Raw genomic sequence first — 144,179 nt, 5'->3', positions numbered from 1 at the left:
ACCAGTGAATTGAGACCATGAGATCAGGAGTCCATGGGCCCTTTCTTCAATTGTAAGAAACTTAAGTAGAGCAAACTCGAGTACAGTACAGTACAGTAGAGCCATGCTGGAGAGGGGTGCAATCCCATCACCTGGTGATATTGGTAGGGGTGTGACTTAAGACACATTCACATTAGGGCTCCCGAGTGGCGCAGCGGTCTAAGGTACTGCATCTTAGTGTTCGAATCCAGGCTGTATCACAACCGTCTATGATTGGGAGTCCCATAGGGTAGTGCACAATTGTCCCAGCGTTGTCCGGGTTTGGCAGGTGTAGGCCGTCATTGTAAATAAGAATTTGTTCTTAAGGTTAAAAAAAATGTAATTTAATGTGTGTTTTGGTAGTGACAAAAGGTGGGACAGCATATTTTTTTAAAAGATGTTTAAAAATAAATACAACTACTAATTAGATCAGTAGACTGTATTTCAATGTAATAATAGAACAACAAGATGTTCTATTGAAATAATAGTGTAAAGAAATTGTTTTATTTTCAAACATGAAGTCAGGGTTTGGGACAGCCAACTCTCAATAGAAATAGGTGATGACTTTGTACTATATTAATGACTGACTTGGTTTGAATTAAGTATTTTCTATTTCTTTTTTTGGGGGGGGTTTCGGACAGCAATTTACACCACTTCTGTAGAATTCCTCATTTCCATGCAGTTTAAAACCATCCCAACGGCATGCTAACCAAATGAACTACTGCCTGTGCTAGGATTTTCTCAGCTCCTCTGGTTGGTTCAAACTGTCAGGTCTGGTCTGGTCTGGTCTGGTTGGGTTTGGCCTCCTGTGGTAGCCGTGATTCTGCCATTCCAGAAGGGTTACACATTGACGAACCCCACTCTGGTCTAGCATGGCTTCCTTCCTCTGAGGGGGACTGGCTGTGTGGCTTTCTTTCACAGTGAGAGGCTGTTGTGTTTGGTGTTAACAATGGTCCTGTTCCTTCTCTGTCCAGTTAAGGAGAGGCTGGTAGACATACTCAGCCACATGCCTCAGATGACCGAGTTGTGCGATAGAAATTGTTGCGAGTGTGATTCAGCAGTTCTAAACACACACGCGCACACACAAACACTAACCCAGTGTTCTTATTTACACATCTCTCTGGCATGCCGCTTTGATGGGACTATAGGAGTAAGTCCCAAGATGTTTTCCCAAGCAGCAGACTCAAGCTATAGACACCCAAAAGACTGCAAGTGCGCTAGTCCAACGTCACTTTGACCGTACCTGCATCGTTCACCAGCAGCCCCAAACATCTAAAGAACAAGCTACAGACCAGCCAAAACAAGCCAACCTGTGCTGAGCAGCAATGAATGAATGAATGAATCAACGGATGAATGAAGACATTTGTGCCTCTTGTTTATGCCCTTCAGAAACACACACGCTTTTGTGCCCTGTTTTCCATTGAGGCTTACTACCGTTTGGTTGGACAATAGCCCCTAGAGCAGCTGTGGCACACATTAACCCTGAAACTGCCACCACCTCCGGGGGCGTGAAACGCCTGACTCGACCAGCACAGTCATGTCAACTTTATGCTGTAACTAATGCAGCTTTTTAGTAGGTTAGGATCAAAGATCAGATTCAGTTCTATAAAGCCCACTACTATGCAGCTCAAAATAAATACAGTAGGCCAATTGCTTCAAATTGCCTTAGATCCATTTGATTTGAAGTAAAGATCTATTTCAAATGTGCCAATGGATGAAGTGACATTGAAAAGGATTGTGAAGTCAGGTGACAGGAAGGTTTACAAAGGGGTTTGAACATGATCTTGGTGTGTCACTACAGCACAAAGACAACAAACAAAGCACCAGTTCTAACACCAGAAAATAGATGAACGGCCACAGGTTTCCTCTGCCACCTTTGACACGGAGAGTAAGCATGCAAACACGCACGCACACACACACACACACACACCTGTCAGAGCACTCCCCGTCCTTCACCACAAGTGTGTGTCTGTGTAGCCCCCCCCTCATCCACTACTAAGATGTGGTTTCAGTGAGCCGGCAGATAGCAGACACAGGGCCGTGACTCACAGCTCACTGACACAAAGACCCAGGGGCTCTGTAAAGGGGCTCTATTGTGTAGCACTGTGTTCTGACGTGTTGGGAGGGTTGGCCAGCGGTCAGCCACCTGGCCCCTGCCCTGACTATAGGCAGGTAAGTACAGATAACTTGTCAGCCACAGAGCCACACCACTACTGCACCACCTTAAGTTACACTGAGTCTCTGGGACTGGACAACAACTTGTGTATGTGTGCGTGTATGCGTGTGTGTTTCAGAGGAAGTGTCAGTGTGGTTGTAATGGAGTCTGGTCATGTGAACTTTGTTTCTCTGGATGAATGTGAATAAGTGTGTACATGAATGTTGATAGTCACCAAAACTTCTAATGCCGGGCAGACACTACACGACTTTTAAAATCCTAACGTCGCTGAGCCTCTCACATTAAACGAACGTCTTTCCTGTCGTTTTTTGTCTTGCCAACGTAGTGGTGGGCACACTAAACGATGTGGCACAGACAGGGGGTCACACACTACAAGATTCTTCACTTGGTCATGAGGATTTTCGATACCACGCTGCCTCACAAAAACAAGGATGTGATTAGATAGCTAGAACGAGCTGTGGCTCAAAGCAGCATCATAAACGTTTTCAGTCAGATACTCACGTTTGCCATACAAAGGTGAAATACCTAGCCAATACATTTTGAATTGAATAACATTGTGTGTAAAGAACTCGTCAGAGCTGTAACGATTTGACACTTTGGCAAGTACAAATGCATACTAGTTGTAGACTCTCCTGTTCGAGAGTCAACACACATTCTGGGTCTTGCGATAAAACGTCATCTCACTGGCTTCTTCTCTGGCGAGCTCTCATTGGCTATTGCTGATCACCGTTCTCAAATCTTGTCGTTGCATAGCTCACACTACAAGAGCATTGCAGATTGTGCCGATAAAATCAAACATGTTTGAAAATATTGGGACGTCTGGACGGGATCGGTAGCCCTCAGATTGCATCTCTGACCCCTTGGAGATTTTGCCGCCGATCTCAAAAACTTGTTTGGGGCAGCTAAATCGGGGCAAAAATTGCAGAGTGTACACCCAGCTTAACAAGACAATAGTCCAACACTGATACAACTGAGTGGAAAGATACTCAGATCTTGGTTGGCGCTCTCTGAGACAGTCGTCGTTAATTTCAGCTGTGTTGGTCATCATAATTACCAACAGTAAAACTTAATTTCAGGGGAAATCTGTATACGCTATGCAAACCTTTCTACAACGTGTAATTTAGACAATCCTACGCGAGGCTGGATATAGAAAACTACAGAATGCCTCCTTTAGTTAGCCAATCCATTGGGTTACTTCTGAAAGATAAGACATGGTAAATCACACTGCTTAGACAAGCTACAAAACACTCTAGTGTTTTTATTATCCCAAGTACAGATAGCATTTTCTGGAGGTTTAGCTGCCAGTATGGTGATAGCCATAAAGAGTGCACACACAGGTCGTTCCCACGAAATGAGTGCCTTTTGCGTCCCTTTGATAAGTAGAAATTGTGCACCAAAGCTTGCTGTAATTGAAGTGCCCTTTAATATAGACCACATGGATAATTTAATAAAGTACCCCTTGCTCAGCATTTTGACATGTCCCTTGGTGCACCCTCTGTGACTTCTAGGATGATTTGAATCCACTTAATCCCAAAATGTCTCCAAGTTTCACCATCATTATAACACAACAGTTATTTTTGTTTTGCTTTGACAAAGTCCTTTCTGGAGATTAATATTGATTTCATGTGATTAGTGATTCTGTCCCTCATGTTCAGGTCAACCCTGTTACGTGAACTGAACTCTTGTTTTAATGTGGTGAAACTATTCCTTAAAAAAATTACATGTTCTAAAGAAATATTAGACATCTAACAGTCTAACCATAGTGTAAAAGCAGATAAGCTAGTTTTACTCCTTTTGGCCATGTTCTGGTGATTTGTGGTGGAAAAGTGAACGGGTCGAACATAACATTTCAACCCCGTTACCCGCAGACAGCCAGGCTAAAAATGTTTTAACAATTATTTATTTTTTGTGAAGCTTACTTTAAATTGCCACTCCCTGTTGCACAAACTTTTATTCCCCCTGTCATAAGGGGATTTATGGCTTTTTTAAGATGAAATCGTCAACCCTGTTAAAGTCAAACCTGTTACTTTATTTGGCACTTACTAGTATTACTACAGTATATATTTTTTTAACCTCTTGAGATGGGAAAACTTGTTTTTATGAATTTGAACATATGCTCTTCATGACAGATTGTTAAAATGAGGCGAAATCAAGTTACACTACTCACAAGTTACACTACACCCCCCCCACACACACACACACACACACACACACACACACACACACACACAAAAAGGACAAGTCTCAGAAATAGCGGCGAGGGGGTGAGTGAGTTTGGGACTACCCTGGCCTGGTTGCGTTTATCCAAACACAAATGTGTTAGACTTGGAATATAATGGTTTTTTGAATACATTGTTGCTGTTGATTTACTGTTAATCACAGCAATTTTCTAAGCTGCCCATAATTACTTAATGACAACAGCCATTACTGAATGCAATTTAATGGTGGATGACTCAAATGAGCTCTCATCAAAACTATTTACAGCTTCGCCTAGATTTCCCCAAGTCTCAGTCATCCATTCCAGGCCCATTAAAACTGGATTTAAATGGTATACTGACACATCATCCGTGGTTGACACTAGAAAACACACAATACAATCTTCCATGATTTAGGAGGACGTCACAAACACACACAAAAACTGCTCTGGATGCTGTGACGAGAGGGAAATCCCTCATAGTCTTCATCATCATCATCATCGTAGTTGCTGATGGGCTCAGGTATAGGACAAAGACGTAGATCCGTCTGTAGGATGTGGAATCTAAAGCCCCTGGGAGTGGAGACTGTTGTGTCCGAGATCCAGCTATTGGGGAACCACGCCTCAGCAAGTCACAGCGACTCTCTCCCTCCCCCTTCCTCCATCCCTGCCTCCCCTTCTCACGTGGCCTGGCACAGGGAGAGACAGAGAGCAGAGGGACAGACCCCCCACCCCACCCCAGGCCCCTGCTGTGAGAGCTGTGCCCACTGTGTGGGTGGAGGGGTAGAGAGTGTTGGTAAAGAGGAGACAGGCTGGAAATAAAGGCCTGTGTTGCTGGAGCAGATGGGCCAGAAGCAGGAGTGCTGAGTCATGTGTCTGAGCTGAGACTAAACACATACACACACTAGGAGAACTACAGCCATCACAGCCTCTCTGCCTAACCTTGAAATCAGATCTACCCTCTGGTTTTGAGATGCATTGACAACTCTATTGTTTTCAAGAGCAGTTACCCTCTCCCTCTAAGTAGCTTGGTGAATCATGAGTCCACTCCAAACGAAGGCAGAAGAGGTGTGTGTGTGTGTGTGTGTGTGTGCCGCGCGCATGGGTGGTGTGTGCGTTTCTCCAACAGCCAGTCGTGTCCATGTACACTACCGTTCAAAAGTTTGGGGTCACTTAGAAATGTCCTTGTTTTTTAAAGAAAAGCACCTTTTTTGTCCATTAAAATAACATAAAATTGATCAGAAATACAGTGTAGACACTGTTAATGTTATAAATGACTATTGTAGCTGGAAACTGCAGATTTTTTAATGGAATATCTACATATGCGTTCAGAGGCCCATTATCAGCAACCATCACTCCTGTGTTCCGATGGCACGTTGTGTTAGCTAATTCAAGTTTATCATTTTAAAAAGGCTAATTGATCATTAGAAAACCCTTTTGCAATTATGTTAGCACAGCTGAAAACTGTTGTCCTAATTAAAAAAGCAATTAAACTGGCCTTCTTTAGACTAGTTGAGTATCTGGAGCATCAGCATTTGTGGGTTCGATTACAGGCTCAAAATGGCCAGAAACAAAGAACTTTCTTCTGAAACTCGTCAGTCTATTCTTGTTCTGAGAAATGAAGGCTATTCCATTGTGAGAAATTGCCAAGAAACTGAAGATCTCGTACAACGCTGTGTACTACTCCCTTCACAGAACAGTGCAAACTGTCTCAAACCAGAATAGAAAGAGGAGTGGGAGGCCCCGGTGCACAACTGAGGAGAGGACAAGTACATTAGAGTGTCTAGTTTGAGAAACAGACGCCTCACAAGTCCTCAATTGGCAGCTTCATTAAATAGTACCCGCAAAACACCAGTTTCAACGTCAACAGTGAAGAGGCGACTCCGGGATGCTGGCCTTCTAGGCAGAGTTGCAAAGAAAAAGCCATATGTCAGACTGGCCAATAAAAAGAAAAGATTAAGATGGGCAAAAGAACACAGACATGGGACAGAGGAAGATTGGAAAAAAGTGTTATGGACAGACGAATCTACGTTTGAGGTGTTCGGATCACAAAGAAGAACATTCGTGAGATGCAGAAAAAAATGAAAAGATGCTGGAGGAGTGCTTGACGCCATCTGTCAAGCGTGGTGGAGGCAATGTGATGGTCTGGGGGTGCTTTGGTGGTGGTAAAGTGGGAGATTTGTACAGGGTAAAAGGGATCTTGAAGAAGGAAGGCCATCACTCCATTTTGCAACGCCATGCCATACCCTGTGGACGGCGCTTAATTGGAGCCAATTTCCTCCTAGATCAGGACAATGACCCAAAGCACAGCAACAAACTATGCAATAACTATTTAGAGAAGAAGCAGTCAGCTGGTATTCTGTCTTTAATGGAGTGACCAGCACAGTCACCGGATCTCAACCCTATTGAGCTGTTGTGGGAGCAGCTTGACAGTATGGTACGTAATAAGTGCCCATCAAGCCAATCCAATTTATGGGAGGTGCTTCAGGAAGCATGGGGTGAAATCTCTTCAGATTACCTCAACAAATTGACAACTAGAATGCCAAAAGGTCTGCAAGGCTGTAATTGCTGCAAATGGAGGATTCTTTGACGAAAGCAAAGTTTGAAGGACACAATTGTTATTTCAATTGAAAATCATTATTTATAACCTTGTCAACATCTTGACTATATTTCCAATTCATTTTGTGACTCATTTCATGTATGTTTTCATGAAAAACAAGGACATTTCTAAGCGACCCCAAACTTTTGAATGGTAGTGTATACTCAATCTCTCCAAGTCTCACTTTGACACAAACACAAAAGGAGACAAGTGCAGCAATTGCCAATGTCAGTGAACAGGAGTCTCCACTTCACTGTCTGAGTGAGTCAGTCAGGACATCAGCATTGACTCTACCTCCCTATGCTGGGTGCTGATGGTATTACATAATACCAGAATATATGGAATCAGCAGTGTTCAGGAGAATGCAACATTCTGTACAATTCAGACAGTGATGACTGAAGTCACTAAAAAAGACAACCTTCTAGAACACACACAGACACACTCACAAACATATATATCTCACTCCACTATGTCAGACAATGGAAGTGAAAGTCACATGACAATACTCATGTAGTGAAATAGTCACATGCTTGCTGACACCAGAGTAGTGAATGAATATGTCACATGACGACACTCAGTCACAGGACGCCTCATAAGCAGAGCCCTTTATGTCCACAGGAAGCTCTGGTTGATAACCTCTCAGTGACTTCCTATAGGAATGCTATAACTGAGTCCAATGGTCTTATGCTGCATTCACATGCTAGTCGGAACTAGGAAACTCAGAATTGTCCTACTTATAAACTCGTTGTAGAAACATGAGCTCTGAGTTTCCCACTTGAAAGTATCAGAATCAACCAATATGAAGCTTTACGCAAATAACTTACCTTAATTTTAGGCCTAAGTTTCCAATAGCATGTGAACGCAGCATTACCTCCTAAAGGAGAGAATGCCCAGCAAACTGGGAACCTTTCCAGGACATTAGCTAGGATTCCCATTAAATTCTACTTAGTGTTTAGAATGTTCTGCTAACATTCAATAAAATGTTGGACACATCTGTAACAACCACCACAGAACATTCCCCAAAAGTTTTCAGGGAATAAGACAATGTACCAGTAATGTTTTCCCAGCAAACCAAAATTGATTCTGTGAAAGTTCCTACAACATTCGATAGGTTGCAGCAAATGTTCTCATAACACAAAAACTGTCCAGTTGTGCTGATGATTTTACAATGTTCGTTTAAAACATTCGCCTGATGTACTTTAAAAAGTTCCCAGAATGTTTCATTAGGTTGTGGAAACAGTCTGGTGGAAACATTGTGGGGACATCACAAAATATATGTTTCCAAAACACAAAAATGGTTCAGTTATTCGGATGATTCTACAATGTTTCTTTTAAAGTGCAAAAAAACATTCACCTGATGTTGCAAAAACATTCCTAGAACACATTTAATCTGTTCTTTAAAAGGTTCCCAGAATGTTTCTTTAGGTTGTGTGAATTGTGTGGGGATAGGACAAGAGATAGGTTCCCAAAACACTAAAACTGTCCAGTTGTACTGACATTCAAATAGTCTTTATATCAGGATGCAAAAAAACATTGCTTTGATGTTGCAAGAATGTTGACATCACAGCCTTTCAGAGTTCTTTAAAGGTTCCCAGAACATTTTATTAGGTTGTGGGAACAGTGTGGATACATTACAAGAGATACAGTGCATTCGGAAAGTATTCAGATTCTAAAATGGATTAAATAGTTTTTCCCCCTCATCAATCTACACACAAAACCCCATAATGACAAAGCAAAAACAGGTTAAGAAATTTTTGCAAATTTAGAAAAAAAAATAAATACTACAACTGAAATATCACATTCACATAAGTATTCAGACCCTTTACTCAGTCATTTGTTGAAGCATCTTTGGGAGTGACTACAGCATCAAGTCTTCTTGAGTATGATGCTACAAGCTTGGCACACCTGTATTTGGGGAGTTTCTCCCATTCTTTTTTGGTACTCTTCCCCAGATCTGTGCCTCGACACAAATCCTGTCTCGGAGCTCTACAGACAATTCCTTCGACATCATGGCTTGATTTTTGCTCTGACATGCAATGTCAACTGTGGGACCTTATATAGACAGGTGTGTGCCTTTCCAAATCATGTCCAATCAATTTTATTTACCACAGGTGGACTCCAATCAACTTGTAGAAACATCTCAAGGCTGATCAATGTAAACAGGATGCACCTGAGCTCAATTTCAAGTCTCATAGCAAAGGGTCTGAATACTTAATTAAATAAGGTATTTGTTTTGTCATTATGGGTTGTCATTATTGTGTGTAGATCAATGAGGATTTTATTTATTTAATCCATTTTAGAATAAGGCTGTTACGTAACAAAAATGTGGAAATAGTCAAGGGGTCTGAATACTTTCCGAATGCACTATAGGTTCCCAAAACACCAAATATGCTCAGTTATGATGACATTATTAAAAATGTTGAAGTTGCACAGGACATTCCCTTAATGTTGAAAGAATATTCTTGTGATATTCATAAAGGTTGCACAGAACATTCCCACAATGTTGAAAGAATATTCTTGTGATATTCATAAAGGTTGCACAGAACAGAGAGCTTCCCTGGTGGTGCAGAGGATAAAAAAAAACCTGGCTTGGGAACCAAACATTGTTGATTGTCAACATTTGAAGTGTAACATTTTTTTAGTTGTATTTGTATGATTAAATGCTGTTCAAATGTCCTATGAATTAAAATGCCATGTGTCTCTATATCACCTTCAAATGTGAATGGCCATTAAACCTGGAGAGAAATATAATGGGGATGTATTCCAATCTGCTTTAAGGAGCTACACATTTATTTGCATGCTGAGAATGTTGTGGTAATATTAGGTAAAAATGAAATATAAAATTTTCTAAATGGTCTTGACATGTTTCTGAGGACATCCAAGACAAGATAAAATGTATATTATGTCAAACCTAAAATAAACATGCTATGAACATCATATAAACTGACTTATCTGTAAATTGTGGAACATTGTGCAACATTGTGGGAATGTTCTGTGGGAATATTCGTGCAACATCCCAGACAACTCCCATTAATGAATATAATATTCTTGGAACCTTTAAAGAAGTTAGACCAGGTGTTCTGACAACATTCTAACGTTATAGGAATGTCATCACAACTGAGCATAATTTTGTGTTTTGGGAACCTCTCTTGTTTCCACAACCTAATTAAATGTTTTGGGAAAGGCTGTTCTGTAAACATTCTAGCAACATCAAAGGAATGTTTTGTGCACCCTGATACAAACATTATCTGAATGTTAGCACAACTGGACCATTTTAGTGTTTTGGGAACCTCTCTCGTCATATACCCAATGTTCCCACAGCCTAATGAAACATTCTGGGCACCTTTAAAGAACAGACTAGATGTTATTCTGGGAACATCCGTGTGACATCAGGTGAACGTTTTTTTGCACCCTAAATAAATATTGTAGAATCATCTGCACAACTGGACAGTTTTTGTGTTTCAGAAACATATATTTTGTGATGTCCCCACAATATTCTCACCAGACTGTTCCCACACCCTAATGAAACATTCTGGGAACCTTTGAAGAACAGATGACATTTGTTTGAGGAACATTCTTGCAACATCAGGCAAATGTTTTATACAAACATTCTATAATTATCAGCAACGGGACAGTTTATGTGTTATAAGAACATTTGCATGACCTAACGAATGTTCTGGGAACTTTCACAGAACAAATTTTGGTTTGCTGGGTGAGCTTGTTTAACATCGCAGCCAACAGTGCAGGCGACTGTCGACTGAGTGATCTGCAATGTACCTTGCACCATAAATACCTACTCATTATTATTTGTAGATCAATCAGTCACAATTTACCCATGATACATTACAGTTTTGATCCTCTCGAACATGGCCAGTACAGCTACATACGTTGCATGCAGTGTCTGACTCACATTCACAGACAAATGTCGCCATCTACTGCTCACAGAAGGTAAAGGGCATGGGTTCACAGTGAACCCCCTCAACCCAAGCAGGAAAGCTGCATCAACCATTGTGAAGAAGAAGACAGTATCTAGAAAGAGGAAACAAGTCACGTTGACAATAAAGCGGTGAATTGGCGAAGCATAAACAGTGTGCGAGCCTTCCTGTTCTTTACAAGTATTCTTTATTAGCCCAGCACCTACATTTTTAAGGATGTGCGTATGACCACAAACTTTTCTATAAACAAGTCGCTGCAACCATCAAACATTGCAAAAATCATAACAAACATTCATATGGTTTCCTGTAGTAGTGAACATTTCCTGTAGAAGTGAACATGCGTCATAGACAACAGAGCCAATTTGTAAGTCGCTCTGGATAAGAGCGTCTGCTAAATGACGTAAATGTAATGTAATAGCTTAGATAAGGAGCAGTGTTCTAACCATACATCTATGGTTCTACCGAGGCCTCTGTGGGTAGGGAGCACAAGCTCACAATGACCCAATTCATCCCCTGCAATAGCCCCATAAATCCAGCTGTCTCAATCAGCTCCACATTCAAAAGCAGGACACTTGAACGGATTCCTCAAAAGGCACTGAAAATCTACTGATACATCAAAAAGGCCATAAGATGGCAACGTCCTCCTTTGAAACAGACAGGCGTCTTGGAAAGTAAGTCAGGTCACCCAACAAAAAATATAATATAAAAACTTCTCAAATTACATTTGAGTGGGCTCTCCATAACACAGAATGGAGGACACCGTTTCCAGATCAGCTCCACTGGGCAATGCAATGGGACTGTGACTGCGCTGCTCCCAAATGACAGATGGGTGGCTAAGTGTTAATAATGCTCTCAGAGCAAGCTGTAAAGACTACCAGATGTTTGGAAGCCCAGATCTTGAGCCAGCCAGCCCCCATTTTTCCGCTCCGCACTGCTGCTCAAAACAAGGAGAGGAGGGAGAGAAGAGGGTGGAATGAGAGAGAAAAAAAAGAGAGAGAAAAGAGAGAGGGAGAGCAGAGGTAGAAAGAGAAAGAAAAGGGAGGGAGGGAGGGAGAGAGGGACAGAGAAAGAAAAAAAGAGAGCGATAAGAAAAAGAGAAGTGAGAGGTTGGCTATCCTTGCATGCACTCAGTCAGCGGGGTCATTGAGTGCGCTCATTATTTTTTTTGCCTGCCTGTCAAAACACTACTGCTACCCGCCTTTCCACCACAGTGTGTGCCTATTCACTGAGGGAAACTTAACAACACAGTGTTCTACACACACACACACGCATACACCTCACACACAAATGCATGCAGTGACGCATGCCAGCACGCATGCACACAAAAACACACCCTACCCTCTGAGACACAGGGAATCTCCTTGAACTTTTAGCGATGTTCCAACTTCCTATTACAGCCGCTCCTCTCTTAGCAGCAACTCACAAAACATCAATACCGAGTTTTAGACAGACATACGCAGGGGGACTGACTAAGTAACATCACACAGACAGGATACTTCAACCTGAGAATTAACAAGGATTTGGATGGTATATGAAAGTGATTATAGGCTAGCTGCAATCTGAGCATCAGCAGGCATTTCTTTGCTATGAAATTGTCATAAGGCTCTCTCTTTTTGAATATGAACATGCATTTGCATGGTATATAACAGTGTTCTGAGGCTATCTCTGACCATTGTGGAAATGTGTAGTTGCATGGAAAATGAGAGTTCTTACCAGGTACAGGAGGAAGGTGTGCATGCCAGTCCCCAGTTACCCAAGCCTACCCAGTAGGAACACCACAGGAACCTCTTCGACATGTGCTGCACACAGGGGACAGACACACAGAGAGAGACAGTGTCAGCTTCACTGCAGACAGAGAGACAGTCAGCCATGGGAGACTCAGGCAGAGTGAGAGAAAAACGAAGTAGGAGAGACAGTAGGAGGTTGTGCGTGTGCACCCTACTCTGTTCTAGAGACAGGAGGGAGGGCCAAGAGAGTGAGAGAAGGTAAACGAGGCAGAAAGTGAAAGTGCGCCACGGAAAGAGAGGGGGAGCAGTGGGGAGAGGGTGAGAGAGAGAGAGTGAGAGAGTGAGGGAGGGAGAGGGGCAGAGAGGGTGAGAGATGGCAAATGAGAGAGTGAGGGAGGGAGAGAGTGGCAGGGATGAGAGAGCGCAAGTGAGAGAGTGAGGGAGGGAGAGGGGCAGAGAGGGTGAAAGAGGGCAAGTGAGAGAGAGAGGCGAAGCAGAGAGTGGCAGGGGTGAGAGAGGGCAAGTGATAGAGAAAGAGGCAGAAAGAACAAAAGTGAGAAAATATAAGTTCGTGCCTGTTGAGAGTTTTAGAGGACAGGCCCATAGGGTAGCAGTGTTCAGATTCAGAACAACACAGACAAAGAAGTGCAGAATAATTGTTCTTCTACAAGGAAGTCAGCTCTTCCCCCGCCCATCTCTCCCTCCATTGATAGTACAGTAGATAGACCAAACACCTCAAGCATGGGCAGACAGGTTGTTTTCAGGAAGAGCCAGTGATGTTGTAGATTACGGGAACACTGTGGAGTTTTTTTGGCACCGAACTCATTTCCCAGAAAACGCAAGTGAACACAGGAAGAAAATAACATGATAAGCCCCAGCAGCGTCTCTCATGGCCTATTAAAAAGCCTGGGTGGGAAGTGCCAGCCATGTCCAATTGTTTTCAGGGTTACCAAGAATGAATGACGTAACACATTAGGACTAGAGTTTAGGAGTTTAACATGGACAATAATATATTTGGTGCTGCAGCTTTAAAGCTATTCTGTCTGGAGACACTTTTACTGTGGTATATTAGCTGTTCATTTGGTAAGATGTGTGTGTGTGTGTGTAATCAGTACTTTAGCTGTTCATGTGGTACAGCTAATGTACTGATGAAATAGGGCAGGTGGTAAATAGGGCAGGTGGTAAATAGGGCAGGTGGTAAATAGGGCAGGTGGTAAATAGGGCAGGTGAAGGTAAGTGTGTAGTACGTTTAAAACTTTTTTTCAGCTTTTCAGGTCTCGGGAGACAACAGCTTTATAAAGGCTTAGGAATGTTAATTAGCAACCCCTGATGCACACACACACTGTACCAAATGAACACCTAATGTATTACAGACGTGACACACACACACTTCATCTTCTGATGTTTTCCTTCAACAGAGAGAGCGATGGAGAAGAGGGTGACCAGCACCAGCAGAGACAAGAAAGAATGTATTTGACGCCATAACCTGAGGAAAGAAGAGAGGAGGGAGGGAAGAGGGAAAGAAGAGGAGGAGGGAAAAGAGGACGAGGGGAAGGAGGTAAAGAAGAAGATAAGGGGGAGGGAGAAGAGGATGAGAAAACGGGCAGATCAGATGGTGGCTGGCCTTGAGCTGGCACGCTGGCTGATCCTATCCCAGTGTGTTTAAGTAGGCGTCTGAGGCTGAGGGGTGTTGGAGGATTTAAGGCCCTAATCCCTGACAACCATATTAAAGGCTTTATAGACTCCCTTCCCCTTCTCCCCTTCTCTCCTCTTGACCCACACTCATTAGGCTCAGAGTGTCACAGGATATTAACACTGGCTGGCACACACTCTGCGTCACAAATGGCACCCTATTCGGTGCACTACTTTTGACCAGGGCCGATAGGGTTGCATTGTCATTATATTATTTGTCTGTTCAGGAATTAACTGAAATGCAGTTCATGATTTAAATGTTTGTTCAATAAAATGTGAGATTAATAAGTGAATAAAGCTAACCCTTACCTTCATATTCCCCAATTTTTTTTTTTTTTTAACCCCAATTTCATACTATCCAATTGGCAGTTACAGTCTTGTCCCATCACTGCAACTCCAGTACGGACTAGGGAGAGGCGAAGGTCGAGAGATATGTGTCCTCAAAAACACGACCCCGCCAAGCCGCACTGCTTCTTGACACACTGCTCGCTTAACCCGGAAGGCAGCCGCACCAATGTGTCAGAGGAAACACTGCACAACTGGCGACCATGTCAGCGTGCAACCCTCTCCTAACCCGGATGACGCTGGGTCAATTGTGCGCCGCCTCATGGGTCCACTGCGCCACTCGGGAGGCCCTCATATCCACCTTCTTGCTCAACTCTAACCGTAAGCCTAACCCTAGATCCATGTCCACATGTTGGCTCAACCCTTACCTTAGCCTCAACTCTAATCCGAAACCTAACCCGTAACCTAGATTCATGTCCACATGCTGGCTCAATCCTAACCCTTAACTTCAAGTGTTATTGTCACATGCACCAGTACAGTGAAATGCCTTTCTTGCTTGCTCTTTCCAAACAATGCAGTAATCATTATCAGTAGTACTATAAAAATACAAAAATTCAAGTACAACAACAAAAAACACGAGAAATAGAAATAAAAGAACACGGGAATGTAAGTAAATTATTTACAAGGTCAGTTCCAGGATCAGTGCACTTATTTTTCTTAATACTGCATTGTTGGTTAAGGGCTAGTAAGTAAGCATTTCAGTGTAAGGTCTACACCTGTTCTACTTGGCGCATTTGTGACAAATAAAATGTTATTTGATTTTATTTGAAATATGTATAGGGATAAGGTGAATGTATGATAAACAGAGTAACAGCAGCGTACATGATGATTGTATGCGAGTGTGTGCATGTGTGTAGAGTCAGTATGGATGTGTGTGTGTGTATGTAGAATTTTAATAGAGTGAGTATGAGTGTGCATAGAGACAGTCAAAAATAACAATAGAATGGTCAATGCGGATAGTAGCCATTTTGTTATCTATTTAGCAATCTGATGGCTTGTGGATAGAAGCTGTTCAGGCGCCTGTTGGTGTCAGACTTGATGTTCCGGTACTGCTTGCCTTGCAGAAGCAAAGAGAACAGTCTATGGATTGGGTGGCTGGAGTCTTTTGGGGCTTCCTTTTACACAGCCTGGTATAGAGGTCCTGGATGGCAAGGAGCTCGGCCCCCAGTGATGACTGGGCCGTACTCACCACCCTCTGTAGCGCCTTGCGGTAGGGTACCTTGCCGTTGCCGTACCAAGCGGTGATGCAGCTAGTCAAGATGCTCTCAGTGGTGCAGCTGTAGAACTTTGGAGAATCTGAGGGCCCATGCCAAATCTTTTCAGCCTCCTGCGAACGAAGAGGCGCTGTCATGCCTATTCACAACTGTGTGGGTGTGTGTGGACCATGTTAATTCCTTTGTGATGTGGATACCAAGGAAGTTGAAGCTCTAGACCTGCTCCGCTACAGCCCCATTGATGTGGATGAGGGTGGGCTTGCTCCTCCATTTCCTGTAGTCCACGATCAGCTCCTTTGTCTTGTTGAAGATGAGGGAGAGGTTGCTGTCCTGGCACTACACTGCCAGGTCTCTGACCTCCTCCCTATAGGCTGCCTCATCGTCGTCGATGATCAGTCCTAACACTGTTGTGTTGTCAGCAAACTTGATGAGGGTGTTGGAGTCATGCGTGGCCACACAGTCGTGGGTAAACACGGAGTACAGGAGGGAACTAAGCACACACCCCTGAGAGGCCCGGGTGTTGATGGTCAGTGTGGCGGATGTGCTGTTGCCTACCCTCACCGCCTCATCCCAGGATCCTGAGCTTGGTGAGGAGCTAGGAGGGGACTATGGTGTTGAATGCTTAGCTGTAGTCAATGAACAGCATTCTTACATAGGTATTCCTTTTGTCCAGGTGTGGAGTGCAATAGAGAATGCGTCATCTGTGGATCTGTTGGAGCAGTATGCAAATTGGAGGGGGTCCAGGGTGTCTGGAATGATGGTGTTGATGTGCGCCATGACCAGCCTTTCAAAGCATTTCATGGCTATAGATGTTAGTGCTACGGGGAGGTAGTCATTTAGGCAGGTTACCTTGGCATTCTTGGGCACGGGGACTATGGTGGTCTACTTGAAATAAGTTGGTATCAAAGACCAGGTAAGGGATAGGTTGAAAATGTCAGTGAAGACACTTGCCAGCTGGTTAGCACACGCGTCCTGGTATGCTGTCTGGCCACGTGGCCTTGCAAAAGTTAACCTGTTTAAAGGACTTACATTGGCTACGCAAAGCAAGATCACACAGTAGTCCAGAACAGCTGGTTCTCTCATGCATGGTTCAGTTTGCTTGTCTCGAAGTGAGCATAGTAGGCATTTAGCTTGCCTGGTAGGCTTGCATCGCTCGGCGGCTCGCAGCTGGGTTTCCCTTTGTAATCCGTGATAGTTTGCAAGCCGTGCCACATCTGGCGCAGTAGGATTCAATCTTAGTTCTGATTCGATCTTGTTGTTTTGATGGCTCGTTGGAGGTCGTAGCAGCTACTCTTCCTGGGATCCAAACACACCAAAGCACCCACATTACATATAAAACAAAAGATAAAGCATTGAACTATGTTAGTACTGAATGGGCAAAAGAATATCCACAACACAAAATGTTCAATACCACCATACATCACAATGTGTGTATGCATGTGTCTGTACCATTGTGTGTGTCTCTTCACAGTCCCCATTGTTCCATAAGGTGTATTTTTACCTGCTTTTTAAATCTAATTCTACTGCTTGCATCAGTTACCTGATGTGGAATAGAGTTCCATGTAGTCATGGCTCTATGTAGTACTGTGCGCCTCCTATAGTCTGTTCTGGACTTGGGGACTGTGAAGAGACCTCTGGTGGCATGTCTAGTGGGGTATGTATGCATGTGTGTCCGAGCTATGTGCTAGTATTTTAAAAACAGACATCTCAGTACATTCAGCTTGTCAACACCTCTTAAAAAACAAGTAAGGATGAAGTCAATCTCTCATCCACTTTGAGCGATTGACATGTGTGTCATTAATGTTAGCTCTCCTTGTACTTTTAAGGGATAGCCGTGCTGCCCTGTTCTGAGCCAACTGCAATTTTCCCAAGTCCCTCTTTGTGGCACCTGACCACATGACTGAACAGTAGTCTAGGTGCGACAAAACCATGGCCTGTAGGACCTGCCTTGTTGATAGTGTCGTTAAGGCAGAGCAGTGCTTTATAATCGACAGCCTTCTCCCCATCTTAGCTACTGTTGTATCAATATGTTTTGACCATGACAGTTCGCAATCAGGGTTACTCCAAGCAGTTTAGTCACCTCAACTTGCTCAATTTCCACATTATTCATTAAGAGAGGGTTTAGTGAATGATTTGTTCCAAGTACAACGCTTTTAGTTTTGGGAATATTTAGGACTAACTTATTCCTTGTACCCATTCCAAAACTAACTGCAGCTCTTTGTTAAGTGTTGCAGTCATTTCAGTGGCTGTAGTAGCTGATGTGTAGTGTTGAGTCATCCGCATACATAACTACACTGGCTTTACTCAAAGTCAGTGGCATGTCATTAGCAAAGATTGAAAAAAAGCAATTCCCTGGGGAATTCCTGACTCTACCTGGATTATGTTGGAGAGGCTTCCATTAAAGAACACCCTCTGTGTTCTGTTAGACAAGTAACTCTTTATCCACATTATAGCAGGGGGTGTAAAGCCATAACACATACATTTCTCCAGCAGCAGACTATGATCAATAATGTCAAAAGCGGCACTGAAGTCTAACAAGACAGCCCCCACAATCATTTTATCATCAATTTTCTCTTAGCCAATCATCAATCATTTGTGTAAGTGATGTTTTTGTTGAGTGCCCTTCCCTATATGCGTGCTGAAAGTCAGTTGCCAATTTGTTTACTGTAAAACAACATTGTACCTGGTCAAACAATTTTTCCAGAAATTTACTAAGGGTTGGTAACAGGCTGATTGATCGGCTATTTGAACCAGTAAAAGGGGGCTTAAATATTCTTGGGTAGTGGAATGACTTTAGCTTCCCTCCAGGCCCGAGGGCACACACTTTCTAGTAGTCTTAAATTAAAGATGTGGCAAATAGAAGTGGCAATATTGTCTGCTATTATTATCCTCAGTAAATTTTCCATCCAGATTGTCAGACCCTGGTGGCATGACATTGTTCATATACAAAAATAATTATTTCACCACTTCCACACCGACTTTACATAATTCAAAAGTACAATTCTTGTCTTTCATAATTTGGTCCGATATACTTGGAAGTGTAGTATGAGCGTTTGTTGCTGGCATGTCATGCCTAAGTTAGCTAATCTTGCCAATGAAAAAGTAATTAAAGTAGTTGGTAATATCAGTGGGTTTTGTGATGAATGAGCCATCTGATTCAATGAATGATGGCGTGCAGAACGTCCAGAGCTGCCGACTTGTTAAAGTAGAAATGTTCATCCAAATCGAGGTTAGCGATCGCTGTTCTGATGTACAGAAGCTGTTTTCGGTCATATGAAATGATGGAGACATTATGTATAAAAAAGTTCAGATCAGCCTAAAAAAATATATATACAAAATAGCCCGTAAGACGGCTACTATCCACTGCATCACTCACTCACTCACTCACTCACTCACCCACCCACTCACCCACCCACGTGATCCACTTGCTGTAAAAACAACTTGTGCTATCCTGAACTGAGCAGCCACTTACTCTGGCAGCACAATACTCGCCTTGTGCATCACATGAGGTTCACCACATCCTCTTGTCATTAAGTAAATAAACATGTTGCCCTCAGACTCAAGAGACTCAAGGTGTGCACAATGATCTCCTTTAATAAGGCCCTTACGTCAATAGAGTATTAGGTGACTAAAAACAGGGAAATCAACATAGGGATCATGCCTGGGGGAAAGTTACTCATATCAGAAACCGGTTCCATATCATCAATAACATTGAACCTGCAGTAATACAGAGTTTGTGGGAGCATTATTCAGCTGAACTCTATATTAACTCATAATATAATTCTGATACACTTTTTAAACTGGGCTGGGTAAGAAACAAATATACTATTTTGGCAAGGCATCTAATTGGCGTCTTTCATAGCTACATCAATGAAGGTTGACTACTCCCTGCTTACGAAGTTGTTTTAATAAATGATCCTGTCTTGTACTGTCTGACTGTACAGCCAGGCAGACAGGATTAAGTACTGGGGAACGAGCCAGGAGGGGAGCAGGGAGAGTCAAGGTCTGTCTGTCTGCATGTCCTTTCTCCTCGTCTCCCTCAAGACATTTTGAAGGAGAAGGTCCGAAGGGAGGGACCTTGAATCTTCTCCCCAAATGCAGTTAGACAAGGAGGCAAGGACAGAGTATGCGAGGAATAGAGGAAAGACAAATTGAGAAAGAGCTTCTATCCTGTAGTGTAGATAGACTCGGACCCTGCTGCCTCCACATCTTTCTGTGGCTGAGCTGCCATATCATGACCTCACCCTCCTCAGCAGTAGGGAGTATGTGTGTGGGCTCAGACCTTCGTCTTCCTACAAACACCAGACTAGCTAGACTGTTTACTTGCTCAGTCTGACATGCAATAGATCACAGTGTTGGGGGGGATTCATGAACTTAACATCCGTTTCTACACACACTATAATATTTTCTATTTCAACACAATCAATACTTTGTATTTCCCATTTTGTAACACTTATTCAATACTTTGTATTCAAAACTTTAGAACCAACACTTACTTTGTAACACTGATTCTAAAACTTTATATTCAACAATATCAAAACTGAGAAGACCACACAAACTAGTCCTAAATGATGGCAAGGACTGAGAACGCACGGCTCTCGACCTTCACCTCTCCTGAGTCCGTACGGGAGTTGCAGCGATGGGACAAGACTGTAACTACCAATTGGATACCACGAAATTGGGGAGAAAAGTGGTCAAATAAATAAAATAAATAACAGGTGAGGGTCTGAGTGAGTGTCTCACGTCCAGTCCTACAGGGTGATGAGCAGCTCAAGCAGGAAGTAGTGTAGCGTGACGAGCGGTTTCTTCCATAACACTAGAGACGCGCTTCTCACGGTCCCTCTACTTCCTCTCCCTCAGCGACAAGGAGTCTTTATCAACACATACCCACACAGTGAGGTTTGCCTTAACCACCTCTAAAGACATGTCAGTCAGTGTGAACTGCTAGGTTGTAGCTTAAATAAACTCAAGTGATACTGTCAAAGTGCAGTGTGCAGGTTATTTTCTTCAGCCAGTGTGAACAAAAATACTTAGGCCTACACTGTATGCTACGTCAACAATAACAATCATTCACTTTATGGTCATGGTCATATGGTGGTTCATTCAGCGGTCCCTACCTGCAGACTGCCCGTTGTGCTGTTCCTTGGCTGCTAGGCGCAGCTGAGGGAGCTCGCAGTGAGCCCCATTCTCTGCCATCTCATTGAGTAGTGGGAGGACTGGGGGGTGGGACCTAGAGAGAGGAACAACAATAATCAAATAGTGGGTAGACTGGGGTTAGAGCAGACCTAGGGGCCTCTGTCTGTCCAGACTCTGTGGTGTTGGTAGGCTAAGTCACGAGCAGAGGGCTGCAGGATATGGGACCGACTGTGTTGTGTGCAGGTCTAGATGTGACTGAGTGGTGATCAGAGTGCAGAAGGTGATAGTATCATTAGGTCACACAGCGCTTTATCGGGTTACCACTAATCTGCAGGACACAGCACAGGCTCCGTGAAAGCTCTGATCTCCTGGTCAGTGAGTGTATCTGTGTTTTGTTTTTTAAGGTCATAGATTAGATGTCCGAAATGAACACAAACAGGCAGCCTCTGAAGAACAGAGTAGAACAGCGCAGATGCAAGGTAACCTTTATAGTATCTAGACAACAGGATCATATGTCAGCGATAAGGACCAATGGTGATAAGAGATTCTATCCACCACATGTTTTTCTGAAGAATACACTAACAAGCCAACATTTCTGACCATGCTTCCCTTCTCAGGTACTTCAGTGAAAGGATCCATCCTTCTGCATCTAGACACATCTGTTCTGCTACACAGTCTTTCTATGGGATGTTACAGACCAGAACCCGACAGGAGGTGGTAAGAGTGAGACATAGCAGGGACACTTAAACCCAGTGTCCTGTCCACCCCCATTTTTCTGAGGATATGCGTTTGTGTGTGTGTGAGAGAGACAGAGAGCTCAGAGCTGAGAGTACTGGCACGCAGACTGCTCAGCTCACAATCTGGTGAAAGTGTCAGTGTCACACAGCCTCTTAATCACTCTATTTAGTGCCCTCGGCTCCAATGCAGGAGGGCCCCTGGATCCAGTTTCCACATTGACTGGGCTGACAGACAGCAGACAATGTACATCATTGACTTTACATGGGCCCCATGACGGCTCTTTAGATTCTAGATAGGAATTCTGAGGCCAGAGTAGGGTCATGTTTTTTTCCTTTGTGAAAATACTAGCTGGCTGCCTTTGGAACAAATGTGATGGACAATGAAAACGTAATGCTGACTGGTATAGGGCGGCCTATAGGTATGTAACAGTTCATCCCTAATTACAAATAAAATTCATTAAACCTGGTAAGTGAATGAGCGGGATATTTAAAAACCAACACTACAGAGAATGTACGATGTTTTACTGGTTCTTTCTAAGACAAATACAGGGTTGGAAGAGATGCCTGCAGACAGTATTTATAGTAGGCTGATAATACAGCAGCATTAAAACGTGTCAGTGTTGAGTTTAAAGGCTACATGTAGGAGCATAAACAACAACAATGCAGAGTGAGGTCACTGAGGCTATTTACGTGAGAGTTGGTGCAGCACAACAGACTGATTTGTACCCTCAAAGTTAACCCAGACATTTAAAGTTTAGGGGGAGTAAAGGTATTGGATGCCAGATATCAAGTTCAACTAACTGTCTCTAATCATACCTTGACTGTTTTTGCATGAGAGAAGTAGCTTTGGCTGAAACCAAAAACCTTTGGATTGACAAGTCTGTTGACAGTCATCCAAAAAGGAGAGCAATATGCGTCATGAGTCATGTCCAGCTGCGTTGCAGAGAGCTATTCAAGCACCTTGCTTTATGTCTTGTCTACTCTCGTGCGTCAATGGGACTGTTGTTTGGCTGTGTTGACGCAACTTGATGCAAAAATGTTGACAAATTCCCAGCATCACAAATGACTGCGCTTCATCATTCGAGGACGATCATTGATTTACTCATGTCGTTTTCACAAATCAGCCATTTCAAAATACTGCTGAAAAAAACAAAACAGCGCGTGTTCTAAATCCATCAGTGAGCACAACATGTGCAAGAACCGGACTCGATTGCGCAAGTACTTCCTTCAAAACAACAGGCTGTGTGCATGAGGCCCCGTGCGCCGTTAAGGTTTTATACTGGTTGTACTGGTATGCACAGCCGTGTTCTAGAATATTGAACCGTTGGATTTCATACTTTTCAGTGCAGCTCAAGACATTTCTCCAACTGTCATAGTCCGGCGTCCCTTTATGATATAATTTACATTGCTCTGAGACCACCATCCACAGGGGATGGACAGCCCGAATACTCAACTCCACACAATTCCCATGCAACGCGTCTTCAATTCATTTGTATGTGTTGACAGTTGGAAGAATTGCTTGAGCTGCGCTGAGAATTGGAAAAGTATGAAATCCAATATTCTAGAATACTGCTGTGTGTACACCTACACGTTTTTGGACTATGATAAATCATTTAGGCTTTATTACGCTTCGAACGCAAAACTATGGTTTAAATCGAGTAACAACATAGGTCTAAATAACCGCGTCAAATTAAATGTGAAATGTTTTTGGCTGGCAGTTCTAGCAACACTCCCTCTCCATGCAGTATGCTACGCACTGGTTTCAAGTGTCAACATTACCAAAAAGCTATATGATGGCAGGCAAGAGTAAATGTGAGCGGATGTTTCATAATTAGCCTAGTAACTACCCCATGAGATCAAGACTAATTAAAGCTCTAAAAATAAAGTAATCATAACTTTACTGGAAAAGGCATCTAACGAATCTATGTGGATTGAGCAAAGAAAATGAATGGCAGCCTTACCCAGACCAAACTGAGAAGACACCCAGGGTGAGGAGATTTTCAGGTCATGTCTTGGAGAAGACATGGCCTAAATTACCACTGAAAAGTCATACTGATAAGGGGGTCATAACACCAGTCTCAACGTCAATAGTGAAGAGGTGAATCAGGGATAATGGCCTTCTAGGCAGAGTTCCCCTGTCCAGTGTCTGTGGACACTGGACAGGGGAACACAATCTTTTGAAATGTGGCTTTTTCTTTGCAATTCTGCCTAGAAGGCCAGCATCCCGGAGTCGCCTCTTCACTGTTGACTTTGAGACTGGTGTTTTGCGGGTACTATTTAATGAAGCTGCCAGTTGAGGACTTGCGAGGCGTCTGTCTAGTTTGAGAAACACTCTAATGTACTTGTCCTCTTGCTCAGTGGCCTCCCACTCTTTCTATTCTGGTTAGAACCAGTTTACGCTGTTCTGTGAAGGGAGTAGTACACAACGTTGTATGAGATCGTCAGTTCCTTGGCAATTTCTCGCATGGAATAGCCTTCATTCCTCAGAACAATAATAGACTGACGAGATTCAGAAGAAAGTTCTTTGTTTCTTGCCATTTTGAGCCTGTAATCGAACCCACAAATGCTGATGCTCCAGATACTCAACTAGTCTAAAGAAGGCCAGTTTTATTGCTTCTTTAATCAGGACAACAGTTTTTAGCTGTGCTAACATAATTGCAAAAGGGTTTTCTAATGATCAATTAGCCTTTGAAATGATAAACTTGGATTAGTTAACACAACGTGCCATTGGAACACAGGAGTGATGGTTGATGATAATGTTGATATTCCATTTTTTAAAAATCTGCCGTTTCCAGCTACAATAGTCATTTACAACATTAATAATGTCTACACTGTATTTCTAATCAATTTGATGTTATTTTAAATGGACAAAAGTGTGTTTCTTTCAAAAACAAGGGCATTTCTAAGTGAACCCAAACTTTTGAACAGTAGTGTACATTTGTGACACATATTGCATTATAATGAAATACTTATGCATGGCATGCTATTGTAATAGGCCTACATCCATTATCTCAAGCCAAGAAAGATAAAACAAATAATAATGCATGGCATGTTGTTTGAATAAACCTTGATAGAGAGCCAATGTAACAAGAATATGTCCTTCTTGCACTCAAGCTATAACCTAACATTCTGTCAGGAGTTGGTCCCCTTCTAAAATAGCAGATTTATAGTCTTCCTCCAGTGATTTTGGAACTTTTCCTGTTGAAAAGCTACATCCCAAATAGGGTTCTAGGGGGTAACTAGCCCCCCCCCTAATAACAATGTCTAATTGCTGTCACAAAAAAGCAACGTTTGGGGGGGAAAAAAATGGTAGGTGGATGAAGGTCATGCTTTGGCAAATACAATATAAAGGTAAATAAATGGCTACAGTTGACACTTTTAGTTATTTCATTAAATATTGTTTTTAAAGTGCCAGTTACCCTGCTAGAAGATTATGGCATAGAGTTTCATAGGGTTTCACACAAATGTGTTAAAATCCATTTAATCAGTTTTATTTCAATTCTTTAATAAGTAATACTTAAAAGCTAAGTCTAATTGTCTTATTTGAATTATTAAAATAAAATATGGAAGGGGTGGGGAAATGGTGTTGTACATGTCACCATTAATATCCTCACTATGAGGAGATTTGATGTAAAGTCCCTCTTTTTAACTCACCTGCACATTAATTTTCTTGGTTCTTTCATTGTTGTTCCTTTACCATACAATCCATTATGTACAATGGCACTAAATATTATTTGAATAATGCAAGATTTTAAATCACAGCAGTCTTTAAAACCCTGATCCGTACACATTTGCGCAACCGCAGCATTCAAACGAGGCTGCAATGAAAACTAATGGGACTGTAGCGACTGCGTTCCTTTTCAAGCATTGATTGACATGGTAATAGACAATAGTATTGGTGAAATGTTTTTGTTTTTTTAAACTGACCCCTCTGACGCTGTATGTTAAATTGTGAAGTGTAACGACGTAACTCATTCTGTGCCGTACAGCCTCTTCTAATGGTGATTGTAAAGTGAATTACTTGTGAGTTCAGCAATAGTTAATTCAATCAATTGTTAATTTTGTGTAATCACTGCGAGCCATCATGACTCAAAAACCATGACAGCTACAGTTTAATTATGAATATGAATTTAGCGCTGCCCTAAAAACCCTATTCAAATTCAACAACTTCAAATAGGTATGCAATGAGACAAACTCAGAAAAAAAGAAAATGTCCTCTCACTGTCAACTGCATTTATTTTCAGCAAACTTAACATAAATATTTGTATGAACATAACAAGATTCAACAACTGAGACATACACTGAACAAGTTCCACAGACATGTAACTAACAGAAATCAAAAGTAACAGTCAGTATCTGGTGTGTCCACCAGCTGCATTAAGTACTGCAGTGCATCTCCTCCTCATGGACTGCACCAGATTTGCCAGTTCTTGCTGTGAGATGTTACCCCACTCTTCCACCAAGGCACCTGCAAGTTCCCGGACATTTCTGGGGGGAAGGACCCTAGCCCTCACCCTCCGATCCAACAGGTCCCAGACGTGCTCAATGGGATTGAGATCTGGGCTCTTCGCTGGCCATGGCAGAACACTGACATTCCTGTCTTGCAGGAAATCATGCACTGAACAAGCAGTATGGCTGGTGGCATTGTCATGCTGGAGGGTCATGTCAGGATGAGCCTGCAGGAAGGGTACCACATGAGGGAGGAGGATGTCTTCCATGTAACGCACAGCATTGAGATTTCCTGCAATGACAACAAGCTCAGTCCGATGATGCTGTGACACACCGCCCCAGACCATGATGGACCCTTCACATCGATCCCGCTCCAGAGTACAGGCCTCGGCGTAACGCTCATTCCTTCGACGATAAACGCAAATCCAACCATCACCCCTGGTGAGACAAAACCGCGACTCATCAGTGAAGAGCACTTTTTGCCAGTCCTATCTGGTCCAGCGACGGTGGGTTTGTGCCCATAGGCAACGTTGTTGCCAGTGTTGTCTGGTGAGGACCTGCCTTACAACAGGCCTACAAGCCCCCAGTCCAGCCTCTCTCAGCCTATTGCGGACAGTCTGAGCACTGATGGAGGGATTGTGCGTTCCTGGTGTAACTCGGACAGTTGTTGTTGCCATCCTGTACCTGTCCCGCAGGTGTGATGTTCGGATGTACCGATCCTGTGCAGGTGTTGTTACACGTGGTCTGCCACTGCGAGGATGATCAGCTGTCCGTCCTGTCTCCCAGTAGCGCTGTCTTAGGCGTCTCACAGTAAGGACATTGCAATTTATTGCCTTGGCCACATTTGCAGTCCTCATGCCTCCTTGCAGCATGCCTAAGGCACATTCACGCAGATGAGCAGGGACCATGGCATCTTTCTTTTGGTGTTTTTCCAGAGTCAGTAGAAAGGCCTCTTTAGTGTCCTAAGTTTTTGTAACTGTGACCTTAATTACCTATGGTCTGTAAGCTGTTAGTGTTTTAACGACCGTTCCACAGGTGCATATTCATTAATTGTTTATGGTTCATTGAACAAGCATGGGAAACAGTGTTTAAACCCTTTACAATTAAGATCTGTGAAGTTATTTGTATTTGACAAATTATCTTTGAAAGACAGGGTCCTGAAAAAGTGACGTTTCTTTTTTTGCTGAGTTTATAAAAACTCTTTATAGTGTTTTATTTACATTTTAGGTGATAAGTTGGACACATCGGGTCAAAAAAGACATATCCCTTTCACTACCACGCAAAAGACCCAGCAGAGCTCCATTGCCTTCTTCAATCATGCAGAGAAGGGCACCTTGAATGTCTCGTCATTGATTTTGCTGGAAAATTGTGCTTTAGTGGTATTCATATTACAGTTGACCTGGAAGTATTATGTTTTTGGGGCGCTAAAATAAGGTCAAATGTACAGAACAGCGTGATGTACAAAAGTGCATCAGCTATTGTGATATATTCCAATGAAGTTAGATCTACAACTTTTTCCAAATGTTAAAAAAGAATTGTTTTGTTGTAATATCTCCAAAAGTTGTGATGACACAGAGGACATTTTTCGTTGAGCAAGAGCAGTGGCAGCCAGGGAAAGTTTTGGGGAAATATTTTAGTGACATCTTGTGGTCTTATTGTGAATTACAAGGTGGGGGGGGGGGGGCAGTTAACCCAGGGGGGTAGTTACCCCCTAGTACCCTACAAATACAGTAAAGTAAACACACTAAAGCAGTGGGTCCCAACCTTTTTCGGTTACTGTACCACCAACAATTTTGCTCTGCCTGGTGTACCCCTGAAGTACCCCCTCATGTGCATTTTACCAGTAGGCCTATGGTCTTATGAGTCTTCTCAAGTATCCCCATGTGTATAGGCCAAGTACACGCAACAGTTCTAGTGTAACAGTGTTGCCCCAACTTGGGCTTGAATCAAGGACCCTTTGAACACATCGTCAACTGCCTCCCACAAAGCATCGTTACCTGTCGCTCCACAATAGCTGCAGCCCGTGCAGAGCAAGGGAAACAACTACTTCAAGGTCTCAGAGCGAGTGACGTCACTGATTGAAACGCTACTAGCGTGCACCGCTAACTAGCTAGCCATTTCACACCGGTTACACTCACCCCCCTTTGACCTTCTCCTTTGCAGCAACCCCAGCAGCTAGGCAGAGCCCAACTAAGTGATCCGGGTCACGGCACCAATGTAACAGTTTTGCTTCCGTCCCTGTACTCGCGCCAACCTGGGCTTGAACCAGGGACCATCTGAACACAAAGCATTGTTACCAATTGAAACTCAATTAGTTAGCCATTTCACACCTGTTACACTAGTACCCCTGGTTGGGAACCACTGCACTAAAGGGTAAAAAATGTTTTGAACAAAATATAGTGTTTTTTAGACAACTACAAACTTCAAGGAGTAGGGCATTCAAGGAGTTGATCTGATGTTGTGTTGTTATCGAGGAACAAAAGAGCAACAAAGAATACACTTTGGTTGGGTTTATGAATGTCTTGTGTAACATTTGAATATGAATAGCACTTTCATTAGTTTGTTACTGTAGGCAATATTCTGCGCATGCTCACATGTGGAGTGCAAAGGAACAGCAATTATTTGTGGGAAAAGTGATATTTTAAGAGTTATTTGGCAAAGGTAAGGGTTTTGGAAATTTCAGAATCTGCTATTTCTGATACTATATAGAAATCAGAATACTAAATACTAACAACATGTGTGTTAAATAAACATACTTAGTATAAGTTGAGGACAGAGGTGGGAATGACTAAACAGTTCAGCGATATTTCAGTTTATTATTCATATCCAGTCAAAATGACTGCCTACTCACTTTATAGAACAGAATAGAACGGTTAATTTGTGTTTTTCAAAACCATAAAACCCATATGACCTGATTTAACTCACAAGACAATAGTTTAATTGACACTAACCTGGTTTCATTCATACACCATGGCATCAATTATCTAGATCCTACCACTGTTATAAAAGCATGTTCACCCGTAAGCCTGCCAACAGGTTTTTTCCAAGACACTAGAACATTTGCATTCATCAAGGACTCCCTATTTTATTCACTTACTTGATTTTAGAGTAGCTCAAAATATGTTAAGGTAGCTATATCAATGTCAACCTTGTTTTATCCTGAGTAAAACCTGGCACTGGCACGCGTCAGTAACCTGATGATAGACTGGCATTTTACAAAGACATGCTGATGATGGAGGATAGCCTAATGTCAAATGGGGACAGACTGTATTTGTCCTAATGTTATTCTCCTAACTATTATTATGAACACACCACGACAATGAGCAGACATGAACGGTACAAATAGTCCCCCTACCCTCTCCATTCACTCTCGAGCTGTCAAACCCCGCAGCACAGGAAACAGACGTGTGTTTTATTCCATGGACCGTGTACCAAAGATGGGAGATAAACGAAGATAGTTCACTGAGGCCGTTTACCATTGAAAAAAATATTAGTTCCGATCTACTTAACTGTGTATGTCTCCAATAGATACCAATGCAATAGCAGCTGTGTATGGTCTAGTTAATTCACTGACTTTCATTAACCAGAAAAAAAACAGTGGGGCGTGTCCATAGAGAATGATAGAGGTCTCTTGTGGCCAAAAGGCTATTTAAGCATGGGCAGCGCCATTAAGGACTTCCACCATTTTAATGTAGTCAACTGGGTGGGACTTCCAACTTCATTGGCTGATTCCTCATGATGACACTGTTGGAGACATGTCCAAACAGATCATCAGGAGGGATCAGCCAATTGTTAAGAAGAAAATTGACTACTTCAAAATTGAGATTACCTCAAAGGCGCTTGTGGCGTCACAGACGCTATAAAGGCACAGATATAAAGATGAGTCCTATATCTATCTCTATTGGTGTCTCGCTTCCTCTTCAGTCTTCCGCTGAAGTGCAGACCTCGAGCCAATAGGAATGGTGTATAGTTGTACCACAAAACATCTTATCATTTGGATGGGCTTTGATCTAAGCCCCATCCATTAACTGATAGGCAATGAGTATATCCAGGTACTTCAAAGTCAGGTAAAACTGAGCGGCACCTGCTCAGGGTGTGTTCGAGAGCAACGAATCAGTGCAATCGTTTTCTTAACATTTGCAGTCTTGAGAGAACATTTAGCAATTTTATAACAAATTTCATGCAATTCTAATAATGGGGTGAAGAGCAATCTTTGCCGTTTTAAAGCTAAGCAAATTCTACAGATTTTGCCATGTAAATATGATATCTGGGCACGTGCCTTGAGTGCCCAGTCGTTATTTGGCCATGATTATTACATCTTTTTTTTTACTCTGACGTGTGATCCACCATTAAAAAGATTGACCGAGATAATCTTTGATTGAAATACATGGGATAGTAATACTTTGAAATTGAACCATGTTATTTTTAAATACTCCAATTATCTTGATTATTAATAGAACATAAAACCTAAAAAGCTGCATAAACTCAGAGATAGACCCAATTTATGTGCATCTCCCAGTTGATGCCTACTCTTCATACCGGGAGCCTGAAACGTTCCCAGTGTATTTTACTATGATGTCATCAGAAGTGGACGGTAGATGAAGACGAATGTAAGCGTGTTGATCTCTCCCGGAGCAGGTAAAAACTTGATGAAGGATACGAATTATGCCTCCCTTGAGGTGATATTGCGAAGTTGACTCAGGCTAGATAACGCGTTAACTACATGCTTGTTCAATGGTAGAAAAGATGCTTTGAAAGTAGCCTACTCTCAGTTCTGAATATTTTGTTCAAACAGTTAAGTTACCATAAATAAACATGCATGTGCCCAGCCCTTGTATGTTCAACAATCCTATAAGATCAACTGATGACTGGTCAATGTTTGTCTGCAGTGGAAACACATTTAGGGTAAAGTTAGATAGCTAGGTGATTTTAGTTCCAAACTAGTTAGCCAACTATGCGGGCCCTATAAATTCTGAGATGCGAACGGAATCGATACAATTAAACAACAAACGTATTAAATTTAGGAAATCAACTATGTATTAAATGAATTAGCACACGTTTATCAAAAGACAAACATAATGCATCAGTGATTCTTAGTTAATGCAACTTTCTGAAGAGACAACGTGTGTGTGCGGCTACCACTTACCCAGCTACCACTTACGTGTAGCCGTTAGCGATGATGCTAATGAAAAATCTTCTGGTAGATTCAATGTTAACTACAAAGTAGCCTATGCATACCTGCCAGAATGATATCATGATTATTTACATAGATCCAAAAACATAACTGAACATCCTCTTGCTAGGTGCCCACTGGAATGATAGGGTACTATAACCCAAAAATCGAAATTTCTCAATTTCCCCAGACCTCAAAAGTGGTCTCCTGATGTGGTATAAGCATTATTGTTGTTGACCTCGAACATCCAATAAAGTTGTTATTCGTATTAAATTAGAAGTGTGATTTTCGATAGCAAAGACCTGAAATAAAACTGGGGAAAATGGACACCTGGAAAACGGAATTTAGGGAAAAACGGAATCAGGCAAAAAATAAAACTGATTTTATAGGGCCCTAATAGACTATGTAGCTAAGAGATGTAGCCTCCAATAAATTCACAGGTTGCATTTAATAATTTCACAGCCTTAAATTAACTTTCAGGTTTGACAAGTCTCAAGATGGATTCCCTATACGGCCAGGTAGCCATTGGAATATTGGGAGGAGTGGGCTGTGGACTTTGCCTTGGCTGGCACTTCCGGGCTCGGTTCAGCAACTCTTCCAAAGACAGCAGGGCGGCGATGGGGAATGGCAGCAGGGGTGAAACGGCCACCAGCGTCATGGGAGAAGGAGGAGAGTTCAAAATGATCCTGGTGGTCCGATCCGACTTGAAGATGGGCAAGGGGAAAGTGGCCGCCCAGTGCTCACACGCCGCTGTGTCGGCCTATAAGCAGGTCCAGCGCAGGAACCCTGAGCTTCTGAAGCAATGGGAGTACTGTGGCCAACCCAAGGTTGTGGTTAAAGCTCCAGATGAGGACAGTCTGATAGAACTGCTAACCCATGCCAAAGAGGTAGGGCTGCCTGTCAGTCTGATCCAAGATGCAGGGAGGACCCAGATAGCGCCAGGATCCCGTACTGTGCTGGGAGTAGGCCCTGGAGCAGCTGATCTTGTGGACAAAGTCACTGGACACTTGAAGCTCTATTAGACACGAAATAGGACTTGAAATGAGTTGTCTGTATTAGTTGTATTTGAAGTAGGATAATCATGGTCCACTTTAAAATGTATTTTTTTAATGGAGAAATTGTCATTTGGGAACTGTACATTCATTTTCATTAAAAGGTCCAAACATCATGTCTTCTTGTCCTCACATTTGCAGTAAGGGGTTGATTCAGACTAAGGAAATGTACGCCTTTCTTAAACACTTCTAAGTATTTGGTATTCAGGCTTACCTTATTCAGTCGTGTAATGTGCTCTGCAGGTGTTGCTGGCTACCTTGCGCACTCTGAATACATTTCATTCAACTGCTGAAAACCCTCCCACTTGGTGGCCAAGAGATTTTCTTGTGGGGTTATCAGTACATTTATCTTATCTATCGAGAGAACGGGTTCAGAACATTATGGATCAATGAAAGGAAGCCATCTAAATATATGCATATTTGTCTCGGTCTCAGCACCAATTGGTAGATTTAAGGTTAGGAAATAATTTATTAATCATAAACTGGTTTGGAGAGCCTTTACGCACAAAATATTGATGAATCAAAAATAGTGCTTTGATTCATCCCGAAAGTTGCCATATTCAGTTCTTCAACCCATAGTAATGTTGGAAGATTAGTGTACAATAGTAGGTTGTACCCTCATCTATTGCCTACACTAGCCCTTGGGTTCAAACTGTTACGGCTTGGTCTGCGCTCCACAGTGATTTATTTAGCCTACGTCTTTAAAATATATAGTACCAGTCAGAAGTTTGGACACGCCTACTCACTCAAGGGTTTTTCTTTATTTTCACTTTTTTCTACATTGTAGAATAATAGTGAAGACATCAAACTATGAAATAACACATATGGAATCAGGCAGTAACCAAAAAAGTGTTAAATCAAAATATGTTTTCCTGGATCATTGTCCTGTTGAAAAACAAATGATAGTCCCACTAAGCACAACCATATGGGATGGCGTATCGCCTCCAGAATGCTGTGGTAGCCATTTAACTTTTTTTTTTTAAATTGAACCTTTAACTAGGCAAGTCAGTTAAGAACAAATTCTTATTTACAATGACGGCCTACCAAAACGCCTCCTTAGGGGACGGGGGCTGGGATTAAAAATAAACAAATTATAAAATGTAGGACAAAACACATCACGACAAGAGAGACCTAACACGGAACCCAAACCGGCTGCGCACGTGCACCATCGTGCATACATTTATTTTGTCCCCCTACACCAAACGTGATCACGACACGCAGGTTAAAATATCAAAACAAACTCTGAACCAATGACATTAATTTGGGGACAAGTCGAAAAGCATTAAACATTTATGGCAATTTAGCTAGTTAGCTTGCACTTGCTAGCTAATTTGTCCTATTTAGCTAGCTTGCTGTTGCTAGCTAATTTGTCCTGGGATATAAACATTAGGTTGTTATTTTACCTGAAATGCACATGGTCTTCTACTCTGACAATTAATCCACACATAAAATGGCCAACCGAATCGTTTCTAGTCATCTCTCCTCCTTCCAGGCTTGTTCATCTTTGAACTTATATGGTGATTGGCATCTAAACTTTCATAGTATTACCACGACAACCGGCAACACAGTTCGTCTTTCAATCACCCACGTGGGTATAACCAATGAGATGGCACGTGGGTACCTGCTTCTATAAACCAATGAGGAGATGGGAGAGGCAGGACTTGCAGCGCGATCTGCGTCAGAAATAGAAAGAACTTCTAGTTTAGCCCTTGGCAACGCGCGCAAGCAGTGTGGGTGCAATAATTGAATAACAGATTTCTAAATTTATTTTGCAACGCTCGCACACAATGCGAGCGGTGTAGTCAGGGTATTAGACAACAACATAGCAAGACAGCAATACATGACAACACAGCATGGTAGAAACATAGCAACTTGGCAGTAGCACAAAACATGGTACAAACATTATTGGGCACAGACAACAGCACAAAGGGCAAGAAGGTAGACAATAGTACATCACACAAAGCAGCCACAACTGTCAGTAAGTGTGTCCATGATTTAGTCTTTGAATGAAGAGATTGAAATAAAACTGTCCAGTTTGAGTGTTTGTTTCAGCTCATTCCAGTTGCTAGCTGCAGCAAACTGAAAAGAGGAGCGACCCAGGGATGTGTGAGCTTTGGGGACCTTTAACAGAATGTGACTGGCAGAACGGGTGTTGTATGTGGAGGATGAGGGCTGCAGTAGGTATCTCAGATAGGGGAGAGTGAAGCCTACGAGGGTTTTATAAATAAGCATCAACCAGTGGGTCTTATGACGGGTATACAGAGATGACCACTTTACAGAGGAGTATAGAGTGCAGTGATGTGTCCTATAAGGAGCATTGGTGGCAAATCTGATGGCCGAATGGTAAAGAACTTCTAGCCACTCGAGAGCACCCTTACCTGCCGACCTATAAATTACGTTTCCGTAGTCTAGCATGGTCATCTGAATCAGGGTTAGTTTGGCAGCTGGGGTGAAAGAGGAGCGATTATGATAGAGGAAACCAAGTCTAGATTTAACTTTAGCCTGCAGCTTTGGTATGTTCTGAGAGAAGGACAGTGTACTGTCTAGCCATACTCCCAAGTACTTGTATGAGGTGACTACCTCAAGCTCTAAACCCTCAGAGGTAGTAATCACACCTACAGAGAGAGGGGCATTCTTCTTACCAAACCACATGAGCTTTGTTTTGGAGGTGTTCAGAACAAGGTTAAGGGTAGAGAAAGCTTGTTGGACACTAAGAAAGCATTGTTGTAGAGCGTTTTAACACAAACTCCGGGGAGGGGCCAGCTGAGTATAAGACTGTATCATCTGCATATAAATGGATGAGAGCGCTTCCTACTGCCTGAGCTATGTTGATATAAATTGTGAAGAGCGTGGGGCCTAGGATCGGGCCTTGGGGTTCTCCCTTGGTGACAGGCAGTGGCTGAGACAGAAGATTTTATACACTGCACTCTTTGAGAGAGGTAGTTAGCAAACCAAGCCAAAGACCCCTAAGAGACACCAATACTCCTTTACCTGGCCCACAAAAATGGAATGGTCTACCGTATCAAAAGCTTTGGCCAAGTCAATAAAAATAGCAGAACAACATTGCTTAGAATCAAGGGCAATGGTGACATCATTGAAGACCTTTAAGGTTGCAGTGACACATCCATAACCTGAGCGGAAACCAGATTGCATACCTGAGAGAATACTATAGACATCAAGAAAGCCAGTCAGTTGATTATTGACAATTTTTTTTCAACACTTTTGATAAACAGGGCAAAATAGAAATAGGCCTATAACAGTTAGGATCAGCTAGATCTCCCCATTTTAAATAAAGGATGAACCGTGGCTGCCTTCCAAGCAATGAAACCTCTTTAACCTGTCTCTCCCCAGAAAGGAGAGACAGGTTAAAAAGGTTGATGATAGGGGCAGCAACCTTAAAGAAGAAAGGGTCTAAACCATCTGACCCAGATGTTTTTTTGGGGGTCATATTTAGGGAGCTATAGATATTTAGCACCTCGGACTCAGTGACTGCCTGCAGGGAGAAACTTTGTAGCGGGGCAGGGGGAAAAGAGGGAGAAGTATTGGGGATAGTCGCATTAGAAGGGGTGGGAGATGAGAAAATGTTGGACGTGCAAGGAGGCATGGCTCAGTCAAATAGGAATCCTGACCTTAATGAAGTGGTGATTAAAAAGCTCAGCCATGTGCTTCTTGTCAGTGACAACCACATCATCAACATTAGGGGACATGGGCAGCTGTGAGGAGGGTTTATTCTCCAGGTCTTTAACCGTGTTCCATAACTTCTTGGGGTTAGACCCAGAGAGAGAGAGAACTGCTCCTTAAAGTAACTAACTTTGGCCTTCCGGATAGCCTGAGTGCACTTATTTCTCATTTGCCTGAACGAGAGCCAGGCAGCGTGTCGAGCCTTTCTCCCAATGCAATTCTTGAGGTGGAGTAACTCTGCAAGATCACGGTCGAACCAGGGGCTGAACCTGTTTTAATTATCATTTTCTTTGTAGGGGCGTTTGTTAACAATACCATTGAAAATATCAAAAAAGGTCCAAGTGTCTTCGACAGAGGGGATCAAGCTGACTATTCATGAACTGGTCTCTGTAAAATGGTATAAAGGCTTGCTCATTCAAGTTTTTTTAGCAAGCGTCTATGACAAATCAGGACAGGTCGTTTCACTCAGCAGCTATTATGAACACAGGCTGTAAAACAGTGATCACTAAGGTCATTACAGAAAACACCAGACTGATACGTATCAGAATTATTTGTGAGTATAACATCGAGGAGAGTAGCCTTTTCTGGGTGTTTGGAGTCATACCTTGTGGGATTGGTAAATTACCTGAGAACAATTTAGGGAGTCCCATTACTTTAGGACTTAGGTGGTTTAAGCATGTCCCAGTTTAGGTCACCTAGCAGGACAAATTCAGACATAGCATAAGGGGCCAGGAGAGAGCTTAGGGCAGGTAGGGTACAGGCCGGTGCTGATGGAGGACAATAGCACCCAGCAACAGTCAACAAAGAGCTATTTGAAAGTCTAATGCTTAAAACCAGCAAATCAAATTGTTTGGGGACAGACTTGGTGGAGACAACCGAGCACGGAAGGTGACCCTTGGTGAAGATTGCTACTCCCCCACCTTTGGAAGATCTGTCTTGCTGAAAAAGGTTATAACCAGAAAGGTTAACATCAGTTTTTTTAACCACGACTCAGTAATGACCAACACATCTGGATTGGAGCTGTGAACCCACACTTTCAATTGATCCATTTTAGGTAATAAGCTTCTAGTGTTAACGTGCAGAAAACCCAGGCTTTTACAAGAGCAGAAATCAGTGAAGCCGATATCAGCACAAGTCAGATATGGGGCTAGCAACAGTAGATGGGCCAGGGTGTACATGCACATTTCCAGATATCATCAACAGTAATACAATCAAGGCATGGCATAGGACAGGGAGAGCTCTGCAGTGCTGATTTATGACATCTGAATGTTCATCAGATGGCAATCAGATGTCACTGGGCAGCTTCGAGCTGTGCTTCCCTTTGTAGTCTAACAGTTTGCAAGCCCTGCCACATCCGACGAGCATCGGAGCCAGTGTTGTACGATTCGATCTTAGTCCTGTATTGATGCTTTGTCTGTTTGATGGTTCGTCGGAGGGCATAGAGAGATTTCTTATCAGCTTCCGGGTTACATGAAAGCGGCAGCTCTACCCTTTACCTCAGTGCGGATGTTGCCTGTAATCCATGGCTTCTGGTTGGGGTATGTACGTACAGTCATTGTGGGTACGACGTTATCGATGCACTTACTGATGAAGCCAATGACTGATGTGGTGTACTCCTCAATGCCATCGGAAGAGTCCTGGAACATATTCCAGTCTGTACTAGCAAAACAGTCTTGTAGCTTAGCATCTGCTTCATTTGCCCACTTTTTTTATTGACTTAGTCACTGATGCTTCCTGCTTTTGTTTTTTTCTTGTACGCAGGAATCAGGAGGATAGAATTATGGTCAGATATGCCAAATGGAGGGCGAATGAGAGCTTTGTACGTGTCTCTGTGTGTGGAGTAAAGGTGGTCTAGAGTTTTATTTATACCACCCCTACCTTGTTACAAAATTGGCACAAACATATTAAGAAGGAAAGGAATTACAAATTCACTTTTAAAAAGGTACACCTGTTAATTGAAATGCATTCCAGGTGACTACCTCATGAAGCTGGTTGAGAGAATGCCAAGAGTGTGCAAAGCTGTCAAAGGAAATGTTTATTTAACTAGGCAAGTCAGTTAAGAACAAATTCTTATTTACAATGACTGCCTACCCCAGCCAAACCCTAACCCGGATGACGCTGGGTCAATTGTGCGCCGCCCCATGGGACTCCCAATCACTACTGGTTGTGATCCAGCCTGGAATCGAACGTGGGTCTGTAGTGATGCCTCTAGCACTGAGATGCAGTTCCTTAGACCGCTGCACCACTTGGGAGCAGTCAGCAAAAGGGTGGCTACTTTGAAGAATCTCAAACACTTTTTTGCTTACATAATTTCATAGTTTTGATGTCTTTTCAAGAAGCTGATTAAACAGCATTATCATTACACAGGTGCACCTGGTGCTGGGGACAATAAGGCCACTCTAAAATGTGCAGTTTTGTCACAAAACACAGATGCGGGAGCGTGCAATTGGTATGCTGACTGCAGGAATGTCCACCAGAGCTGTTGCCAGATAACTTAATATTAATTTTTCTACCATAAACTGCCTCCAATGTCATTTTAGAGAATTTGGCAGTATGTCCAACCGGCCTCACAACCACGTGTAACCACACCAGTACAGGACCTCCACATGCGGCTTCGTCACCTGCGGGATCGTCTGAGACCAGCCACATGGACAGCTGATGAAACTGGGTTTCATCAATTTCTGCACAAACTATCAGAAAACTTCTAAGGGAATCTCATCTACGTCTGCAGTTTGGGGTCGTAACCAACTTCAGTGGGCAATTTCTCACGTTTACTGGCACACTGGAGAAGTGTGCTCTAAAGATTAATCCGGGTTCAAATGTAACGGGCAGATGGCAGACAGTGTGTATCGCATCGTGTGGGCAAGCAGTTTGCTGATGTTAACGTTGTGAACCGAGTGCCCCATGGTGGGGTTATGGTATGGGCAGGCATAAGCTACGGACAATGAACACAATTACATTTTATCTATGGCAATTTGAATGCAGAGATTGTGGCCCATTGCCGCACCATTCATCCGCCACCATCACCTCATGTTTCAGCATAATGCACGGCCCCATGTCTCAAGGATCTGTACACAATCCCTGGAAGCAGAAAATGTCCCAGTTCTTTCATGGCATGCATACTCACCAGATGTCACCCATTGGGATGCTCTGAATCGACACTTTCGACAGCATGTTCCAGTTCCCGCCATCATCCAGCAATTTTACACAGCCATTGAAGAGTGGGACAACATTCCACAGGCCATAATCAACTCTATCTGCTGGTGGTGGTCACACCAGCTACTGACTGGCTTTCTGATCCACGTCCCTACCTTTTATTTTTGAAAGGTATCGGTAACCAACAGATACCACCAATACATACCTGTATTCCCAGTCATGTGAAATCTGTAGATTAGGGCCTAATGACTTTATTTCAATTGACTGATTTCCTTATGAACTGTCAGTAAAATATTTGAAATTGTTGCATGTTGAGTTTTTTTTATTCGGTATAGTTTGTCATATTTACAATTCCATTTTCCAAACGGATTACTCATTTACTTTCATCTCTTATCAAGTTGTAAATTATAGTGCATTGACAATGGTGTTATTTCTATCTGGGGTAAAAAATAAATAAAAAAAGCTTTTTCCTCTCGGAACCGACAGGGTCGCTAGACCTTATTCATGTTTCCTCGTGCATTATTAGGAGAATTAAGTCAAGGTCAGAATATGGCGTGTCTAGAGACACACTGCCGCCACATTTTTATTTATTTAAGCTCCACCCCAAACGAAGTTCAAGGTCAGGATACACGTAGAGATGTTCCATTTATGCCGCTTAACTTGGGTCGGAAATGAGCCCCACAGCGGTGTCATAAAACCTAGCGGTCGAATAGGGAAATGGTTCCAATTGTTTTTCCCATAGGGGATTTTAGAAACACTTCAAATAAGGGCTGTGTTTTGGGTAGGTTTACCATGACATTTTTATAAGTCACCTTGTCCAAGAGATTTACATTGTTATCAATATATTTGACTCCATTTATTGATTTGAAAACACTAATTAGCATCAGTGGACATACAAATCTCTGCAAGCTGCTGCACATCTCTAGCTGACAGGTAGTCAATTTAAAACTTGCACAAGACCGAAGATGGATAATTCTGAACTAAGACATTGATTCATTACTACATTATAGTTAATACCAAGATTCTTACCTTTGCCTCGATTCGGCAGTCGGGGGGTAAATACAGGTGAATATTGATAAGTGAAAATCTCTAGGACAAGGTAACTTATCAAAAGGTCACACCAGGGTAAGCCTACACGAAACTGTGTTTCTAAAATCCCCTATGGAAAAAACGAATGGTGGAAAAACAAATTGGAACCATTTCCCTGTTTGACCTCTAGGTTTTATGGGTTATGACTCATACTGCGGTACTCTTAACCCCTAATAGAATAGGTTACTTTTGAACATCATACAGATTCAAGACTGGCATTCTAGCAGTAACTGATACACCGACCCAATAGGCATACAGTTCACTTTGGCTGTGCTTAAACTACCCCAAACACATTTGAGCACTGGCTTGTACATATGGAGTGATATGGATTTTCCCTACCGGATGCCTTGATGAGAAGGTTCATAAGATGTAAGAGACCATCACAAATGTCGACCGCGCACAGCGGATGGCCGTATATATTCTAAATCTTCAGTCGCCACCAATCATTGACACCCAGCACGTGATCTACTGCGAACGGTCGATGTGTGTTAGTCTGACAAAACAAAGTTAAGGGAACGAGACTTGACCCAACTTTTCTTGACAAACAAGAAGCCTTTATTTTATGTGGAAAAGAAAATCGCCATTTCATTCATCATAATCCAGATTCTGCACAATCTATTTAAGTGCACGCTTAAATCTAAAGTCATTTGTTTTTAGAGAGTATAGGGCAGATTAATGTCTTTGTATACACGCAAGCCTTCGATAAAAATACCAAATTACCACAGTCCTGTGATTAATTAGATCAGAGGGCAAACTGAAAGCCTGTGTCCCAAATGGCACCCTATTCCCTACATAGTGCAAAACCCCTATGGGCCCTGGTCAAAAGTAGTTCACTATATAGGGAATAGGGTGCCATTTTGGACACAACCAAAGAAAGAAAAAGAACCTGGCAGGACAGAGGCTATTATGTTTTATATTCTCTCTTCTGTACACTCCAGAACAATGACCTGGAGCAGGGTGCAAGGTGTGGTTAGTTAGTAAAACACATAGGTCTAACTGAACTGAAGAACAGGGCTTCTTTAATTCTAGCAATCAATCCCTCCTAAATGGAATGGTCCCACACAAGAGCACTCTTTACAGCACGAGGAAAGGAAAGGTTTGTTATACGCAGCAGAGTCCATCTCTACACTGCACGGTCTGACTGGAGAACGTGCATATGCTTGGGATGAGAAGGATAAAACTCACTTTTGGAAATCATGTCTGTATGCATTTTAAAATCAAATTCTTTCTCTCTAGAGCTACACAACCCCTTCAACCCTGTGTAGGTCATTACTGGTATTGTACGTAGTGTTTCTAGTTGGTTTGTGGTTCATGGAAGCGGCAGTCGTGTTCAAATATAGAAGAACATTGTAACTTTCGTTTCTGAATATACAATAATTAAATGCATTTTACAGACTGACAGAACAAGCTGCTCACACATCTAAATGAGTTTCTTCTCACTACAGAGTGCAAATCAGATGCGTCACAACAGACCTTTATTAAGGACTCGCTCTTCCCACAAGCCCCCTCATTGTACATTAAAAAAAAATGGACGAATTACATTAGTAAATATAATGGAATGTGGGAAAAAAATCCTTGTCATCCAATCCTTTTCTTTTCTTTGACAATGGAAATGAAATTGAGTCCTTCATGACAAAAAGGAAAACGATAATTAAAACAGTAATAACTGCTTGTTGGAATCCCCTGTATGTTGTGAGTAGATGGTAATGGCTGGTGAAGGACTGAGCTGAGTGGGGGGGGGAAGAGAGATGGAGGGATGGGCTCCAGGCTTGCTCCGGACGAGAAGGGCCTTCACATGCTGTAGCCGAAGCCTGGCTGTGCCTGAGGGGCCTGGGGATAGCCCGCAGGGGCCTGGTAACCATAGCCATAGGCCTGCTGGGGGGGTACGGGCACACTGGGGCCAGCAGTCAGCATCAGCTGGGGTGTGCCTGGAGGAGAGAGTTACACATGTATTAGATTAGAATCTATTCAGATTTGATATGTTTACTCATTCACAAAATTGTTTTAGCATGGCGTACAAGACACAGCGCAACTGTCAACATTCCAGAGTGCCAAGGAAGGAGTGGGGGCAATCCTCCTTTCATATTTTTTCAGTTTTTTTATAGAACAGAGAGACTGGAGAGATTGAGTCTAAGGGCAGTGGGCCAGATTCAAACCAATGTTGACTCTGGCATATGTCAAAGTCAGACGTACTAACCACTGGACCACAAGGACGCTTAAAATGTGTTGTTCACTTGACTATAGCCTTTCTGCTGCAGAGGGACAAGGAAGTGAGTTTTGATCAGTTATGGACAGAAAAAAAGTGCTGAAAACATGTTGGCTCAGCATTTTAAATGATCAGGGCCTATTAGGAGGAAAAATACCAGCGTTTTGACACAGGAACTGATACGAATCTCAAAATTGTGATTCAGAGACAGCCCTATACACATGCATGTCACCAATAAACACCCCCCAAAAAATGTACTTGACATTTTATACATTTCTCTTTACTTTTTGTCTTTGAGTCAAAACTTTACTACTTGCCGTACAAAAGACTGGGTAATGAGTCATCTCTCTGGACTATTTGTCAGTGTGAACAGCTGTACATGGTCGCCGCTTAAGTGTGTTGATCAGTTAATGTTACTTTAAAATACGACTGTACAGATTGACTCTTTCTGGTTATAGACCGCACTTACACGGCCCCATAGAGATGTATAGAGGACACACTTGCCACTACACAGAAAAGCCCTCTATGGGGCGTTGCTATCACAGAACCGATCAATGGTGCACCCTCTACACATTTCTATGGACGGCTGCTGCCATGACATTTCTCCAAACACCCTTCTCCACTCACTTTGAGAACTAAATGAGGAAACAAGTTGAATCATGGAAACACACCCGGTAGAGAGAAGATTCTGAAAAGGTTACGTGTTACTTTACTCCATTACCCATGAAAGTGATTGATTATGTAACATAATCACCTGACTTAGAATTCCTTTCAATCAAATGCCGACCACATTATCGACCAAGCGAATTCTCTTCGATTATAGTCACAGCCATGTATATCCCCCCCAAGCAGATACCTCGACGGCCCTGAAAGAACTTTTATTGTAGCTGGGGATTTTAACAAAGCTAATCTGAGAACAAGGCTTACTAAATTCTATCAGCATATCGAATGCGCGACACGGGCTGGTCGCATTCTGGACCATTGCTACTCTAACTTCCACGATGCATACAAAGCCCTCCCCCGCCCTCCCTTAGGCAAATCTGACCGTTGCTCCCCGCATATAGACAGATACTAAAACAGGAAACAACCGTGCTCAGGTCTAGCCAATGCTGGTCTGATCAATCGGATTCCACGCTTCAAGATTGCTTCAATCACGTGGACTGGGATATGTTCCGGGTAGCCTCAGACAATAACATTGATGTATACGCTGACTCTGTGAGCGAGTTTATTAGCAAGTGCATCGGTGGTGTTGTATCCACTGTGACTATTAAAACCTTCCCTTACCAGAAACCGTAGATTGATGGCAGCATTCGCGCAAAACTGAAAGTACGACCACCGCTTTTAATCATGGTAAGGCGACCGGAAATATGACCGAATACAAACAGTGTAGCTACTCCCTCCAAGGCAATCAAACGAGACAAAGTAGAGTCGCAATTCAACGGCTCAAATACGAGACGCGTGTCGCAGGGTCTACAGCAAATCACGGATTACAAAAAGAAACCATACCCGTCGCGGACATCGACGTCTTGCTCACAGACAAATTAAACAACTTCTTTGCTCGCTTTGAGGACAATACAGTGCCACTGACACAGCCCGCTACCAAAGTCTGGACTCTCCTTCACCGTGGCCAACGTGAGAAAATAATTTAAACATGTTAACCCTCGCAGCAAGGTGGCCGGCCCAGGCGGCATCCCTAGCCTCATGTGCAGACCAGCTTTAAATAACGCCACTTTAATAATGTCTACATATCCCACATTACTCATCTCATATGTATATACTGCATCTTGCCTATGCCGCACGGCCATCGCTCATCCATATTTATATGTACATATTCTTATTCATCCCTTTACATTTGTGTGTATAAGGTAGTCGTTGTGAATTTGTTAGATATTACTGCACTGTCGGAACTAGAAGCACAAGCATTTCGCTACACTTGCATTATCTGCTAACCATGTGTATGTGACCAATAAAATTTGAGTTGATACTTTTGTTAACACGGTACACCCAACACTGGTAGTGAATGATGCGTGAGGTACTTACCATAGACGATGGGTTGTGTCTCTGTCGCCTGCTCCTCCTCTTTCCGTAGGGACTCTGAGGTCTCCAGCTTGTCCACCTGGAATAGAGGTCAGAAAGAACACAATGAAACACAGCTACAAGCAGGCAGGCTTTAGGAGACTAGATGTGCTGGAAAAGTCTTCATTCATTGACTCTTCTTTCATTTAGTTAACTTAATGTTAAGTGATTGTTGGACAGGACTGTTCCCGGTGTGTAAAGTGTGTACATTTTAGGAGATTTTCATTTAACACATACAAGCCTGCTGTGAGCTGCCTCTTCATCACACATTTAAAACTAGTGAAGAAAAATTTGCATTAAGATATGCGTGACTAGAAAAAGACTCAATTGACTTTGGTCCCTCCATTCAGCCACCAATTTGTACTTGGAAGTTTTCAGGTATAGATAAACATTGCTATGGATATCAAGTATGAAGAATCAGGCCTACAAAAGCTATTCTGAAGTAGGAATGCCAACTTCCCGATGGTATTTTCACAGATTTATTTAGGAACCATTCAACCTTCCTCATAAATCGAACATACTTAGTTCATAGCTTGTCAATATCAGCCCACTAACTCCAATCCTGGGAGTGACGTTTTAAGCATAGCAGTAAAAATAGCAGCTTTCCAAACGTTGTTAGGAAGAAAACTTAATTGTATTTGAAAGTTGCGGTCAGAGGCAAGATGCATTTTGTGCAAGTTAATACATCCCCTTTTTCTTCTTTTGTTCACTATGTTTAGCTGTGCTTCTGTGTTTAAAGTGGGTTTAATTCCCTCCATACTTCTTGTTAGGAACATTAGTAAATCTCTTCCCACAAAATCCCAACAAGCCAAGGCTTCATTGAAAGGAGAAGAGCAACATGCTACAGTTGGTTAGAAGTGTGCATGAAAGAGGCATAAGTACTATAGAGCAGAGGGAGTGAAAGCTTGGGATGATTTGTAGTCCAGCCACTCAAGGACTCCTATTCCCATCAACCAACAGCAAGGCACAGCCAACAGCAATGTCTCCTAGCTAGTCAATGGCATGGCCTCTTATCACATGCATATTTTAAAACCAGAGAACATTTCCAAAAGGTAGGTACCATTACCCGTTTCTCACACAAACAAACATTGCCTTCAGAAGGTATTCACACCCCTTGACTTTTTCCACATTGTGCCACTGATCTACACACAATACAAATAAAATCAATAAGCATACAACCCCTTTGTTATTGCAAGTCTAAATACATTCAGTAGTAAAAATGTGCATAACAAGCAAGTCACAAGTTATATGGATTCACAATAGTGGATAAGATTTATTTAAAAAAAATGTATGATTAGTTGCCCACCCACCCACACACACGTATCTGTTAAGGTCCCTCAGTCGAGTAGTGAATTTCAACCACAAAGACTAGGGAAGTTTTCCAATGCCTCGCGAAGAAGGGCACCTATTGGTAGATGGGTCAAAATAAAGCAGACATTGTACATCCCTTTGAGCATGGTGAAGTTATTAATTATACTTTGGATGGTATATCAATACACCCGGTCACGACAAACACACAGGCGTCCTTCCTAACTCAGTTGCTGGAGAGGTAGGAAACCACTCAGGGATTTCACCATGAGGACAATGGTGAATTTGAAACAGTTACAGTTTAATGGCTGTAATAGGAGAAAACAGGATGGATCAACTACAGTTACTCCACACTACTAACCTAAATGATGGAGTGAAAAGGAATACAAATATTCCAAAACATGCATCCTGTATGCAATAAGGCACTAAAATAATACTGCTAAGAAATTTACTTTGTCCTGAATACAAAGCATTATGTTTGGGGCAAATCCAACACGTCACGGAGTCCCCACTCTTCATATTTTAAAGCATGGAGGTGGCTGCATCATGTTATGTGTATGCTAGTCATCGGCAAGGACTAGGGAGTTCTTTAGGATAAAGCACAGGCAAAATTCTAGAGGAAAAGCTGGTTCAGTCTACTTTCCAACAGACAATGGGAGATGAAGTCACCTTTCAAAGGATAATAACCTAAAACATAAGACCAAATATACACTGGAGTTGCTTACCAAGATGACATTGAATGTTCCCGAGTGGCTTAGTTACAGTTTTGACATGAAAGCGGCCGTATGACAATGATCAACCAGAGCTTGAAGAATAATGTGGAAATATTGTACAATCCAGGTGTGCAAAGCTCTTAGATTTACCGAAGAAGACTCAGATGTAATTTTTGCCAAAGGTGATTCTAAACTAATCTAAATTAGTTTTATTTTTTATTCATCTTTAAAAATAAATTGTGTAGATCGTTAAGACTTAAATCCATTTTAATCCCAATTTGTAACAAATGTGGAAAAGGTCAAGGGGTGTGAATACTTTCTGAAGAAACTAAACATACAGTACATATTCTCCTAGATACAGTGTAAAAGTCTGAAGGAATGCACTTTCCAGTTACTGCCTGCGAAAAATGTACTTAGGCAGATTTTTTTTGCTCAGCTTCTAATACTGCAGCGCAAGGGGTACTTCACTGTCAATACTTCAGTATAAACATGACAAAGTTTTAATTGTAACTGGTTCGAGCCCTGAATGCTGGTTGACTGAAAGCCGTGGTATCAGACCATAAACCATGGGTATGACAAAGAAGTACTATTTACTGCTTTAATTACATTGGTAACCAGTTTATAATCGCAATAAGGCACCGAGGGTTTGTGTTATAAGACCAATATACCACAGCTAAGGGCTGTATCCAGGCAGTCCGCGATGCGTCGTGCATTAGAGCCCTTAGCCGTGGTATATTGGTCATATACCTCAGGGCTTATTACGTAAATACACTGCTCCAAAAAAATAAAGGGAACACTTAAACAACACATCCTAGATCTGAATGAATGAAATAATCTTATTAAATACTTTTTTCTTTACATAGTTGAATGTGCTGACAACAAAATCACACAAAAATAAATCAATGGAAATCCAATTTATCAACCCATGGAGGTCTGGATTTGGAGTCACACTCAAAATTAAAGTGGAAAACCACACTACAGGCTGATCCAACTTTGATGTAATGTCCTTAAAACAAGTCAAAATGAGGCTCAGTAGTGTGTGTGGCCTCCACGTGCCTGTATGACCTCCCTACAACGCCTGGGCATGCTCCTGATGAGGTGGCGGATGGTCTCCTGAGGGATCTCCTCCCAGACCTGGACTAAAGCATCCGCCAACTCCTGGACAGTCTGTGGTGCAACGTGGCGTTGGTGGATGGAGCGAGACATTATGTCCCAGATGTGCTCAATTGGATTCAGGTCTGGGGAACGGGCAGGCCAGTCCATAGCATCAATGCCTTCCTCTTGCAGGAACTGCTGACATACTCCAGCCACATAAGGTCTAGCATTGTCTTGCATTGTCTTGCATTAGGAGGAACCCAGGGCCAACCGCACCAGCATATGGTCTCACAAGGGGTCTGAGGATCTCATCTCGGTACCTAATGGCAGTCATGCTACCTCTGGCGAGCACATGGAGGGCTGTGCGGCCCCCCAAAGAAATGCCACCCCACACCATGACTGACCCACCGCCAAACCGGTAATGCTGGAGAATGTTGCAGGCAGCAGAACGTTATACACGGCGTATCCAGACTCTGTCACGTCTGTCACATGTGCTCAGTGTGAACCTGCTTTCATCTGTGAAGAGCACAGGGCGCCAGTGGCGAATTTGCCAATCTTGGTGTTCTCTGGCAAATGCCAAACGTCCTGCACGGTGTTGGGCTGTAAAGCACAACCCCCACCTGTGGACGTCGGGCCCTCATACCACCCTCATGGAGTCTGTTTCTGACCGTTCGAGCACACACATGCACATTTGTGGCCTGCTGGAGGTCATTTTGCAGGGCTCTGGCAGTGCTTCTCCTGCTCCTCCTTGCACAAAGGCGGAGGTAGTAGTCCTGCTGCTGGGTTGTTGCCCTCCTACGGCCTCCTCCACGTCTCCTGATGTACTGGCCTGTCTCCTGGTAGCGCCTCCATGCTCTGGACACTACGCTGACAGACACAGCAAACCTTCTTGCCACAGCTCCCATTGATGTGCCATCCTGGATGAGCTGCACTACCTGTGCCACTTGTGTGGGTTGTAGACTCCGTCTCATGCTACCACTAGAGTGAAAGCACCGCCAGCATTCAAAAGTGACCAAAACATCAGCCAGGAAGCATAGGAACTGAGAAGTGGTCTGTGGTCACCACCTGCAGAACCACTCCTTTATTGGGGGTGTCTTGCTAATTGCCTATAATTTCCACCTGTTGTCTATTCCATTTGCACAACAGCATGTGAAATTTAATGTCAATCAGTGTTGCTTCCTAAGTGGACAGTTTGATTTCAAAGAAGTGTGATTGACTTGGAGTTACATTGTGTTGTTTAAGTGTTCCCTTTATTTTTTTGAGCAGTATATATAAATGTCATCACTACAAAATGTGTAATTTCTAAAACATTTAGAAAAAACTGCATTCTCTTCATAAACAATAATTAATTTATTGTCTCAGATTTAGTACTATGGTTAAATGCAGTCTACAACTGGTTTGTAGTCCTTTTTGAAAGGAGGTCTTAACTATGTGCCGGCAGTATGAGGAGACTCAAGACGGAGTTCATTAAAAGGCGTTCCAACTTATTCTACCAAATTAACTTTCCTCTCAGACACTCTTGGGGCATCAAGGGTGCTTTAGTGGGTTGAAAGGTCAGGACTGGAAACCAGAGTTACCGCAGTTACCGCAGCTGCAGAGGATAAGTTCATTAGAGTTACCAGCCTCAAATTGCAGACCAAATAAATGCTTCAGAGTTCAAGTAACAGAAATCCACATCATCTGTTCAGAGGAGACTGCGTCAATCAGACCTTCATGGTCAAAGTGCTGCAAAGAAAACACTACTAAAGGACACCAATAAGAAGAAGAGACTTGCTTGGGCCAAGAAACACGAGCAATGGATATTAGACCGGTGGAAATCTGTCCTTTGGTCTGATGTGTCCAAATTTGAGATTTTTGGTTCCAACCGCTGTGTCTTTGTGAGATGCAGAGTACGTGAACGGATGATCTCCGCATGTGTGGTTCCCACCGTGGAGCATGAAGGAGGTGCTGGTGACACTGCCAGTGATTTATTTAGAATTCAAGGCAAACTTAACCAGCATTCCGCAGCGATACGCCATTCCATCTGGTTTGCGCTTAGTGGGACTATCATTTGTTTTTCAACAGGACAATGACCCAACACACCTCCAGGCTGTGTAAGGGCTATTTGACCAAGGAGGGGAGTGATGGAGTGCTGCATCAGATGACCTGGCCTCCACAATCACCCGGCCTCAACCCAATTGAGATGGTTTGGGATGAGTTGGACCGCAGAGTGAAGGAAAAGCAGCCAACAAGTGCTAAGCATGTGGGAACTCCTTCAAGACTGTTGGAAAAGCATTCCAGGTGAAGCTGGTTGAGAGAATGCAAAGCCGTCATCAAGGCAAAGGGTGGCTACTTTGAAGAAAATCAAATATTTTGATTTAACACTGTTTTGGTTACTACATAATTCCATGTGTTATTTCATAGTTTTGAGGTCAATGTAGAAAATAGTAAAAATAAAGAATAAACATTGAATGAGTAGGTATGTCCAAACTTTTGACTGGTACTATAGATAGAGCGATAAATATGGCTGTGGTTGAGGTGTGCAGACAGACATGCTCAAGTCACAGCAGTCCCACATGCAGCATCCAATGACGAGCTCCACTTACTTGGCACTTAATATCAATGACAAGGTAACAAACAATTGGACTCGAGAGAGGAACTAAAGATCGTTTCAAAGCAGAGGGGACACCACCTTGAAACAATGCATCAACAAGACACTTGTACTGTACTAAAATTACATTTTAATTTCAGATGATGCAGTTTAATTTGTCAGAGCATAAAAAAAAAAAATCAATTACTGTCTGATATGGAAAGGGTTAACAAAAAAGCTGTAAAATGGTTAACAAAAGAGGGGAAATTCAAACTAATGGCGTGAGTATAAGGCATCGGAGCCGAGGTTTGTTTAGCTTTATCAAACTCAGACAAACAGAAGAGACAAGGCACTAAAAATAAAAAGAGAAGTTGATCGAAAAACGAAATAAATAACTCTTCCTATTGAGTCTACTGGCATGCCACACATAATATAATTATATTCTAAATAGAATATTCTACTGATTTCAGTAATTATATTTCTATTACGACATACATGCTGCGAAGTCTAGACTGCTGGACTGACTTCTAAAGGAATCATTGAAGAATCTCTGGTAGAAACTGAACTTGCCATAAAAAAATAAGGTATTGTGCTGCTAACTAGCTACGTGGCTTTTCAAACATGGCAAACTGCTCAAAGCAGTTGACTGTAACAGAAGATCAATGCACAGTGTGTTTGGATGGCTTTGGGTAAAAGTGGACAATGGAATTTAGGATCAGCTTATTTTCACTCAATCCTAACCTTAAAGGGGCAATCAGCAGTTGCTGCATCCTTTTTGGACTTAAAAATTAACAATGTGTACCAATTGATTTGTGAAGAATATAACTTAAATGCTTCATGAGCTTAGTTCAACTGTCATACCCCATCAGAACACAATATCAGTTTGTTTTACTCCAATGTTTGTAAAAGTAAATGTAAACATATAACCTCAAAACATGGTTAAAACTATGATTTTGTTGTCAGTCCTTGCATCCATAGCTCTGTCTATGAATTTTAGAGTGGTTACATTTCTCCAGACCCATCCCTCAGCTTTTAGCAAAACAGGGGCGGGGACTTCATTTGTTGTTGTTTCAACTGCTGATTGCCGCTTTAACCTTTTGGGGTAAGACATTCCTAACTGACCCTAGATCAATGACCAGGGGAAAGTTCACCCAACTACCTCTGAAAGCGGACCTGGGTCGTGTTCATTAGCCACCAAATGGAATAAAACTGACATTTTCCGTTGCGTGCCTTAATGAACACAACCCTTGGACCCATAGAATAAAACCACCATGCCTGATTTGGCTTAGCCCACTCAACACTCCACCTAGCCAAGTCCAAACAGCCACCCACCTTGGAGAGGTACTCTCTCATGACCTGGATGAAGTAGGGCATGGAGAAGTCCATGATGTTGTGCTTCCAGGCGGTCTCCAGCACCACGTCTGGCCTCAGCAGGTCGTAGCAGGTGAAAAGGCAGGCGGCAAAGCACTCCTTCTTGTCCTCTGTCAGGAACCAGCCCAGCAGCTCCTCAGCCAGCTCTGTGTCCTTGGACTCTGACGCGTACTGCATGGCATCCTGGAGGGAAATGGGAACTATGAGGAGGTGGTTCAAGATCAGGAGAGGTGAGTTGATACATGAGAGGGGAAGGTAGATACCAAGACAAAGTGGCAGGTGTGGCGCAATCTAGTAATGCCTAGAAAGTATAGGACTTATTCCACCTAGGCATAACTTTAATAACCCATTGGGAATTTCTGATTTGCAACAAAGTACACCAACAATCATCTTAACCACTAACCTTACCAGAAAAAAATTCACATTATCCACCTCTCTCCTAACAAATTACATTAAATGACAATGGCACTTTCCCCAGTGAATGGCAGTCTAAGGAGAAACAAGCCTTGTAAGCAGGGAATGAATGATTACCTTGTAGAGTCTGTCCTTCTTGCAGAGCTCCACACTCTGTTTCCAGCGGTTGTTACCCTTGAAGAGGTACGCAGCGATTCTCCTGAACTCCATCAGCTCATGTTTCTCCAGGCGCTGGGCCAGTGAGATGTTGTCGAAGTTGTCATAGGCATCTATAGACGTCCTCAGAGCCTGAGACCACGGAGGGAAGAAAGGATGAGGAAGGAGTAACTTTGTTGTTCAGTGAGGCAAAAAACAAACACTGGTTTCAAGTAAACAAGGTAATAGAAATTGTTATACTGTATATAGAGCCAGTTCCCAAGACCCAGATTAAAGGGATACTTATTTTGGCAATAATAAGTATCCTTTTATCTACTTCCCCAGAGTCAGATCAACTCATGGATACCATTTGTATGTGCCTGCATCCATTATGAAGGAAGTTAAGAGGTAGTTTCACGAGCTAATAATAACTAGAATTAACGCAATGACTGGAAGTCTATGGCATCTACTAGCATGCTAGCAGTTATCCTAGACTTAAAGTCATTGTGCTAACACTACGTAGCAACTTCCTTCAACCTGCACGCAGAGAAAAGGGTGTCCACGAGTTAATCTGACTGGGAAAGTAGAAAAGGATTTTGTCAATGAGGCCCTAAGTATCCCTTTAAGCCTAGTCCTGCATAAAAAAAAAGTATTCAATGGAAAATGTGTCTGTCTTCCTTGTTTGACAATGTAACAACCAACAAAAAACATTGACCACAAACCTGATAGTCCTCCTCTGTGATGAAAAGGTTGCTAAGTGCTTCATTGACAGACTTGTTGTTGTGGTTCTGTACTGAGCGCAGGTAGGGCTTGACCAGGGGCAGCTGTTTCACCTGGACCACACACACACACCGTTGATTACTAGAACTGCATTCACTTTAAGCAGAGTGCACTACTATACATACTCATTCACAGTCTTAGAGTAACTACTATAAAAGGTATCAATGCTTCAGTTTCCTGTGTTGGCAGATAGGGGGGACAGAGAGCTTGTCTCACCTTGCTGAAGAAGTTGACAGCACGGGAGTGGTCCAGTCTGGGCGACAGCACTATGAGCAGGTCATTCAGTAACAACGGCTTGAACTCCAAATAGAACTGAGTTGCTTTGTAATACAGCTCCACGTTGGCCACCTACACAGTCACAGGAAAGAGAGTAAAGGAGAGATTGTCATGTATGAAAGTATTGTGAAGAGAAGCTTATATGCATGAATATGTACAATTTTGACATTTTACTTTTTAAATTGTTTCATCTATTGTTGATGTGCTTTGTTTTATAATTGTACGTGTATTGAGAGGTTTCAATGTACTTTAAAAAGAAACACTGAACAATATCACATTAAGTCAAGCTTTGTCATAGTTCCTACACAGCAATGACTGGTACCTTGGTGATGATGTCTTTGAACTGGCCCTCCTTCCAGGCGTCTGTGGGGTGGTTCATCATGGTGATGATGGCGTTATCAAACTCCTCGTACTTATCGTACAGGAACACCAGCTCCGCCCACAGGTGGGCCTGCTCCGCCGCCCGCAGAACCTTTGGAATGTTGACTCTGGACCAGAAGAGCTCCAGGTGCTCCCTCATCTTCTGGGGTTTGAACTTGGAGTAGAGGATGGCCAGCTCAGTGAACATGCCCATGTGCGCCCGCTCCAGCCCCAGGGCTGCCTCCAACATGGTGATCAGCTCCTCAAAGTAAGCACGGTCCTGAACATGGGGGGGGGGGTTTAAAGGTGGTTATGAGTTTGTAGAGGTAAAGCATTAAGAGGTTCTAAAGCACCAAATGTGATTGGAGAGAGAGTGTGTGGAGAGAGGTGGACGAAATTTGGATTTCTCAAGTTGACTACACTGAACACACAAATTTAATACAAACAACCCTTGACAGGGCCTAGCAGCAAAGAGGATAAGGTGCATCAAGACCGAGTGGGTCGTGTGTGTGTGTGTGTGTGTGTGTATCAGTCTTACCTGGTAGTAGTTGATGAGTTCCTCCAGTTCGTCAGCATGCACCACGATGTGGAGGCCACACATCTGGGCCAGCCGGAACTCCTTCCCATCCACGCAAGCGAAGCACACCTCCTTCCAGGTCCTAGTGCTGTTGGCCTTGCGCGCCCCGTCTACCGCCGCCTGGTACTCCCCGAGGTGCACCAGGGTAGACGCCAGGCGACCGAAGTTGGACACGTTGTTGTACAGTAACTTGGCCGCATCGTACATTTTCTCGTCGTAACAGCGGTCGCCGACCTTAGAGGAGAATCGTATGAATGTCAATCAACATCTTACATAAGGAGTTGTTCAGGAAAACCAATGATTTCCTGGTGAACTAGGAGTGAAAAATCACATCACCGTTTATATTTCCCATTGACTTTGAATACAACAACCTGTACTGTTTAATGTATCAGTCTGGTCTACAGTAACAGTACCTGTTGTATGCAATTTGGTCTACAGTACCCATTGGATGCAACCGGGTATTAAAAACCTGGATAGCTGACGCCAGGTCTTTGCCAATAAGAGTTTTTGAAGCCACCAGGCCACCATAATCCTACTCCTCCTTTCAGGGCTTTGATTAATGGAAGCTATTCAGGGAAAAAATGATAGCCCCACATTAAAATAGCCAACAATGTCACAATGTGCGGCATATGGATGCAGCCAGCACCAATTCAAGGCATGTTGGAAAACATTTGGTATGTAAGCACCAAAATGAACTGTTTCTATCTGAGACCGACGTCTCCTGACAGCTTGTGGTACTGTGTAACCAAATGTCTGTGTATTGTCTGCATGTACAACTGAACTGCTGTTCTTATGGATTTTCTAATAGTCCTTTCAACTGATGAACAAATACTGTGCATTGACAATGAATCTAGTTAAAGCTAGCAGCCAGCCTAGTACCTACATGACAATGTGTACAAAAAAAGGCCACCGGTGAACCCAGTGTTTTTTATAGTGCGAGTGAATCTGGTCTTAGGCTTTTGTACTAAGAGTCATTTAGTGATCTTGACTCTATTGCAATGTCTATGTATTGGCTTCATGGAGGAGTAACTTTCTACCAGATTGAGCTTAAATTGGTCAGCAATATTGAGAACATTTATGGGATAATGGATTAACTTCTCCAGCTTTACATTATACAATCGACATTGTGTTGCTTTGTAGTGTAGAGAGTTGAGCTACATGTTTACATTTCAACAGCTACAGGTTTTGGTCAATTTTTTTGTTTGTTCATTATACACTAATACGTACTTTTTTTAAACACCACATAGTATTGTATGAAATGAACAGAAGCCAATCATTTCTCAAAAATTGAAAATTAAAAACATGGGAGTATTTTATAGTTCTTATGTCACAATGCCCACTAAAACAAATTACCTTTCTTTTTGTCCTTGAAACATTATTGAAATACTGTAAAGTGGGAGTGTCAATGAACAGCGCCCCCTATCAGTCACCTAGTGAATACATACTCAGTGGCCAGTTAATTAGGTACAGTACATGTTGTATTGATTTGTCTACAGTACCTGTTGGATGTGGGCATTGTTAGGTCCGTTGATGAACTCTTCCAGCTCAGCCAGGCGGTTGGTCTTGGCCAGGGCGAAGATAAGCTCTGTCTCCACATAGGACTCACGGGCCTTCTTACGAGCCATCTGAAGAAACTTCACTAGGTCCTCCCAGTTACCTAACACACACACACACCAGAACAAACATTAGTCAGCTAAGAGAGGCTGGGAGTTTACAGTACCTTGGATCCTGAGGTCAGTCAGTGAGCCAATGATGATTACAGAAAGTCACCAAAAACAGCTGGGTATTCTGCAGACTATTCACTGACTTTAGTTGATTTTACCCATTTAATTGCCCATTATCCCACCACCTATCCCAGCTATAGTCTGCCCCACCATCCTTACCACTCTGGTCGGCAGCCTGTACCACCTCCATGTAGGCAGAGGGGTCGTCAGCCTTGATGTAGGAGTCAATGGCCTCCTTGACCAGGCCCTTCTGCAGCTGAGCCTTGGCCAGCTGGCTCCACACGGCCGGCTCGTTGCAACGCTCGGCAAACTCATAAGCCCGGTCCAGGTTCCCAATGTGCTCAATCAGAACCTGGGGAGGAGAGACAACAGGGGAGTCAACATCACAGGAAGTCAGACGGTGAGTGTCAATCATGTTGACTAGCTTCCTCTTCTCAACACCTTTCCTTTATTAGATTTGTTTTTTACCACCTTTTTATTTTTTGTTGTATTTTTTTGTTGGTGGGGGGGGGGGGTTTAAAGGTACATTATCTACTTATATTTTTAAGTTTAGAAAACATGTACCCGTAGGCTGCCACTCAAAACAAGAAAAAAACTGAAATACATAGAGTTTAAGTAATAATAAATTCAGTATAAACAGGAAAAACCTGTCTGATATCCCCTCCCCCATCTTTCACCTGTCCAATATTTTCAGATCAGTGATACTGAACGTAAGGAGAGGGGGAACGGAAGCTCAAGCGACACAAGACTACTGACATTGAGACAGCCATAAGAGAGATAGAAAAGGGTGATATGACAACTCCATGGAGTTAGGGTTCATCGCTCACCTGCACAGCGGATGTGTTGACGTCAAACTTCTTGAAGATGGCAAATGCCTCCTCGAAGAGCTCGTTGCTGATGGCGATGTTGGCGATGTCTGGGGCGTCATAATTATCCAGGCGGTTGATGTACTCCATCACACGGGTACGGTCCGCCTTTATGGCCGTCAGGATCAGCAGGTTCTGCAGGTTTCTGGATCAACACACACACTATCCTCAGCATTGACACACAAACACACCATATAATCATGCACCATCCCGGAATTCACCGTAGTGAGGTTCAGCAATTGTATGTGTAAAGTAGTAAAGTTTACTTTACATGTACAGTAAAGTGTGTTGCGATTTTAAATGTACTTTAAATAAAGTTTGATTTGATTGATTTGGAAAACTATGACAAAGATGGAGAGAAGACCGAGAGAGAAGACACACAATGGACAGCCCAGCCTACAGTGAGCACAGGTATCAGAGCACTAAGAGCTCTGTTACCTGTGTTCACTGAAGACGGAGTTATCCAGTACGATCTTCTCCAACAGCTCAATGAGTTCGTTGGGCAAGTCTGCAGTCATGAAGGCCTTGACTGTGACTGACACCTCCTCTGGGTCCTGGGTCTCAGACAGGGCGGTCTGCACCACCTGACAGTGAGGGAAAAAGAGATTCAGACAGGGTCATAAGGAGATGCATGAACCTCAAACTCCTTTATTGTTTACAGTAGGGTTCGGCCCAATTCCACTCTCAATTGAGTCAATTGAAGAAGTGAAGAGAAATTCAATGAATTAACTGAAAAATCCTCGTAGAAAACATAGGTCAATTTACAATTGATCAGGAAATCAACCCCAACCCTGGTTCAGAGCTGGCACAGGGGTAACAGAAAGATGGGGGTCCTACCTGGTCGATGAGTGGTCTTCTGAAGGGGCACAGGGGTAACAGAAAGATGGGGGTCCTACCTGGTCGATGAGTGGTCTTCTGAAGGGGTTGGTCTCCAGCAGCACGCTGGCCCACAGGTCCGGGTCCCTGCGACGTACCAGGTAGCGAGACAGACTCTTGAACAGGGAGTTCTCGTTGCACACCTGAGAGGAAACAGAGAGTACACAGTTACTCCACCAGGCTCTCACCTCACATTCTGAAATAACCTAATATGTAGGCTATTCCAAGTATTGCTTTTTCATGTTCAATGATTTTAACCGACTTTCTTTGTTTACTTTCTTTGGTTTCAGATCAGTGATACTGAACGTAAGGAGTTGTAAGCAAAGAAAGTAGTAAGCAAAGACAGTTGGTTAAAATCATGCATAACAAGGTAGATAATTTATCACGCAATGCCTTTCTGTAAAAAATTTAATTCTATATGAAACTTCTCCTAAATGAAAGAGGAGAGGAAGAACAGGCTACTGACATTGATGAGTTCCTGGTCACACTGTCCTCTCTCGTAGGCCACGCAGGCCAGGTGGGGGTCCCTCTTCTCACAGTACTTGCCCACCACGCGGCTGTCGTAGTAGGGGTTCTCACGCAGGAAGCGCTCAGGGTTGTTGTTACTGTCGATGTAGATCTTGGCCAGGGCATTGTGGGTAGCAGGCTCCTCACAGCCCTCGTGGATACGGGCCTCCAGCCAGGGCAGGAGAAGCTTCAGCCTGAGGAAAAGGAGGGGAGAGAGAAAGAGGGAGAGTGAGCCTGCTGACTACTACTGATAACACAGCTAGTATAGTAAAGACTAAGTTATAAAGACACTGTTGTTCTGATGGTGTTTGAAGAGGTTGGGAGCTTGGGGCTGACTTACCAGCTACTATCAACTACATTTCACCCCTCTAACTACGAGTTCTTTTTTGCCATCTAATGAGAAGGGGTTGTTGTACCTGTTCCTCTTCTCCACCTCGGCCACCAGCTCGTCAGTGGAGAACTGTCCTCTGACCACCAGGATCAGACTCTTAATGACGTCCTCAGAACAGTCCACGTCCAGAAGCCCTCCAATCACCACCGGCAGACGGCTGGGGTTCACCTAACACACATACATGTCAATATCCCGCACACACATTCCTGGACACTGCATTTTGAGTGTGGGGGTGTTTTTCGAGTGCGCTAATAAATCTAGTTTCTGAAGTTAGAAACTGAGAATATCAAGTTTGAAAGTTGGTACATTTTGGAAATGTAGACAAGTCTTGTCTCGTAGATGCTTGCTAGTGTGTTTGACTTACTTTCTGCACGTAGATCTCAATGTATTTCTGCAGGTTGTTGCGGTACAGGTAGAGGACCAGGTCGTGGACAAAGTCGAAGCGGTCACACACGATGATGAGCGGGAGCTGGTCGGTCAGCTTGGCCTCCTGTCCAATCACAGAGCAGGGGGAGGGGTCAAGGTTAGTTTGACATCTCTATGGGATTGTACACCTGATCACAGCCAAACCTGACACGCTTTAACCACTGAGAATTCACAGGCTATATGTGATCGTAAGGGCTAGTATTGAAGCTTTGAATGTTTTTTATTTTTAGTTCCTGTATGTATAGACGTTTATGAAAGTAGCAAGTGGTTCAATGTTAAAATCCAAGCTATAAGTTTGACTAATCTTGTTGGGGGTCATACAATCACTAATGTACTAATGATAAAATACAGAATCACTTAAAATGAAATTGGGAAGTTATTTCCAGTTAAAACGATCCTGCTCGAGTGATTTGAAAATTAGACATCAAGAACTCCAACGACAAACGGGAGGCATCACACTTGAGGTTAGAAGACGGTTAAGTACTGCAAACATTTTGGTTACTACGACTGAGTGGACAGAAGAAAAGAAAAAGAAAACCCTATTGTAAGGCTCAATCACACGTACACAGACCTAGGTCTCCATCTGCTGGTACTACTGAGGTACTGCCACACTCCCAATATTCCACTCCAGAACAAACAACTGTTTCAGAAAACGTACAATAAGCATAAAAAGATGCATTTATATAAGGAATTGGCAACTCGTTCTCATTCTAAGAAAAATAGCCTAAGCATCTTCTTATCCAGGTAGGCCACTTGATTTCAACATCTAAACTAAGTGAACAAGCTTTGTTGTTCAAACAGTTGGAGAAGGACAGGAGGGTGTATTCATAACCGTTCAACTGTTCTTTCTAACTTGTTAGCAAGCAAATAACTAAGTTAGCTACACTTTAAATATAAAGATAAGCTAGCTACTTAAAAAAAGATATATTTCATCAACAGACTTGAAAGGCATATTATTGCAATAAATCAGGTTAAAATATTTTATTAAAATAATTGTATTATTATTAGTGGGTCTTATGGTTGTGGAAGGCTTATATTTAGCCTAGGTATAATTTAGCATGCAGTGTATTGACCTTCAAATTGTGCAACAAAGCTTCTTTAGAGAATTTACATTTAAAAAAATCCAGATAAATGACATGGCCAAAAGTTTGTGGGCACCCCTTCAAATTAGTGGATTTGGCTACTTCAACCACACCCGCTGCTGACAAATGTATATATTGAGCACACAGCCATTTCCATAGACATTATCAGTAGAATGGGCCTTACTGAAGAGCTCAGTGTCTTTCAACGTGGCACCTTCATAGGATGGCATTTTTCCAACAAGTCATTTAGTCAAATTTCTGCCCTGCTAGAGCTGCCCCGGTCAACTGTAAGTGCTGCTATTGTGCAGTGGAAACATGTAGGAGCAACAACGGCTCTGCCGCGAAGTGGTAGGCCACACAAGCTCACAGAACGGGACCTCTGAAGCGCGTAAAAATAGTCTGTCCTCGGTTGCGACACTCACTCCCGACCTCCAAACTGCCTCTGGAAGCAACGTCAGCACAAGAACTGTTCGCCGAGAGCTTCATTAAATGGGTTTCCATGGCCAAGCAACTGTACACAAGCCTAAGATCACCATGCACAATGGCAAGCATCGGCTGGAGTGGTGTAAAGCGTTCTCTGGAGTGATGAATCACGCTTCACCATCTGGCAATCCGACAGATTCATCTGGGTTTGGTGGATGCCAGGAGAAAGCTACCTGCCCGCATGCAGCGCCAACTGTAAAGTTTGGTAGAGGAGGAACAATTCTTTTTCATGGTTAGGGCTAGGCCCCTTAGTTCCAGTGAAGGGAAATCTTAACTCATACAATGACATTCTAGACAATCAATTCTGTGCTTCCAACTTTGTAGCAACAGTTTGGGGAAGGCCCTTTCCTGTTTCAGCATGACAATGCCCCCATGCACAAAGCGAGGTCCATACAGTAATGGTTTGTTGAGATCATGTGGAAGAACAAATGGTCTGCAGAGCCCTGACCTCAACCCCATCGAACATCTTTGGGATGAATAGGAATGCCAACTGTGAGCCAGGACTAATCGCCCAACATCAGTGCCCGACCTTACTAATGCTCTTAGTAAGGTGGCTGAATGGAAGCAAGTCCCCGCAGCAATGTTATAACATCTAGTGGAAAGCCTTCCCAGAAGAGTGGAGGCTGTTATAGCAGCAAAGGGGGGACCAACTCCATATTAATGCCCATGATTTGGAATGAGCTGTTCAACGAGCAGCTGTCCACGTACTTTTGGCCATGTAGTGTATATATCGTGAATCTCCCACATACATACATACATATAAAATATTTGAAAAAAAGAGATTTGATTTTTAGGCCATATTGCCCAGACCTAGTACAGCAGCTGGTTGTCATACTCGTAATACATATCCCAGGTTTAATCCTGTATCTCTAGAAGTCAGGTGTGGGGTGAAAAGAAAAGAGTAAGGGAGTCCTTCCTGTACCTGGTACATATCCTCGCATTCCATAGACAGAGAAAAACACACGAGATAATAACCTGCATCACTTCTTACTAATGAATGAAAAATGAATGCGTTTCACGAATGCTTGTGTTAGCAGGCCGATATACATATTAATAGAAGTTTTGTCAATTTCATTTCAATATAATTTCTAAATTTAAAACCAAGTCATTGAATTTCAGCGACAGAATGGTCCGGATGGCTAGGGGATCAACCGACTGAACACACGAGAACAGACGAGAGAGAATGAAAGAATAGAATAAAGTTAAACTAAAGAAAGACAGAAAGGAGAGAAAAGCAAAAACGAAAAGGGAGAGTACAATACATCTTCAGTCAGTTACATTTCACCTCCCTCTAGATACCCCCCCCCCCAGACTCCATATTCTACCTTGAGGAAGTTCTTGACTCGTTCTGGGTCGTAGCAGTTGCTCTCTCTGCAGATCCTCTCCACCTCCTTGATCTGTCCCGTCTTGCAGGCAGCCTGGATGTACTTGAAGTGGACCTCTGCATCCTGGCTGAAGTTAACAATGGAACCCAGGAAGTAGAACAGACCTGGGACACCATGGAGACAATGTCAGTCAGGAGGAAATACAGTACACCAGAGACCATGTCAGTCATGTCAGGACATCTTTTAATGTCACATGCATTTCTCAAAAACAACAATGCAATAATCAATAACAATGTAATACTAGAAAAAAACCATGAGAAATATGAAGAACACAATAAGCGTGTTCAATAGTACACATTTGCTGGGAAAATAGAACAGCGATTACGAGAGGGCTGCTTCTGCCCCCCAAGAGACCGGAGCAGACAGCTACTGTCACCATATCATCGCCCCTTGATTGATTAAATGTCAGGCTATAATAACAAAACAGTCAGAATTAGCTGATAAAGATTTTTTTTTAAAGGGACTCTCTTCCCTTTGTGATTTTGACAAATGGCATTGTCCCTAACACTTTCCACCATGTTTGTTTTGGACAATTGAAAACAGTGGCTCTCGTGCTCACTTAGTTTATTAAGCTTTAGCTCCATTATGATTGGCCACCTCGTTTCTAGTCTACCCTGTGCCTAAGAAGGTCCAGCCCAGTCCCAGTGTCCACCCCATTCTATTGAGTCAATCCTGCTGCCTCTGGCCAACTTGGGCATATAGCTGGAAGAGTGATCCAACAGGGTTCTAGACTATCTTTTTCCACCGCTGTCACCAGTTCCAGTTGATGGCACCAGCACGATTTGGTCGCACCAATGTTTGATCTGACCTGTGTCTCATAATGTGCCTGTATTCTATACAGTACCAGGCTAATAATGACTAGCTACCTTTTAAATTAGCATTCCCTTGCAGGGCTTGACATTCAGGTACATTTGCCATTCTACAGTTGATGGGGCCCTTTAAAATCAGTTTTATCTTTCGGTAAATTACATTTTCCCGGGTTAGTTTTTCCCTGTTTCCGAGTTCAGGTTTTCACTCAAAATCACACTTTATAGAAACAAATTTATTGACCTTCTATGTCCACATCAAGAGACCAACTCTGAGGTCTGGGAATAATAATTATAATAAAAATGTGGAGGGTGTAGTTCCCCTTTAATTCAACTGCACACCTAGCAAGAGACTTATTTGGCTGTGTTTTTGTACTGTCAAATGTACAGTGTAGGCTACACGTGATGGCAGAGTATGCAAAACAAAATGCCGAGCGATTGTTACAAATCATGGTCACAGTCTCGAACCCTGTCCAAGAAAGGGAAGTGTAAAATAGTGTGCGTGGCTGTATGCCTCACCCTCGAAGCTCTTGAAGGACTCGAAGAGCTCGGTTAGGGAGTTGGTGGAGAGCTGCTCGTGGTACTTGGAGGCCACCTGGACACAGATCTGCAGGTTCTGACGGATGTTGGCAGACAACATGGCCCTCAGGCACTCTAGAGAGTCTTCCACTGAGAGGGAGCCAAAGAAATTCACCAGCCACTAAGGGGAGGGAGAGAGGGAAGAGATACAGAGGAGATGGAAAGGGGGGGGAGAGAGAGCATGAGAGGAGAGTAGGGTCAAGAGTTAGATAGTGTCATGAGGAAATTCATGACAGTCACATTCATCTAGCTGTGTTAGTTGAAACTAATGTGACATGGTTATTTTTTTTACACTAGCTGACACATGAGGGGGGACTGGCCTGAGTACTGCTGTCATACCTCTGGGTTGAGCAAGTGTGTGTGCACCACGGCCCGCTTGATGTCGTACAGGTCGGTGTAGTGCTCCAGAGCCCTCTGCAGCAGGCCAGCCTTCTCACACAGCTGGGCTATGTGGGCACGGTCGTAGTTGGTGAACATCTGGTTGCCTAGGATGGCATCAGCAACCTACAGAGAAGGATATGCATGGAAGTTGAAGTGTGAATGTCAATTATAGTCTCGTTTGCTTTGAGGGCAACCGGATATTTGACTATCATATCCTCATCTAAATGTAAGGGGGGGTGGGGTGTGTACCTGTGGGGCGTGCATGAGGTTCATCTCTAGTAGGCGTGTCTGCAGCGGCCCCTCAGATGGCCTGTTGTTCTTCAGGGCGTCCAATAGGAATGAGGTACACTGCTGGATCAGGTTATACTCCATGAACACATCCACGATCTAAACAGACATGGGACACGAGAGTAACAACATAACTGTCAACACAAGACACAGAAATACACTACTTACAAGTATTTGAAACTTGATTTAGCTTTGAGATTGCACTTTTGGGAGTATTTAATTGGTTCCATTGTACCAGTCAAACTAAATCAAGTGCATCCTAATTTTGACCAATGTATTTGACCCAGATCTGATCAGCGCATTAATAGTTCAGAGTAGACAGTCCTGCCAAGCCCAGACAGGAGGAATATAATAATGGAGAGTGAATGACGTGGATGAAAGAGATGGCATGCTCTAGTCTAGGGTCTGTTCCCCTCTCCCAAATCATTTCTCGAGCTCTCCCTCTATCCTAACTAGACCGGGAGCGTGCGTGTGCCATCGCGCGCATTTTGATTTTGTCCACCCACACCAGACGAACAGGTTGAAATACCAAAACGAACTCTGAACCAACTATATTAATTTGGGGACAGGTCGAAAAGCATTAAACATTTATGGCAATTTAGCTAGCCAACTTGCTGTTGCTAGCTAATTTGTCCTGGAATATAAACATTGAGTTGTTATTTTACCTGAAATGCACAAGGTCCTCTTCTCCGACAATTAATATACAGAAAAGGGTAAACCGAGTTCGTTTCTAGTAATCTCCTCCTTCAGGCTTCTTCTTCGGACTTAATATGGTGGCTGGCAACCAACTTTAAGGTGCATTACCACTACCAATTGGACTGGAGTGTGGACCTCAGTTAATATTTCAATTACCCACGTGGGTAAATGCTCCTAAAAACCAATGAGACGGGAAAGGCGGGACTTGCAGCGCGTCAAGCGACACAAATGGAACCAAGTTCTATTTTAGCGCCTGGCTACACAGACACTCGTTGACGCGCACAAGCAGTGTAGATGCAAAACAAATATACACAATCATTGTAACGCGAGCGGTGTGATCAGCATGTTAGCCTTCCCTCATCTCTCCCTTCCATCTTCCTCCCTCTCATCTTCCCCCTATATCTCATCCCTCTCATCCTACCTCTCCCCACCACCAACCTGTGTGATGTCAGCCAGAGGCTCTTCGTCCTGGACCAGCATCTGTGAGAACTGCAGGCCCTGTTCTGGACTGATCCTCATCACGTTCCTCAGCAGGAAGATCCAGTCTGGAGTGTAGCCCACCTACCGACACAGAAAGATCAAGACAACAGTTACATTCACCAATGCACCATCCTACTCTACGTACATATTTAAAGTATGTATTTATTTTTAAACCCTCTTTCATTGTCACATGGCGTACCTTTCATTCATACATCAAGTATCTAGCTAATGAAAGCTAAAGCCCTCCTTCCAACCCCCATTTGGCCCCAATGAAGCCGACCCCATTCTAAAGCCCCTCTCGGGATGCTAATATACAGCTCATCCACCTCCTCAACTGTGTCATAAGGAAACCAAACCAAGGAAAGGAAACAAGAACATCAACAGAGCTCCATCTCAGTGTGAAAACGTACCTTCTTGGCGTACAGGACTATCTTGGGGAACTGTCCGGTCTCAGCGAAGCACTGGATGACCTTGTTGGGTACGTTGGCCCTCAGGTAGACGGAGAGAGCCAAGGTGGGGTCCACTGACTTCACCAGGTCCCCCAACTCTTCAGAACATTCCAGCTGAGAAGAAATAAACTATTAGTTCACCACAAGTACCCTACAAGTCAGACAACATACTTTATCATGTTTGGAATATAATGTTTTGTAATATAAATGTTTAAATTGTGCGTGATTTTTAACACATTAAACATTCACAATTAGTGTGAAGCAGAAAACTATGGGGGGGGACATTGAGACCGACTAAGGAGCCACCCATATTCCCCAGCGCTCTCTGAAGGAGGGGGGGAGGGGGGAAACTCTTCAAATGCTCAGCATAACAAACAGATTGCCTCACGTCAAAGAAAGGCCAAACATCCCAGATGACTGTGGAGATATGAACATGGACACACAGTTCAGGAAAGACCTCTTCCTATGGGAAGTCAGATAACCATCTCTCCCCCCTTTCTCAGACACAGACACACCTTGTCCTCTTTGAGCCACTTCTCCAGCAGCTGCTTGCGTCCCTGCTGTAGGACAGGCCTGCACAGCTCCAGAGACTCAAACTTGTTGAGCTGGCCCTGGTCCAGCAGGATGCCAAAGTACTGCAGCAGGGGAGAGGTCTGGCCCGGCTGGGCTGGCACACTCTGGAACTTACGGATGGTGTCTGGAGTACGCAGGATACCCTGGAGGGGATGAGCAAAGAGGAGACGGAACAACAAGACATGGGTGGAGGGGGTCTGCTGCAGTTTATATACACACAGAGCGATACTGCTGATGCATGGCTGTGAGAGGGTTTTGCTAGCAACATATTGTACATAGCAACACACATGCTGGAGACAAACTATTCATTGTTTGCATTTGCATATCCAAAGTCACTCGTGATCAAGTGAACTTCTAATCACTTTGATAGTGTATTGATGTAACATGATATGGACATCAGTAAGTTTACTTCCATTAAATCACAGTGATTTGATCAGACATCCCCTGTAGTGAGACCCTGTACTGTTTCTATACAAGTTACCTTTGGTGCGTTGGCAGCCACCTTGGCAGCCTCAGAGTAGTTTCCCCCAGCAAACAGGTTGTTGAACTTGCGTGCGAACAGCTCCTCGGCCCCAGCTAGGTTGTTACGGACAGCCATGCGCAGGGCCAGGTCTGGGTTCTGGAGCACATTGGTGATGTAGGGGATGATGTTCTCCTCCTCCACACACACCGACAGGACCTGGAGAGAGGACATGGGTGAGAGACGAGTTTCAACATAAACATAGTACCAATAGTTGGGTCTTGGCCCCACTGGGTCGTCGTTTAAGACTGGGTTCGATGACAAGAAACGATAACTTTGTTGAATTGGCCATGTCCCAAGAAAACCCAAAAGGCTTCTTTTTACTTTGCTGGGGGGGGTCACGGGGCCCCAAAAAAAAAACAGTGCTTTAACCCTTCCCACTAGTAGGATTGTTTGCTGTTTTCTTCTGTCTTTTTCTTGTGTCCTCTATAGTTCATTCTCTTGGTTGTTGGTGTATGGGGAGGGGGCTAAATTGAAATATGGAAAGCATACACATAATGGTAGCAATTAATAAATGGGAACAGTTTTGAGATTATGGGAAAATTATAAAGGGAGGACAAAAGTTCAGAAAAGACTGAATCCAAACATTACACTTGATTTTGTGCATTTTACATGTATTGTACTTGCACGCATTTTTTGATAACGAAACCTGAAAATACTCTGGATACATTCAGTAACATAATATTCTAGGAAAATGTGGGGTAAGTGCAACATTAGACAAACAAATAAGGGTTTGAGTGAGGACTAACTGGTGTCTCCAAGTGGCCACACACCTCTGCAAAGTGTGCACAGTTCCTAAGTAATGACAGTTCCTAAGTAATGACAGTTCCTAAGTAATGACAGTTCCTAAGTAATGACAGTTCCTAAGTAATAACAGTTCCTAAGTAATGACAGTTCCTAAGTAATGACAGTTCCTAAGTAATGACAGTTCCTAAGTAATGACAGTTCCTAAGTAATAACAGTTCCTAAGTAATTACAGTTCCTAAGTAATTACAGTTCCTAAGTAATTACAGTTCCTAAGTAATTACAGTTCCTAAGTAATTACAGTTCCTAAGTAATGACAGTTCCTAAGTAATGACAGTTCCTAAGTAATGACAGTTCCTAAGTAATGACAGTTCCTAAGTAATGACAGTTCCTAAGTAATAACAGTTCCTAAGTAATGACAGTTCCTAAGTAATGACAGTTCCTAAGTAATAACAGTTCCTAAGTAATGACAGTTCCTAAGTAATGACAGTTCCTAAGTAATGACAGTTCCTAAGTAATAACAGTTCCTAAGTAATAACAGTTCCTAAGTAATAACAGTTCCTAAGTAATAACAGTTCCTAAGTAATAACAGTTCCTAAGTAATAACAGTTCCTAAGTAATGACAGTTCCTAAGTAATGACAGTTCCTAAGTAATAACAGTTCCTAAGTAATAACAGTTCCTAAGTAATAACAGTTCCTAAGTAATTACAGTTCCTAAGTAATAACAGTTCCTAAGTAATTACAGTTCCTAAGTAATTACAGTTCCTAAGTAATGACAGTTCCTAAGTAATAACAGTTCCTAAGTAATAACAGTTCCTAAGTAATAACAGTTCCTAAGTAATTACAGTTCCTAAGTAATAACAGTTCCTAAGTAATTACAGTTCCTAAGTAATGACAGTTCCTAAGTAATGACAGTTCCTAAGTAATAACAGTTCCTAAGTAATAACAGTTCCTAAGTAATTACAGTTCCTAAGTAATAACAGTTCCTAAGTAATAAGGTGTTTTTCTGAGCTCTCCTAGCTGTGACATTGAGGAAGAGCACGCACACCTGTAGTTGTTTGGAACACAGCCCTGCATGCCCTCTTTACACAATTACTGTTGTTGTTGTTGTTGTTGTTACGCAATCCAACGGTCCATTATAAATCGTAATCTGGATCAGCTGGGCATCATATGAAAGCTTGTTCTAGTACCACCATGACTAGCTAAATTATAAAATACAATCTTACAGTGTTAGGATTTCACAAGCCAGATCGTCATTTCGAAGCGTATAAAATAGTCATTAATGCAAATTTTCTTCACAATACAACAAACATAGCCTCATTCTGTTCAGGACAATCCAGGGTATAACTACAAGTCATCTTGTAACTAAGTCAAGCACTGATCATAAACGTTGACACTGTATATGACATGAGTTTTATGATATGGAAATGTGAAGTGCACATTTGGACTGTTGGGTGTTTGGCTTGCTTGTATGAGATCAAAGTGGTATTTATTATAATCCTCAATGTATCATCTTTCAAAATACATAGTCCTCTTAACTTACAGCATTTCCCTCACTAAGACAACAAAAAAATGTTGAGCGAGGGGCTCAAGTTCAGAACGGCTCTCAGTCAAAACCCATACAGAGCTGTGAAGCGGAGACCCTGAGCTCTGACATCAGGTATAGTGTGTTACTGTACAGCCCTTGTGTTACAATTTAGGCACGTATCAGTGCCCAAATCAGCCATTTTCAACCTGCATACCGGTATGCGTGTAAGGGGCTACATGTACATGGAGCTACATGTACATAGGGCTGACAGAAAATGATATTTCAGTTTAAACTAAATCAATAACAAAACATTGCTCTACTGATCCTTTCCTCTTCATCTCAATAGTGTTTATTGACCTACTTGTTGACAGGGGGGTGTATCTACTATCCAGCTACAACGGCGTCTGTTCTTGTACATGGTTCCCATTGAAGGACATGTAGAGACGCCAGCATATGCTCCAGGTCAGGTTCCTAACAGACAGGACGGTAGATGGTAGACCAGAGCCAGAGATCTGTGACAGTGTGTAAGTCAATCCCATCCACAGCGTCACAGGTAAACAAAGGACACAGCCATGTGTTGAAAGGATGAAGAGGTGTTCGCTTTCTGCTGGAGAGACGGCACTAGCTAAACATTCGTTTGTTCGCTCTTTGTACTTTTCCTCCACCAACCCAGTTAAGCACCAGCTAGCCACATTATTTACTTTTGTTTCGTTTTTTTTGGTTTTTTACTCTGGAGGACTAGCAATCAAATCAGGTGGGAGAGGAAAGTCAGCGAGGTCAAACGGGGAAAGTGGGGTAAATGCATTAGGGTCAATGAGGGCCTATGTTTAATTATCAGTGGTGTAAAGTACTCAAGTAAAAATACTTTATTGTATTACTTAAGTAGTTTTTGGGGGCATCTGGATTTGACAACTTTTACTTCCCTACATCCCTAAATAAAATAATGTCCTTTACACTCCATCCATTTTCGCTGACAGCCAAAAGTACTCGTTACATTTTGAATGCTTAGCAGGACAGGAAAATGGTCCAATTCACACACTTATCAAGAAAACTTCCCTGGTCATCTCTACTGCCTCTGATCTGGAGGATTCACGAAACACAAATGCTTCTTTGTAAATAATGTCTGACTGTGCACCTGGCTATCATTTTTATTTTGCTCAATATGGAATTTGATACTTAAGTTTATTTTAGCAATTACATGTACTTTTGATACTTAACTATATTTAAAACCAAATACTTTTAGAATTTTACTGGATGACTTTCACTTTGAGTCATTTTCTATTAAGGCATCTTTACTTTTACCCAAGTATGATAATTGGGTACTTTTTCCACCACTGTTGATTATCTCTATATACACTCAGCTGGTAATAGGCTACATTTGGTTATTATGGAATATATTTTTAAAAAGCTGTGTAATATAATTTAGCAAAGTAAGAATCTATTCAAAATTCCCTCTACTACCACATATCAATAACAAAATCCATGTGTGTATAGTGCGTATGTTATCGTGTGTTTGTATGTATGTGTATGTTTGTGTTGCTTCACAGTCCCTGCTGTTCCATAAGGTGCATTTGTATCTTTTTTTTTTTTAAATGAAAATGTTACTGCTGGCATGAGTTACTTGATGTGGAATAGAGTTCCATTTAGTCAAGGCTCTATGTAGTACTGTGCGCCTCCCATAGTCTGTTCTGGATTGGGAGACTGAAGAGACCTCAAGTGGCATGTCTTGTGGGATATGAATGGGTGTCCGAGCTGTGTGCCAGTAGTTCAAACAGACAGCTCAGTACATTCAGCTTGACAACACTCCTTACAAAAACAAGTAGTGATGAAGTCAATCTCTCCTCCACTTCCAGGAGAGATTGACATGCATATTATACATGTTAGCCCTTAGAAAAATGCAATTTTCCTATGTCCCCCTTTGTGGCACCTGACCACATGACTGAACAGTAGTCCAGGTGTGACAAAATTAGGGCCTGTAGGACCTGCCTTGCTGATAAAGTGCTGTTCTGCATTATCAGCATTATTATAGACAAACTCCTCCCCATCCTAGCTACTGTTGTATCAATCCGTTTTGACCATGACAGTTTATAATCCAGAGTTAATCCAAGCAGTTTAGTCTCCTCTATTTGCTCAATTACAATATTTAGTTAAGGTTTAGTGAATGATTTGTCCCAAATACAATGTTTTTAGTTTGAAATATTTAGGACTAACTTATTCCTTGCCACCCATTCTGAAACTATCTGCAGCTCTTCAAGTGTTGCTGTAGTAGCTGACATGTATAGTGTTGAGTTATCCGCATACATAGACACACTGGCCTTACTCAAAGCCAGTGGTATGTCATTAGTAAAGAATGAAAAAAAGGTGCTTAGACAGCTGCCTTGGGGAATTCCTGTTTCTACCTGGATTATGTTGGAGAGGCTTCCATTAAAAAACACCCTCTGTTCTGTTGGACAGGTAACACTTTATCCACAATATAGCAGGGGGTTTAAAGTCATAACGCATACGTTTTTCCAGCAACAGAATGCTTGATAATGTCAAAAGCCGCACTGAAGTCTAAGACAGCCCCCACAATATTTTTATAATCAATTTCTCTCAGCCAATCATCAGTCATTTGTGTAAGTGCTGTGCTTGTTGAATGTCCTTCCCTATATGCGTACTGAAAGTATGTTGTCAATTTGTTTACTGTAAAATAGCACTATCTGGTCAAACAATTTTCCCAGAAGTTTACTAAGGGTTGGTAACAGGCTGATTGGTCAGCTATTTGAACCAGTAAAGGGGGCTTAAATATTCTTGGGTAGTGGAAAGACTTTAGCTTCCCTCCAGGCCTGAGGCACACACTTTCTATTAGGCTTAAATTGAAGATATGTAAAATAGGAGTGGCAATATCGTTCGCTATCATCCTCAGTAATTTTCCATCCAAGTGTCAGACCCTGGAGGCTTGTCATTGTTGATAAACAATTTTTTCACCTCTTCCACGCTTACTTTACTGAATTCAAAATTACATAATTTGCTCAGATATACTTGGATGTGTAGTGTCAGCTTTTGTTGCTGGAATGCCATGCCTAAGTATGCTAATCTTGTCAATGAAATGGCCTCTGCTCCATCTGTAGTGGCCTATACTCTCACCAACAGGCAGCAGATTCAGGGCCTGTCAAAAGCCATCAGCCAGTTAGTGCACTCTCAACCATGAATGACTGACACTGCATAGAGTGCACCATAGACTCAGCTAGCTAAACCACTTACTGTATTACACATGCAAATTCAACCACACACGCTTTTACTTCTAGGAGCTTTGAGATGGCGTGATGAAAACAGAATTGAAATGCACCGAGGGCAACAAGGCGTATTAGGCTAAACTAACTGTTCTGGGAGCAGAGCCAGGCCGTGGGTTGGGGCTGGTACATGGTAATGATGGTAAATGCATAATTAGTGTGACAGTAACATGTGTCTCTGGTGGTAGGTTCTGTGGGGGACTGGAGAGAGGGGCCCAACGATAACAAGCGCAGCAGGTCACTGCCCACAGCTGTTAACAGGCATGACTGCACCTCATTCTCCCCTTCACTCAGAGAGGGGGGGGTCAGAAAGACCATTCCCCTAATAATATCATTGGGCTAATAAAGGCAGGTGGGATGGAGGGAAAGAAAAGAGTAAAATTAGAGCTTCTGTGTGGAGATGTGCCCTCTCTCCACGTCTGTGTCTGTCGAATGGCGGGAACCCGGTTATAGAAATTTATCGCCCCAATTCACTCACCTTTCCCAGGATAAATAACTGAGAAACCAGTAAATTATAATATATTATTCATGAAATGGAACTTTAAATGATAGTCGATGTCTAAATCAGGCTTCTCTACGGCTTCTGCATAATTAATCATCAACGCTCTGGGTGGGGACAGACAGCCCATCTCACTATGGAGCGCATTTCAATGCATGTAGACCTATCAACTCATAATGGTAACTTTATTTTCATGTGACAGGTAGGCATGCATTTGCTGCAGCATAGTCTATGCTACAGTAATAAAGACCAAATGCACCTCTAATTCACTACTCTTTTTCTCGCCATCAACTCAATTCAAATTGCATCTAAAATAGATCATCCTGAGATAGATAGAATATCCTAGCCTATCCATTTCAGGTAATAAATTCAATGCAGTATTAGCTAATTAATAATAGGTTATGAATAATTAGCTTCTAACTTACAGCCTTGTCACTTGTGCAATACGTACGAATGGCACGCACCTGTGCTCCGCTGGCCTCTCTCCTTAAAAAAAAAAAACGCCCCGTAGCTCTTCAAGTCCCATGTAGGAAAAGCTAGACTAGAAAAGCTTGCTAGATAGTGTAAGAAATGCTAAAAAAACAAATAAACTATTCGAATAATAATTGCTGAATGTTAAATACAGCAGCCAATAGAACTCACGGATAGTTTGAAAGAGCGACCGCCCGACGGTGGTAGGCTATAGCAGTTATTTATTCAGACCCATAACCATTCAATCTTCATGAAGAGAAGTGAAGGCCTTCTGTATCTAATTATTGTCCTATATTATTCAACCATGTCATTAGAACGATGAAGATATGGACAATGAAACTTAATTAATTTAACTGTTGAAAGCGAGGAAGGAATGAAGCTACAATAGAAAGCGAAGGAAGGCTATAACATTAGGGGAAATAGTATGAAAGATATGTCGTCAGCCAACCAATTGTACAATTAGGCCCCATTATATTTTGAAATTAAAATCTAATTCACTAGCCTAGTGCTTTGCACTAGAATCGCATGTTCTCTCTCTGCTTTATCATGGCGCCGGAGGAAATGGCAGCAGTTTTACAGGCGCCCAACCAATTGTGCTATTATGTGTTTTTTTCACGTTGTGTAACTTATTTTGTACATAATGTTTCTGCCACCGTATCTTACAGCAAAAAAGAGCTTCTGGATATCAGGACAGCGATCACTCACCTCGGATTAGACAAAGATTTTTTCTTCAACAAGCAAGACGCACAGGACATTCTCCAAACACCCGACCGGGCCGACATCCCCGTTATTTGCAAGAGGAAGCGACGCAGGTACAGAGGACAAAGAGACGGATGCCTGGTCAGGACCCGGAAAAGGCGAGTGGGAAAGCTGCCGTTACCGTCAATACTACTCCCCAACGTGCAATCACTGGACAATAAACTAGACGAGGTACAATCACGAATTTATTACCAACGGGACATCAAAAACTGTAATTTGCTATGTTTCACGGAATCGTGGCTGAAAGACGACATGGATATTCAGCTAGCGGGTTATACACTGCATCGGCAAGATGGAACAGCGCACTGCGGTAAGACGAGGGGGTGCGGTCTGTGCATATTTGTAAACAACAGCAGGTGCACGAAATCTAAGGAAGTCTCTAGATTTTGCTTGCCTGAAGTAGAGTATATTGTGATAAATTGCAGGCCACACTACTTGCCTAGAGAGTTCTCAGCTATACTTTTCTTGGCTGTTTATTTACCACCACAAACAGATGCTAGCACTAAGACCGCACTCAGTCAGCTGTACAAGGAAATAAGCGAACAGGAAACCACTCACCCAGAGGCGGCGCTCCTAGTGGCCGGAGACGTTAATGCAGGGAAACTTAAATCAGTTCTACCAAATTTCCATCAACATGTTAAATGTGCAACCAGAGGGAAAAAAAATTCTAGATCACCTGTACTCCACACACAGAGATGCGTACAAAGCTCTCCCTCGCCCTCCATTTGGTAAATCCAACCACAACTCTATCCTCCGGATTCCTGCTTACAAGCAAAAATTAAAGCAGGAAGCACCAGTGACTCGGTCTAAAAAAAAGGTGGTCAGATGAAGTAGATCCTAAACTACAGGACTGTTTTGCTAGCACAAACTGGAATATGTTCTGGGATACTTCCGATGGCATTGAAGAGTACACTACATCAGTCACTGGCTTTATCAATAAGTGCATCGAGGAACTCGTCCCCACAGTGACTGTACGTACATACCCCAACCAAAAGCCATGGATTACAGGCAACATTCGCACTGAGCAGAAGGGTAGAGCTGCCGCTTTTAAGGTACGGAACTCTAACCCGGAAGCTTACAAGAAATCCTGCTATGCCCTGCGACGAACCATCAAACAGGCAAAGCGTCAATACAAGGCTAAGATTGAATCATACTACACCGGCTCCGACGCTCGTCTTCCGTGGCAGGGCTTGCAAACTATTACAAACTACAAAGGGAAGCACAGCCGCGAGCTGCCCAGTGACACGAGCCTACCAGATGAGCTAAATCACTTCTATGCTCGCTTCGAGGCAAGCAACACTGAGGCATGCATGAGAGCATCAGCTGTTCCGGACGACTGTGATCACGCTCTCCGTAGCCAACGTGAGTAAGACCTTTAAACAGGTCAACATACACAAGGCTGCAGGGCCAGACAGATTACCAGGACGTGTGCTCCAGGCATGTGCTGACAAACTGGCAGGTGTCTTCACTGACATTTTCAACATGTCCCTGATTGAGTCTGTAATACCAACATGTTTCAAGCAGACCACCATAGTCCCTGTGCCCAAGAACAAAGGCAACCTGCCTAAATGACTACAGACCCGTAGCACTCACATCCGTAGCCATGAAGTGCTTTGAAAGGTTGGTAATGGCTCACAACACCATTATCCCAGAAACCCTCGACCCACTCCAATTTGCATACGGCCAAAACAGATCCACAGATGATGCCATCTCTATTGCACTCCACACTGCCCTTTCCCACCTGGACAAAAGGAACACTTATGTGAGAATGCTATTCATTGACTACAGCTCAGCATTCAACACCATAGTACCCTCAAAGCTCATCACTAAGCTAAGGATCCTGGGACTAAACACCTCCCTCTGCAACTGGATCCTGGACTTCCTGACGGGCTGCCCCCAGGTGGTGAGGGTAGTAGGTAGCAACACATCTGCCACACTGATCCTCAACACTAGAGCTCCCCAGGGGTGCGTGCTCAGGCCCCTCATGTACTCCCTGTTCACCCACGACTGCATGGCCAGGAACGACTCCAACACCATCATTAAGTTTGCAGACGACACAACAGTGGTAGGCCTGACCATCGCCAATGACGAGACAGTCTATAGGGAGGAGGTCAGAGACCTGGCCAGGTGGTGCCAGAAAAACAACCTATCCCTCAACGTAACCAAGATTAAGGAGATGATTGTAGACTACAGGAAAAGGAGGACCGAGCACGCCCCCATTCTCATCGACGGGGCTGTAGTGGAGCAGGTTGAGCGCTCCAAGTTCCTTGGTGTCCACATCAACAAACTAACATGGTCCAAACACACCAAGACAGTCGTGAAGAGGGCCCTCAGGAAACTAAAAAGATTTGGCATGGGTCCTGAGATCCTCAAAAAGTTCTACAGCTGCAACATCGAGAGCATGCTGACTGGTTGCATCACTGCCTGGTACGGCAATTGCTTGGCCTCTGACCGCAAGGCACTACAGAGGGTAGTGCGTACGGCCCAGTACATCACTGGGGCTAAGCTGCCTGCCATCTAGGACCTCTACACCAGGCGGTGTCAGAAGGCCCTAAAAAATTTCAAAGACCCCAGCCATAGACTGTGCTCTATACTACTGCATGGCAAGCGGTACCAGAGTGCCAAGTCTAGGACAAAAAGGCTTCAACAGTTTTTACCCCCAAGCCATAACTCCCCTGAACAGGTAATCAAATGACTACCCCGGACTATTTGCATTGTGTGCCCCCCCCCCCAACCCCTCTTCTTACACTGCTGCTACTCTCGGTTTATCATATATGCATAGTCACTAACTATACATTCATGTGCATACTACCTCAATTGGGCAGACCAACCAGTGCTCCCGCACATTGGCTAACCGGGCTATCTGCTTTGTCCCACCCACCAACCCCTCTTTTACGCTACCGCTACTCTGTTCATCATATATGCATAGTCACTTTAACCATATCTACAAGTACATACTACCTCAAATCAGCCTGACTAACCGGTGTCTGTATGTAGCCTCGCTACTTTTATAGCCTCACTACTGTATATAGCCCGTCTTTTTACTGTTGTTTTATTTCATTTTTACATTATTTTTTTTTTTTTACATTTTAGTCATTTAGCAGACGCTCTTATCCAGAGCGACTTACAAATTGGTGCATTCACCTATAATATCCAGTGGAACAACCACTTTACAATAGTGCATCTAAATCTTACCTACCTATTGTTCACCTAATACCTTTTTTGCACTATTGGTTAGAGCCTGTGAGTAAGCATTTCACTGTATTTGGCGCACGTGACAAATAAACTTTGATTTGATGTGCGTAATTCCAATCAATATAACACAGTATAATACAATAACACAGTTCACACTCAAAAAGGAGTAGCCTACTGGAACTGGTTTCATGTATTTACCCAAGAGAGCATATAGCTAGCTACATCCATGGGCTTTTGTGTTTTTCTGTCATGAGTAATGTACAGTAGCCTACATCATATTTATTGGATAACCACACAATGCTTTGGGCTTTTTTGGGCTTGGGCTCATTAAATGTATTTCATGTCTGGCTCAGGCTTGAATTTAGGATCAAAGCTCTAATCAAATCCAAACAAAGGCCTATTTATATGCCAGATATATGCTTTTGAACAACACTTCCGGTGTTGACGGGAAATACCAGGTTACCCGGAAAAGTGATTTATTCTCGGGATGGAACATTTGTAAAATACCGGGAAAATATTAAACCCTAGTGTGTGTGTGTGTGTGTGTATGTATGTATGTATAGACGTCAGTAGTAGCTAGAGGCAGAGATGAGCGGAGTCAAGCCTTAGTGGCTACAGAGAGCAGTGACATCATCAACCGTAAACATCTGGTTCAGACCGTTAAAGTCACCACATCTCCCTCTTTCTTTCCCCCTTCTTTTTTTCCTCTCTCCACCTCTTTTCTCCCCCTAATTACTGCAGGGTAGCTCTGTGCTGCAGCTCTTTTTGCAGGGATTCCTCCATCTCAAGGCCAGTCAGTGCCTGTGTAACTGTGTTCCTGGTTGCAGACGCAGCAACTTGGACCCTGGCTCTTCCCCCTGACACACACACACAGGGGGAAGAGGAGAGGCGAGCCCAACCCCACAGCTCTCTGTGTGGGACTCAGTGATGGAGAAGACAACCACTGTAGGGCCTGCTTAGCCAGCAGGCATCCCTACTACCAAGGCATTATATTTTTAAGTTATTTAGTTTAATTATAACTAATGAGCAATCAAACCACACATGACGACAGTGCCCTCGCACTCCAGCAAGCTAAGCTCCATCTTCAGCAGCCAAAGGGAAGCAAATTAATACACCCATCAAACATTCCACTGACAGGAGGTGAGGATTAGGCCTAAATATTTCCACTGCCATTCATTTACCTTAGCCCTAGTCAAGTAGAGGCTGTCCCCCAGCCAACCAGACAGTGGCCTATTATACATCCTGCAGCGTTAACGGGGGCGGGCGGGGCATACATCCTGCAGCGTTAGCGGGGGCGGGCGGGGCATACATCCTGCAGCGTTAGCGGGGGCGGGCATACATCCTGCAGAGTTAGCGGGGGCGGGCGGGGCATACATCCTGCAGAGTTAGCGGGGCGGGCGGGGCATACATCCTGCAGAGTTAGCGGGGCGGGCGGGGCATACATCCTGCAGAGTTAGCGGGGGCGGGCGGGGCATACATCCTGCAGAGTTAGCGGGGGCGGGCGGGGCATACATCTACATTCTAAAAAATATCTAATTTTTTTGAAGTGGTGTCGATTTAAATGCATATAGGGGAAAAACTGCACTGTTTCGAAGCCCCAGCCTCACAGTGTCTCTATGCCATTATCATACAAACCACAGCCAGTGTCTCTGCTCACTGCTCTATAGAAGCCCCAGCCAGTGTATCTCTGTGTGCTCTAAGCTCCAGCAATGCAGGTCTGACAGTGTGCGTCTCAGATCAGTTTCCCCTCCTCCACTCAATAATGCATGTGGCCTGGCTGGAACATTATTCATCAGTTAGATGGATGCTGTTATCCTGCTGTAATGCCTTCACAGTGTGTGTGTGTGTGTGTGTGTGTGTGTGTGTGTGTGTGTGTGTGTTGGAGGCGGGGTGGATCTCTCTGGATCACCTGTGAAACTCTACACCTTTGATTATTTATAACGAACGGACACCTCCTCGCTTAGATGGAGTACTCTGACAACAGCGACGACAGGCCATTCGCTTAACTCCAGTTCTTGTTATCATCTATCCACCTCCCTGTGCTGCTTACCATTGAAAACATGGTTAGATATGAAAGAGAGTGGGATTATTAATGATTGTCTTATTGGGTCTTAGATGTGGTGGTGGGGGGTATTATATAGGGTAATGCTGTATGTATTCTAGACCCAGCCTTCTCCTCCTCTGGTGTCCCGAGAGAGGCTGTATAATGTACGGAATGCAGAGCAGTATTGAACCAGCGGTGGTATAGTAATGAGGAGGAACATGAGGCTGGTTTACAGTGGAGCACATCAAGTTACAACGCTAGGATTACAACTAGATTCATCTAGCTGAATGGATTATAATGTAGTGTGCACTACAAATTGTTACATACAAAAGAGGGGGTGTAAAATAGTCAACACATTTGTGGTGATGCGAGTTCTCCTTACACTGGAAAATGCTGCGAGTGTCAGAATAAAAAAAAATATAAAAAAAAGCCATATCTGTTATTTCTGTCTTTCCAAGAATGTGGTGATAGAAGATGGTAAAGAGGAGGGTGGGAGAGGTAGCGAGGTGGTATCTGTACCTGTCCTTTCCGGTTGACCCCGATGATCCCAGCGGTGGCTTCGTGTGGGGCCGTGACAAAGATCGTCTCCCCGCTGATCCTGTTCATGTAGATGCAGGTGCCAGTCTCCAGGTCGTACAGGTGGATGTAACCATATTTGGTGATGAGGAACACCACGTCCTGCTTGGAGCTTATCTGAGAGGAAAAAGTCAGATCTTTTTTTATTATAGAGAATCAAAATGTGTAAAGTGTAACATATGTAAAAGCAGAGTATTCTCTAAAGTTGTACAAAAAAATCCCTTCAAGGGCAGTACAGGTGTCTTTCGTTCATTAATTTATTACATTTAATTAATTAATTAATGAATATGAAAGTATTAGAGCTCTACTCTACCTGTGCTAATACATCCCTGTGCTAATCTTTAGCCCCTCCCCTACTACAGTGCCTTCAGAAAGTATTCACACCCTTCGACTTTTCCTACTTTGTTGTGTTAAAGCCTGAATTTATAAAACTGATTAAATTCAGGTTTATTTGTCACTGGCCTAAACACAATACCCAATAATGTGGAATTATGTTTTGACATTTTTACAAATGAATTAACAATGAACAGCTGAAATGTCTTGTATTCAACATCCTTGTTATAGCAAGTCTAAATAAGTTCAGGAGTAAAAATGTGCTTAACAAGTCACATAAGTTGCATTGGCTCTGTATGCAATAATAGTGTCGAACATGATTTTTGCATGACTACCTCATCTCTGTTCCCGACACATACAGATACTTGTAAGGTCACGCAGTTGAGCAGTAAATTTCAAACACAGATCCAACCACAAAGACCAGAAAGGTTTTCCAATGCCTCGCAAAGGGTACATTTAAAAAAAAATATATATATATATCCCTTTAAGCATGGTTTAGTTGTTCATCACACTTTGGATGGTCTATCAATATACCCAGTCACTACAAAGTTACAGGCGTCCTTCCTAACTCAGTTGCCAGAGAGGAAGGAAACCCCTCAGAGATATCACCATGAGACCAAAGATGACTTTCAAACAGAGTTTAATGGCTGTGATGAGAAAACTGAGGCTGGATTAACAACATTGTACTTATGCCACAATACTAACATAATTGACAGAGTGGGGGGGAAAGGAAGCCTGTACAGAATAAAAATATTCCAAAACAGGCATTCTGTTTGCAACAAGGCACTAAAGTAATCCAGCTAAAAATGTGGCAAAGCAATAAACTTTTTGTCCTGAATACAAAGTGTTATGTTTGGGGCAAATCCAATACAACAGAGTACCACTCTCCATATTTTCAAGTATAGTGGTGACTGCATCATATTACGGGTATGCTTGTATTCGTTATGGACTGGTGAGTTTCACGATAAAAAATGGAATGGAGCTAGGCACAGGCAAAATCCTAGAGGGAAACCTGGTTCAGACTGTTTTCCAACAGACACTGGGAGATGAATTCACCTTTCAGTAGGATAATAACCTAAAACGCATGCCATATTTTGCTTACCAAGAAGACAGTGAATGTTCCTGAGTGGCCGAGTGACGGTTTTGGCTTAAATTTGCTTGAAAATCTATGGCAAGTTCTGAAATTGGTTCTCTAGCAATGATCAACAAACAATGACAGAGCTTGAAGAATTTTGAAAATAATAAATTGTTAAATAATGTACAATCTAAGTGTGGAAAGCTCTTTGAGACTTACCCATTAAGACTCACAGCTGTAATCCCTGCCAAAAGTGATTCTAACATGTATTGAATACTTAAGCAAATTCCATTTCTGTATTGCAATAAATTAACTAAAAACATTTATTTCACTTTGTCATTATGGAGTATTGTGTGTAGATGGGTGAGAAACAAATAAAAGCAATACATTTTGAATTCAGGCTGTAACAACAAACTGTGGACTAAGTCCAGGGGTGTGAATACTTTCTCTGAAGGCACGGTATGTGCTGTGCTACAATGTCAGGGTGTCCTTGATCGACAGCGCCTATCAGTGTTAAGTACAGTCCACAGCTACCTACTAGGCTTTCCTTGGCTAACACTAATACCCTTCTCACATTACTTTGCCGACACGAACCATACTACTATTCTTTTCACATTAGCCTTTCCAGCATGCAATTATGATGGATCCATAACCACGCCAGTGCAGTACAGCTTGTCTTAGAGTGATAACATTTACATTTAAGGGGGGGGGGGGGGTTAGAAGGATTACTTTATCCTATCCTAGGTATTCCTTAAAGAGGTGGGGTTTCAGGTGCTATTATCTACCTGCATGGCCACAGGGAAGTCATTCTGAGCCTCTGGAGGGAAGAACACATCCACTGCTTTCTTTGGAAAAGGCTGGTTCCCTGTGGGTGGGGTGCCCACCTCAATGATGTGCAACTACAATAGAGAGGAACCATTAGAGAACAATGTAATTTACAGTCATCTACAATGACGTGCTTAGCCAGCGGGCAAAACTGGCTGCAATGACATGAATTCAACCTGTTAGTTGTAATCTGGTTATAATTATGTCATTTCAACCAGCTTTGCCAGCTGAGTATTGTCAAAAGAAAATGAAAAACATCTCCACCAACCAACCCCAACATCGCCCCCTAACCTCAGTGCCCAGGTCCTTTGGCCTACCTTTCCTCCGGCCTGTCCTCTCACAGCAAAGCAGAACAGTGTGGACTCCTCTGTGTTGCCCTCCATTTTGAACTGGGCAAAGCCGGCGGCGTGGCCCTCAATGGGCTGTGACACCTTCCTGTCCACAGAGTACAACTGCATGGCGCCCACCACACGGTTTTGCTGCAACAGAAAACACGTGCTCTTTATGTTCATTACAGGGTAATGGCATTCTCTGCTACAGCGATAAGCTGAGTTTGATAGTGCATAGCTAGGTATGTGTGTGTGTGTGTGACTAGATATATTCACTGTCATTGAGTTAATGTGTGTTTGTGTGCGTGTCTAAGACAGTGACCTGTGCGGAGATGCCGATGAGCAGCAGCCACTTCTGCTTGGCGTCAGTGCGGTAGTTGATGATTTGACAGCCCGCCAGGCTGGAGTGCCGGTCAAAGACTTTGATTGGCTGGGAGTCCCCCTCCATGCTCCAATGGTAGACGGCATTGTCGGTCACAAGTGCCACTGTGTTGAGGGAGATCCACTTCCAGAAGGTGACGTCGTCCGTCATGGTGTGGGCCTTCATCTTGCTCTTCATCTCAATGTTAAAGATCTGAAGGGTTTTGGCGGCTGAGAGGGGCAGAGGAAGCAGAGAGAGGCATCGCATGGGAGAACACCACATTATGGCTACTCTGAGAGTCAGCATACACACACACACACACACAGGTCAGAGTGCCACAAACACACACGTCGGACTGAGGGAAAGGTAAAATAAACACCAAATTCCACTTGAGTAATGAGAGTCAAGCTCGAAATGATGGTAGTTATGGCCCAAAGAGAGCATCAGGCAAGAAGGACATAGCAGTCAGAGATTAAGCAAAGAAATGAAAAACAGACCACTAAAATGTTACTTATCAGCATCCAGGTCAATAATAAGATAAAACAGGAGGAGGACTAATAATACTTAGACAGTATTAGAGGGAAAGGAAAGGTATGTTGACAGTGTGGTTGGGGACTTACTGTAAAAGGACACCCTTATCAAAATCAATGAAAAGAGGTTTTCAATATTGATTAAGCCTGTACCATTGTACGTTATTAGATGTTATTTTACATTGTTTATATACACTGAGTATACAAAACATTAAGAACACCTGCTCTTTCCATGATATAGACTGAATCCAGATGAAAGCTATGATCCCTTATTGATGTCACCTGTTAAATCCACTTCAATCAGTGTAGATGAAGGGGAGGAGGCAGGTTAAAGAAGGATTTTTAAGCCTAGAGTCAATAGAGACATGGATTGTGGATGTGTGCTATCCAGAGGGTGAATGGGCAAGACAAAATATTTAAGTGCCTTGGAACGGGGTATGGTACTAGGTGACGGGGCAACGGTTTGTGTCAAGAACTGCAACGCTGCTGGGTTTCCTGTGTGTATCAAGGACATCCAGCCAACTTGACACAACTGTGCGGAGCATTGGAGTCAACATGTGCCAGCATCCCTGTGGAATGCTTTCGACACCTTGTAGAGTCCACGCCCCGACGAATTGAGGCCGTTCTAAGGGCAAATAGTGCAGGGGGGGGTCAACTCAATATTAGGAAGGTGTCCCTAATGTTTGGTATACTCAGTGTATCAATGATGGAAAGGTTAGAAAAGGTTACTCACCTGTGTTTTGATTAGTTTTGGGTGAAGTAAGTTAAAGCTTTATTAAGAAGCATTAATTATTGTATTCCCTGTTCATTTTATTGAAAGCAAATTGTAAATCACATAAAGCAATTCACTTCCAAAAGCTGCAAAATAATGATTTGCTGTGTTATCAGTTCTTGATACCAAAGCCATGGCTTCATAATCATAAACATCACAGACTATAGCTTGCAGTGCACCAATTACAGCATCGGCAGCCCCATTTAAAAGTGTGAACAAAATTAACAAAGTGAGTTTTGATTAGACCAGATTAAGCAATTGGAGGTGCACGTTGTGTATTGTGCTTCTCCCATCCCCCAGGGTCACTAAACCATCACATGATAGATTTAGCACGGCGGTAAAGAGGGAGGGCAGATTAGGGAAGAAGAGAAGGTAGATAGCTATGCTACTATGCCAGAAGACCACGGCCCTGCGTTTCCCACTACATAGTAATACAACCTGTAATTCCGTCCTACAGTACAACACAAATGATTGGGAATGAGATGCCAAATAATGGCAAAAGTCATGCCTGCTAATCCAGTATAATCTCACAACTGCTTTCTGCTTCAAATGAGAGTACCATTTATTGGCAGTTTATAGCATATGCATGTTTTTACCATCTTAGGCGCTGGAAGCCCCTTTTCTCATATTTGCCACTCAACTTGTGTTCTTTGGTCATGCTTGTGAATGAAGAGCGGGCTCCAAAACTAAATACTATGGTAATTGTTGACTATCGCTACTCCTGAAATCAGTATATAGCCCTATTGGCTGTAGCCACAGACTAATAATGAGTCCCTCCTCCAAACATTGTGTATTCACACAACCATCCTACCCTCACCGGTAGAAAGTATTTAAAAAAACTACAAGTGGACGACTGGCCCTTCGGTACTGTGCTATTTCAGAAATATTAGTCATTCACTCACTAGCTAGAAAATTTGCCTTTCAGATAATATTACTGGTTGCTGAAACCAGGCAGTCAGGGAAAACGCAGGGTCACGATACAAAGAAGGAGAGACGGGAAGCTAGGAGGACAGGACACACCGAGCCCTACAGTCACATAGATGGGGTCTGTGTCGGTCTGTATGGAATCCCAGGAAATATTTCCAATCTAGGTTTGTTTAAGTGGTTTGGGCCTGTGTAAATGACATTAGGATTGGCAGTGGGGATGGGGGTGGAGGGGCAGTGTTGGACCCACAGGGAGGAGCATGGCTCTTATTAAATCTACTGGTTTAAACCAATCAAAGACTATTTTCCTTTAACGACCATTCAGTTGGTGGCTAATCTGATTTTCAGCCCTCTAGGCCATAGTAACTCGTCAAAGGGCCCTATTCATCATCTCCATACTCCTTCTGGCCTGAAATGTACACTTGCTATATCCACTTGCTATATCCACTCCATCATCTGATAGGATAGAATACCAGAGGAAGGCTCACTGGACATGCTACATCATCTGATCTGAGCAGAGCTACCATCAGAATACAAAACACTGATTCAAATCACTATCGTCCCCCAGGCCCCGTTCACTGCCTCTAACAGAGGGAGGAGCAAGGATCTACAGTGATCGTTAGCTAGCTATGAGGGAATTCTAAATCTGTCAATAAAATAAACAGATTACATCATGTGTAACCTAGCTCATGTCTACTTACTGCTTTACCCACAACTTATGTGGTCTCGTTTCAGGATAATACCTAACCTAAACTCTTACACAGCTCTTATGACAAAGGTAGTGAACCCCATTGAAAGCCAAGGGTTTGGGCAACGTTACATTCAAACACAGGAACTAAGGAGAGAATCGAAATGGCAAGCAACAAATTTGTGTCACCCCACAATATTTCCACCCCAAACAGATACTAAAATCACTGGTACGTTTAAGAAACAATATTGATGTAATGCCAACATTCAAGCTAGAAGGTTGTGAAAGATAAATCCTGTTTAGATTGGCCTAATAGTTAGATAATAGCTTAAACATAGGTGCATGAAATATAGCATGTATGAAAAAATGTGTATGGATTTTGGTCATGTAAAAATCCTGATTCCATAATAAAAGTCCTGCCACTGTATTTTGACAATTATGCCCATCTGTGTGCATAGACAGGGTTTGGAATAGAGTACAAGGGGACTGGAACAGTGGGAGTCAGTCTCACGCTGGATGATAACATGGTGATGATATGAAAGGAGAGACTAGAGTGAGTGAGTGCAAGTGTTTCTAGTGACCCTAGTGTGGACTTGAACTAAGTCTTAAGGATGTCTTTTGAATGCTGATTTAAAAACAGGATTTAAAACTTCCACAACTCTGTTGTACTGAAATGTTAACTCACCGTCTGCATACACATAAGAAAGCAGTAAAACAAAACAAAAAGAACAGAGAAACAAAAACATAACAAACAAAGCAATTATGGCTGCTGAACAAGACTTACACTACTGTTGGGTCATAGGTCAGTAAGACTAATGTCTGGGCCAATCAAATATACTTTACAAAACTAAATAGAAATAGCTGGATGTATGTGGACATAAACAGATGTTTGCTTCAACACTGAATGGACATTGGATGTTGACAGAAATCTGCTGGCTACATAACAAACATGTCAAAAGTGAATCATGAAGGCAGGTCCATTAAGGGTTAAATGCAGCTGTACTGCATCAATAAAAACATCAACACAAGCGTACAAAATGGTAGGGCTGTTGTACATCGGATAACTTGACAAATCCTATTGTTTCCCAGGGATTTTATCCTGGTTAAATCAAGGCTTAATGAAATTCAGACTGTCAGTTGACTGGCTTACCTTTAAGTGCGATGACTTTGGAAGCGGGGTTCATGATGGCGCTGTCTGCAGAGATAGGCCTGCGGATGGGCGTGTTGGGGTCGGCCATGTCTATGATCACCACCTGCGCTTGCTCGCCCACCTTCTCTCGGATACAGATGAACTTATCAGACTCCATCGTCAGGGTGCTGAACCCGATGTTGGCCGGGTTGATCCCTAAGTTTTGGAGCTGAGGGGGGAGGAGGGGGAGACAACATTAGGAGCTATTCAGCTATCAATTACCTGAGTAGTAGGAAGAAGGAAAACAAATCTACCAGCTGGAATGACAGGGATACCTTCTGTGTGTGTACACTGTGCATTCAGAAAGTATTCAGACCCCTTCACTTTTCCCACGTTACAGCCTTATTTTAAAATTGATTACATAAATACAAAAATCCTCATTAATCTACACACAAAACACCATAATGACAAAGCGAAAACAGGTTTAGAAGTTTTGGCAAATGTATTAAAAATAAAAACAGAAATACCTTGTTTACATAAGTATTCAGAACCTTTGCTCTGAGTGTCGAAATTGAGCTCATGATTTGAAAAAAGGCACACACCTATCTATATAGAAACGGTCCCACATTTGACAGTGCATATCAATTGAAAAACCAAGCCATGAGGTTGAAGGAATTGTCCGTAGAGCTCCGAGACAGGATTGGTCATTATAGGGTATTGTGCATAGATATAGTCAAATGTATTAATCTAGGGCTGTAAAGTAATGCAATGTAGAAAAAGTCAAGGTGTCAGTACTTTCTGAACATACTGTATAATAAGCCAATCAATAGCAAGACAGCCTCTCTCACACAGGCCCACTGCTTTTCTACAAACATCAACATTTTCATCGGACTCCACTGTCAATTGGTGCCAGACTGACTGGCTATGAAGTGGGAAGAGAACATGGGGAAGGGGTATATTCAGAAATACTCTGAAGACATTCATCAAAGGGTCTTCACTCTTCCACATGTTGCAACTTAGTTCACTTGATGGTAATAAGCTTGACAACAGTATCTACAGGTTGTGTAGTTATCTGCAGTAGCAGCACATGGGATGAATGAATGGCCTTGGTGGCTAAACAAGTGTTAAGCCAGGGATTTAACATCAGGTCAGCAGCACACAGTACTTAAAAGGGGTGTGGTGGTGGTGCTGTTGTGACTGGTGATGTCATTGAGCCTGACACTGAGCAGCACCCCAACAGAGAGACGATCAGAACAGACCAGAGCTGCATGGTCTCTTGGACTGGGGTGGGGGTGATCCTTGGCAAACGTTTCATTTGGCAGCATTTCACCACTAAGTAGCTCTGTTGCAAAACATCTGGGCCCTTATTCAATGTGGTTTCCAAAGTCCGGTTCACAATCTCATACTACATTTGGCTCAGCTCATAGTAATGAGCTGACATCACCAAATAGAACTCCAACGTGTAATCATGTGCTGTACATTTTAGGTGTGCCAGCCAAACATGTATGTCTGATGACAGGGCATTGTGATGACAACACACCCCATTCCTGGGGCTCTTTGAAAAGCTGGTCCAGAAAGCTCCTGCAGAGGAACATAGGTGCTCCCAGGGCAGGTATAGCTTGAGATGAGTAATAAATCCTGCTCTGATCTGTTGTTGAACTCACTACTGACAACATGGCATACAGAGACTGTCAGCCTGGACGAGGAGGAAAACAAGGAGTGAAACCGTGTTCCAATAACAAAGACCTGCGGGACGCCAGATCAACAACATTACACCAGCTGCCTCGCAGGCACCACTCTACTGTCACCCTGTCTGTCTGCCAGGCATAACACCTACACAACATACTCACACTGACTCATAGAAACCCTGACACAGCAACAACCGGCCATCTGCAGGGTAGCAGCGGGTGATGTGGCATACTGTGCCCATGGACCTATCTAGCATTGATCTATCACTATTCACTGTCACATTTGGTGACCCTTTATTTCTGAGGACAGGTTGAGCATGTCTTTCTCACCTTGTTTTACTTTCTCACGTTATACTACTTGTGTAGTAATGTTGGAAGTGTACATGTGTATATTGAACTGGGGCTGCAAGGCATGTGTCAGTTTGTGATTCTGACAGTGTAGTAGTAGTCTACAACCTGCAGGTATATGTCTAGGTTAAGGTTAATTGAGTCTGAGGGCCACGGAGCTCCTTCACCCTCCAGGGATATTACATGGAGGATTCTCCCTCAGAACCCATATATCTATCCATCCATCCATCCATCCATCTATCCATCTAGCCAAAACCAACTTTGCTTTGAGATCCTGAGTGGCGCAGTGGTCTAAGGCACTGCATCACAGTGCTAGAGGCTTCACTACAAACCCAGGTTCGATCCTGGGCTGTATCACAACCGGCTGTGATCCAGAGTATCGTCCAATTGGCCCAGCGTCGTCCGGGTTAGTGGAGGGTTTGGCCGGTATTGTAAATAAGAATGTTCTAAACTGACTTGCCTAGTTAAATAAAAGGTTATAGAAATAAAACATAAGACACTGAGGGGAGTGGAATTTAAACTGAAGGAGAAAAACAGGGAGCTCTCCAAGACGCACAGAAACACACAGGGCTGGAGGTGCCACCTCAGTGCCTGCAGCGGGTATGGTAACTGACAGGAATAGACTGACAGAGAGAGGGGCAGGGGGAGGTGTTATGTAATTGTTACGCCAAGCAGTACACGTCTCTGATTCAGAACTGTTCTGTACACAGCTGTTTGGCACAACCCCCAATGGCTCACCACAACTATTCAAAGACATTTCACATAATATCAGATGACAGCGTCATTCTTTTCTTAAAATAAATCTTTATTACGCAACAAATACCAAACAACGTACAATTTGGGAATGTAATCAAATGACTTCATGCCTCCCCACAAAGCAAATGGGAGACCAGTAATTCCAGGTATTTTACCACTGGAATCCCCCTAGCTAATGCTCTGCAGGGTACACAAAGCACAAACATGGAGACCAAGCCTACTCAAATCAAAACCAGTAGCCAGGTTTAATGGTAAAAATACATTCTATTTTTGGATTAAAAAAAAAAAAATCTTGTTGATTGGATTAATGTTGCCTACTGAACAAAACAACGTAGCCTCGGCCTGACAATCTGAAACAAGCCCTCTTGCTGCACACTGGTAAAATGTTAATTTGTTGTTGAAATATCCAGGTAACACAGATACCGGTTTTGACTGAATCAGGCCTGAGGGCATAGCAAAGAAGAGAAAGCACATGGGTCAATACAGCACCCCGGCCTAGACCACTGCTAATCAGCTAACATAAACCACATTTCCAGGAAGGGCGCAACAAATCCAGGACCTGAACCTTTATCAATGGTAAGTCACCCTCCACAACCACACCAGGCAGCGCATTCTTTCACTCATGTGTAGCCTCAGTTCTTCCTTTCCAATTACCCATCTACCCTACACACAAAAATAGATTTGACTTAATGGACAAAGTCCCTTGATGAAGACAAAAGTCATGGAAGTAGACCCAAAAGTTGTGTAAAAGCAGAGGGGAAGACAGAGGCCCAACTTGGCGGAAAATCTCCCACCAGCATGTGGCGTTTTTTCATTGTTTCGCCCACCAAGCAAGGAGTATTTGAATGGAGGTTAATGAGAGTGTCGAATTTGATCAACAACAAAAATATGTATGGCTTATTTGCTATGTGTGGCTTATTTGATCTAATAGACGTTTTGTAGTGCTTATGTTGTTTCGAGTCTACTGATATAAGTAGGACGTGAGATCCTGGCAACTTCAATAAAAAGCTATATTGGAGTCGTCTCGATGGCTCTGCATATTCATGACATGCTATGCTACTAGCCTCATCTCTCTCCAATGAACACAGGCGGTTGACGTCAACAACCCTCATCGAATATTCACAAAAGGATTACAATAATGAGATGTATCCACCAATCCAAAGAAAAGGATAGGCGGGAGCTAGATAGCCAGCCTCGCCGCTTTGTGGACAACGACTCCCATTGTTAGGGCGGAGAGACATGCATCTTGTCAGTATAGCCATAACCTTTGGTAAAAGTAATTTAAGAGCCTGTTATGGGAATGACATGTTAAAGAGAATAGTCAGGGTGAAGAGGGAACTCTCCTTTATCATTATAACAGAAGGGACAAAAAAGGAAATAGCTACCCATCTAATTGTATGGTAGAAATTCTATTATAGAAAGTTGCACATCAGTTCCTGTACATTCCAGTTTAGAGTTCCATTTACTATGGCATCACTGCATCTTGGGTCTAATCTCACATTGTCTGGAGGGAAGCCTTGACCTCGGTGCTATTTGTCGGTGGTAGGGAACACGGCGTAGGAAGTGCTTAAGCAGTAACGACCACTAAGTGAATTGAACAGACAAAGGAGACCTGCAGCCCCTAGCCAAACACGATTCATCCCTCAGAAAAGACATGGTCACATTTACAACTGCCTGTCTGTTCACTGTGGGTAACATTAGCCAGCTAAACACACACACACACTACAAAGGCTACCATCTCCCTAGAGATAACCTTGGCTTTACCCAAGCCCAGAACAGAACACATACTAGCACAATTCTTCAACAGATTCAAGGACATTCTTTAAGAGATTCAATTTATAAAATCAGCAAGACTGATGACAGGACTATGATGTGTTTGAAACACACCTGTTTTAGGGGCTCTGACATAGGACTGTACAATTAATCAAATTCACATTTGCAAAATCGGAAATTGCAAGAGCTCTATATCACATGCAATATTTAAAAATGTCACTGAGCCAGGTGTAACATTTTCTCCTCTTACAGCTGCCTCCCCCACACACACCGAGCCACACCCCCTGTCACTCAAGCGGTGCAGTTCCTCCTCCTCACTGTTAAATTCACTATAAGTTCACATGCTGTTCTGGTCAAATGCAGTCAACCGATTCCAAACAAGAACGATGCCGCTTCCTACTTCGCTTTTAAATATAAAATCATTCTATTTTATGATTCCAACAGTTCGCCCAAATGTTTTGATCTATACTGAACAAAAATATAAACATGTAAAGTGAGATGAAATAGAAGATCCCAGAAATGTTCCATCTGCACAAAAAGCAGTCCACGGGCCTCACAACCACACTAGCCCAGGACCTCAACATCCGGCTTCTTCATCTGCGGCATAGTCTGAGGGATCGTCTGAGACAAGCCACCAGGACAGCTGATGAATCTGAGGAGTATTTCTGTCTGTAATAAAGCCCTTTTGTAGGGGAAAAACAAATTGATTGGCTGGGCCTTGCTCCCAAGTGGGTGGGCCTATGCCCTCCAAGGCCCACCCATGCCTGCTCCCCTGCCTAGTCATGTGAAATTCATAGATTAGGACCTAATACATTTATTTCAATTGACTGATTTCCTTCTATCCTTCTATTTTTGTTCAGTATATATTGTAAGTCAAATCGCAATATTTTTAATCCCCGTGCCGACAAGATTAAAAATCTGTCAATGTACCCTTGATTTAAGGCAATTAACCCCAATTGCTCCAGGTCGCCTTCGATAATGACTCTGGCAGTGACCCCACTCAGTGTGTCTAAAGGGTAGTTGGAATATGCAAAACATACATTTCCAATTCATACATGCATATTATACAATCATGTACATTATAAAATAGGACAAATGAGCACCCACCTAATTATTAAATGGGCACTGATGCCTTGTAGGACAAAAGCCTGGAGAATTACACCAATGATCTTCAAAAAGACCAGCGCAAATCATCCTACAAAAATATACTAAACTCCCATGGCTGAGAAATCAAAGGAAATATATGTAGGCTCGATATTTGAAATGCTGAAGCCCTAAACATGATGCCACATCTTTATAGTGTCTTGCTGTTTATGTGCCAAAGAGTTTGGGGGAGTCAAACATGTCACTGATGCTGTTGAAATTGGACAACTGATCACGCATTGTGAGTATACGGTTATCCTATCCTCCGGTCCTAACATCAGTCATTCCACAACGGTCTAGACAGATTTACATCTGCTGCCTCTATTCTAAGGAAAAGCTTTTCAATCAACATGAAAAACAAAATAGAACAGTAAAATGGAGTGCAGCAGGCAGGACCACAGTGCACTCGCGATCTACTCTACAGAATGAATGTATTACACCGACCGGATCCAAATAACTCAGCTCAGACAGACGTTGCATTAGAGCTGATAAAGCGCCGCCGATGGAGAAGGGTGACATCTTATGAGCTCCAACTCAACTTTGCAATATAGTGACTTATCGTGTTTACTTTTCTTTTTTCTTACTGCCAAGCACTTCTGGACATCAGAACAACAGTTACTGACCTCGATTTCCACTTCAAATATGCCTTAGGGCAACGCAGACTCCGCTGTTCGTACCAAACCATATTCCTTTGTTCCACGGGCTACCAAAACCCTGCAGGCGTAGACGAGGTTGAGTCCTGGTGAAATTGAGGCAAAAAGAAAACCCTCCGTTCTATTGGCAGATGTCCAGTCACTTGGAAATGAAATGGCTGAGCTTCATTCTAGAGTCTCCTTTTAGAGAGACTTGAAAAGCTGCAATATTACACATCTTACTGAACCGTGACTGGATGATGAAGCTATGCACGTAGTACTTGTGGATTCTCCATGCATTAGCAGGCTCGGACAGCGGCTTCGAGAAAGTCTTAATAAGGGTGTGTGTTTTTTCATAAATAACAACTGGTGTGCTGCTTCAAGTGTGAAGGAAATCAAGCTTTTGCTCACCTGCTATAGAATACCTCATGGTAAGCTGCAAACCCTTTTAGCTACCAAGAGAGTTCTCATCTGTAATTATCACAGCTGTCTACATCCCTCCTCAAGCCAACACCCATCTGGCACTCAACTAACTGTATGGAGCCATAAATAAACAAACTGCTCACCCAGAGGCAGAGCTTCTGGAGGGCGGAGACTAACGCAGGGAGATTTAAGACCGTCCTACCCCACTTCTACCAACATGTCTCCTCCGCCACTAGGGGCGCTAAAACTACAGACCACTTTTATCCTACCCATAGAAACGCATACAAGACCCTCCCTCGTCCTCCCTTGGGCAAGTTTGACCATGCCGCCATTTAAGACTGTTTTGCGAGTACAGACTGGGATATGTTCAGGGATTCATCCGATAGCATTGAGGAGTTCACCACAACAGTCACGGGCTTCATCAATAAGTGCATAGATGATGTCTACCACTTACAAGGAACGGGACACTGACATGGACACATACAAGAAATCCGGCTACGACCTCCGACAAGACATCAAACATTCAAAAAGGACAATATAGGAGGAAGGTGGAATCCTATTACACCGGCTCTGATGCTCTATACATTCATGTACATACTACCTCAATTGGGCCGACCAACCAGTGCTCCCGCACATTGGCTAACTGGGCTATCTGAATTGTGTCCCGCCACCCACCAACCCCTCTTTTACGCTACTGCTACTCTGTTCATCATATATGCATAGTCACTTTAACCATATCTACATGTGCAGTCGTGGCCAAAGGTTTTGAGAATGACACAAATATTAATTTTCACAAAGTCTGCTGCTTCAGTGTCTTTAGATATTTCTGTCAGATGTTACTATGGAATACTGAAGTATAATTACAAGCATTTCATAAGTGTCAAAGGCTTTTATTGACAATTACATGAAGTTGATGCAGAGAGTCAATATTTGCAGTGTTGAGCCTTCTTTTTCAAGACCTCTGCAATCCGCCCTGGCATGCTGTCAATTAACATCTGGGCCACATCCTGACTGATGGCAGCCCATTCTTGCATAATCAATGCTTGGAGTTTGTCAGAATTTGTGGGTTTTTGTTTGTCCACCCGCCTCTTGAGGATTGACCACAAGTTCTCAATGGGATTAAGGTCTGTGGAGTTTCCTGGCCATGGACCCAAAATATCGATGTTTTGTTCCGAGCCACTTAGTTATCACTTTTGCCTTATAGCAAGGTGCTCCATCATGCTGGAAAAGGCATTGTTCATCACCAAACTGTTCCTGGATGGTTGGGAGAAGTTGCTCTCGGAGGATGTGTTGGTACCATTCTTTATTCATGGCTGTGTTCTTAGGCAATATTGAGAGTGAGCCCACTCCCTTGGCTGAGAAGCAACCCCACACATGAATGGTCTCAGGATGCTTTACTGTTGGCATGACACAGGACTGATGGTAGCGCTCACCTTGTCTTCTCCGGACAAGCTTTTTTCCGGATGCCCCAAACAATCGGATAGGGGATTCATCAGAGAAAATGACTTTACCCCAATCCTCAGCAGTACAATCCCTGTACCTTTTGCAGAATATCAGTCCGTCCCTGATGTTTTTCCTGGAGAGAAGTGGCGTCTTTGCAGCCCTTCTTGACACCAGGCCATCCTCCAAAAGTCTTCGCCACACTGTGCGTGCAGATGCACTCACACCTGCCTGCTGCTATTCCTGAGCAAGCTCTGTACTGGTGGTGCCCCGATCCCGCAGCTGAATCAACTTTAGGAGACGGTCCTGGCGCTTGCTGGACTTTCTTGGGCGCCCTGAAGCCTTCTTCACAACAATTGAACCGCTCTCCTTGAAGTTCTTGATGATCCGATAAATGGTTGATTTAGGTGCAATCTTACTGGCAGCAATATCCGTGCCTGTGAAGCCCTTTTTGTGCAAAGCAATGATGACAGCGCATGTTTCCTTGCAGGTAATCATGATTGACAGAGGAAGAACAATGATTCCAAGCACCACCCTCCTTTTGAAGCTTCCAGTCTGTTATTCAAACTCAATCAGCATGACGGCGTGATCTCCAGCCTTGTCCTCGTCAACACTCACACCTGTGTTAACGAGAGAATCACTGACATGATGTCAGCTGGTCCTTATGTGGCAGGGCTGAAATGCAGTGGAAATGTTTTTGGGTGATTCTGTTCATGTGCATGGCAAAGAGGGACTTTGCAATTAATTGCAATTCATCTGATCACTCTTCATAACATTCTGGAGTATATGCAAATTGCCATCATTCAAACTGAGGCAGCAGACTTTGTGAAAATTAATATTTGTGTCATTCGCAACTTTTGGCCACAACTGTACATACTACCTCAAATCAGCCCGACTAACCGGTGTCTGTATGTAGCCTCACTACTTTTATAGCCTCGCTACTGTTATTTTACTTCTTTACTTACCCATTGTTCACCTAATACCTTTTTTGCACTATTGGTTAGAGCCTGTAAGTAACCATTTAACTGTAAGGTCTACACCTGTTGTATTCCGCACACGTGACAAATAAACTTTGATTTGATTCATATGTGTCAGGGCTTGCAGACTACAATGGGAAACCCAATGATGCAGAACTCCCAAACAAGCTAAATGCCTTTTATGCTCACGTTGAGGAATATAACACTGTGCCTTGCGTGAAAGACCCTGTTTCCCAGATGACTGTGTGATCTCGCTCTCCGTGGCCGACGTGAACAAAAACTTTTTAACAGTCCAGACGGTATACAAGGGTCTGTTCTGTAATCCCAAAATGTTTCAAGCTGGCCACTATTCTCCCTGTTCTCAAGATCTCAAGGTAACCTGCCTAAATGACTATCGCCCTGTATCGCTCACATCTGTAATTATGAAGTGCTGGACATGACACACAACACCATTATCCTAGACCCACTCCAATTTGCATACCACCCTAACAGATCCACAGATTACCTAATCTCAATTGCACTTCGCACTGTCCTCTCACACCTGGACAAGAGGGGAAATAACTACGTGAGAATGCTGTTCATAGACTACAGCTCAGCGTTCAACACCATACTCCCCTCCAAACTCATCACCAATCTTGGGACCCTGGGACTGAACCCCTCCCTGTGCAACTGGATTCTGGACTTCCTGACGGGCAGGCCCCAGGTTGTGAGGGTAGGCCACAACACCTCCGCCACGCTCCCTGCCATCCAGAACACCTTCTCCAAACAGCTAGGTTGCCCACAATAGCTGTCAGGCCTGCAATCTGGAGGCCACGCACTGCAAGCCTGTGTATGTGGTTGAGACTGCCAAATACCAGCACCACCAGCTTGCACCTACACTAGAGGCTGTCCAAGCAAGTGGGCTGGTACTTAACCTGTTATGGATAGGGGGCAGTATTTTCACGGCCGGATAAAAAAAACGTACCCGATTTAATCTGTTTATTACTCCTGCCCAGAAACTAGAATATGCATATAATTGTTTGATTTGGATAGAAAACACCCTAAAGTTTCTAAAACTGTTTGAATGGTGTCTGTGAGTATATCAGAACTCATATGGCAGGCCAAAACCTGAGAAGATTCCAAACAGATGTGCCCTCTGACCATTCCTTGGCCTTCTTTAGCCTCCATCTGATACCAAGGAGTGTTGTCCTGGATGTAGGATGGGATCTGTCCTGGATGTAGGATGGGATCTGTCCTGGATGTAGGATGGGATCTGTCCTGGATGTAGGATGGGATCTGTCCTGGATGTAGGATGGGATCTGTCCTGGATGTAGGATGGGATCTGTCCTGGATGTAGGATGGGATCTGTCCTGGATGTAGGATGGGATCTGTCCTGGATGTAGGATGGGATGTTTTATGCCTCGTGTTACTATTGTATTTGTATAATACAGTTAACTCTGCATCATTGGAAGCATCTCACGGTAAAGTCACCACCAGTTGTATTCGGCGCATGTGACATAACATTTGATTTGAGCAAAATGTTTGTCTGATTGTCCATGACCAGGCAAACATGAGTGCAAGCTGGGCAGGCACTAACATAGCCCACCCCACATAGCCATGCATGACATCACTGAGGAGGCATTTGGGTGAAACTAGAACAAACCAACACCATTGTACACACCAACCTGAAGGTGGCTGGAAAATCACTCATTTAATCATGAGGCTTGTCCTCTCCTCACACAGACCTGCTGTTGGGTTACCTACCCCTTGGCATAAGCTGGATTGGCGGGTTTTGGCACATTTCCGGCGAATCACTGCATTAAATATGGACATGTACGCCAACACTGCAGGGAAGCACACGCCACGAGACTTGACACAGAAGAGCGATAAAAGAAAGGAGAGAGTAAATCGAGGATGTAACGGAAGTGAGTAAAGAGCAGGAAAGAGACTTGAAAGACAACGAAAGATGGATGATATGAGAGAGAGATAGCGAGCAAGACAAAACAGTTAGGGTCACGGCTGACGCCACAGTGTGACATACTTATTTATCCGGTGGGTGTCCTTGTCCAAGTTCACTTTGCCACGGCAGCATAATGAGAGAGAGCGAGAGAGGGGAAACAGAGAGAAGAGCGAGAGAGAGAGATCGGGGGAAACAAAGGGAGAGGGATGAAAAAGAGGGAGCATGATTCTGAGTGATGCTCCCAGCCAGGTGATTGACTCTGCGGGTGCTGTGGGAAGACGCAGACAGACTGCCACAAGGCAAAAGTAAGTCACTCCTCACCCACCATCAAACCTCTCCTCATCCATTACCACCACAAACCTGTCTCTCCCACTCCACTGTCACAATGACATGAAAGCCCCTACCTAGATCTTAAATGGCACTACAGTGGAGCATGCTCTGCATACTTCTGTTATGTAAGACTGGGAAGCCGACAAGAAATGTAGACTGACACATCCGTATGCAGCTCGATCATTTATTAATAAGGGCTGAGCCAAGCAGCTCCTGGTTCCAGATACATTGGCGTGGCTGGATCAAATGGATATCCACTACAGCCTGACTGGCAGACAGTGAAATAGCAGTAGTGCACTGTGTGGAACAGGGCTTAACATTAGCAGCACAGACTCCATAGAGAAAGTAAATCTCAGAAGGGGTTTTCAGTTAGTGACAGTTGGTAAAAAAAAAAATCTGTAATCGGTTTACAAGAAATCTGCAAGTTCAGTTGACATTGTTGGTGTTATCGTTGCAACTTCCGCTTCAGCTCTCTAGAAGCTGCAGTAGCGCTGCAGTAGCGCTACACTGTGGCCACGACTGCGGTCCTGTCTTCTCTCACCAGGAATCAGTGACCTTAAACTCAAAATAAATGCCTTTCACAAAGCTGGAGCCTAGCGGCTTGAATGAGCATCCAAGTCACAATCAACTGCACTCTCCCCCTGGCTTAATCAAAGCTTATGTTACGACTACTAGGCTAAACCACAAATCAGACACTTTCCCCGACACCATGTTAATCATCAAATCAAGCTTTATTTATACTGCACATTTCAGACAGGGAATGTAACGCAACGTGCTTTACAGGAAAAAAAATCTAAATAAAAGCTGAAATATTTCCTACACAACATACATAAGATTTTTTTAAAAACCAAAGAATGACAAACTGAACTAAAAAGCACCCTAAGGAAAAGCAAAGCTAAAAGTGTTTAAAGATCTCTTAAATATGTTCACAGTTTCAGCCCCCCTCGGGTTCTCTGGCTATTCCAGAGGCGGGGGGCATAATAACTAAAGGCTGCCTTTCCCTGCCTCGTGGTCCTAGGCTTTGGGATAGTTAAAAGGCCAGTGCCAGAGGACCTGAGGGACCTACTGGGTACATAACTTAAAACCATGTCTGACATGTATTGGGCTGCACAATCGTGGATTGATTTAAAAACAGAAAGAAGAATCTTAACTCACAGGCAGCCAGTGCAGAGAAATTAAAACCGGTATAATGTACAGCATTCTGTATGTTTTGAAGTTGACCAACGGCTTTCTTAAGCTCTCTCCTAACAAGAGGAAGCCCCTGCCCCATGAATTAATCTGCTAATTTAACCCGAGGTTAGCGTTTCCTCTTTTCCTTCGAGGGAACATGGACACCTTGCTCAGCACAAAAGCCCCCCGCGTTCTGCGGGAGTTAAAGGAAGGTCAAGGGTAGGATGTGCTGAGGCTTGCAGAGGCTTCAGCCCCAACCCTCTCTAGAACGCCACAACAGGAAGCAGGAGCCCATTGTCCCACGGACTGAAACAACAGGCTGGACCTGTCTCCACGGCGACCATGTGACCACGGGACATTTGACCAGCACCAACCCAGGGGTGAGGAAAAAGGGTGCCCTGATGGATATAAGGGGAAAAAAGGAAGCGGAACGCAGAGTGGAATCCAGCCACTGGTCATGCCAGTTCTGCTGACTGAGGGTTGATTTACGGGTAGTTTCTTTTCCGTTTTGTGAAATGCTTTGCTGCTTTATTGTACAGTCGGGTGGCCTGCACTGAGGAATGTCAAGTGTTCAGCAAATCCATATGCTCACAAGCATGTCACAAGATATCAGCCGGTTACCAGGTGAGAGTTTAAAGTTGACCACACAAACCTTTTAAAGTTGATGTCTTATTAAAGAGAGCAGGGCAAGATGTTTCCATTCAAAAGAAATGTAAACTGGTGGGGTAAAATGTCATGTCTCATTTAAATGCCATTTGGCAAGGGTTATTGCCATGCTAAAATGCATAGACTTAAAGGTAGTAAGGAGAGGAGCACAGTCATGCACAATGTAGCTAGGTAGGAGGAGAAATGGAAGCGACCTTGAGGACATTTCATTTTCAGCTGAACTGGTTACATGGTTGTAACTTGTTCATGCTGCATTAACAGAGAGAATTATGTTTTATGCTCTGCTAGACAGCCCTAGTATGATAAAACCAGGCTACGTCATAGTGATGGTGGAAAACAAATCTATAAAGTTACAAATCAGGATATTTTTTGACAATATAGCCTATCAGATCGTTGACAATATCGCACAATAATGTATGCACTACTTGGCTGTAACTGCACCAAAACACCAGCATTTTTCCTTCATAGCTTGTTCTCCATCTTTTTAAATAGGGAGACAATTTGTTTTAAGCACTCATTTCCATGACTGATCAAAACTTGATTATCATGGCTCTCATCCCTCTGCAGCAGACATGTGTTGAGCAATATGTTGGGAACATCAAACCGCAACACACACACCTAATATTCCACAGATCTGACTTGCCCTTTCCCTCCTAAACAACCAGTAAACATTAGCCCGTTTCGAGTTTCATTTTCATGTCTTCTGCATCCATTTTGCTGTCACGTTCAGAGTTTGTTATAACTGATTTATTGATGTGATTATGATAGGTCAAGCCCTATTGGTCACATACATGTGATGCTTACATGTTTTACATAAAGAGAGCAAGGGTTGAGGGAATGTTTATCCTAAACAAATTAGGGATTTCAGTAACAGAACTTTTCAGTCAGAAACAAGAAAGAAACTAAATGGCTGAAATGTTGCAGCTTCAGCATGGACAGCGCAATAAACACTTTCTGTGGTGCCCTTCACTGCAGTAGGGAGGAGAGCGAGACAACGTGCGCCTGTCACACAGGCACTATCATCGGGCTCTTTGACTCATGTGTGTGTTTTAATTATTTAGTCAACCAGTGTGCTTAAAGCATCAGCCAAGCTAAGTGCATAAGTAGTTGTTTTTATTCAAACAAATAAGTTGTGTCTGTCTATATGGAAAAATACATTTAAACATTTCAACCAATAGATTGGTCGAAAGAACAGGACGTGCCTCATCAACCAAGATTTGTTTTTTAGTCGAGGACAGCCCTACAGCTCACGGATAGATCTTGCAATGAATGAAAAACGGAGCTGGAACATCAGCATGCACAATGCAAAGGTAAAAGAGAACCATGAGATTTTGAAAGACCTAGCTAATTAATGCTACCTAGGTAAACAGGAGTTGGCATTTCGTGGCAACGATGAGAGTGCCAGCTCATCAAACAGGCCCAGGGGAAACTATGTGGGATTACTACATGCCTTTGCTGAAAAGAAACAAGCTAGCAACCCATTTAGAGACCACCACTGTGTTTGCTTTATGCTCAAGGCCTATGGTGGAATTTAATGGAACTGGCACACTCTACGTGTTCTGCAGAACAAAGTGATGGATATGGGTTCCTCCCGTACCAGTATCAGCGGAACAATGAAAGCACTGGAACAGCAGCGACAATACTTTGATCATTTCTATGAGCGATTCGAGCAGAACTGCGAAACTGGTTGGAAACAGACAATCAGTAGAGTAGAGGGGGCGAATCTACTACAACATACTGGACAATGTCAATGTTCAGATGACAGACAGGTTTGACCTCTTTGGTGAACTTAATCTGGTTGACTTCGTGGACTGCAAAAAAATAAAAACAAGGTCACAGAAGATCGGCACCAGTACTTAGATTTCGTTAGGACTTAAGGCTCATTTTGTCAGATTGTACAGTTCACAAATGGTACGAGACAAATCACCTGGACAGCTCCTCGGCTTTTTGTTCCAGCATGACCTAACACAGACTATCCCCGAGGCAACAAAGTTACTGCAGCTGGTCCGCACCATACCAGCCACAAAAGCATCGGTTGAGAGGTCACTTTCTGTGCTGAAACGGATGAAGACAGAGCAGAAAACAGATTGATCAAGGATGACTCATCCTTTGCCATCATCTCCATCGCATCGAGACCAAGACACTTTTAAAACTGAGGGCCAACGGGGAGGAGTTCTACAGTTCAGTCACTGATGTCTTTTCCCAGAAGGACAGACAGACTTCGTTTACAAGTAAGTGTTTATTAACAGTAGCACCCTCTACTATTATTACATTACATCTGTATTGTGTAAGTATACATCTCAAATCAGTAGCGCTGCCTAGGCAGTGTGTGTGAACCGCCGTCTACAAGTAAGCCTAATCACTGGCATTTGGGTCGCTGTCTGTGGTGTTGAAAATTGCCTGTTCTTGCAGTTGCATGGGGCACAAGCTATTAGGGCATGTGAATGTGTGTCTAATGGTTACACTGCCTCCCTGCTGCTGTTTGATGGTTGGTTGTCAGTGCTCGACATTTGGGCTGCCCGGGAAACATCTGCAGAGCTCACCCGGCCAGTCATTCAAGCTTTCATATAGCCTGCTTGGGCCAGTACATTTTCAAACTCCAAAACATGTTTTTTAATTTTTTTTTAATCATTTCTATTTGTATTTAATACATCACAATCTTGAAGATGTCTGACACTTCAAACTTGTTATTAACCAGCATTTGATTTCCAAGCGAAGCCAAGAATGTCAAAGCCTTCACTCTCTGTCTGGAGTGAGCTCCACATCACTATGTCCTGGATACTAGTGACAGATATGTCTCAGCGGAGACGGGAAACCCGGCAATTCTGAGATTAACTTTGGCACACGCATTCCACAATCACAGAATAAAAATCCACCTTTTCAGTCTTTTTTCATATCAGTCATCCTACATAGCAATGGGTGGTCTCGTGTGGCTCAGTTTGGTAGAGCATGGTGTTTGCAACGCCAGGGTTGTGGGTTCGATTCCCACGGGGGACCAGTACGGAGAAAAAAAATGTATGAAATGTATGCATTCACTACTGTAAGTCGCTCTGGATAAGAGCGTCTGCTAAATGACTAAAAAAATAAAAATAAAAAAATATTAGCAAAGAAAGGTTTACGTAGGCCAAGGACTACATGTTGCTGCTTGCTTGTCAAGACAAACATTTACACAAAGCACAATCCTTTTTTTTATTTTTATAATGCAATTGTTGTCTATATAACATCAAATGTCGGGTGGCGAGAGCGTGCAACGCCTCATACAGCCAATTGCTGCATGGAACTAAATGTGTTCTAATAAGCCCAGTCACTGCCTAACATTCCTAAACTACAATAGTCTGCAATTATTGAAAAGAGCAGGATCCCAGCTTTCCAGTCATGTTTGACATATTTCTCAACTCCAACTTTTGCACAATTGACAGCGTTTTACAATCTGAGTGTCTGGATTTGAGTGCGAGTGTCTGTGTAAAATAATAATGCCTGGAAAAACAAGCAGTGCTCTTGTTACTTAGAGAGAGAAAAGTCCCAATCTATCACAGCCAGGGCTCACTAAACACCCACCTGTATAAAATAGTTGATATATAAAATTGCAAATTATGCAAGTGGCCCCGGATGAGTGAGGATAGGACAGGACACCAGCAGGGGGAGAGTAAATAAAGTGGATGGGAGGCTTTAACCTCTCTTGGGTAGAGGGCAGTATTTTGACGTCCGGATGAAAAGCGTGCCCGTAGTAAACTGCCTGCTACTCGGGCCCAGAAGGTAGGATATGCATATTATTAGTAGATTTGGATAGAAAACACTCTGAAGTTTCTAAAACGGTTTGAATGATGTCTGTGAGTATAACAGAACTCATATGGCAGGCAAAATACCTGAGAAAAAATCCAACCAGGAAGTGCGGAAATCTGAGGTTTGTAGTTTTTCAATTGATTGCCTTTCCAATATACAGTGTCTATGGGATCATTTTGCACTTCCTAAGGCTTCCACTAGATGTCAGTCTTTAGAACGTGGTTTCATGCTTCTACTGTGAATGGGGAGAGAATAAGAGCATATGGAGTCAGATGACTGAGAAAATGACATGAGCTCAGTGGCGCATGCTCCCGTGAGATACAGCTGTGTTCCTTTTCCTTTTTGAAGACAAAGGAATCATCCAGTTGGAATATTATGGAAGATTTATGATAAAAATATCATAAAGATTGATTCTATACATCGTTTGACATGTTTCTACTGTAATATAACTTTTTTGACTTTGTCTGAATTTACTGCGCGAGCACAGTGGATTTGGATTACTCGACTGAACGCGAACAAAAAGGAGGTATTTGGACATAAATATGGACTTTATCGAAACAAATGAACATTTATTGTGGAACTGGGATTCCTGGGAGTGCATTCCGATGAAGATCAAAGGTAAGTGAATATTTATAATGCCATTTCTGAGTTTTGTTGACTCCACAAAATGGCGGGTTTGGTTTTGTGACTGAGCGCTGTACTCAGATTATTGCAAAGTGTGCTTTCGCCGTAAAGCTTTTTTGAAATCTGACACAGCAGTTGCATTAAGGAGAAGTTTATCTATAATTCTGTGCATAACACTTGTATCTTTTATCAAAGTTTATGATGAATATTTCTGTAAATTGATGTGCTCATTCACCGGAGGTTTTGGAGGAAAAACATTTCTGAATATTACACGCCAATGTAAAATGGGGTTTTTGGATATAAATATGAACTTTATCGAGCAAAACATACATGTATTGTGTAACATGAAGTCCTATGAGTGCCATCTGATGAAGATCAAAGGTTAGTGACTAATTTTAGCTGTATTTCTGGTTTTTGTGATGCCTCTCCTTGCTTGGAAAATGGCTGTGTGGTTTTTCTTGTCTAGGTGCTGTCCTAACAATCTAATGCTATGCTTTCGCCGTAAAGACTTTTTGAAATCGGACATTGTGGTTGGATTAACGAGAAGATTATCTTTAAAATGGTGTATAATACTTGTATGTGTGAAAAAATTGAATTATGAGATTTGTGTTGTTTTGAATTTGGCGCTCTGCTATTTCACTGGCTGTTGGCGAGGTGGGACGCTACCGTCCCACATACCCTAGAGAAGTTAAAGCTGGAATCCTTAGTGGTGAAACAGCCATGTCCGTTTGTGATATTACAACAAAGTAATTACTGTAAACAAACACTTTTTTACTAACATAATTGCGCACGCAACAGAAGAGCACAATATATACCACAATTTTTTTGACCACGCTGCACGATGCTCCTCAGTTCCGCAACAAAAACAATAAGAATGGTGGTGGGGCGGCCAGTGGCTCCCTTTCCCCCTACTGCGGACTCCATCTTTAATGTCTTGGCCCAGTGGGAGATAAACAGCAGTGTCCCAGCCAGCAGCACTGCATTGAAGTTCACCATGGGTTTCCTTCAGCCTGTGGGGTCAGTACGGGTGAAGCCATGAGTGCTTTGAAGAATACTGCGAGATTCTGGTAATTGCCTATATCTGGCCATCTGTAGAAGTCATGGATCTGACGGAGTTTGGCTGGCTGGGTCTCTGACTATGCTGTTTTAGAACAGCAGTAGTTGGCCGGCTGTGTGAGAGAAACCATCCATCACCTGCCCACTGGAGCACCGTGACGTCACAGCGGCAGATATAGGGGGCTGACGTTAGAATAGTCAATGACTTCCTCAGATCATGTGACCACACTGCACCAATGGGCTCAGTAAGGCTTCGACTGTTTCCTGGGAGCTAGCTAGATCTCCTGGTGTGAAGCCTCATACCAACCAGCCCGTATACCTGACACTCAAGAGGGGCTGTGTGTGGACATAAACCTGACAGGGAGGTCAACAGATGATCACTGTTGGCCTCCGCTACACCTTTTAAAATGTAAATGGCTGACTGACACAAAGGAACCCTAGGCTCTTCATTACTAATTACAGCCCCTGTGAAATGCCCAGTTGAAGGACAATGTGGCACATACTGCATGATCCGCTGCTCATGCCCAGCTCCATACCATCTGTGAAACATGCATGAAAGCATATGCAGGTCATGCATAAGAGATAGTGGCTGGACTCCCCAAAGGTACGACACACAATGACCTTGATGTGCCAATGACACAGAAATCAGAGGGCACATACTTCAGTAATAACTTCTTATCACCCTAAACGTGTGTGCTGTGGGCAGCTGTTGTAAGACCACAGAAACAAATGAATGCAATTAATTGTGTGAATACAAAATCCTTATCTGGCTTTGCAGTGAACATGCTTTCATGTTGAGAATAACCTGACATGGCCTTGTGAATTCTACACACACACACACACACACGTAATTTCAGTCAAAAATCTATCATTCTGAGAAGTTATATTTCTCAGTCAGAATGCATGAGGTGGTGGATCTGTTGCACGACACCCCTGCCTTCCAGTGTCTGCAGATATAAATGACAACGCCAGCTGAGCTCAATGCACAGAACAGCCAGTACAGTATCTAACAGTACCACCTTCATCTACTGTAACACCCACTCCTGCAATTATGGACCTGTCAAGGACATCAGACTTTTCCCCCTCTATAAACTGTACATTGTAATTCCACAGACAAAAGGCCTTTACACAGGCTTGTCAACCTCAGACTTGATGTATGAATAACTCCAGAGCTATATTATTTAAAGTTGCTGAATCAAACGTAGCTTCAGTAGCCAACAGAACAGGTACAGTAGTGATATGGAGTGCTATTGCTGTGAGTGCACTGTACTGTGAAGGAGTAAAGGCTGGAGTGGATAATAGGTCTCATGATTGGGGCACTGCCTGTAGGGTTCATTTGTGTTGAAGTCACCATCCCTGTCTGGACTCTGCACACAAAAAAAAATCTAGAGGGCAGCCCTCCAATAACGTTAGCTCACAGTGACAGAGGGGGACAGAGGGGGAAATACTTTTTCCTCCCTTCACCATATGTGGTTAGCCATAATCGTCCTGAGAATAATAATTTTACACCACAGATTTAAATACTGAGAATAACAGTAACAATTCCACTCAGACAATACCCATGAGAATAGAGAAGATAAAGTAGAATCAATGTAATAGCAAAAACAGTACCTCTTCAGATGTAGAAAATAACCCACACAATTGCACAACAAAAGTGATGTAGTCTCAGTCACGAGCAGCGCTTGTGTCTATGGAAGTATTGTAGTAAGGTCAGTCTGACTGTGACAATCTATCCAGCTGTGCTTCTAATAACGGGTTGTGTGTGCGAGACATGCTGTAAAAACAAACAACGATGCATTATGTAGCAGCAAATAAACAATGCAAACCAAATGATTATTCCCAAGCCAAGATGTAGGCGGATCGCATGTCTTGTTCTGAATCTGAGGCTCCACAAAAACACCAAAGAGACTGATTTATTCACTAGCTAGGTCACAGATCTTGCAAGCCAAGTCTTGACACAATCCATCCTCTCCAAGGAGCATGAATGTTTTCCACTTCCTCAACCTGACCAACAGAGCTCAATAGTCACCATGACATGCATGTCAGGCTAAGGTATGATAATTGGAAAACCACAAACACAGTTCTCCTTGGTTTTAATGGTCTCAGACATCACAAGGATCCCTAGTGGCGCAGCTGTCTAAGGCACTGTATCTCAGTGCAAGAGGCATCACTAGAGTCCCTAGTTCGAAATCCAGGGACTGGATTGGATTCGCACACTAATCCAAGCTGTATCACATCCGGCCTTGATTGGGAGTCCCATAGGGCGGTGCACATTTGGCCCAGCGTCATCCACCTCATTGTAAATAAATAATAATTTGTTCTGAACAGACTTGCCTAGTTAAATAAAAGGTTACATTTAAGTTAAAAAAAAAAAAACAACCCACATAGTTTTGTGGAGCATTTTAGTGCTTGAGGTGATCGTCCACTAAACATTAGCTACAGCCAACCTGCCCAAGAGTCTTATTTCAAAAAGAGAAAAGTAATTATAAAACGTGTCATCTGTGACATGGGAAATGTTTGGGAGGTATGCATTCATACAAACAAAAACAAAAATCACATAACAAAGCCAAGTCTGCTTTCGTGTGAAGGTGTGTCATGCACCTGCTGATGACATGCTCTCTCATAATATCAAGATGTGTGTACCTAGGTGGTAATGTCCATTCACTACCCCCAGCAAAGCACTAAAATGTATTAGCAATCAACATGAATGAAAGGAGATTGTTACTGTTTGGTTCGGAAAGACAAACGGTAACTATTGAGTACTGACTATCAGGCTTGGTGTTAGCTAGAGACCTCGCTCAGCTGGCTGAGCTAGATCAGCTTTTTCAAAACTGGGGCAAGAACAAGTGTACATGGAGGGTTGGCAATTCAAACTCAAATCGCTTGACAAGTCAGATGTGTGACGGGTTACAACGTTAGTTACGCTAGGTGGCTGGTTAAAGTTAACCAACTAATCTTTGATCCGGGTTGAATAGTCAGCAATTTAACTACCTAGCGATCGTTAGCTATAACGTTATATGCGGAAAAACACCAAACCACCCGGCAACGTAGTTTGCGATTGTTGGTGAATTGCTATTCCATTATTTCCTTAGCAATGTAGCTAACACTACGACACATACGTGAGTAGTTAGCTAGAGAGTTTGTTACAGGTTAGTTAGCTAACTAGATTTTATTTTAGTTTCTAACTTCAACAATAACAGCTTATCAGCCTACCAACAACCTCGCCATCCATGCCACCGGGTAAGATAACTAGGTAGAAACGATATCTAGCCAAATATTATAATCCATTGCTATTGTGTCAACTTCCCACGGAGCCGGTCGACGATATGTCATAAGCTAGCTAAGCTAACTCACATTATGTTGAGACGGAGCTATTTTTCATTCAGAGATCAGTGACGCTCGCTTAATTATCGTTTAATTTGATGTCCTAAAGAACAATGAATATGAGGCAAGTAATACATGATAGATTTTTCGAAATATTACCATTCATTCAACAGACAACATACCTGCAGGTGCTCCTGAAAGCGGATAGGCAGAATCTGAGCCATGACGGTTCCTCTGCTCTCCTCCCGATTCTCCAAGTAATGCTAACAAACTACGGCTTCTTCTCAGATCCTAGCCGGACAGCCAGGGAACGGCTAGTCTAAAGTCCAATTGGGTAGACTCGAAGTCTTGTATGAAAATGTAATGGTGATTTTATTCGTCCTTTTGCTGTTAACTTGCGCGCTTCCCCTGATGACGGACGGCTGCAGCTGCACTGAACACCCTGAACCTGCAATGGCGGTGGCAGCTGCTCAAGAGGAGAGAAACAATCCGGAAATGGCAGTGTACTTCAGTGGGGCGGACGAATATAGTTATTCATGTTTCAAAAAGTGTAATTTCTAATCATGATTAAACTGATGTAGGATATTCACCATTGAAACGTATTAATTGTTATACAATCCAGGAAAATTGACTAGTGTGTAAAGGCAGCATACCATTTGTGAGATAAGGATACATTGGTACTATTTCTTTGCGATTCGCCCTTTGATTTTTGCCACATCATTCGTCCTCGTGAATGCACGTCAGTTCCTACTTGCGTAGTGCGTAGGCTACTCCTGTTCCGCACCGGTGAAAGCTGTGGGTGAAAGGTTTTATTCGATTTACAATAAAAGCCCCAACAATAAAATCATGATCATGGAGTTTTGTATACCTCTTGAATTCACAGGTGAATTCAGGTGATAACAGGTGAAGCCACTACTAATAGACAATAAACAATTCATGTTTATCTTGTATGTGCAGCAAATATGAACAACTTTAATTCATTTGCCCTCAAAAGTCAAACAGGGCTTGCCACATAGCCACTTTCTGAGAACTGAATCATCCCACATTTCATCAAGACCTTTCGGGTCAAATATACATTTTTGATAAGTCAACACAGCTCCATCCTGTCCATTTCCCAAGCACTGGTAGTAGTAAATCTTTTGACAGAATGACACGTCAGCTGCTTACACAGCTAAATCTTGAGGTGAGTGTAATAGTTTCAGTTGAAATAAGTAATAACGACCTGTTTAAAATAGTTGTTGAACGATCTCTACTCAGAGTATTTGCACAATAGATCATCCAACTCAACAACAATCCAATTTCTCTTGGATCCTGGATCCAGATGTCTATCAACATCTTTATCATATCAGAGTGCTAATGCTGGGTCAGACATCCAAGTAGCCATTTTCTACTTTACATGGCCACAATCTGCATGGTAACTGAATGTAATAGGCTATAAATGCACAATAAAATAATGAGTGTTGGCAAAGCCTTCCTTGGGACTTGACAGTGAAGCTGACCTTTTAGCAGTAATGCCATTTCATCAAGAAGATGCAGCAGGCGTCTGAGCCATTACTTACTTGCTCAAGGATGCTGAGAAATTGGGTGGGCAGAGTTAGAGAGGAAATTGATCAGTCTGCAGTATAAACTGAGGAAGCAGATGCTGGCTAACCAATGAGTGGTCAAGAATAAGCTAATACAAAAACATTTATCCTTATTTTGTCCTCTTGTTAAAGAAGTTGAACAAGTCATCTTGATCAAGAATGGGTGGGTATTTCTGACCATTTGATATTTTGTAAACACATTGGTTCCTAAATCAGATCGAATAAAGACAAGAGGCACTGACAATGATCTTATCTGGATCCACCAGTAGGCTATTAGCGTTTGCACTTTAGAGTAAAAAGAGTTGTTTACAATTGGCTAGTCTGCAGATGAATTGAACTAGGCTGTCTGTAGTGACGCCTCAAGTACTGAGTGCCTTAGACCACTGCGCCACTCAGGAGCCCACACGCCTTGTGAATTACAGTTATTTCCGATAGAACTCAAACCCAATGCAAACCAATTACTGTTTTTGGACTTGAGCTGCAAGTTACACAACAAGAATATATTGCAAATCATGAAATTGAAAACCATGAAACATTTTATTGAATGACTCATGGCTGCATATGCATAATCCAATGTCAGTACAGCTGCAAACTATCTCTTCCTCCACCAGGTTTATTGACTCTTACAATATTGGGTGCCTAAATACTGTATATGAAAATGCTAATTCAACTTTAGTTTCAGCTTTCTTTCCATGAATACACAACATTTGTTTTCTCTCTCTCTCTCTCTCTTTCTCTCTGAGCACGTTGTGATACTGCATTCATATACTGGCCGCCTTACATTATGTAAGAAATTGATCAAAGTCAAGTTGTGGAAATGACAGGAAATTCTGTGTGATAATTCAGTATGTTAATTGATCACGCTACTTAACATGCAGAGTAGCATGACCCAAAATCCTAAGTCTAATTGAAAAAGCATCATTGTATAACTGTGCTACTTGAAGATGTCTCTAGGTTGGAAATATACACTCATTGTGATTCTTGTTTACTCCACAGTAGCCTATATGGCCCTCATCATCTTCACATACACATTCACAAGACTTTTACAAGTGATCTCTAACTATAATAGCTATAACAGTGCAATTATTATGAGTGGAAACAACTTTACAACTAAATGTGCTTCATTGTATAGTGCTGTTGCAATGTTGTTATTATTTCATGAATGTCTTACTGTATTTATAGTTACACAGAGAAATGGCAGGGTTCATTGTGTTGATGATATTTCTTGTCAGAGATAACAACGGTTTTATGAGCGGAAGGAAATTATCATAGTGGTTATGTCACCTTTCACAAACTATAGCTTTTTCAGCTACAGGAGCCTTATCGTAACATTATATGGAAAGAAAGTAAATAAGAACAGATTTCATTTTATTAAATAGGCAGAGCACAAAGTTTGAAAGCAACAGTGTATATGGCAAAAAAGCGTACATAATTTTCACATTATGAACAGATGGAGCAGATACATGGAAACCAGTATACTTTTGATTTGGAGCATTGTGCTGGTTATAACCCAATTATAGACGCTAACTGTTTTACCGCCTATTGATAGTATCTTCTGGCCGGGGGAGTTTGGTTAAGATCCCTGACGCTTGTTCTGTCACGCCCTGATCTATTTCACCTGTCCTTGTGATTGTCTCCACCCCCTACAGGTGTCGCTTATATTCCCTGGTGTATTTATCCTTGTGTTTCCTGTCTCTCTGTACCAGTTTGTCTTGTATGTTCAAGTCAACCAGTGTGTTTTTCCCTGTGCGCCTGCTTGTCTATTCTCTTTTACTAGTCCTCCTGGTTTTAACCTTTGCCTGTTTTTCTGGACTCCATTCCCGCCTGGCCTTGAGCCTGCCTGCCATTCTGTACCTTTGAACTGGTTTTGACCTTTTGACTGTCCACGACCATTCTCTTGCCTACCCCTTTTGGATTGGTAATAAACATCTTAGACTCTTACCATCTGCCTCCTGTGTCTGCATTTGGGTCTCGCCTTGTGCCCTGTCTTGAACGACAAAACGAATCGCATGCAGTATGGTTTAAACATAAGGAACGTATCTTTCATATCAGCGAGAATTAAAAAAAAAAAGGTTGAATTACTACACCTTTGCATGCTCCATACACCTGTGTGTAAGTAACTGGAGAGGAAGTGTCATTTGTCAACTGGATGCATACAACGCCTGTGGATCCCTGAGAAATTTCTACAGTAAGTGTACCTTTTTATTTGAAAGATTCTTTCTCGTTGGTATGAAATAAGTGACATCAGCATATGTTTCAAACAGGTTTGAAAGCAATGATTATTGACGTTTCTAAACTTTAAAACAGTGTTCGAATCGTACTTTACATGTAGGCCAACCTTGGGCGACTAACCACTGAACCCTAAATATGGAGAAAAGGTTTAAGAGCTAGGGTTATTGGTGGTCATGTATTGGAAGTATCCACCTGTTCCTTTGGTAGAAGAATAAAAGCTGACATCAACGGTGTCTTTTCATTTGCACTGTTTAACCTCAGTTCAGTTCACGCAGGCATAGTGGTTGCTTCCCACATCTTAAAGCTCATCAGTGGCCTTTATGGTACAGGAAAACAAACCATCCACACACCCATATCATGCTCTGATGAAATTACATTCATAAGGAAAGTTGTTGTGGATTGCTCCAGCAAATGTGTGGTTTTCATGTTTGAAACCATTCCACTCCAGCCATTAACGAGTTCATCTTCCCCAATTAAGGTGACACCAACCGCCTGTGGTGGATTCATAGGTGCATTGCCAACAATCACAGGAGTGCAACAACAGCAGAATGTAGCAACTCGCGGTCCGATTTTCACCCCACCCTCGTGAGAATGCAGGTACTGTAACAGCTGTCGTATAGAGGGGACCAAGGCGCAGCGTGTTGAGTGCTCATAATGACGTTTATTAAACTCAGAACACTAAAGAAAACACAAACGAACAGCTACAGTTCTGTCAGGTACTGAAGTCTACACAGAACACAACTAAACAGAATTCAACTGCCCACAAACACACTAGAAAAAACCAACATAAATATGATCTCCAATTAGAGACACCACGAACCAGCTGCCTCTAATTGGAGCTCATCCCAAAAACCTCCAACATAGAAATAGATTACTAGAACAAAACATAGAAAACATAGACAAAACACCCCGTCACGCCCTGACCTACTCTACTATAGAAAATGACATCTTACTAGGGTCAGGACGTGACAGGTACAATTGTTCAAGGTGTATTCCCATTGGTTCACTGCATATTGATCTGTGTTTGGAGCCCCACAGTGGAGGTGTCATAATACCCATAAAACCTAGTGGTCAAAACAGGGAAATGTTTCCAATTGTTTTTCCACAGGGGATTTTAGAAACACTTAAAGGGCTGTGTTTCATGTAGGATTACCCTGGTGTGAAGTTGATAACCATGTAAGTCTAGTGGACAAGGTTACTTTCTTATCAATATATTCGGGTCTATTTACTCTCAGATTAAAAAATGCTAATTAGCATCAAAGTAGACATCATGCAAGACTACAAATCCCTGCATGCTCCTGCACGTCATCTCTAGCTGGCATCTTTTCTTACAGGTACATTTAAAAAATGTTTAGCTAACATTAGATAGTTAATCCAGAGATTCTTACATCTTCCTCGATTCAGCATTCTCATCCAGATCATCATGGCATTTGTAGTTCTTTGATAGCCTAATTAGCGTTTAATTTGTTGAGGGTAAATACAGGCAAATATATTGATAAAAGTCACCTTGTCCGAGATTGTGGAGGTGGAAACCAGTTCTCTGTTTTCGACTGAGGGCCTTCCTCGTCAACGCCCCTAGCTGCCATGCTGCCTCTGCAAGGCTTCAAATAGAGTACCACAGTAGAAGTCATAATATCCATAAAACATAGCGGTCAAACATGGAAATGGTTCCAATAGTTTTTTCACCCTTTTCCCAATGAGGATTTTAGAAACACTTTAGATCAGAGGAAAGAGTGCCTCCTACTGGCCCTCCAACACCACTTCCAGCAGCATCTGGTTTCCGATCCATGAACCATCCAAACATAGACAACCAGGTGAAGGGAGTTCCTACTAATTAGTGATCTTATTGTGTCAATCAAGGAGCGAAAACCCGCAGACACTCGGCCTTCCGTGGAATGAGTTTGACACAGGTCCTTTAACCCTTTTCCATTATATTCGACTCGCCTGATTTTAAAGAACAGATTTAGCTTTTTAAAGAATGGACTCTGCTTAATTGTAAATATTTATTAAAATACAAGTGTGAGGCATTGTACTGCTCAACATTTCTTTGTGCTTCAGGCCTTACCCAGAGGAGGTGCTCTGGAGTAGACCGAGCTGGAGGGAAACCTGGAACGGAGTTCCCCACTCCATAAACTGGAGAAAGACCTTTTTGAGCAACAACTACCACCTTTGCACATTAATGGTTGGCATACGTTTTAAAGCTACTTTGACCATTTTATTTTAAAAAAATGTCCTAACTCTGTTAAATCTGTGTCGTGTTTTTGGTCTGTCTGATGGTCCTCTGGAGAGGTGCCAGTGGTGGGCCATTGGTTTTGCACCAAGGAGTAGAAATTGATCAGTTCTCTTCTGCTGTGAGACCAGTTACTACTAGGGGAGATTAAAGAGTGCAGTGCAAGGAAGTAGGCTCCTCTCCCTGAGAAGACTATGCAAATCTCCATTGCCATGAAGGTAGGGACCCTGGAAACACAAGACACAGTTGCTCATACAGAGAGGCCATGTGTGTCATAAAAGGGTGGCCTTTGGACTTGCTGCCGGTATGTCACAGGCACGCTGAGGAGTCAGCGATTACCCTCAGGCCTAGAGCTAATGAAGCGAAATGCTGTTAACTCAGCCCTGACCCTTGTCATTTCCTATTTTCCTCTTCAAGTGCAGAGTAACGGATCCATCTTCAACACGGATAAAGTAAACAGGCTCAGATCCACCACTTAGATTCTTGCCATTGATTCTCTGAACATCTATGCCTTCCTTAGATTATAAAGAATATGTGCTAAGGAAAAGATGTAAACAGAAAACTCTGTCTCTCTAGTCTTAGACAGACATTATGTAAGAGTAACTATTGGCTCTTGATTAATGGGCAGAAGTATTCACCCAGTGATTAAAGAATGGACTAACTAGGCTCCAGTGCAGGGAGCTGGAGCTCGCACAGTGAGAAGTCCCAAACATGCTTAAGAGGCTCTGTGAATCTATGGAATGCAAACATGCGCGCACACACACACACACACACACACACACACACACACACACACACACACACACTCACATTCTCTCTCCCCCCTCCCCTCGGCAATCAATGATTGTAAATAAACCATTTGTAGGCCTACCAGTGGTCATGACCTGGCACGCTGCCCTTCAGACACTGTTTGCCCCACCTTGATATAATACATACAAAACAAAATAAAAAACCCAGATTGTGAAATTGAGACTGTCAGTGTCTCTTCATTTCAGTCATGTGCTCCACTGTGTGCAGATCCCACTGATTTTCTATCTAGGCTGAACAAATGACAATATACTCAATATAAAATTGAATATGTGTGATCCAAAAGACTCATCGCTTTTAATCAAGTTTGCAGTGCACTTTACTAAGAATTGATATGAAAGAGATATAGCCTCAGCAAAACAATCATTCCCCTTGTCTGATTATCAACCGGCACCCTGGCAGCTAAATGATTATGACTGGAAACAGGTTAAAAAAAAGACTCTGCTCTAAATTACATTATAGAATACACCAAAAACACATCTACTTTGTCAGTCTCTATCTCTCTCATTTTCTTTGCCAGTTTATAAAGTGTCTAGAGTTCCATTCGTAGCACTGCAGTAACATGCACCCTTTGGTTTGGAGCTGAGGAGAAGTTACTAATTGACTGTGGAGACATGTCAATATATATGCTCTTTGATCCCACCCATTAAAGAATAAAAGAGCAGGGGACAGAATTGTTGAGACATTCAACCACTGGCCCTGACTCTGTGGGAGGCTGCAGTAGGTGGATATCAGTCTGCTCACTCTAACCCCCACTTCAAACATCAGCGCTTCAAAAACACACAAAAACCTTGACAATCAGTGATTCTCTATTCATGACATTGGAAATGCATTGTGTGTAGCCTACTATTCATATACTGTAACTCATTCAGATTGCATCTATTGTGGTAGGGGAGAGTGGGGAATGTATATATTTAGGAAGAGGTCATCATTTCATGGAGTCCGTGAAGGAAGAAACCACATGGAAAAAGTTATGTCCAAAAAAATTGGTTTTCACCAAGTCAAATTAATTTGTGTTAAAGGTTTCATGATCAATCAATCAATCAAATGTATTTATAACGCCCTTTTACATCAGCAGATGTCACAGTGCTATACAGAAACCCAGCCTAAAACCCCAAACAGCAAGCAATGCAGATGTAGAAGCATGGTGGCTGGGAAAAACTCCCTAGAAGGGCAGGAACCTACTGTAGGAAGACACCTAGAGAGGAACCAGGCTCTGAGGGGTGGCCAGTCCCCATCTGGCTGTGTGGGGTGGAGATTATAACAGTACATGGCCATGGATTTGTGTCCAAGATGTTCAAACGTTCACCAAATAAAATCATATGTTATTGGTCACATACACATGGTTAGCAGATGTTATTGCAAGTGTAGAGAAATGCTTGTGTTTCTAGTTCCGACAGTGAAGTAATATCTAACAAATAATCTAACAATTCCACAACAACTACATAATACACAAATCTAAGTAAAGGGATGGAATAAGAATATATATATATTTATTTAAAAAAAATGTTATTTCACCTTTATTTAACCAGGTAGGCCAGTTGAGAACAAGTTCTCATTTACAACTGCGACCTGGCCAAGATAAAGCAAAGCAGTGTGACACAAACAACAACACAGTTACACATGGAATAAATAAACGTACAGTCAATAACACAATAGAAAAAGTCTATATACAGCGTGTGCAAATGAGATAAGATTAGGGAGGTAAGGCAATATATAGGCCGTATTGTCGAAGTAATTACAATTCAGCAATTAAACACTGGAGTGATAGATGTGCAGAAGAGGAATGTGCAAGTAGAGATGCTGGGGTGCAAAGGAGCAACAAAAATAAATGACAATATGGGGATGAGGTAGATGGATGGGCTATGTATAGGTGCAATGATCTGTGAGCTGCTCTGACAGCTGATGCTTAAAGTTAGTGAGGGAGATAGGAGTCACCAGCTTCAGTGATTTTTTTTTTTGCAAATCGTTCCAGTCATTGGCAGCAGAGAACTGGAAGGAAAGGCGGCCAAAGGAGGAATTGGCTTTGGGGGTGACCAGTGACATATACCTGCTGGAGCGCGTGCTACGGGTGGGTGCTGCTAAGGTGACCAGTGAGCTGAGATAAGGTGGGGCTTTACCTAGCAAAGACTTATAGATGACCTGGAGCCAGTGGGTTTGGCGACGAATATGAAGTGAGGGCCAGCCAACGAGAGCGTACAGGTCACAGTGGTGGGTAGTATATGGGGCTTTGGTGACAAAACGGATGGCACTGTAATAGACTGCATTTGGGTATGTTTAGCAGCATGAGTGAAGGATGCTTTGTTGCGAAATAGGAAGCCGATTCTAGATTTAATTTTGGATTGGAGATGCTTAATGTGAGTTTGGAAGGAGAGTTTACAGTCTAACCAGACACCTAGGTATTTGTAGTTTTATTTGAGCACATATTCTAACTCAGAACCGTCCAGATTAGTGATGCTGGACGGGCGGGCAGGTGCGGGCAGCGATCGGTTGAAGAGCATGCATTTAGTTTTACTTGCATTTAAGAGCAGTTGGAGGCTACGGAAGGAGAGTTGTATGGCATTGAAGCTCGTCTGGAGGTTTGTTAACACAGTGTCCAAAGAAGAGCCAGAAATATACAGAATGGTGTCGTCTGCATAGAGGTGGATCAGAGAATCACCAGCAGAAAAAGCGACATCATTGATGTATACAGAGAAAAGAGTCAGCTCGAGAATTGAACCCTGTGGCACCCCCATAGAGACTGCCAGAGGTCCGGACAACAGGCCCTCCGATTTGACACACTGAACTCTATCAGAGAAGCAGTTGTTAAACCAGGTGGGGCAGTCATTTGAGAAACCAAGGCTGTTTAGTCTGCCGATAGGAATGTGGTGATTGACAGAGTCGAAAGCCTTGGCCAGGTCGATGAATACGGCTGCACAGTATTGTCTTTTATCAATGGCGGTTATGATATCGTTTAGGACCTTGAGCGTGGATGAGGTGCACCCATGACCAGCTCAGAAACCAGATTGCATAGCGGAGAAGGTACGGTAGGATTCGAAATGGTTGGTGATCTGTTTGTTAACTTGGCTTTCGAAGACCTTAGAAAGGCAGGGCAGGATAGATATAGGTCTGTAACAGTTTGGGTCTAGAGTGTCTCCCCCTTTGAAGAGGGGGATGACCGCGGCAGCTTTCCAATCTTTGGGGATCTCAGACGATACAAAAGAGCGGTTGAACAGGCTAGTAATAGGGGTTGCAACAATTGCGGCGGATAATTTTAGAAAGAGAGGGTCCAGATTGTCTAGCCCAGCTGATTTCTAGGGGTCCAGATTTTGCAACTCTTTCAGAACATCAGCTATCTGGATTTGGGTGAAAGAGAAATGGGGGAGGCTTGGGCAAGTTGCTGTGGGGGGTGCAGGGCTGTTGACCGGGGTAGGGGTAGCCAGGTGGAAAGCAATGGCCAGCCGTAGAAAAATGCTTATTGAAATTCTCAATTATCGTGGATTTATCGGTGGTGACAGTGTTTCCTAGCCTCAGTGCAGTGGGCAGCTGGTCCATGGACTTTACAGTGTCCAGAACTTTCTGGAGTTTGTGCTACAGGATACAAATTTCAGTTAGAAAAATTTAGCCTTTGCTTTCCAAACTGCCTGTTTGTATTCAACATTTTTTGAATGGGGCATGCTTATTTAAGATAGTGAGGAAAGCACTTTTAAAGAATAACCAGGCATCCTCTACTGACGGAATAAGGTCAATATCCTTCCAGGATACCCGGGCCAGGTCGATTAGAAAGGCCTGCTCGCTGAAGTGTTTTAGGGAGCGTTTGACAGTGATGAGGGGTGGTCGTTTGACCGCAGACCCATTACTGACGCAAGCAATGAGGCAGTGATCGCTGAGATCCTGGTTGAAGACAGCAGAGGTGTATTTAGAGGGCAGGTTGGTCAGGATGATATTTACATTTTAGTCATTTAGCAGACGCTCTTATCTTTTTTTCTCCGTACTGGCCCCCCCATGGGAATCGAACCCACAACCCTGGCGTTGCAAACACCATGCTCTACCAACTGAGCCACACGGGATTCATTCAGAGATGTGGAGAAAAAGCAGTCAGGTATGCTCTGGGTTGAATCACGCTGTGCAGACTGGCAGGAGTTGACCGGGCTAAGGTTAGCTGATGACCGCTAGCAGTGGCTAACTGATATCTATGAGGGTGCCCGTGTTTACGGATTTGGGGTTGGATCTGGTGTGGCAAAGAAGGGGGTCGAGTGATAAATGGCAGATATGTGAGGGCAGAACTAATAAACGGGCTCTGCCCGATCACTAAAATGGCCACCCCGATCAGAACTACAGATCACAAAATGGCCGACTGCCAAAACTACAATTCCCAGAAGCAAGGGGAACCCTCAGAAGGTGGAGCCGACCCACAGATAAAGGGTCAAGAAAAACCAGAAAGGGAGAGAGAGGGCGGGAAGGATCTATGAACCATAGAGAAAGAGACAATCTACATTGGCTGGATTTACCGTGTACGAGCTGGACTGTTTTGGACTTACCTGTTGGCGTTTAGACCTGGACCTACCGAGAATCAGATTTGTGTACCGAACCCTGCAATCCTTGACCTTACCTGCAGCCTGGGTGGACCAGGACAGCGAAACAAACACACAGGTACTGTCATGTTCGAAAGAACTTTCATTCTGGGCTGACTTTGGTGACAGTTTCCCACTTAATTTGTGACAAATGCTCCTAACTTTGAAGAGGTTTGCCACACTGGTAAATTCATTGATAATTTGTGTGAGATTGAGGGCATCTAGCTTAGATTGTAGGACGGCCGGGGTCCCAGTTTAGGTCACCTAACACTACGAGCGCTGAAGATCGATGGGGGGGCAATCAATTCACATATGGTGTCCAGGGCACAGCTGTGGGCAGAAGGTGGTCTATAACAAGTGGAAATGGTGAGAGACTTGTTTCTGGAAAGGTGGATTTTTAGAAGTAGAAGCTCAAATTGTTTGGGCACAGACCTGGATAGTATGACAGAACTCTGCAGGCTATCTCTGCAGTAGATTGCAACTCCGCCCCCTTTGGCAGTTATATCTTGTCGGAAAATGTTATAGTTAGGGATGTACATTTCAGAATTTTTGGTGGCCTTCCTAAGCCAGGATTCAGACACGGCTAGGACATCCGGGTTGGCAGAGTGTGCTAAAGCAGTGAAAAAAAACTTAGGGAGGAGGCTTCTGATGTTAACATGCATGAAACCAAGGCTTTTACGGTTACAGAAGTCAACAAATGAGAGCGCCTGGGGAATGGGAGTGGAGCTAGGCGCTGCAGGGCCTGGATTAACCTCTACATCACCAGAAGAGCAGAGGAGGAGTGGGATAAGGGTACGGCTAAAGGCTATAAGAACTGGGCGTGTAGAGCGTTCGGAACAGAGCAGGTTTCTGGGCGCGGAAGAATAGATTCAAGGCATAATGTACAGACAAGGGTATGGTAGGATGTGAATACAGTGGAGGTAAACCTAGGCATTGAGTGATGATGAGAGAGGTTTTGTCTCTAGAGACATCAGTTAAACCAGGTGAGGTCACCGCATGTGTGGGAGGTGGGACAAGAGGGTTAGCTAAGGCATATTGAGCAGGGCCGGAGGCTCTACAGTGAAATAAGACAATCACTAACCAAAACAGCAATGGACAAGGCATATTGACATTAGGAGAGGCATGCGCTAGCCGAGTGATCATAGGGACCAGTGGGTAGCTTGGCGAGCTGGAGACACGGCGATTCAGACAGCTAGCCGTCCAATGCTAGCAGAAGGGCCTTAGGGGGACGTCGTGACGGAAGAGTGTTGTAAGCCCCCTCGGACGGTTATGTTGGCAGACCAGTTGTGATGGATCGGCAGGATTCTGTGTACGCAGTAACAGGGGTCCAGGCCAATTGGCAAAATAGGTATTGTAGCCCAAGGAGTGGCTGATGGACCTCTTCAGCTAGCCGGGAGATGGGCCTAGCACGAGGCTAGTTCCAGGCTAACTGGTGCTTGCTTCGGGACAGAGACGTTAGCCAGGGGTAGCCACTCGGATAGCAGCTTGCTAGCTGCGATGATCCAGGTGAAAAGGTTCAGAGATGTGGAGAAAAAGCAGTCAGGTATGCTCTGGGTTGAATCACGCTGTGCAGACTGGCAGGAGTTGACCGGGCTAAGGATAGCTGATGACCGCTAGCAGTAGCTAACTGACTACTAGCTAGTTAGCTGGCTAGCTTCTGTTGGGTGTTCTGGTTCTAAAGCGGGTTGCATGAGAGTATGTTGAAATTGAGGTTAAAAATATATACGAAGAAAAAGATATGTACACGGGAAACGACAAGACAAAGACATCTGAACTGCTACGCCATCTTGGAGTGAGGTGAGCGATGACCGAGCGGCATAGGCAAGATGCAATAGATGGTATAAAATACAGTATATACATATGGGATGAGTAATGCAAGATATGCAAACATTATTAAAGTGGCATTATTAAAGTGACTAGTGGTCTATTTATTAAAGTGGCCAATGATTTCAAGTCTGTATGTAGGCAGCAGCCTCTCTGTGTTAGTGACGGGTGTTTAACATTCTGATGGCCGTGACATTATATACAGATCTCTGGACGGATACACTTTTACGCCTGCTAGGTTAGATGCACACAGACCGCAACGAGAGGGATCGAGACAGTTTGTGAAAGTATGCCTTATCTACTTTGAAGAACTAGTAAAATTATTCAAACGGCTCTGCAGCATACTTAGGCATATAGCTAAATAGGAAGACAGTACAGTATGTGGAGCACATAGATACCATTATATGGTCTGGCTGGCTGACTGCTACTGCCGGAGCAGAGATGATGGATGACTTTAAGGACTTAAAAATAGAAGCTATTTCGGACAAGCTTTGATGCACCTGTACTGACATCATAGATGACCAGCACGGTCAGATACTAATCACAGTGGTTGTGGAGGGTGCAACAGGTCAGTACATCAGGAGTAAATGTCACTTGGCTTTTCATAGCCGGGCATTCAGAGGTTGAAATAGCAGGTGCTGTAGAGAGAGAGTTGAAAACAGCAGGTCTGGGACAAGGTAGCACGTCTGGTGAACAGGTCAGGGTTCCATAGCCGCAGGCAGAAGAGTTGAAACTGGAGCAGCAGCATGACCAGTTGGACTGGGGACAGCAAGGAGTCATCAGGCCAGGTAGTCATGATCCTAGGGCTCAGGTCCTCTGGGAGGGGAGGGAGAGAAAGATAATTAGAAGGAGCATACTTAAATTCACACAGGACACCGGATCAGACAGGAGAATAACACCAGATATAAGAGACGGACCCTAGCCCCCCGGCACCTAGACTATTGCAGCAAAGATATTGGAGGCGGAGACAGAGTGGGTCGGGAGACACTGAGGCCCTGTCCGACAATACCCCCAGACAGGGCCAACCAGGCAGGATATAACCCCGCCCACTTTGCCAAAGCACAGCCCCCACACCACTAGAGGGATATCAACAGACCACCAACCTCCTACCCTGAGACAAGGCTGGGTATAGCCAATGAAGATCTCCTCCACCGCACGAGTCCGAGGGGGCGACAAACTGGACAGGAAGATCACGCCAGTGACTCAATCCACTCAAGTGACGCACCCCTCCTAGGGGTGGCATGGAAGAGCACTAGTAAGCCAGTGACTCAGCACCCGTAATAGGGTCAGAGGCAGAGAATCCCAGAGGAGAGAGGGGAACTGGCCAGGCAGAGACAGCAAGGGCGGTCTGTCGCTCCAGTGCCTTTAAGTTCACCTTCACACCCCTGGGCCAGACTACACTCAATCATAGGACCTACTGAAGAGATGAGTCTTCAGTACAGACTGAAAGGTTGAGACCGAGTCTGTGTCTCTCACATGGATAGGCAGACCATTCCATAAAAATGTAGCTCTCTAGGAGAAAGCCCTTCCTCCAGCTGTTTGCTTAGAAATTCTAGGGACAATAAGGAGGCCTGCGTCTTGTGACCGTAGAGTATGTGTAGGTATGTACGGCAGGGAAAAATCTGAGCGAGAGGTAGGAGCAAGCCCATGTAAATGCTTTGTAGGTTATCAGTAAAACCTTGAAATCAGCCCTAGCCTTAACAGGAAGCCAATGTAGAGAGGCTAGCACTGTAGTAATATTATGATCACATTTTTGGGTTCTAGTCAAGATTCTAGCAGCCGTGTTTAGCCCTAACTAAAGTGTATTTAGTGCTTTATCCAGGTAGCCGGAGAGTAGAGCATTGCAGTAGTCTAATCTAGAAGTGACAAAAGCGTGGATTAGTTTTTCTGCATCATTTTTGAACATTAAGTTTCAGATTTTGCAATGTTACGAAGATGGAAAAAAGCCTTGAAATATTCTTGATATGTTCGTCAAAAGAGAGATCAGTATCCAGAGTAATGCAGAGGTCCTTCACAGTTTTTTTTTTTAGATGACTGTACAACCATCAAGATTAATTGTCAGATCCAACAGAAGATCTCTTTGTTTCTTGGGACCTAGAACTAGCATCTGTTTTGTCCGAGTTTAAAAGTAAAAAATGTGCCGCCATCTACTTCTTTATGTCTGAAACACAGGCTTCCAAGGTAGGCAATTTTGGGGCTTCACCATGTTTCAACGAAATGTACAGCTGTGTATCGTTGTGTTCCGAATGACATCACCAAGACATTAAATATATAGTGAAAACAATAGTGGTCCTAAAACAGAACCTTGAGGAACACAGACTTGTCAGAGGACAAACCATCCACAGAGACAAACTGATATATTTTGGACAGATAAGATCTAAACCAGGCAAGAAGGTTTCCAATCTCTCCAAAAGAATGTGGTGATTGATGGTGTCAAAAGCAGCACTAAGGTCTTGGAGCAGGAGGACCGATGCAGAGCCTCGGTCTGACACCATTAAAAGGTAATTTACCACCTTCACAAGTGCAGTCTTAGAGTTATGATTGGGTCTAAAATCAGACTGAAGTGTTTCATGTACATTATTCAAAGAGGAGTCCGTAGTTTGCTTTCTAATGATCATGACCTTTTCGTTCATGAATTCTTCACTGCTGAAGTGAAAGGCATCCTCTCTTGGGAATGCTGCTTTGTGGTTAGCTTTGCAACACTATCAAATATACACTTTGGATTGTTCTTATTCTCCTCAATTAGGTTGGAAAAATAGGATGATCGAGCAGCAGTGAGAACTCTTTGATATTGCACTGTACTTTCTTTCCAAGCTAGTAGGAAGACTTCCAGTTTGGTGGAGCTCCATTTCTGTTCCAATTTTCTGGACGCTTGCTTCAGGGCTCGGGTATTTTCTGTATACCAGGGGGCTAGTTTCTTGTGATACAGTAGCTATAAAAAGTGATTGAGTAGGCTGCATAGATTTCATGACCAGAAGCTCAAAAGATGGAAACGCAGTCATTTTTGGGGTGGTAAATTGAAATTTGCTGTCGTAAATGTTAGTAACACCTCCGCCTTTGCGTGAGGCGCATGGGATATGGTCACTAGTGTAACCAGGAGGAGAGGCCTGATTTAACACATTAATTTAATCAAGTTTAAGCCCTGTTTCAGTCGGGCCAATCACAACAAGATTATGATCAGTGATTAGTTATTTGACTATAACTGCCTTGGAAGTGAGGGATCTAACATTATGTAGCCCAATTTTGAGATGTGAGATATCACAATCTCTTTCAATAATGACAGATATGGAGGTGTCCCGCCTGCTCCCGCTCCTCCTCCCTGGCGCTGGAAGGCACCAGGCTCCCCAGCTTTACACACTCCTGCCACCATCATTACGCACACCTTTCTTTCCCCATCACGTGCATCAGCATATTATTGGACTCACCTGGACTCAATCACCTGTTCCCCGCTGCTGTATTAATTGTCGTTTGTCGTTGTTTACCCGCGTGCCGATGCTACTCCTATTTTCTTACCTGTCTGTTCCTGAATAAATGCTTCTCATTTCCAGCGTCGCTCCTTACAGAATGCTGAAGCCATCATACTAAGCATCGTGGAGTGCTGGTGTTCCGGTTGGTGGTGACGTCTGGTCCAGGGGCCACCACTGATGGAACCGGGGGTACCTAAGCCAGCTCGTCGGGCTGTCACGCCCTAGCTGGCTCGAGAGATTCTTGCCCCGGTTGGCTTGGGAGGCGCCCATCCCACGGCGGGCTTCAACCAGATCGTCAGGATTTTACGCCCAGCCAGCTCATCAGGCTGCTACGCCTCAGCGGGATCGTCTGGCTCCTATGCCTCTGCCGGTTCGTCAGGAGTTTACGCCTGGCCGACTTGTTGTCGTTTACCCGTGTGCTGACACTGTTCCTGTTTTGTTACCTGTTTGTTCCTGAATAAATGTTGACTCCCCGTATCTGCTTCCCATCTCCAGCGTCAGTCCTTACAGGAGGTCTAGCTGTGTGGCTTAATATAGTCTAAATGTTTGTCTTGGGGTAAGTTGAGCCAATGGCCATGGGGTAAATTGAGCTAACGGTTGAGCCAAAGGCAAGTTGTGCAAATTGAGGTGTTTTCTTCCCAGGCGTAATGCAAGCCATTATGTCGCTGGGATCTGAGTTAACAGGGCCTGGCCTATGACTCCACCTTTGCCTCTCCCGAGCCAGTTGGGGAGTGGCAGAGATGAGACATGATCAAAGATTGGGGAGAAAAAGGGGTTAAAGTACAAAAAGTGTGTATATAAATCGTTTTAAATAAGTGTTAGGTGTTAAACTGTGTTAAAATAATTAAAATGATTAATGGAAAACAATTGTTTGGGAAAGAAATATATACATGGTTTTAAAAATGTAGTGGTACTACTTCATTCAGTACAGAAATGTGTCTTTTACCCTGTCCTGTTGCTCAATTTACCCAATAGCTTGTCCAGGTATTTTTATTTATTTTTTTGTATTTTTTTTAACGAACGTTTTACTTGCATTCTGATTATTTCCAGACATACAACATCCTGAAATGTATGTAGATATCTTTGTTAGAAAGAATACTATATTTCACTTGACAGAGTGACGCTGAATGTAAATTCTCTCAATTTACCGCACTCTCCCCTATGTGATGATGCCAAACTGCTTACAAGAGCACAGTAAAAGCCCAGTTAGCGGTACCTGAACATGTGAGAAGAGTGTAGAGGCCATAGTATGTAGGCCAAACCACTTACTCAGTCCACTTGGAAAAACGTGCATTTGTAAAAAATAAAATAATATGTATTTAAAGTGCAGCCTCCCTCTCTTAGCTAATAGCTAGCTATAACAGCTAAGTGTTCTAGCTAGCCAAAAACTGGGAAATCGCGGGAAGTGGCGCGTGCCTATCGGATTTGACTGGCGGAAAGGAGGCCCCTACTTTATTAGAGGAAACTTGGAAGAGGCTGACGAGCTCTCTACAACAGGTATTTAGCTAGCTACTTGGAACAGCAACCACAGGTAAACACTGGAAATACATGATTTAATTAACTATAAGTTAGCATTGCTGAAAACTAAACATTGTTTGCTGATTTGGTTGTTATTTAGCTAGCTAGCTACTAAAACAGCTATTGATAACTTTTTTTTGCTAACGTTATACTGTAGCTAACTACTGTAGTTAGCTAGCAATACGTTTTTTTAATGCTTTGTAGATAGTGGTGTCAGTTAAAATGTTTTAATTTTATGAATTTATTAGACTGAGTGAAGACACTGGAATAAGATGAAAAGATATGAAAACCAGCAGGCCAGACCTACTGCAGGTTTGTTAAATTCAAATCAAATTGTAACGTTATGTCACCTGCGCAGAATACAAGTGTAGACCTTACCTTGAAATGCTTACTTACAAGCCTTAAATCAACAATTCAGTTTTAAGAAAAATGCTGAGGTTATATACAGGGGGTACCGGTGTTGTCCCGAAAATCCCCCCCGCCCGCCAGAATCCCCCCGCGTTCTTCATTGAGTTGATGCCGAGATTTCTGCTCTTCACTCCGTTGTCAGTTTAGCCTACATTTCACTGCTCTTAGTAGCAGAAAGCATTTTTACCTGCAGTTTTCGGCTTGGCTCTTTGTTTCAAGTGTATGTGGCGGTTCTAGCTTGTATGACGCCCTGGGCGAACCCCCCTTCAGCGCCCGCACACCCCGGCAAGATGCATCCCTGGGTGGCTGCCCATGTCGCCCGTACCTAAATCCGCTACTGATTTTTATTAGTCTATAAATAAATATCTTTGCCAAAATTATTCGACTAGTATTTTTTGAAGGTAATTAGAAGGGGGGGGGGGATTCTGGCAGGGGTGAGATTTTCGGCACAACACCAGTACCGAGTCAATGTGCGGACATTGAGTAGCAGCAGTATTAAAAAAAAAAGATCGAGGGGTCAATGCAAATAGGCCAGGTTGACATCTTATTAATTAGAATGTGATGGCTGCATTGTCAACACTGTCATGAGAAAAATGTAATGTCTCATGATTGTTTGCTTTCCAGGCTGCCTCTCTGTGCCTCTGTTTAACCAGAAGAAAAGGAGCAGGCTGCCTTTGACATCCAATCCCTCAGAGAAGAAATTCTGCTCTGGCAATGAATACATGCCTACACACAGCTCTGCTTCATCCATCATCAACACATCAGGTAAGAGGAGTATAGGCTACTTCTCATGAACTTCAGTAGTAGCAATACTCAGATGTGTTCTGTGATTCATAAACTTTGCTTTTATTATACATTTTTCTTGGATTTTAAAAGAGCGAGAGATTCTACTATCTCAGTCACTAGATGGCACTACACACAAAGAAAAATAATTTTTGCTGTCTATATCTCAATGCTATAACTGAACATTTTTTAACCTCTGCTCAGGTAACACAGGCTATTACCAAGATCAAGCCCCAAGGTGTCCTGCACCTGCTGCTCAGGACAATCAGTGGAGCAGACAAGGCAACCAGCAGCAGTCTCAACCACAGTCTCAGTGTCCTAACAGTCAACCTGTGCCGGTACCTGTGGGGAGAAGCTTTGCACCTCCACACCCATACAATGCTGGGAATGCAGGGTATGGAAAATTGCTAGGTCTCTCTGTAGAGGCAGTCATTATAGTGCAGATAAAAAGTTAACCTGCAGATGGACACTGTCTATATACTGTATTGTACTAGATATTTTTTTTTACTGATGATTTTGCAACACATAAACCTGTCATATCAGTGATTTGCATATGTCCAGTCTGCAGATGGGACAGCCACCAGTGAGGCAGGACTCAAGAGCCCCTACAAACCCCAGACAGAGCAACTACAATGCCCCTTGCAGCAGTGGGAACACACAGAGCAAGCCGGTACCCCCAAGCAGCTACTCTCAGATGGGTCAGCAGCAGTTAGGTTACAGACACAGACAGAGACAGGACAACCCACCAGAGCCTCCTCTTTACTCCCAGCAGTCTAAACCCACTCCCCCTCCAAGCAGACCAAGTCATGGTCCTGGACCACAGAAGCAGAACACATCCTGGAAGTTTATAACCACCACCAACACTGGGCCACAGAAACAACTGATGGAAGACAGTAGAGACACATATCAAACTCAAAATACCTCTCAGTCTCAGGTACAACATGTAAGTAATCTGTGCTAATTGTAGTTTATAGTTGAACATACTGTAGGACCCTCAAACTCAACTTTGGACCTCGAAGCCAGTTCCACTCTAATCAGGGACTGATTTAGACCTGGGCCACCAGGTGGGTGCAATTAATCATCTGGTAGAACAGAAAACTAGCAGGCCTTATCACGCAGGGTAACAGTTGAATACCCCTGCTGTAGGAAAACAAAGGTTTCCGTAGATTACTTACCATAAAATAACAATTACTGTAATTTCTGGACTATTAAGCGCACCTGAATATAAGCCGCACCCACTGAATTTAAAAAACTATATTACTTTGAACATAAATAAGCCGCACATGTCTATAAACCGCAGGTGCCTACCGGTACATTGAAACATATGAACTTTACACAGGCTTTAACGAAACACGGCTTGTAACAAAAATAAATAGGCTTTAACGAAACACGGCTTGTAACAAAAATAAATAGGCTTTAACGAAACACGGCTTGTAACAAAAATAAATGGGCTTTAACGAAAATAAATAGGCTTTAACGAAACACGGCTTGTAACAAAAATAAATAGGCTTTAACCAAACACGGCTTGTAACAAAAAATACAAAATTAGCAGTAAACAGTAGCCTACCAAGAAAGTCATTGGTCACTATCTTCCTCCTCCTGTGCACTGAAACCATCTCCTTCGGTGTCGGCGTTGAATAGCCTCAGAATTGCTTCATCCGATATTGGATCGTTTTCATTGTCGCTCTCGTAACTTTCATCCAGAGGCAAATCCCCCGCTGAGCCCTCTTCAACACGCAGCAGTCCAGCCTTTCGAAACCCGTTGATAGTGGATTTTTTGATAATGCTCCACGCTGTCAGGACCCACAAATTTGAAAGCGGGAAAAATCCATATATTAGTCGTGTCATTGTTTAAGCCACGAAGTTCAAAGCGTGGGAAAAAAGTTGCGGCTTATAGTCCGGAATTTACGGTATATAGTTTTTATATTTAACCCAATTGTAGGTATGTTTAATCAAGTTAAAAATATCGTTTATCTTTTCATACTAGTCTTGTAAAATGTTTGTTGTTCAATGCTAGATCAGTGATTAAAGTATTAATGTCTCTTATATTGTGACGGCGCCATCTGTGTTCCAGGTCAAAGCAGCAACTGAGAACTCTCTGAGGATCTTGACTGCTGTCATTGATGGCATTAGACACTGGAGCCATTTCAAGGACAGAGCCCCGTACCTATTTGAGATTTTCGGTAAGTTCACAAGAAGTGTCACTTTTCTAACATTGTATTTACTATTACTGGTACTCTATACACAATTTTTGTAATGTTATTTTATTCAAATAATTTATATTCTATGTTCGTCCCACAGCCACTCTTGACTCTGCAGTCACCGCCGGGTCTCATGGAGCTAAGATCTTCCTCATGAGAGATGGGAAAGAGGTGGTGCAGTGTGTCTTCTATGAAAATGTGAGTCAGAAAAACACTTCCTCTTTAATAGGAAATTGAGACATGCAGTTACAGGGCTGTCTGGAGTTAATCAGAGGACAACAATCAATTACTTCATGTTCAGCATGTTTTTTAAGGCCTAAAAAATCCAGTTATTTTCAGTATCAAGAACTTTGGTGACTATTTTATTTCAACAGGATACTTACCAGCTGCTACTGATCACCAGCATTATAAAGCAGTAGTTCGTTTTTCAACATTACTGGAGGATATGGCTTCTCAAATCGTACTGTATCTCCAGGGTGGATACCCATTATGTTACCTTTACCATGTTGTGCTGGATGTATACCCTTTGTCTAATGCATCTCTGCTCCATCCCCGAGGAGCTGGAGCTGCCCAGGCTGATCCGAGGCCAGGTGCACCGCTGTGTGGGGAACTACGACTGCACCAGAGACACCCTCGCCTGTGTGTCTGTCAGGGCCGCTCTGCCCTCAGAGCAGAGGAACGCACAGGAGTCTATCAAAGCCTCGGACGCTGAGATGAGGGACCTGGTGAAATCACTCAGTGAAGTCTGATCAGCAGCACAGAAACACATAAGGGAGCTTCCAGCAACAGTTCAAAGGCAAAACAATTGTCTTTGCCAATGGGTTATTGAGTATCACTATATGGCAAGTGCTCTCCTCTATTAGAAACTGAATGATCCTACTGTATATAGTCCTACTGTATATAGATCCTTGACATGTCTGAAGATTCTCCAGGGATGAGTAGTACGTGATACCCCTATTTATTTTTGAAAGAATATTCTGAACTGGGCAGTTCGTGTATACAGTTTTACCTGCTTCCCTGTAAAGGGCGCCATCTGTTTGTGACAAGCAACATATTAAGATTGTGTTTATGAATTTCCCAATGTTAAATATGTACGTGCATCTGTATATCATCAGATTACAGGTAAGATATTTAATATTTTTCTTGTGTATACAATACTTATTACATTTTTTTTTAATGTGTTATGTGCAATTCTGTTTTTGGACACAAAATAAAAAAAACCTTCTCTTCCTCAGTTATTAAACTTTTTATTACAAAGAAAATTCACAGAACAGCAAACATTGTTAAGAGGCAAGTTTCAGATAAAACAAACGCATTGTTAATGTAATAAGTCAAATTATATATTTGAAAGGGGGGGGGCAGTTAAGAATGAAAAGTGAGCTACAATAACATACAGTTATTAGTTTATTTACAACCAACATATTACAATGGAAAACCTAGTTCTACTACTCTACAAAAACAGTTTCACCAGTGCTGAGACTTGACACACAATGTTTCAACATTATATCGGGGTACAAATCCTGTGCAGTAAGTGAACCCCAGTCATTCCCAGTATCAAGCACAGTATGAGGTCCAATACAAATACCAACATTTCTTTCTTGGTCTTTTCAAAACATGGCAACACAATTACATAGTTTTTTTTTTATCAGGACTTTTCCTCTTTTTAAGTAATTTTGGCAATTTTCAATGAAGTTCAACTCAGTACTAAGCTCGCATGCACACACACACCTTGGAATGCAATACGTATGTAAAAGCACACCGATTTGTTGAATTGGCTGCGTAGTCAGGGAAATTATACAATTTGTCCATGGAACATGATAAGAATAAAATGATTCAATTAGGAGAAATGATGGCAAAAACACACTAATCCATTGGCTTATCTCAGAAGTTAATTATTTTTAGCCACGCTTTACATATTACCTGGATAATGTGTCAACTTAACACTGATAACTGCGGGCTAAGTTCAATTTGTACTGCTCTCAAGTTGTACCACTACTTGGTGTATGGGCATGCCAGGAATTAATGCATTAGCTGCATGTCACAACCTTTTAATTTAGTGATTAAAGTGATTTTCCTCTTGTGAATAAATTGGCAGGGGCATAATTCAACACAAGTACAGCTCTCATTACCTTCAAGCTTTTAGAAGACATCAGTTTTCTTCTTCTATAGAACATTCTTCCAAATTCAAGAAGATTATAATGTACAGAAGCACATCTTGAAACATATACAGGAAAAGTACAGCACACAGGGAAAATAATAACGTGAACATTTCTACACTACAATATCCACAGTTGAAGTAGATAGTAACCTGATATTAATAAACTCTTAGCATATTTTTTTCTATCTAGAACCTAAAAGGGTTATTCGGCTATCCCCATAGGAGAACCCTTTGAAGAACCCTTTTTGGTTCCAGGTAGAACGCTTTTGGGTTCAATGCAATGTAGAACACAAAAGCGTTCTACCTGGAACCAAAAGGGTTCTACCTGGAACCAAAAAGGGTTCTCCTATGGGGACAGCCGAAGAACCGTTTTGGAACCCTTTTTTCTAAGAGTGTAGTATTGAAGTAACTTGTCTTGGTTTTGTTATAAAGGCACACGTTGGTATGGTCAGAGCAGATATATTTTAATCTAGATCAGCTGTTTTACTATTTATTAACTAACCCCAACTTTATCTGCACTCTAGTCTAGAATTTCAAGACAATGCTATCTTATCTTCTTGCCTTTCGCCTGATTTAATGTAGTCCTGAATTATAGTGTATCGCTAGTATTGTGTTGTGTAAAAACTGAAATAATAATGACTTGGGCTAACAAGACAACCATATTAACACTAGGAACTCTGGAAAGGTTGGTAGAAGGATGCCATGTCATCCCAACATCAAATTTGTAACAAATGCTTTTCACATGCCTTAAAAGTTGACTATCAGACAAGTATTGTGTTATTATGCACACCTCTCGATCTATATTAATTTGTCTTGAAGGCAGGTCAGACGCTTCTGTATTGTTTGGTACATCTCCATTGAAAAACATGTCCAACAATTTCTCTAGAATTGTTACTGTGCAATGGTTCACTGCTTGAGACTTGTTGAAGGTGTAGGCTAAGTCAGATGGCGAGTCCCCAGGCTAATGTTTCACTGTGCTACACGTCCATATTATGACATCCTTACAGCCAGAGTGTGGTTCAATGCTGGATCCAAACTGCATCTAGATCCAAACCTATATACAATCCCCTTTCCTCAAACTCCTCTGGACGGAGTCTTTGAATACGCTCACTGTGTTGAGATCTATGGGTCTGAGTTAGTGTCATAACTTTCTGATCCTTGCTTTGTCTTGACGTCAAATGGGTCTCCTATTGTCTTGACTGTTCGCCAAATCCACATTAACCCATTGAAGATAGAAGCGTGTCCATGTCCTTTGATAACTGTAGAAATGTTTCATATTGTCTGTTCATCTCATGCCACCCTTGACGATTGAAGATTCTCCTTATTGTCCCACCTTTTCTCATGCAAACAACTCTCTGATGATTCTGGAATGTTATACTTATTCAGTATTGTCCACTCTTATTGGCCACTATTAATGTCACCATGGAGTCATTATGGTTATAGTCCTGACCATCACCCTCTGTCTGGTTACTGTAATGCTTAACCAACTTTTTATGTATAACATATGAATATTATGTATACTTCTGTCCATCTGAACAGAGATTGTTGTTATCAATCCTTGTGTTTCTTTCAAACATGTATTTTTTCCAGAAAAAAACTGAAAATGCAAAGTCACAAATTGACAGTAAAATAAAGAACATAACAATAAGGTAAATTATTAGTTCAAAGAAATATATTTTGCTTGAAGGAAGACGGTACATAAATGTTAGTCACAGTTGTGTATAGCCTAGTTGTATGTCAGTGGGCAGGGCTTTTTAAAATGGCCTCCTACAGAAGAAGTGGACGCAGGGGTTTCTCCATCTCCATGACATCATCCACAGAAGTAGGAAGTATTGTAGTAGACTGACTGGATGAGGGTGGGGTCAGTTGTTGCCCTATAAGAGAGTGGGCAAGGGTGTTGGGGACAGGTGCTCCTTTGGGGCGTATTTGGCGAAGAAAGGCAGGAAGAGTGTGAGCATGACGCTGACGATGGCCAGCATGTATCCCCAGCCAATCTGGCAGTCCCCAGCATAATAGATGTCTGAGTCCCCGCAGAAGGATCTCACCAAGGTGGAGTTGAGCCCAAAGGGATAGACCAGCAGCCCAGATCCCATGATAAACACTGGAGGAGAGAGGAGAAATGGAAGAGGCTTTGGTTACAACCAGGGTTACATTCAAATACAAAATCTTTAGACAGCACTTTGGACAACAAGATCCCCTATTGTTCAGCTTCCCACAAATATATCTAACATCCCTCCTTCTCATGTGCTTCTTTCAGTTATCCTTACATTTCAATCATCCTTCCAACTGAACTAAATCAAAGATCCAGCTTTAAAAGTTTCCATCCGGGCTCTTTGCGTTCAGCTTGACAAATGTTCCTGGTAATGTTGACCCCTGGCCACTTGGTGGCACTAGAGGTTTTGCATTATGAGCCGACAGCCCACAGATATGGTCAAAAGTGTAATTTAGGAGCTTCACTGTCTGCCCTATCTCCAGTTGCACCCTGAATAGCACCTATAGAAAAATAAATCACTATTGAGATTGAGTCTCAACTCAGCCAGGGAGTGATGGAGGAAGGACTGATTGAGGAGAGGAAATAGGTTTTTATGTAAAAAAAGGAGCCCTGATGGCTCTGGATTGACAGGCCTGGCTAATGCAAAGTGAATCATGTCTCCTAAAAACCATTAGCACTTCTCATGCCAAACTGACGACCACAAGAAAAGAGCCTGGCACTTTAATACGCAGCAATCAGCTTTCCCAGACAGTATCACATCCTCAGTGCCCCATGTAGCGACTGGCTGAGAGAGTGGCTCAGTTTTTCAAAATTGAGTTAGGTCTGCCAGCCAGCGCTGCCAAGAAGCAGCTATCCATTGCTGAGTATCATCATTACTACTCTTACTCATTTTGAGGAAAAACAAAGGTTAGATTTCCATTAAACTGGACTGTCATTGTTTGTTTTTTACGATAAAATGAAATAATAGGGTACTATCGATAACGAACTATCATTCACAGCTGTCTGTCTGTCTATAAAACACATTAAACACATATCATCTTTTGTTCATGTATTGATTCCAGAGTTTCTGAGTTTCAAGGACAGTGTAGCAGCAGAGTTGGAGTGTAATAGCGAAGTTATCAGATAAGGAAATGGGGATGTCAAGTATCAAATCGTTTTATGCTACAATGTTATAGATTTTTGGGAAAGGGTTGAAGGGAGCTCTATATTATGACATTTCCCATGCAGAGAGAGTGATAAGATTTAACTTTTTGATGTGTGTTTGAAAACCCTCTGGGAGAGACTGGTGAGAGTCATCTTAAGGGCACAGAGGAGAGAGAAACCGATAGAGATAGGGAGAAAACCGAGGAGAGAAAATGAGATGAAGGAGAAAAACTGAGTCAGAGAAAGAAGGAGGTGAGAAAAAGGAAAGAGGGGGCAAAAAAGAAGTACAAGAAGCAGAGGGAATGGGGAGAAGGTTGTATGTGTTGGAAGTTAGGGCACTGTGTACCAGCATCACCCCATTAGAGTGAGCTGTTTGAGGCTGAGGATGTGGCTGCTGTACCCCCAATCCACCCAGAGCTCTGTCTCTGTCCTTCTCAGAATGGCCCTGTGTTTATCTGCAGGGGCCCGGCTCTTCAAAGCAGCCTGGCTAATGATACTTTAATGGCCTTCTCTATCAAACTATCATTGGTTTTGTGGAAGGTGCACAAAGACACAGGCAGGGTTTCCTTTTCAAGGCACTTCCCTCGCCGTTCCTCCCCACAACAGAAAGATGACAGCAGTCACACACAGCCAAAACCCAAATGGATAAATAATGAAGAAACATGCCAGGCCCCCAAATAGTCGATGCAGGAACTAAATCAAACCACATAACATAGCTTTGAAACAAGTGGCACGAAAGCCTTGAGGGTAGGTATACGGAGAGGGGGCAATTGTTGTCTGCATCAGATAAGCACTGTGCCTCAGGTCGATATGATCGCTCTAGGCTGCATAGCTCTGTTAATGGGAACAGACTTATCAAGAATGTACAAGTCTGACAACCCTGGACTCACTTTACCTGGATAAAGTCTGAAGACGAGAGTAGATTACTGTGTTGCTGTATGTAGGATGACTGGGAAGATCTATAGCTACTGTGGTATGTACTATAGGATTACTGGGAAGATCAAACTGAAGCATTTATCTTTGGTTTCTGTTGCCTATTGATGATTAAAAACATGTATACACAGTCAGTCTGTGATATAATAAATGTACAGTACACATTACAGGACGTTGGTGGCACATTAATTGGGAAGGACGGGCTCGTGGTAATGGCTGGAGCGGAATAAGTGGAATGGTATCAAATACATCAAACATATCGTTTCCATGCATTTGATGTCATTCCATATGCTCCGTTCCATCCATTATTATGAACCGTACTCCCCTCAACAGCCCCCTGTGGTATACAGTTGAAGTTGGAAGTTTAGGTTGGAGTCATTAAAACTTGTTTTTCAACCACTCCACAAATTTCTTGTTAACAAACTATAGTTTTGGCAAGTCGGTTAGGACATCTACTTTGTGCATGACAAAAGAGTAATCTTTCCAACAATTGTTTACAGACAGATTATTTCACTTATAATTCACTGTTTCACAATTCCAGTGGGTCAGAAGTTTACATACACTAAGTTTTGACTGTGCCTTTAAAACAGCTTGGAAAATTCCAGAAAATTATGTCATGGCTTTAGAAGCTTCTGATAACTCAGTGCCTCTTTGCTTGACATCATGGGAAAATCAAAAGAAATCAGCCAAGACCTCAGAAAACAAATTGAGACCTCCACAAGTCTGGTTCATCCTTGGGAGCAATTTCCAAATGCCTGAAGGTGCCACGTTCATCTGTACAAACCATAGTACGCAAGTATAAACACCATGGGACCACGCAGCCGTCATACCGCTCAAGAAGGAGACGTGATGATAGAGATGAACGTACTTTGGTGCGAAAAGTGCAAATATATCCCAGAACAACAGCAAAGGACCTTGTGAAGATGCTGGAGGAAACAGGTACAAAAGTATCTATATCCACAGTAAAACGAGTCCTATATCGACATAACCTGAATGGCCGCTCAGCAAGGAAGAAGCCACTGCTTCAAAACCGCCATAAAAAAGCCAGACTACGGTTTGCAACTGCACATGGGGACAAAGATCGTACTTTTTGGTGAAATGTCCTCTGGTCTGATGAAACAAAAATAGAACTGTTTGGCCATAATGACCATCATTATGTTTGGAGGAAAAAGGGGAGGCTTGCAAGCCGAAGAAAACCATCTCAACCGTGAAGCAGAATCATGTTGTGGGGATGCTTTGCTGCAGGAGGGACTGGTGCACTTCACAAAATAGATGGCATCATGAGGCAGGAAAATTATGTGGATATATTGAAGCAACATCTCAAGACATCAGTCAGGAAGTTAAAGCTTGGTTGCAAATGGGTCTTCCAAATGGACAATGACCCCAAGCATACTTCCAAAGTTGTGGCAAAATGGCTTAAGGACAACAAAGTCAAGGTATTGGAGTGGCCGTCACAAAGCCCTGACCTCAATCCTATTGAAAATGTGTGGGCTGAACTGAAAAAGTGTGTGCGAGCAAGGAGGCCTACAAACCTCTCAGCTCTGTCGGGAGGAATGGGCCAAAACGGGAAGCTTGTGGAAGGCTACCTGAAACGTTGGACCCAAGTTAAACAATTTAAAGGCAATGCTACCAAATAGTAATTGAGTGTATGTAAACTTCTTACCCACTGGGAATGTGATGAAAGAAATAAAAGCTGAAATATATCATTATCTCTACTATTATTCTGACATTTCACATTCTTAAAATAAAGTGGTGTCCTAACTGACCTAAGACAGGGAATTTTTACTAGGATTAAATGTCAGGAATTGTGAATAACTGAGTTTAAATGTATTTGGCTAAGGTGTATGTAAACTTCCGACTTCAACTGTACATACAGTATATGATGGTTTTGATGATGTTCAGGATTACATGTACTGTATGCATGCATATACAGTACATACCATTTGGTGATTTGACTCGTGTTCAACCTTGAGTAAAAGGTGAAAAGTTAATTTGAGAGATTAGCAGTAGCAGCCCACTATGGACACGGATGGGTAAACGCAATCTCATGAATATAGAAGCTGAGGGAGCAGTAACAAATGACACAATGTTGCGATGCAGTGAAACTGCATATGGTAACCTCACAGCATTCATTATTCTCCCATCCAACAGGGCCAGGGGAGTGGAGAAAGCGTCCCGCTCGCATCTCATATGCCATATTGAATGTCGCATGTTTTATTGACATGTTTAGAGAGAGATAATGAACGTGTGATTATAAAGGGCAAACTCAGTTATTCTGGAGTTGGGACTTGACTTGAGAGTGTTTGTGGAGTTCACTTGAATACAAAATATCCACAATGGCAACTTGGCAAGTGCTGTAAAACCCAAGCTACGATAACATAAAAGTAAATAATGTAGCATCTAACGGGCCACAAACAACCATTGAGCTGACTTACATACTGTAAACTGCACATAGAATTGCAAAGCACCAAGCATTATCTAAATCCTAAGACAACAACGGTAATTTGGATGGGTGCCTCGGAACTGGTCCCACATACAATGAGTATCCATCAAGAGTGGGCAGGAGGACTTTTGACGCTACACATGGCCAGTTGGGCGGCAGGTACAGCAGTAATAAAGGCAGTTAGCCACGATGAAGAGCCGTTAAAACGTAATTACAGGAGTTTAAAGAGCCGTCTCCACAATAGCTGCATGGCAGTAAAAAGCGTTCAGCACAGCACTTCAACACACATCTCCTTCCTTCTTCCTGTTCCTATTAGACACAGTTTACTGTGCTTCCTGCGCCATTCACGCTCATGTGCACACAAGCCATGTGCATTCTTGGAGATTGGAACCAGGTGAGACTGGAAGGGAGGGCATGAGAACAATTAACGGGGAAGCGATAGACAGAGGAAACAATGGGAAAAGGATACTGTAGGTCACCCAGGGGCTAATGTGTCTTATTTACAGACACTCCACATCCATACAGACACGCAGACACACACACAGACACACAGGTGGACAAACACAGAGACGGCAAACATGGATCACAATGGAAAGCAAAGCTATAGTTTTACACCTTGGGGTAGGTCAGTCACGAATCACTGCCACTCTATTAGCTCTCTGTGTTTATCAGTGTGTGTGTGTGTGTGTGTGTGTGTGTGTGTGTGCGCATGCATGCGTGTGTCCTGTAGCAAGGACAGCACTGAGAGTCTAACCGCACTTATATGTTACCCTTGCAGCCTGTCTGGCTGAATACAACAACAGCAAAGCCGATGTGATGCTAATGATATTAAATCAACAGCCAAAACAGAGGCCTGCCTCTCTGTTTAGCAACATATGCTGTTTGAGGATATTCTTTGAGTTCATCCACATGGGTTTGACTTTTTGCTCAGGCTCATCCGTCCTCTGTGGTTACACCACTGACACGGTTATCCTTGAAGTTTGAAATCCTGGAAAAACAACCCTTGAATGTTACACAATGGGGATAATTGCTTGTGGCGAACAACTGAGAGAGATTCAGAGAGATGTTCTCCCGATGGTTTGAAGAGCACTCAGCCTCAACCGGCGATGGTTGAAAAATATCATGTTTTTGACAAATGCAGCAACACTTTATTTAATTGTCCTCCAATAATTTTCTCAGACAGCCGTGAAGTCAGGAGGCCTAGGCTTTGTGATTATCACTGAACCTTTAGCAGAGTCAATCCTCTAAAATAAACATCCTACTTTTGTAGGAGTATGTTTAGTATTCAATCAGATTCAGGGAGAGAAATGGAGAGTAGGGGGTGGAAAGCAGAGAAGAGAAGAGGCAAAGAAAAGAGAAATGAAGAGAAGTGAAGAGACGCAAAGAGAAGAAGACAAGACAGAAGAGAAGACAAGAAAAGACAAGAGAAGACAGAAGAGAAGGTAAGATAAAGGGAAAAGAAAGAGAAGAGAGGATATGTGACGAGAAGAGACAACATTTTACATTTTAGTCATTTAGCAGACGCTCTTATCCAGAGCGACTTACAGTAGTGAATGCATACATTTCTTTTTTGTGCTGGCCCCCCGTGGGAATCGAACCCACAACCCTGGCGTGGCACACACCATGCTCTACCAACTGAGCTACAGGGAAAGCTCAGTAGAGCTACAGGCAAAGCTCAGTAGAGCAGCCTTGATTCTCCTCTCTCTTTTCCCTGGACTGTTCAGTGAGAATATGACAGGAGAGAAGAAATGTTGGAAGGAGAGGAGAAGTGAGGAGAGCTCAGCCTTGACTCTATTGCTCTCTCTGGTCGCTTGACTGCTCACGTTTGTCAATGAACTAGTGAGACACGCCAGAAAATGATACTGAATTACACAGCCGTGAGAATGAGAAAAATATAGTTTCTATAAAGGTATTTGAAGAGAACTTGTTGGCCCTTGGCCTGTCCCCAGAGTAAGGTGTGTGATGAGGTAGCGTCCATGCGTGACAATGCATTAACTCTCGGCTGGGAACCACATTAACACCATGGTAACTCTGTATCCAATCACACAGGGTGGACTGAGGTCCCCATTCACTCTCTCTGGGTCAGGCTCAGGGAGGGCTATATACGGGAACTGAGAGGTTTTAGTGGGAGTATATGATACCACAGACTTCATATACCAATAAAATACAAAATATGTTTTGTTTTCACATACACCGGATAACTGCAGTGATATGTGTTTATTTACAGGGTCAGCCATAGCTTTGGATGTTATGTGCATGCACTCTAATACTGTAGGTTAGTGTGTGTGGAGCATCCAACAACATGCATGCACAAACAACACCCATTAAAACAAAAGGCGGTGAACATTACACTCTGTATAGAGTACTAACGTATTAGCACAAAGACTTTTGGCATATTCAAATAGAATTGTCACCTGTTGGTGAATCATCGAATGAGAACATTAGCCTGTGATACTTGACCTTTGAGTTGTCTAGTCAGTCCAATGCCCTGTGGGGCTGAGGATTATATGACAGTGATCTCTATCAGTGAGTAGTGAGGTGGAGTGTGGCCCAGTCTCAGAAGATGGTGGTCATCCTAGAAATGGATGACTAGAACAGGCATCATGTTGAGAATACCTACACACGTTGAGTGTACCCATGCTAGTAATTCTATTTCTAAGGTGGTCATCCTGTATTTCCTCCACGTACCATCAGAGTACTTAATTACAAGCCATCCTGCTGCTGGTGCTGGGGACCTGGAGGGCCATTCATTATATCGCCAAGACTTCTGCTTTGGATCAAACTTTATTACCTCCCAACGCTGACTGCCATAACTCAGTTAGCACTGAGGAAAGTTGCCCGTGTGATTGAATTAGAGATTGATGTGATGGCTCCCTCCCTGGCCTAGTCTGTCTAATCCTCTGCTCTGGTTAGCCAGGCCTGACTGGCTTGCTGGCTGCTGTTATTTGTCTGTTCTGTCTGCTCCCTCTGGCTCTGTCAATGACTACAGCTACAGCCCCCGCCATGATTACTGTCAGAAATGGCTGAACACACAAACCTCAACAATCATGTTTTCCCCCTGGGTTAGAAACACTGGTGTGAATCTGAGGATAAGCTAAGGTCAAAGGGAAGAGCTTTGACACTTGACAAGTCAAATCACATGCTTCATAAACAACAGGTGTAAACTAATAGTGAAATGCTTACTTACGGGCCCTTCCCAACAACGCAAAATACAACAAAGAAACGTTATAATAAATAAATAAATACAGTAAAAATACAGAATGATAAATATACAATGAGCAATGATAGCTTGGCTATATACATGGGGTACCAAGTTAGAAGACGACAGAATAACTATGATAATCGTTTAGACAGCGAGAGAGGAGATTAAATGGATTGGCAGTGACTCCTCTTCTCCTCGTCCCCCTACACCCCTATATCTGCATTTCAGTCTTGCAGCAAATATGGTAGATTAATATGAGGGCTAATGTTGTCCCGCGGGTCACTTATCTCCTACAGTATGACCCACAAGCATATCTGTGACACTCCCAGTCCTAACAAAGACTAGCCCACAGCAGGAGGCCTGACTAGAACAACCCAGCCACCACACAGGCTCAGATATCATCCACAGAGACTCAGCTACCAGGTACAGGATGCTATCCAGTCTGTCTCTATCCACAGAGACTCAGCTACCAGGTACAGGATGCTATCCAGTCTGTCTCTATCCACAGGAGTCTGCCTCATTCTTGAAAGGAACTTTCCGTTTGGCTGCTGTCCCAATTGGGATTCTATCTGTCTGGTACTGTGCACTGAAACAACTAGGGGCAGTACAGTCACACATACAGAACAATATGTCTTACCTAACCTTACCTCACCTAACAACATACCTGAGAGCTAATGTCACAGTAACTGAACAAAGAATGCTCCTCTTCACAATGACAAACACACTGTTATTTTTACTCCTCTGTCAGAGAAGTGTATCCTTGCATTGTTACCTTGCAAATATTTGGGAGCGGGTGTAAAAAAATTAAAATAAAGAATATACAAATGTATAACACATTTTTATTTGCCAGCACACCACTCATTTATTTGTGTTGCCAGCGCTGTTTGTCAGTTATGAAACACAGTGACATGAAACATATGCTGTAGGCCCTGGAAATACCAATAAATATTGTTTAATTACAGTTGCAGCCTCACAGCCATACATCAAATCTCTTTCCTTCTAGTGATCATTTTTCCTGTTGTCTACCTTTCCCTTTGCTTTGATTAACAGATGCTGCAGATACACAACAGGACAGGTGTTGTGATCCTGCCTACGCGTTTGCATATCTCTGTTCTTATTACTAATAGAAGTGGGACTGGTGTTCTGTGGCAAAAAGTGGATGTTGATGGTGGGTAGATGTGTATATCTATTTTTATAAACTAAATGGGCCATTTGCGGTTTAAGATTTGTTAAATCAGTGTGTGTGTGTGTGTGTGTGTGTGTGTGTGTGTGTGTGTGTGTGTGTGTGTGTGATTCAGTCAAGTCATTTTCCTATCATTTCCTACCATAAAGCTCTATAATGAAAGCAGAAAGGTTGGCAGTGGGGATACGGTGTCTCTTGGAAATTGCTTTTCATTGCCCGCATGTGGAACCTATTCCCATTTCCGTCTCTTTCTCCAGGCAGCCAGGCAGGCAGGTGATAGGTATGGACGACCTCTCCTCTCCCCCTGGTCTGAAGGAGATGGAGGAGAGTGGTCCAGACGGCCCACCATCACATTAAAGCTACAGGCATGTCTGACCATGCAAGGAATTAAACAGGGACTGTGGAGATGACAGGAGGGTTCACATCTCGCATGCCAATCTACAGTACCTTCCATAAATATGTCTAGGTGCTACTGGAGGGCCACAGACAGAGACAAGGGAGAGATGTGTATATCATCTCAATTGCAGCGATTGACAGTGAGTCTAAAGGAAAATGTGTTGTATATATGCCCAAGGACCCAAGCGAGAATCACCTGAGTTCTTATTCCTCTGTAAACACACCTCAATG

General features: G+C 42.9%; 4 protein-coding genes and 1 long non-coding RNA gene across 10 annotated transcripts in view; 2 read left to right on the top strand and 3 right to left on the bottom strand.

The window, feature by feature from the left end:
• LOC106567966 (vacuole membrane protein 1) overlaps positions 1-13,749 on the bottom strand; it is a 59,516-nt gene extending 45,767 nt beyond the window's left edge. The window contains exon 1 of the long non-coding RNA XR_006758633.1: positions 12,636-13,749. This is a non-coding gene — a long non-coding RNA (vacuole membrane protein 1). The remainder of the gene's footprint in view (positions 1-12,635) is intronic.
• A 16,985-nt stretch (positions 13,750-30,734) lies between these two features.
• Positions 30,735-32,563, top strand: ptrh2 (peptidyl-tRNA hydrolase 2). Its single transcript, XM_014137894.2, has 2 exons — positions 30,735-30,860; positions 31,876-32,563. Exons 1-2 carry the CDS (start codon positions 30,821-30,823, stop codon positions 32,415-32,417), a joined length of 582 nt encoding a protein of 193 aa, XP_013993369.2. The 5' UTR covers positions 30,735-30,820; the 3' UTR covers positions 32,418-32,563.
• Positions 32,564-40,905: 8,342 nt separating this feature from the next.
• Positions 40,906-109,507, bottom strand: LOC106567969 (clathrin heavy chain 1). 2 transcript variants are annotated; one of them, XM_014137895.2, is made up of 31 exons: positions 109,074-109,507; positions 86,841-87,048; positions 86,376-86,378; positions 82,738-83,006; positions 82,404-82,565; positions 82,047-82,160; positions 79,797-79,970; positions 66,727-66,924; positions 66,188-66,388; positions 65,634-65,786; positions 65,182-65,304; positions 64,009-64,146; positions 63,718-63,882; positions 63,319-63,499; positions 61,934-62,097; positions 58,982-59,107; positions 58,643-58,785; positions 58,186-58,420; positions 57,740-57,862; positions 57,282-57,427; positions 56,805-56,988; positions 56,137-56,329; positions 55,753-55,910; positions 54,215-54,487; positions 53,639-53,956; positions 53,257-53,388; positions 52,983-53,093; positions 52,243-52,413; positions 51,673-51,894; positions 44,620-44,695; positions 40,906-42,301 (listed from the first exon to the last, which is right to left on the bottom strand). In XM_014137895.2, the coding sequence occupies exons 1-31, from the start codon at positions 109,113-109,115 to the stop codon at positions 42,165-42,167; spliced, it is 5,043 nt and encodes a 1,680-aa protein (XP_013993370.1). In that variant the 5' UTR covers positions 109,116-109,507; the 3' UTR covers positions 40,906-42,164. The 2 variants fall into 2 exon arrangements, with proteins under 2 accessions (XP_013993370.1, XP_013993371.1); XM_014137896.2 differs by lacking the exon at positions 86,376-86,378 and having other exon boundaries at positions 109,074-109,506.
• Positions 109,508-126,732: 17,225 nt separating this feature from the next.
• LOC106567971 (spermatogenesis-associated protein 22) lies at positions 126,733-131,729 on the top strand. 4 transcript variants are annotated; one of them, XM_014137900.2, is made up of 8 exons: positions 126,733-127,084; positions 127,354-127,417; positions 128,138-128,278; positions 128,501-128,690; positions 128,858-129,239; positions 130,371-130,479; positions 130,598-130,695; positions 131,055-131,729. In XM_014137900.2, exons 2-8 carry the CDS (start codon positions 127,378-127,380, stop codon positions 131,244-131,246), a joined length of 1,152 nt encoding a protein of 383 aa, XP_013993375.1. In that variant the 5' UTR covers positions 126,733-127,084; positions 127,354-127,377; the 3' UTR covers positions 131,247-131,729. The 4 variants fall into 4 exon arrangements, with proteins under 4 accessions (XP_013993375.1, XP_013993374.1, XP_013993376.1 ...); XM_014137899.2 differs by having other exon boundaries at positions 126,733-127,118; XM_045693569.1 differs by having other exon boundaries at positions 126,734-127,118; positions 131,058-131,729.
• The window catches only part of LOC106567973 (transmembrane protein 211), a 232,828-nt gene continuing 220,373 nt past the window's right edge, over positions 131,725-144,179 (bottom strand). For both annotated transcript variants that reach the window (XM_045693571.1, XM_014137902.2), the window contains one exon: positions 131,725-134,756. In XM_045693571.1, the coding sequence (XP_045549527.1) occupies positions 134,530-134,756 (227 nt within the window). In that variant the 3' untranslated portion in view covers positions 131,725-134,529. The remainder of the gene's footprint in view (positions 134,757-144,179) is intronic.

This window comes from Salmo salar, chromosome ssa13, assembly GCF_905237065.1.
Source record: "Salmo salar chromosome ssa13, Ssal_v3.1, whole genome shotgun sequence".
NCBI classification, from domain to species: Eukaryota; Metazoa; Chordata; class Actinopteri; order Salmoniformes; family Salmonidae; genus Salmo; species Salmo salar.
The sequence above is the reverse complement of the archived record's forward strand: the minus strand, read 5'-3'. Positions and strand labels throughout refer to the sequence as shown.

Excerpts from the sequence above, each read along its gene's own strand:
- ptrh2 (XM_014137894.2), top strand. The coding sequence starts at position 30,821 with ATGAAGACGAATGTAAGCGTGTTGATCTCTCCCGGAGCAG. Across the intron at positions 30,861-31,875 it reads GTTGATCTCTCCCGGAGCAG|GTTTGACAAGTCTCAAGATG; the intron begins GTAAAAACTTGA and ends ATTAACTTTCAG.
- LOC106567969 (XM_014137895.2), bottom strand. The coding sequence starts at position 109,115 with ATGGCTCAGATTCTGCCTATCCGCTTTCAGGAGCACCTGCAG. Across the intron at positions 53,957-54,214 it reads AACTCATCAACTACTACCAG|GACCGTGCTTACTTTGAGGA; the intron begins GTAAGACTGATA and ends CCCCATGTTCAG. Across the intron at positions 42,302-44,619 it reads GACACAACCCATCGTCTATG|GCACACCCCAGCTGATGCTG; the intron begins GTAAGTACCTCA and ends TCTCTCCTCCAG.
- LOC106567971 (XM_014137900.2), top strand. The coding sequence starts at position 127,378 with ATGAAAAGATATGAAAACCAGCAGGCCAGACCTACTGCAG. Across the intron at positions 129,240-130,370 it reads CTCAGTCTCAGGTACAACAT|GTCAAAGCAGCAACTGAGAA; the intron begins GTAAGTAATCTG and ends TCTGTGTTCCAG. Across the intron at positions 130,696-131,054 it reads AGTGTGTCTTCTATGAAAAT|GAGCTGGAGCTGCCCAGGCT; the intron begins GTGAGTCAGAAA and ends TCCATCCCCGAG.